We start from the raw sequence: 116,795 nt of genomic DNA, 5'->3' as shown, positions 1-116,795 counted from the left end.
CCTGGAGGATTCTGAACAGTGGAGGGGCATGCTTATGTTTTAGGTAGAAAGAGATTTAATATTTAATACTGAAAATTAGGTGCTTACAAAACCATTGGAAGAACTGGAAGAGCTGGCTCTGGGCAGGACCTCCTGGAAAAACACGACTGAACTGCCTGCCTCTGGCCTGATCAGTGGGATGGGGAATCAGGAGGCCCCACCTGAACGCCTGAGCTGTGATCCAGGGGCAAGAGGCCCCTCTACTACCATCCCTGCCTCTTGACCCTCACAAAGCTGGTGACTGGATGCTAGATGTGCTGCAGAAGACTCCATATCTCCACAGCCCACACAGTAATATTTCCCTCCTCTTTATTCCTCCCTCCAAACTTTACTCTTTCAAAGGGGGACATAATTCACATCCCAAATTGTAGCTTCAAAGAAGTGTGGGGAATGTTGCCCAATGCCAGCCCACAATGTCTATCACAGCCCTGGGCCCATCCTATGTCATACACCATGCTCCCCCAACCCCAGCACCAGCTTCCAAGGCCTTCTGGGGCGCTCCACCCACACCCTGGGCCCCCGCCCTGTGCTCCCCAGGCCCCCCTCCCAGCAGGTACACTGATGAAATTGCCAGGTACTTGTCTGTCTCCCCAACTCACTCAAAGTAAGCCCCTTGAGGACACAGAATGTAGCTACCTAGTTCAAGGCCACATCCCCTATTTCAGTGCCTGGAAGGATCAGTCTGGACTGGAAGACAGCAAGCCCACCCAGCATGGGGGAAAAAACCAGTATGTAGGGGAGTGGGGAGTGGGAGAATCCCAAGCTATTTAACCTCCCTGAGCCTCAGTTTTAACACCTGTAGAATGGGGGCAATAACATTACTGACTGGGTAGGGGTATTGAGGAATCCGAGAGAAAATAAGCATTTAGTATTTGTTCATTGACTTCCCCTTTTCCTCAGGTTTTCTGGAGGCTGGGGGTAGTTGAGCTTCCCTGGGTTCCAGCCCTGAAGAAGGAGGCTGATGAAGTTCATGGTGTCCTGGGGGCAAGCAAGGTGGGCTGCTGGCTCAAGGCAGGGGGTGCCTGTCTCCTGGGCCCTCCTATTCACTGGAGAGTTTTTCCCTCGAAAGTTGGAAGCAGAAAAGGCCCTCCTCCCACTCGAGGCCTGCCAGGCTTCCTGGCAGCAGAGTTTGTGGTCAGCAGGGCCTGGAGGCCGGATCCTGCCAGATGACCAGATGTACCTCTAGCTGGGTAACTCTCCAGGAGAGTGGTCAACACTGTGCACTAGGGCGACCCTCTATCAGGCTTACCCAGGCCAATCCTGTAGATATGGTCCAGGTCAACCCCAGTTGGAATGGGCCAGGTCAGGTTTGTGACCCTAAATCTAGTCATAACTACTACTACTACCTCCTTTTGCCCTTAAGTGCTCTGGTTGTCTGTAATAGCTGGGCACACATATCCTCTGACCCAGGAATTCCTCCCCTAGGCGTGTACCCAACAGAAATTTGCACATCTACTCACCAAGACATAACACTAGAACATTCACAATGGCACTATTTGTAATAGCCCCAAACCAGAAGTTCTCCAAATGTCCTTCAACAGAATGGGCATCTAAACTGTGGTACATTCACACCAGGTTTAACTATGCAGCAATGAGAATGAACATTCTGCCGCCATGAGCAATAACATGGATGAATCTCAGACATGAAGTTGAGCAAAGGAAAGTAACTCAGAAGAGTACTTAACATATGATTTGATCCAAACAGTGCACCTGAAGGGTGAAACTAGGTGATGCTATTAGAAGTTGGGAGAGTGGTGACATAAGGGGGGCTGGAGATGTTCTGTTTCTTGATCTGGGTGCTGGTGACACGAGGGTGCTCACTTTATGAAAATGCATTGAGCTGAACAGAGGATTTGTGCATTTTCTGTATGTATAGTTTTCATCAGTAAAAGGTTTACTTTAAAAACTATCATGGTTTGGACAACAGGTTAAATAATTCCTGTTCCTCCTCTGCCTACCTTTTCCCATCTACCTTCTATGTTGGGCTGGACACACAGAACACTGTCACACCTCATCCCCATGACTTTCAGAAAACCCTGACTAATCTAACCACTAAATGGAACCATTCACACTGGTCTTTCCCTTAACTCCTCTAAGAGCTGCAGTTGACTCAGAAGCAAGAGGTAAACTGATAAGCAAATATGCTGACTGCAGAGGTGAAGCAAGACATGAATCCCCAGAGAATGCTAAGGCACACCCCAACCTACCAAAACATCTGCATTTCCAAGCCACAACTGAGAGATTGTCAGGGTCCTGCTACGCTACTTAGCAAAGCAGGGAAACACCTAACATACATCAGAAAGAATTTCAATAGCCTAAGTGAAAGTGAGCTTAACCTTCAGCTGTCCTGAAAAACAAAGTTGACTCAAATTCCCCATTCCTTGGACATTCCTGTTGGGATCACTGAAGTTCACTGGGTTGTCCTTGTAGAAACTGTATAATCCAACTCTAACAGGAAGAAAATGCTTCCTGTGGAGAAGACTGGTTCTGATATGACCAATTTCCCTAAGATCTCTTCCTTAGGCCTTGACCAACCAGGTTGATGTCCCAGGCCTAGAACAGCTCCCTCTCCCAACCTGCTCCCTATGGGCACCCCCTCTCCCAGCCACCCACCTATCCAAATCCCATCAAAGCTTGCCCAAGCCTCATCTCCTCCAGACTTCCCTGACCACCCCAAGCTCCCATCCTGTCTCCTGTAGCACCTACCAAGTCTCTCTTTAAGCACCTAACTCCCTAGTTCGAGTTTCAAGAGTGCAGGGAACATTACTTTATTCATTGATTGTACTCCAAGAGTTTGAACTAGTTCTTGGTACATAGTAGGCCCTCAATAAACTGAATGAATGAATACTTTCTCCTCCTGGCATCTCTGGGATTGCTACTCAGCTCTGGTGTTCCTGGTTCTAGTTCCTCCAGACGTGAAATTCACCAGGGCAAGGACTACAGCTCATTCATCTTTACCCCGGTCATTCACCATTCTGCTTAATAAATACCAATTGAAAAGAAAGAAAGGAAAGGAAGTCGATTCGGGGCATTTGCAATCCAGAAAAAAATGGAGGTGGGGGTCAGTGGGTAGAGTTATTTGGATTTCAAGGGTGTGGGTAATCCTGGAGGGGAACAAGCTACTATATTTGCCTACAAATTTATTTATACCTGCCTTCTTCCAGAGGGTTTGAGGTGGCTTATAAAAATACACAGACATAATACAAGGTAAAAAACAAGTCGGTGAAGAAATCAGGACGAGGGGAAAAGAAGAGTTGGAAAAATTAGACCAAGTCTTAGAAGCAGGCCAAAAAGGTTTCCCACAGCCCATTCGAGACGGAAGGCCTTCTCACTTCCCCACCTCCTTCTCTCTCAGGGACCACCACAAGGCCGGGGAGAGCGGACCCGAGGTTAGCAGCGTCCAGGGGAGGGGTCTGGAAGGACCCCCCCCTCCTCCCCAGCCCCAGAGCCCGGGCCTAGAAGCCAAGGCGGCCTCGGGGAGGGCTGTCGGCTGGGGAGAATGGCTCTGGGAGGACTTTCCCTGGCCCAGGCCTGGGGATCCAGGTTGCCGGCAGGGGCCGGTGACCTGAGCCGGTTGGGTAAGAGCTGAAGGATCGTTTTTCCACTCAATGCCACAAAGGTTCTCGAGCTATTAACTCAAGGCCCTCCAGCCAAATCTACCTGCGGCCTACTAAGCGCGCGCTCCGCACGCAGGGCACAAAGATGGAGGGAGCAGCGCGCCTTCCACCCCGCCCCACCCCCGCCCCACCCCGCGCTCCAAAGGGGCAGGCCGCCCCTCCCCCAGCCTCGCCCTCGCGTTCCCCTCCACTCTCCTCTCCCTTAAGGCCGCCCTTCTGTGACTTCCTCTCCCCTCCAGGGGCAGCCTGGGGACTTCTCAAGGACTGCGTTTCACCTGGGCACGGGGCGGGGAACCAGTGTGCGGAGGTCGGCCTCCTGGCCCACTCCTAGCCAGGGACGGCCCCAGGCCCACGCCCTCGTCTTTGAACCCACTCGATTGGCCCCCAGCGCCTTCCCGCCCTGGCGTCCCCGCCCCCACCCGGCCGAGCACGTGCTGCCCCCGGCCCCGAGCGCCGGCCCGGCCCCGGGTGGGGGCTGGGCCCACTCCCGGCTCTGCTCCCCACCCCCACCGGAAACATTCCTGAAACATTCCTGAAACTAGGAGGCCCGGCCCCTCTGGTTTCCCCACCCCGCCTCTATTCCGGGCTCAGGGTTTTCCTGGCGTCCCCCTTCCACCGCCAGCTCGTCCCCTGAGGAGGGGGCTGGGCCAGGGCCTCGGCCGACTGGGGAGGAAGGGGAGCAAAGAAAAACATGAGTCACAGCCGTGTGTCACTGGGCCGCATTGCAATTCCCTGCATCACGGGAGGTGTGGAAGGCCGCCTCAGGGACCAGGGGCGGGGAGGTGCGCCCGAGAAGGCCCCGGCCCGGCCTGCAGGGTGCGCCTCTGACAGCGCCCTTTCTTCTCCCACCGCCCTCCCCGCCATCTTCCCACTTTGGCTTCCTTCTCGCCCGTGCAACAAGTCTTTATTGGGCGAAGCGCCGGGCGGGCCAAGCGTGGCGGGTACGGCGTGCGTAGACTCAGCCCCTGCCCTCAAAGTGCTTCCAGGCGACCACCAGCTCACGCTTTAATATTTTTAAAACAAAGTCATAGCGGAAGGGACCAAGGTACCAAGTGGAGCCGCTTGTCGCCAAAACACCATCCGGGTCACCTAAAGGAATGAATCCTCCCACAGGTTTACCTGCAAAGGAGCCAATCGTTTGTCTCGCTTGAAGGCTGCACCTTGATTATGGCCCCCTGGGGCCCATTAGTAAATTTAAACTATGGATTTCACAAGTTTCACGTTTGAATTTCACAAGACCTGTATTTCACCAGTCAGCCACACGCGGGTTGGCACTGAAACGCACATGCTGACACCTGTCCGCCCAGGGAAAGTCTACGAGCGGCGTATCAGGGAGAAGGGGGCGGCTGGTAGGCCTCGGAATTCTCCAACCCGCGCGTTTCTTTCCACCCCTGCCGCCCGCGCGGACCACCGCAGGCACCAACGCCCGCCCACATCCACGCGCTCTGCGGGCGCCAGGCCCACACACCCGGAAGGCCCCTAGAGGTGACTCCCGGGGACCCCAGTTCCACGCAGTAAGGACGCCCTCCTCCCGCGCAAGGGTCCTTGGTACTCTCTCTGTACACCTCCCCAGGTCTCCCGGCCCGGGACAGTACGGAGTGGGCCGGGGCCTCGGGTTGCCAGCTCAGGCCTCCCGCGCGCCCGCCCCCGGACACCCGGCACCATACACCCCTCCCGCAGCCAGCACCCACCCGCGCCGCGGCGGCGGCGGCGGCTGGCGGGCGGCCGCCCTTTTAAATCCCCGGGCTCATTTGCATGGCCCCGCCCCCCTCAGTGACACGGCTGGCGCGGGCGGGCCCGTCCCCCCTGCCCCTGGGTCGCTCTTTTTAAGCTCCCCTGAGCCGGGGCTGCGCTCCTCTAATTGGGACTCCGAGTCCGGGCTATTTCTGGCCCTGGCGCGGCTCCAAGAAGGCGTGAGTTCGCGGCCCCTCCGGTGGCTTCTTTTTTTTTATATCTATCATTTAATTAAATTATTTATTTATTGAGGCCGCGCACGGGCCGTGCCTAGCTTCCTGCCCCTCGCCATCCTTCGGGGGAGGGGGAATATTTTTGTCCCCCCCGCCTGGATGTGACATATAAATACCCCGCGGGGGCCTGGGCGGCGAGCACGCGGCGGCGGCGGTCTCTGAGCGCCTCTGCTCTCTCTCCCGGTTTCAGATCCGCATTTGCTACCAGCGGCGGCGGCGGCGGCGGAGCCAGGCCGGTCCTCAGCGCCCAGCACCGTCGCTCCCGGCAGCCCGGAGCGCGCACCGCAGGCCGGCGGCCGAGCTCGCGGTGAGTCGTCCCCGGGGCCCGCGGCGGCGGCGGCGGAGGGGGGCGCCCGCGCCCCCGCTGCACGCCGCCTCTACTGCAAGCCGCCCGGGGCTGCAGCGCGCGCCTCCGGCTTTATTCCCAGGCCGGGGCTGCGCGAGCCGCCGGCGGGGGAGGGCCGCGAGTCGCGGGGGCGGGCGGCGGGGCCCGGCGGCGCGGGGAGGGCGCCCGCACCCCTTCCCCCGCGCCGCGGGCGTCCTGCGGGGGGCGGGAACCCAGGAAAGGCGCGCGGTGGGGGAGGGGGCGCGCGGCTGCAACGAGCGCGAGTTGTGCACCCGGCGGAGCCCGGTGCACCTCGCGCTGCCGCCGATCCCGCCCGAGCCCGGGCCCGGGGTGGTGGGGGGCGGGGAGAGGAACAGGCTGCGGCGCAGCGGGAGAGTGGGGGACCGGGCGCCCCCCGCAGCCTGGGGAAGTTCTAGAAGTGAGGGGGATGGGCAGGAACCCCGCAATTCGGCCTTACTCCAGCTCGGCCTCTTCTGGCGCCCCCCCCGCAGAAGAGGCCGAATCGCGGGCCTGGGTTTGGGGCTTCACCCGGACCCCACCTCTGGCCCGGCCCGCGCCTCTTCAGCCCCCAGGGCCCGGCCTGCCCTCCGCCCCCACAAACTGGTTTCTCTGCTTTGCTGGGCTCTGTTGGAACTAGTCCCTTTGACTCCCCGTTAAATTTTTTTTTCTGGGGTTTTATTTTGCGGGGAGGGCGCGGAGGGAGGTGGCTTTCTTCCTTTACCCCGCGCGCGCCAGGTTTCCTGCCCCAAGGCGGGCTTGGGTGCCCCCTCTGGCAGGAAGTGGGGCCGGGTGCACCCGCGTGGCGGTGCATGCGGTCGGGGTGCACCGGTTTCCCGCGCCTGCAAGAGCGGCCTTCGCCCCTCCCCCCGTGCGCTCTAGTCCCTAGTCCACCGGCCAGACACAGACACTTGCAGAGTCACCCTGGACCCAGGTTTGGAACTGGGGCCACAGGCACTTAACTAGCCCCTGAGGCGGGTCAGGAAAGTGGCGGGCTAGAAAGATCGCCAGGAACCCACTCCATCCTGCCTGCCCACTTGCTCTGTGACCTTGGGCACTCATCAGGCCTCTCCGGGTTACCTTTTTTAGGGGGGAAACAAGTTAGTCCCATGATGATTTCCTAGGGTCATTCCTGCAGATTGCCTCAGCATTTGTGGAGCGCACATTGCGTGCACAATGTGTGGAGGAGACAAGCTTGAGACCCAAAAAGGCATACTACAAACTGAGGGATTGCGGTTGGGCCCTGAACGTGGCTTCGCCAAGCCAAGCTTCTCTGATGTTCAGAAACAGGTGGAAGAGACAAGCATTTGTTGGTCTCACCAGACAGGGAGGGCCTAAAGGCCTTCATTCAGTTCATGGACGCCTGGATGTGGGGTGGGGGTGAGTGTATTAAAGGGTCCCCAGCAGCAGGAGGTCGGAGGAAGCACCAGATGATGCAAGAGCTTGCAGGGACACCCACCAGGATCCCCCAGGCAGGCCTAGGCTCTCCAGATTACTGACTGGCTTCGCCCAACTGGAACCCCCTCTCTGAGGGGGCCTCCAGCAGACCTCATGTGAGGTCAGCACTCATTTAGCTGATTAATTTTGATGTTTAGTTTTGAAGGGGGACCTGTGGTAATATAAGATCCTAATCACTGCCTGTAATTACAGAGCAGGCCAAGCCACTAATGATGGAGCAGGATAAATCACCAACCACCTTGTTTAAAAGGGTCTTCAAGTCTGAAATATTAGAAAATGGAATAATTACCAGACAAAGTCTTGCTGTCTGGAGCATTTCGATACTTGAAGATCAGGATTTTGGGCCCTCTAAAAGTCACAAGTTTGCAAAAACGATTTTTCCTCTCATGGGATTAAAATTGGAAATTGTCTGAAGCTGAAAAGGGGAAAGTAATTTTCAAATGTTCCCGTTCTCATTTTGATTGGAGTGAAGATTTCCGTTGTTAAAGTATTTTAAAATATTAGCTGGTTTGATCGTTACAGCAGTCTGCAGAGGTAGTTAAGGTAGGTGCATTATCATTACCCTCATTTTACAGGTTGAGGGGCTTTCAAGTGGAGCCATAGGCCTCCCAGGACACGTCTTAATCTGTAACTTAGGAATAATAATTGAGAGGACAGGGATGGGGATGTGAGAGGACCCTCACTGTCCTTTCTTAGCCTCTGGAAGAGACTCCCAAATACAGGTTGCAGGTGCTCCTTGCAGAGGGAGGTTTTAGGTGAACTCTGAATTAGTAAGACTGATTAAGCCCAAACAGGCCTCTAAGAAGAGGGAAGATGCTAGAAAAGGACCAAGGAGCTTTTAGGATCAGCTGTGTTAGGGCTTCAGGGGGCCAGGTAGCATCTGTCAGAAGGGTCCCTCTCAGTTGAAGGAATCCCTGCCCCTCCTGTAAGGAGGCATCAGGGAGAAAGATCTCATCTGACTCCAGGGGGGTGGGTTGGGGGCTATGGGAAAGAGGAGACTCACCTTTCAGGTTTGGGGTTTTCTTCCCCCACCCCACCTCACCATTGCAGTTCTATCCATCTTCCCCCTTCTTCCTAAATTGTCCTCATCTTCTGAAAACTCAAAGCTTCACCCAGGGAGAGAGTAGCAGAGAGACTGGTGGGGAAGGCACCAACCCTGACCATGTGATTGGTGTGGCATGTGAATGTTGGCCCTTAAAGAGTGTTTGGTCCTGAGGCTTGGGCCTTGGCATGTGGGCAGCACGGTGGATGAGGTGGGCCAGGGATTGATGGCCGTGGCTGCCAGATGCCCAGGGCTCATTCTCTGCTTACCTTTCCTCCCTTGTTCCCTGTGAGCTATCCAGGCTTGGCTTTCTCCTAAAAAGAAAGGGCAGTTTGGTGGAGGGAGAGGCCCTAGGGGTGTGAGGACCCCCACCCTGCCCACATCTTTGCCAGGGTGGCCTCAACCACAGCCACATCTGGACTGGCTGAGCTCTTGGTCCCCAGCCCTGTGGGGGTTGCAGGACAACAAAGAGCCCTTCTGAACAGGAGATAAGGAGCTGATTAGGGCCAACGGCCCAGCCCCGCCCTGTGGCTGCCTGCTGGGGCTGAGCAGACTCCCATGAGCTAGGCAGAGTGGGAATCCTGGGTGCCCCGGGGAGCAGGCAGGACTGGTGAGGGGGTAGGAAGTGGCTAAAGCCAGATGTTTTGTTTAAAACAACTTTTCCGGCCCTCCAGCATCCTAGCCGTCACTCCTCCACCTGCTCTGCAGACGAGGGAAGATGAGTGAGTCGAGCTCGAAGTCCAGCCAGCCCTTGGCTTCCAAGCAGGAAAAGGACGCCACTGAGAAGCGAGGGCGGGGCAGGCCGCGCAAGCAGCCTCCGGTGAGTCCCGGGACGGCGCTGGTAGGGAGTCAGGTGGGTGTCCAAACCTTTGCCTCAGTTTACCTCTTTGGGCTAGGGAGGTGCCAGGCATCTTGGAAGGCCAAAACCAGACTGGCAGGGTGCAGAATCATTCCTATCCATACACCTGCGCACTCTGGACATGCCATCTCTAGTCTGATCCTCTTGAGACCCAGGAGAGAAGTTGGGGCTGAGGGAGCTCGGAGCTCGTGCCAGAAAGTCCAAGCCAGAAGTGACCCTGTGGTCACACAGGTCAGTGTTTACACTGTGGTAAACCACCCACCCTTTATTTCCAGTCTATCATGAGCCAGCACATTTATAAGATGTACTAAAGATGGGTTATGGAAATGTGAAGATACATGTACATATAAGCCCAGGGTTTTTAGTCGTTATATTGCACATGATATATATTGCATATGATATTACTCTGTTAATTTACTATGAAGGTGTCTTGATACTTATTGTTGATTGGCCCTGGATTAGGCTTTGGCCCAGCTCTGTAAAAGGGAATTGAAGTCCAAGAAGTTGAAAATGTTGGGGGAGTTGGTGGCAGAGTGACACAGAACCCAGGGTATGCCCTGCTAAGGTCCCGTGAAGTTAAAAGGCCAGCCTGGCACCGTGCCCCCCACCTCCTCTGCGAGCTTGGCCAGTTAGGCTGTGAGGACCACCTGTTATGTGGTGGAGATCTTGGTTTCTTGGTTTCTCTCCCAGAGGGGCAGCTGTCCCCAAGTGAGGGGCAGCTGCACGTGAATGTAGCCCAGTTACTTCCCTTTCAGCTGGGAGAGAAAGGAATTGAGGTCAATCCCCTTGCCCTTTACATGTCAGGCAGGTTGTTAAACACCAAGCCCCGGGCATCCCCCTCTAGAGTGGAGAGGTCTAGAGGTCTCTCCTGACTCTTCGGGAGCCAGGAGGAGTCTGATGGGTGGTGGAACTCAGCTGCCTCTTTCAGAGCCCACGGTATAATGCGTGGGAACCCATCCTCTTAGTCTGGTTCCCTTTGCCTCCCCCTGCCGCCTGTTAGCTGCGGTCAGTGGGGGGTGTCAGAGGAGTGTTGAGTTACTGGACCATGAACAGCCCATGGGTAGCTGCCTTGGGAAACCATAGCTGATGTGCATTTACTGCCCAGCTTCTATGCATTATGTAGCAGCTTTTTATTCCGTCTTGGGCTTACTAAAATTTCAGCGGTGCCAACAACAGGGATCTCTGGGTTCCAAGGTCTGGGCATAACTGCTACCTGGGAGGCAGCTGGGAGGGAGTCCAGTTTGCAAGTAGAGGCTGGACGCTCTCTCTAGGGGAATGGGGAAGCCTTTCCTATCTTCTAAGGGGGTGGACAATGATCACAGCCCAGTGCTGACACCTATACATTCTTCATTGAATTTTTGTGGCACTTTGCCAGCTAAGTCTTTAAACCGTTTACAGATGAGGGAAACTGAGGCTCAAGCGTGAAGTGTCTTGTCCAAGATCTTAGACTATAGAGCTAGTCAGTGGCAGGGCTGGGGTATGGGCAGAGCTGCATAACGGTGTCTTTCTGTCCCCATGACACCCTTCCCAGGAGTCTTCCTGCCTCTTGTCATTTTGCTGTCACAGGGAAGCAAGGGGAGAGGCTTTGCAAAAGATGTTCAAACTGAGAATTTAAGTCCCGAGGGCCACCTGTGGATTCTGGAGTTGGGGGTTGGCCTGTAGACCTAAGTTTGCTGGGGTAGGGCAGAGGGCTCTGTCTTCTGAAAGGAGTGGGTCAGGGTGACACCTGTGTTCCTGACCTGTCCCATCTGTCTTCGCAGAAGGAGCCCAGTGAAGTGCCAACACCTAAGAGACCTCGGGGCCGACCAAAGGGGAGCAAAAACAAGGGTGCTGCCAAGACCCGGGTGAGGCTTGAGAGGGTTAGGGTTAAGAGGAAGGAGGGCCCTCTCCCCACGACAGCAGCTGTGGGAGGTTTGGGAAGGAGCTGGCTTGTCCTATTCTCTGCACTCCCTTTCTCTGGCATGTGGGTGGCCATGGGTCTTTGCTAATTGGCCAGGGGTGAGGACTGAAGGTCTGTCTGTAGCCTTGGTCCTCCCTAGGACAACTGGAAAGCAAGTCAAATGTCCTGCAGCTTTGGGAAGAGGGAAGGGGCAGCTCCACCCTGGGCTGAGAATGTTACCTTCTCTCCCAGAGGCCCCCTGCATCCTGAGGGAGTGTGGATAAGCAGGGAAGGCCAGATTTACGGTGGCATCAGCCTTTCAGAGAACTTGTTTTGTTTTTTATTTTATTTTTTTCTAAGACACGACTCATATCCTCTGAGTCATGGGTGGAGGAGGGAGTGGGGGGCGTGTGTGTATGTTGGGGTGGGGGGGCAGTGTGGCCGGCCAGTCATCACCAGCTGGGGTGAGAGTCCTGGGCTGCCCTGAGCAGAGGTAGGGGGACCTGCCCCTCCCTACTCTCCCTCGCCGTCCAGGGTACCGGTCATTGGGTGAGCCCTGTCAGGGACATTTTTGACTTAGATATTTTATTTTCTCTGACCATCCAGAAAACTACCACAACTCCAGGGAGGAAACCAAGGGGCAGACCCAAAAAACTGGTAGGTGAAGAGGCTGGCAGCTTGGGTCTTGTGGGGAGGCTGTTAAGGGGTGATGCCCCATCTGTGTGCCCACCACAGAAAGATGGCTCTCCCTGACCTGCAGGGCCAGGAATGATGGGACTTCATGTTTTACTCAGGCCCAGAGAGGGGAAGGGATTTGCCCAAGGCCCAGGCACCTGGCCCCCAGCCCAGGGCTTTTAAAGGGCTATGTCCATGAGAAGTGAGGGGTCCCAGGTACAAAGCAAACCAGACCCCTTCCCTGCCCTACCTGGGGGCGGTCCCTTCGTCTGCTTCTGAAACGGACTCAGAACTTCTAGGGAGAACTTGGAAGTCATCTAGTCCCCTCCCCACCACACACCCCCAACCCCCATTATAGAAATGCGGAAAGGAAGCCACAGAGAGAAGGGGTGAGGTTTGGCTTGATTCTTGGGAGAGAAGAAGCAGAGGAGCTCACCGTGGGGGTGGGGTCAGTGTTGGGTGGGAGTTGAGGTGTGATGCCTCATGGAGGTACTTCCTCACAGGAAGGCATCGTGTTTCTGGGCCCCCAAATAGCCGGTAGTGGAAGTGGGCAGGCTGAGGGAGACTGCCTCTAGGGGGAACACTGCAGTGAGGGCCACCCCAGCCTTCCTCTGCCTGGCCCTTTCCGACCCCCAACCTGTTCCTGCGCTCCCTGAGGCCTTCATTCCTCGAGCTGAGCCACCAGAGGGTGAGGGGGGCTAAGGGGTGCTGGCGGGGCCCCAGGAGTGAGTAACAGGAAACAAGTTGTTTTGGAGTTTGTGCCTGGCACGGGGGCCCCCGTGTGGTGTCCCGACATTCCCACCCAGTGAGTGAGCCCCGGCGGCACACACTTCCCCTTCCTCCCCGCCCTGGCCTGGGGTCAGCCCGCGGCCGTGGCCACTCTGCAGCCCTGGTCCACAGCCCAGCAGCTGCCCCTGTAGGCTAAGGCCACCTGGTTCCCCTTCACCCGCCAGGGGGGGCTCATGCACCCTCCAGCCACCCCTTCCCACCCCATTTCCTCTCCCTGGCCACCTCTTCTCCCCTCCGTGAGAGCCAGTCACTTCCTCACTTCCTCGAGCTCAGTGCTGTCCTGAGCTCTGCCAGGTCCCCCCTGCCATGGGCCTGGGGGCCAAGAGGGCCTGGCTCTATGTGAGAGCAGCATGTGTGTGGTTTTTTTTTCCTCCCTTTAAATTCTTCCTTTTTTATGAATGAAACTGGGCCTTGGAGGTTGCTGAGTCACCCACACACTCAGCCCTGACTCATCCCCCTTCTGGAGAGCCAGGGAGTGCAGGGAGGGGTGGGGGCAAGCTTGGCTTCTGGGGGTGGAGGAGGAGGGGGGCAGGCCTGGCATTCCTGCTGATGGCCCTGCCCACCTCACAGGAGAAGGAGGAAGAAGAGGGCATCTCGCAGGAGTCCTCAGAGGAGGAGCAGTGACCGCGCCGCTGTGCCGCCTGCTCCCTCACCGAGGAGCAGTTTCCTTCTGGGACTGGACAGCTCCGCTCCGCTCCCACTGCCCCCACCCTTCCCCAGGCCCACGCATCACCGCCACCCACCTGCACCCTCACCACCACACTACACCGCACACCAGCCGCTGCAGGGCCCCTAGGGCCCGAGTGGGAAGCAGTTTTCCTTTGATTTCAATTCCCAGCGACCCCTCTCATCCACACGCCACACCTGCCCCCTGGACAAAGCTGACTTCTCACGTCACTGCTCCCTGCGCTGCTGATCCCCACTCCCTCAGCGGTGGGGACATTGCTGGCTGGGCTCTTGGTCTAGGGGTCCCTTCTGGTCCCTGACTCTTCCCTCTGGCTTCCCATTAAGGGGCCTGGGAGGGCTCCCCTGGCCTTAAAAGGAGCCCAAGCCCCATCCCCTTTTGACATGGCCCACTCCCACTGTACTAACAGCAGCAGGTGTGGCTCACACCCATTTTTCTTCCCCACCTTGCCTAGTCCCTGCACTAGGTTGGGCAGCCCCCTTGGGGGCACAGGAAGGAAGGCAGGAGGGGTCTAAGCCCCCTACTCGCCCTAAGCAGGTTCTAGTCCACCTTGCCCTCACCCTGGAGTCTACTGCAGTGATGGAGATGCAGAACCACCTTTATCCAGGGGAGGCCCAGGGGCCTGGGTTTCCTGTAACAGCCACTCGAGGTGGGCTGGAGCCACTCCTCATCCCCATCTGCTTCCACTCTTGGCCTCAGTTTCCCCTTCCCTTACATGGGGCACTAATAACAAGGAGCTAGCCTTGCCCACTCCCACCCTTCTGCTCCTCCCCACCCCCCAAGGTTCTGGTTTCATCTTTCCTCTGGTCACAAACTACCTCTGGACAGTTGTGTTGTTTTTTGTTCAATGTTTCATTCTTAGACATCCGTCATTGCTGCTGCTACCAGCGCCAAATGTTCATCCTCATTGCCTCCTGTTCTGCCCACATTCCCCTCCTCCAAGATGCTCTTAGAGGAAGGGGCCTGGGGCAAAGCAGGCTGGGTTACCGACTACCCCAGTCCCAGGGAAGGTGGGGCCCTGCCCCTAGGATGCTGCAGCAGAGTAAGGAGGGGGGCCTGTTTTGACCGGCAGGTGTAGGGGCCACCTTCTCCCCCTGTTCTGTCAGGGAGGAGGTAGCCATTATTTGTCCCAGCCTGGGGCCCCCTTCTGGTTTCCTATTTGCAGTTACTTGAATAAAAAAAATATCCTTTTCTGGACTGAGTCTTTTTCTGTGGTGGGTGCCTGGAATAGGGAAGGGTGGAAACCTAGTGGGTGGGGGTGGCTCTGGAGGTGCTCTGCCCAGCAATTCAGGCTGGGAGAAGATGGAGAAAAAGCACTAGCGTCAGCTTCTGGGAAGGTAACTTAAGCTCCTCTTGAAGAAATCAGCCATACCCCTAGCCACAAAACATTTTATTTACAAAATATATATACTGAATACTATACATCAGGCCCTGTAACCCTGGAAACAGCTCCAAAGCCAGGTCAGGGGGCGTTAGAGACAGTGCCCAAGGAAAGGGCAAAGCTTCCCTTCCAGCCACCCTTCCACCGCAGAAGGAAAAGTTCCTATCAGCGCCCGGGAGTGGCTGGCAGGCTCAGCCCACAAAGGACCAATGGCCTGGCGGGGAGTTAAGTGATAGCAGGGGCTGCTGACTGCTATATGCAGGGCTTAGGAAATGGGTGCTGCTGGGGATGGAGGAGGAGAGACCCAGTAACTAAGAGGGGGAGCTGAGAGGATGCAATTGGGGTGGGGGTGGGGGAAGAGAAGCAACAGGCTATAGGGCTCTGGACCCCATGGTCCTGAAGATCAGGGTTAAGGGGATCAGGTCATGTCTTGACATCCAGCAAGGGTATCCGCTTGTGCTGGTAGCCACTTTGCCAGCCATGGACCACCTGTGAGAGAGGAGACCATGCCACAGGTCTGGGCTCTGGCCTTGGGAGTCACAACCTTGGAGGAGGCACCTCACTAGCCTTGGCCCACATGCGGAGGGCTGAGAGCAGAAACAGGCTCAGGCTTCAGGGGTGAGTATGAACATCTCTGCTGATTGTCCCTGTCCCCAGAGTGCTCACCTTGGGGTCTCCCACGTCGGAGAGTAGCTCCTGCTCAGCCTCGTGGAGCTCCTCAGCAGGGTCGTAGCTATACATGGGGAGCAGGTGATGGCGAAGCCGGTCCACCCTGGGGTGCATGGGAGGGGGCTCAGGCCGGGGCCCATTCCCTTCTTCAAACACCTGATTGCCCTATCTCTACTCCCCCTGTTCAGGGGCACTTCCAGTCTGCCTTTTAGGGTACACTGCAGCTCTAAGAATATGAGTCTGGGCAGGAATACATAACAATGGAGTGTAGGGAATTTCAGGCTTGTATCAGAATGGCCAAGGGGCATCTTACTTGTATGCTGGGAACTCAGATCTTACGGGAAGAAATTTAAGCAGAGTGAGGGAGAGGTAGCACTGGGGTCGGGGACACTCACCGCTTTTTCTTCTGGACATACATTACCTGTAACAGAGACACAGGACTGTGGAGACACGCTGAGCCCAGGATGGCCCACAAGTGAGAGGGACCCACATCCACACCCTCCTCTCCCCTAACAGTAGGACAGCTGAGAGGCTGTGTGCAGGCAGGACCAGGCCCACCCAGCAAAATTGTGGGTGTGTATGTGGGGGCTCCTTACCACAGCCACCACCACCCCGACCAGGGTGATGAGGAAGAAAGGCCCCAACACATAGCCCACCATGGAGTCGCTGTTGGCCTGGGGGGCATTGGGCACTGTGGTGTTACTCATGACATCGGCAGCCGGAGGGCTGGGTAGTCAGCATGGGCAGTACTGCCTCGGGAGGGCGCCTCCACTGGGCTCCCTGGGGAGGAGGAAGGAGGTTGTCAATTTCACCCAGGGTGACATCCAGGCTATGAATCCCTCCCTAAGAGCTGGTAATGTATGAAAACTTAGGTCAGGCACTGGGATGAGGGATCTTCCAGGTCAAGGTGCTGAGTTTAACCCTCCAGCAACTCTCAGCAAATCCTGGGTGTAAAGGGCACCAAAAAGAGGCCCATACCCAGGGCCTGAGTCCTGTCTAGCTTCTATCCCCAAATCAGGGTGAAGTTCAGCTCAGGTGCTGGCGAAATATTTGCAAATATCAATTTCTGGGGAAAGGTTAGACGTAGGTTCCCAGCTCCTGCCCCAACCTCCTGGGGCACTGGGCTGCCTGCAGCTATCCAGTGGAGCAAAATGGGGGAGATTAGGTTAAAATATGAGGGTCCTGCACTGCAGCCCAGGGGTGAGGTAGGAGTATCTGAAGGGGCCCATCTAGTCCAGATCCAATTCAGGCTATAGGCCCTACGCCCTCTTTGTCTCTGGTGTCACTCCAGACATAAAACTTGGGCACCATCTCCCTCATTGGTCTCACGTGCCAGGATGGACACAAGTGGGCAGGGCTGGATTTCATCTGTGAGGTGATGTCACCTCCCTCTTGTCCCCACTTGGGGCTCCGCCCAGGTCCCTCCCCTCCTGGTCTGGGATGACAGGCAGAGGTGGAGATGGTCAGCTCTCATGACAGATCCAAGGAGACTGTCCACGGGTGGCTGCACATAGATGCCCCGAGGTCCTTGACCTCGGTTCGCCTGGGTTTCCATCAGAGGGCAAGGTATGAGCTACCTGTACCGGTGCCCGTAGGGGCTCCAGGCTTGCTCTGTAGCATGCACACCGTCCCATGGTCAAGGGGACATGCCGAGGTAGGGAGGGTAATAGGCGTTCCTAGGATGCAAATCAGCAATGGCGAGCGAGAGGTAGTTCCCACGACGCTGGGAGGTTCAGGCCAGGAGAGGGGGTTTTGGGGGGAGCGCAGAGGGGCCCGGGCATCATGGAATCCCGACACCCCGAGGCGTGGACCTGGGCCAGCGCTCTGCAGCCCATCCAACCCGGCCATGCCTTACCTCCCACTGCTGCAGCCCCGAACAGGAACGCCCTCGGTTGGCTCCCGGGCCCCGGAAGAGCCGGCAGGCGCGTGATCAAAGGACCCGGGGAAATAGGCGGGGCCACAGTATCAGGGTGCAACCAATCTGATGGCGGAAGGCGGATGGCCTAGAGACTTCTGGAGCAGCCAATCCAGAGGCTGGGGCGGGCGGAGAGAAGACGGAGATGACCTAGGCGGCAGGGTCCACGCTGCGACGGCAGGGGGCAGCCGAGGGCTGCGCAGCGAGGGGAGGAGAGCGCTCCGGGAGGGGAGGGGAGGGGCGCGGGCGGCTTCCTGGCGTTCCCCGGGCGGACCCCAGCTGAACGCCCGCGCTTGGGTGCTCACATTCCAGGGAGAGGCCTGCCGTCTGCCTCGCTTGCCTGTCTAGTTGGAGACCGCTCACGTCCTAACGTTTAGCCCAGGACGCACAAAGGTTCCATTAGTGTTTGCTGAGGCCTCCAGACCTCCTAGCAACGCATAGTGGCCCTCGGTGCTGGGCTCAGCGGGTAGAGTAGGCAGGCCTGGGGTAGCGCCTGTCCAGCCCTTGGACTTCGGGTCCACTCATCCAGCCACCCTCTCTGCGCCTCAATTTTAACGTCGGTAAAACAGGCTGCTATAAAGATTAAACACTGACATGGGTAGGGCCTAGCACATAGCATACCCTGAACGTTAAATTTCCTGTTAACCTCTTTCCGGTTTTCGGGGGCACAGACAGAGCAGTGGGTTAAGTCCCTCTGGGTCATAAGTAGGTAAGCTTAGGTCCAAGCTTTCATGGTCTGATAATTAAGATGTCACACACTTAGTGGAGAAATTTGAATAAGATTGCTGGATTTACCAGTATCAATATCCTAGTTGTGAATATTTTACTATAGTTTTACAAACGTTAGCATTGGGAGAAGCTAGGCAAAATGTACCAGAGATCTCTAGTTATTTATTACAACTGCAGGTGAATCTATAGTTACCTCAAATTGTTTGTGTGTAGTTTTGTATTACACCCTCTTACCCCTCACCAAAATCACATGTAATTGGGGAAACAGTAGATTGGCAGGTAATGGAAAACACCCAAGAAAAAAATGATTGTGGCAGGTGAATCAAGTTGAGGCCCACCTGGGTCCTCAAGTGCTACTGGAGATACAGGGGTGGTGTGGGTCGCCCTATTCTTCCCAGAGGCAACCAATGGCACAGACATGGTTGAGACTTGGTCTGGTCAGGCCTCAGTTACCTCAAGTCTTTACAGAGGTGGTTAGATGAGAGCAGGTCTGGTGCAGAGATGAGCCAGTTAGGAACCAGAGAGCAAGTGGAAACTCTGGCCCCTTGTCTTCAGACACCATCATCTGACTGTAGTGGGGAAATCAGAAAAAGGGAAAGGAATGAGAGAAAAGCTTGGGTCTGGAGGCTCCACGTAGACTTCCTGGTGTTCCCAGGCTTTTGAGTCTGGAGAGTAGGAACCACCTCTCCCAGGCTTCTACTAGAGCTAAGGGCAGAGGGAGGAGGCACCTCCTCAGGCAGGGCCTCCCTCACCTTGCAAGGAAGTAGGGATCAGGTAATTGGTTTTAAAGCCCAGGCCCTTCAGCTGCCCACCACACCAAAACTTTGCATCCTCAGGACTTCCAACCACATATCTTGAGGGTCTAGTGGTCCTATGAGCAGGCCTAGTGGTTGCATTGGCAGGGCCAGTGTGTGGAAAGGCACAGGGTCTCAGTGTCAGAGACTCAGCATGTTTTGATTTCCTCTACTCCTCAGACAGAATACCCTTCCAAGACAGGCAGGGCATATGGGATGACCTCAGTTTACAAATGAGTAAGCTGAAGCCCTGAGTGTGATGACTTCCCAAGGCCCTTGGTGTGATTAGCATGGGTAGGGAAGAATGGGATGATGGGTGGGCCCCTCTTCTGGTGTGCTAGCTGCTGCTCTGGGGCTGCATTTGAGGCCTGTTTTGTTCCTTGATAAAATCAACTGTGGTAAATTAAATCTACGTACTATAAACCCTAAAGCAACTAATAATATAACATTGTTATAGCTGATAAGCCAATAAAAGAGATAAAATGGGATAAAAAAAATTCTCAAGTAATTCAAAAGAAGGCAGAAAAAGAGAAAAAAAGAAACAAAGAACAGATGAGACAACTAGAAAACAAACAGGATGATAAACGGAAACCTAACTATATCAATAATCACATTAAATGTAAATAGTCTGAACAACCCAATTGAAAGGCGGAGATTGTCAGAATGGATAAAAAAGTAAGACCCAATTATATGCTGCCAAGAAATGTACTTTGAATATAGACTCTAATAGGGTAAAAGCAAAAAGAATGGGAAAGATACACCATGTTTCAAAACAAGGCTGTGAGCACTATAGTATCAGACACTTGATTTCAGAACAGAGATTATTACCAGGGATTAAAAAAAGATCAGTTCATAATGACAGAGGCTAATTAATTGAGGACATAACAATCCTAAATGTTCATATGTCCTAAATGTTCATATTCAAATATTAATTCAAAGAGGGCTTCAAAATATATTAAATAAAAACTGATAGAACTGAAAGAAAAAAACAGTTTTAGTCAGAGATTTCAATACTGCTCTCTCAATAGTTGATAAAACAAGCAGACAAATAATCAGCTAGGAAATAGTAGTCTAGAACAACACTATCAACCAACTTGACTTTTATAGAATACTGTAGATTGACATTCATAGGATATTCCACCTAACAGTAGTAAAATACATATTCTTAAGTGTACATAGAACATTTATCAAGATAGATCATATTCTGGGCCATAAAACAAGCCTCAATAAATTAAAAAGGATTCAAGTCAAATGAAGTATGTTTTCTGATCACAGTGGAATTATATTAGAAAGCAGAAAGAAAAAAGGTCCTTGGAAAATCGCCAAATATTTAGAAAATGAATAACACACCTCTGGATCAAAGAATAATCAGGAATTAGTTTGAATTGAATGAAAATAAGTATGTAACATATTGGGATTTGTGGAATATTCTATTAGAGAAATTTATAGCACTAAATATCTATTTGCAAAAAAGAAAGATATGTCAATGACCTCAGCTTCCACCTGAAACCAAAGTATACAGAAGAAAATAACAAAAATCAATGCAGAAATCCATGAAATAGAAAGCAGAAAAATCAGTGAAACCAAAAGCTGCTTCTTGAGAACATCAACAAAACTTATAAACCTCTACCCAGAGTGATCAGAGGAAAAAGAGAAAATACAAATCACCAATATTAGGAATGAGAGAAGTAACATGCCAACAGAGTCTACAGATAATAAAAGAATAATAAGGGAGTATTAGGAACAGTAAATTCAACAACTTAGTTGAAATGGAGAATACATGGAAAGACACAAATTACCAAAGTAGGCTTAAGAAGAAATAGATAAAGGTATACCAATCTAGGTTGAATTGATGGTTGATACCATCTTCGCTTTAATAATATACATTAGTGCCTCCTATCCAATTCCATGCCCCCTCTACACAGTTATTGTTACAAATTCATCTTTATATATTGTGTACATGTTAACAGATTTATAATTACTGTTTTATGCATGTCTTTTTAATCATGTAAGAAACAAAAAAGAGGAGTTACATATCCCAAATACAATACTGTCTTTTATATTTAGCAGTGATCTTTTTCTTTATATGGCTTTGAGTTATCATCTAGTGTCTTTTGTTTCAGTCTGAAGGACTCCCTTTAGCATTTCTTGTAGGACAGTTCTAATAGTAGCAAATTCTGATAGTCTTTGTTTATCTGAGAATGTCTGAACTTCTTAATTTTGAAGGACAGTTTTTCTGGATATAGAATTATTGGTTGACAGGTGTTTTGTTTTCTTTTCTTTTCTGTCAGTTCTTTAAATATATCACCTACTGGTTCCAGGCCTCCATGGTTTATGATGATAAATCAGCTGTTAATCTTAGATGTTAACTGTAATCTTCAAGGTAACCACTGTGAAAACAAGTAGGAAATATATGGAAAAGGAAATGAAGATAAAAATAAAAATTGTACACTAGGGAAAAAAATCAAACACAAAAGAAGGCAGTGTTGGAAGGACTGAGGAACAAAAAGATAGGACATACAGAAAAGAACACTCAACTGAGCCAGAAGAGCTGGCTACTTCCAGCATGGCCAGAGATCTGTATTCTTTGCTCAGAGTTCTAAACTAGAATACTGGTGAAAAGTCTCTTCTCACTATGCCTACTTCTCAATCTGTAAAATGAGAGGATTGGACTAGATGATCTCTAAAATCCTTCCAGCCCTACCATGCAATGATTCACCACTGTCGTCTTATTTTTATCCTCTTCACAGCTACCCAAGTGTCACAACTGCCCATATACCCGCAATTAATGTTCACTGAGTTCCTGATGGAATCTTTCACACGGACCTGACAGTGTCTTGGTACATCTTCAGTGCCCAACCTGTTAACTGAGCGATGGTGATATCACAAGGACATCTCTCCTTCTGCCTCCCCAGCAACCATTCAGATCAGGTGTTTGGGGACCAGATGCAAATTCAGCCTTCATCCACCACCTCCCTGCCCTCAGTTTCTGCTTGCTCTGGTCCAGCTTACACTCTAAAGGGACCAGGGAAGAATATTACTGAGTGGATAAGAGGGGAGGTTCTGGAGTCAGACCACTTAGGTTTGACTACAGTTCTTCCATTTGTTACCTATCTGACCTTGAATATATTGGCTTAACTTCTATATTTTCTTTTAAAAGTTTTATGACTTATCTTACACATGGAGAATTTATTTCCATTGTAGGATGTGAGGTAGGAATCTAGTTTTATTTATTTATTTTTTTTCATTTAGCTAGCCAATTGTTCCAACACCACACATTGAAGAACCAAACCTTTCCCCACCCAGGTGCGTACTTTCTCTGGCTCTTACCACATTCCCACATAAGCATAGGTCTGTTTCTTTGGTCCCCTGTTCTATTCAGTTTCCTAATTCATTTCTCTCTAGCTATTCTCTTTTATCACATTGTTTCAGTTATTGTATCTTCATATTAAGTCTTGATACCCATGGAATACAAGCCTTCCCTTGTAGTCCCGTGTTTTTCCTTGTAGTTTTTCAAAACTGTCTTAGACAACCTTGGCATTGTACCCTATGATTTTTAGAATTAATTTGTCCAATTCTTTTAAAAAGGCGTTTGCTTCCCTAGGCCTCCATTTCCTTTACCATACAAAGGTGATGACCAAAGTTCCTATATGTCACAAGGATGGCAAAGACTAAATGTAAAGCAGAGAACACTCCACCTGCCATTAAGGCCTGGAACACAACCAAGGAGCATTCAGTATGTAGTAGTATCATCTTCCCCAAATGCCCAACCTGATGCAGTCACTGCTGTTTTAAAACCTTTGTTGGCTTCTCAGTCATGCAGAGTACAGTTCAAATAGCCACCTGACCCCAGCTGACCCTTCCTGTGGCTCCTCCTGCATCTCTCTCCTCCCACCCCACTATCATTATCATGTTCCAGCCCCAGCAAACTCGCTGTTACCCAAGCACAGTACCCTTGCACATGCTGTCCCTTGGCTGAGAATTCCTTCACCCTCACGAATCCTTTCAGATGGTAGTTCCTCTGTGAAAGAGTCAGTCACTCTCTCCACCTTTTTATTATTTTTTTAACTGCATTTGTCACTTTGTATTGTGATTACTTGTGTCTGTTTTGAGTTGACTTTAGTGAACTCAGCATAGCTCTTGACATTTCCCAAACAGGTGTTCACTCCCAGCCGCCATGTAATGATCACACACCAACTCTGGCATCACATACACTCCTTCACTTATTTAACACTCATAACCCCACAGAGTAGACTTCTCTCCCACTGAATAGGAAGGAACATAGATGGTAACCTGTTCAAGATGACACAACTTGTCAAAAGCTGAGCTGAGATCTGGACTCTGGAATAATTCCAATGCTCACACCTTCTGTTAGAGCAGGCAGTCTGTCCTTCCTCCCTCCCTTTTCTGAATCCCTTACTCATCCCACTCTTCCATGGTCCTCCTGTCCAGGCTCTATCCATCAGCCCCTCCCACCCCACCTCCAGTGGCTTACCTCCCCAGGCTGTCATCTCTTCCACTGCATGCCATCTGTCATCCAAGCAGGTGTCTCTGTGAGGACTGCACGTCCTGAGTTTAGCACATTGCTGGAATTCAGGACATAGAACATGGAGCCTCATGGCTGCATCCGCATATGCTGAGATGTTAGCTGTGTGTCACAAGACCAAGAAGATAAAACAGAACTTTCACACCTCAAATGTGTCTGAAACCAGAAAGCAAACAAATTCATGATTTATAACAACAGTGCTTTCTTGGGCATGATTACCAGGTCTGCAGAGAGGATGGGAGACAGCATGACTGGGGTTTGAGCAGGAATTCTGCCAACTCAGTCTGGCTTGGATTGTCAAGGCTGCCACCTCAGAGTAACATAATAAATTTGGGCTAATTTCCTGTTACTCATGCTCAGTTTTGGGGCCTCTTGAGATTTCCCTCCCGCTCTCTTGCCACAAGTCCTGCAGACTATTGGGAGACTGGGCTTCAGCAAGATAATCCAAAGCTTGCATTTACCCTCTGAGAATGAAGAACAACCAACTTGTAGTTGAGTGTGATGCTCATGGGCCACCTACAGAACAGCCCACCATGATCTGACATGGGCAAATGGGGAGTTTCTGGAACCCCAGAGGCCATTTAGAGATGGCCATTGGTGGTTTCCTGAGTATATTACTCACAACAGCATTTATAATCTTATTGCTCATAACACAACATTAAATCTGGCAAAAGAAAGAATCCTTTAATAGAGGAAGGAAGGGTGATCATCATAGGATAAAGGAGGCCTGCAGAATCAGTTTGAGGAGGAAAGGGTGCCCTCACCAGCTGATAGGAAATTTGTCCTGTGGCAGAATGAAATCATCAGGCAACCAACTTTGTGCTTATTTTTGGCTACCCACACAGACAGCTGGTGCACTAACCAGGTAACTTTATCAACGTATAGACAAGCCAACTGTCATCCAGAAACAGACACTTCAGTCTTGTATGAGTTAGGTTCATATGAGTCTTCTCCTGGTACTGACTCTTGCGTACATGGACCACATCAGGTTTCTTGGCTTTCAAAACTTGGCTACTGGTGATGCTACCAGAGTCCGAGAGAGGCCAGCTGCTCTCAGTGGAGAACATGTTTTTCTGATTGTGATACACCACCTTTTATTCTTCTTTATCCGTCTCTTCATCCCAGGTCCACTCCCTGAGTCTGTATGGCCTATATCACAAGCTTCCAGATAGCTCCTTTCCAACTTCTCCTGCTGCCTCCTCTCCAAACATGGCTGATTTTACATGACTGCCTTGTTCAAGCACACTTCACGTGTATGCAGCCAAACTCCTTGGCCTGGCTTTTGGGGTTTTCCAGAATTTGGCCTCATCATGATTTATTTTTTATCATATTCATTTCAAAATGCTTGTCACCTGCCTTCGGCCTGGGGGACACAGCTCACAATGTTGCTTTCCCACTGACGATGCTCTGTTCTCTGCTTGCAAATCCCACCAGTGCACATCTTCAAAATGGTGCTCCAGCCCTTCCCGACTCCACCACACCCAACTCCTGCTTCCACACAGGAAAGCTACCTCCTATTGTGTTCTCTTGTTGTCCTAAGTGCGGCTCACATCTGTCCCCTCATGCCCCTGGGGGCTCCGAGTGAAACCTCTCTGGCTGAGGGACAGGCCTCCTCCTCAGCACTGTGCACTGGTGTCTGCCAGGGGCTTCCTGGCATCTGGCAGCAGTGCTGGCCAGAAGAAACAACGCTGACTCTCATTGCCTTCCTGGGCCTCTCCACTTCTTTCCTCTTTTGAATTCCCTGAACAGCCAAATCTTCCACGGGGCTATCTTTGACCTCTGGGGCAACTCCTAAAAATCGAGCAGAAAGTGGGGGTTAAAAAAAAAAAAAACTGATGCAAAAGACTTGAGGAAAACTTCTAGAAAGAAGAGACCAGACATTAAGCAGGGATGTGTGTGAAATATTGGCTTTTATTGGTTGGCACAATATTACAACCTACAATTCCAATGCCCTTCCCTCCCACACAGCTCAAGTGGAAAGAAACTGATTAACATATAGAAAGGAATAGCACACTCACAGGTTTAAGCATTAGTTTTTACAAAAAGGAGTGAGATATGGGGTGGTGAAACTTCAGGGGGAGTACCAAAGCGCTACCTAGACTACAGGAGAAGGGTCTGTCTGTCCTCTGTTGCTGGCACCACATAAGGGGATGCTTTAGTAAGGGGAATGGTTACATGTGGCTGCCCTGTATTAAAGAGGGGAAAGTGGGACTCTTTCTTATCTGCTATGCATGTCTTGGACCCATACCTGGGTTTTCTTTCCAGCCCTCCTCCACAACCCAACTGTACCCATGGGAAAGAGAGGTGTGAAGGAAGCCTAAGAACATTCTCCTTGAGAAAAGGACACAGGAAAACAGTGTCCTTTCACCTTCCCTGGACCAATTCCACTCCCCTTAGCTCCTAAGAGCACTCTGAAGGCCTTCCTTACAAGTGCTGGGAGAGAATGGGGAAGAAGCCAGGCCTGGGCAGGTGGCTCCAAGTGGGCAGGAAGGAAAACTTGATTTTCCACGCAGTATCAACCAAGCCTGTTTTAGAAACTAAAACATGGAAAACAAGTCCACGCACCTGTGGGTTGGTAGTTCCTAAGTCCTCGAGCACATCTGGATTGGGGTAAGGGCGACATTGTTCCAAACCCTCATTTCACAACGCAGCACCAGGCCCCAAGAGGTTAAAGGACCACAACCAACCCTCCTTCCACACAAGCGCCATTCCTCGGATCCCCCAGTTTTTTTTTTAGCTCATTTGGGGTTATTTCTAACACCTTCTCCAAGGATATGTGTACTCATCCCACTGGTTGTCCACTTTCTACAAATACAAATACAAAGCACCTTGCCTGACCAGGTGATACCTTATCAGTCTGTAGAATGGTCATCGAGGGACTAGGTGACCTAACCCTGGCAAGGCTAAGTTGTTTGCTTTTCTGGGTGGTCCTGACAGAAGGAGACAGCAGCAGTTCTGCTGGGATCACAGCTGTCTAGTTTAAGTCTGTGTGATCCCCAGGGGTCTGGTCCCTGGTGCATGGGCCCCTGGCTCTCTGTCCCAGTTCTGGACACTTGGCCATTTAAGCCTCATTTAAAATGTATGGGCACGAGGGGGAAGGGACAAAGATTTCTGTCTCTCAGAAAAAGTTAAACTCAATACATCTTAGCTACTTTGCCTCCATCCAAAGGTTTCCCTGGAAATACCTTTTGAACTTGGCCAAAGGGAAACTGCACCTGGGTGATACACTAGCGACAGGGGAGGAAGCACCCTTAGTTCATCTGCCTTAGAACTGGAATGGCCCCAGGGATTTTAACCCTTCTGATGCTGATGGTAGATGAGTGGAGTGGAGGTGATCTTGGTGAGGAAACCCCTCAGATAAGCCTTTTGCTGTTTGGAGATCATACCCTACAGCTTAGCAAACAGAACTAGGGCCTTGTGCTTCCTCAGAGCCCATCCCCTACCCTGAAGAGGCGACAGGGTGGGAGAAAGGACCCTGAAATACACTGGGCTCTTTACACAAGAATAAGTGTAAAGATGCTACTAATGGGCTTCCATCTCCTCTCTCTGATACACTTAGGTGGCCAGAGACACCTGCTTTACTTTTACAATGGCTCCCAACATCCTCAAATGCTCCTAACTTCCTTAGACACATCGCAAACTGGCAGATACACTGACACTTTACTTATTCTAACCATCAACCTTTCCTTTGATTATAAACCAGTTTGAAAGTTTTCAGAACATGAAACAATAAAAACAGATCAGACATGTATGAAACTACATCACATCCTGTATCTCTTTTACAACAGAGTGGACTAACAGTTCTTCTAACTATGAACTGCAACACTATGTAACTGCCGGGCCCTTGACTCACTCATGAACTTGCGCTTTGAGCAGCACATTTATGTCCAACCATGGGTGAGTCAAAGGATGAGGTTCTCAGAGACTAAATAAGCAAAATACCTGAAGCAAATTAGATCTTGGAGGACAGTGTCCCCTTGGATTCTGAGCGAAAAGTGCCCCAGTCACAAGGGAGGAGGTAAAAGGGCAGGTTTTGTGTCTGCGCACCATGGCCTAGATGCCTACTGCTCCCTTCTGAATCCTTCACGTCCTTGAGAGGCATGCAAGCCACCTGCTCGCTGAGTCCTGCCCTCCCCTCAGTGCTTTGGAAGCTCTCCAAGACCTCACTTCCACCTGCCCCCTGTGGAGGCTCTGTGTGGAGCAGCCCCATTGTTCTGGTTCTGGGTGTCAGTCTCAACCTTCCCTGACGCAACTCCTATCTGTTATGCAGCTGGAACCAAGTAACCACAACTAGGTGTCTTCTCTGAGTCACTTACTAGTGACATATTTTCTCCACAACAGAGGACACAGACCAAGGTTTAACCCTGAAATGCTATTTTGTTTTTTTTTTCTCCCCATGGGACAATGACAAGGTGAAAGAGGCGACACGGATCTATTGCTGCTTTAGGTTAACATTTTCAATTTAGCACAAAATTATTCAGAGAGACAGGCTCATATCAGTATTACTTCCCATAGAGATTTATAGGCAATCTCACTAGAAAAAAAGATTTCCTGAAGGTGGGACACTCCACTCCACACTACAGAGAGGGGAGTACAATCTCAAGGCCCAGCTTCAGGACTGAGGCATCTTGCTGTTTTCCTAAGGAGTTCCAAAGACTTCAGATTTTGATCTAAATACATGGCTGGGACCCCAAGCCCAGAAGAGTGATTTTACTTTATTCTTGAAATGCTCCCTGAAAGGTGCACCCCCCAGAAAACAGACTGTAAGCAATTTAATAGGTAATTTGTTCCAGAACCAGAATTTATGTTCCGCAACTCAACGATCTGGGGAATCTTCACATCTGGCCTGGCTGCAGTGGGGGTGAAACGATGGGTGGCACATCAAATGGTGATGAATCTGGGAAAAATGGCAATATTGCTGTCTTTGTATCAGGGGTTTAAATGCCTTTTTTGGTGTTCTAGTGGCCCCCGTTTGGGGTTAAGAACTGGGAATGTAAACCAAAGGAGACCTAGAGTATTTAATTAAACAACTGATAGCTAGAGGAACAGAAGCAGTGACTCGCCACCTTCTAGGTATTAATCTTGCTTTTTTAGCCAAAAGCACCTCCTTCTTCAGCAGAGTCCCTCCACTGTGCTGAATTCTGAGTTAATGTGGCTTCCCTTTGTGCTCCCCTTGCCAGGTGGACAGTCTCACTTTCTAAGACAAGCTCAAGCTCACGCTCACCAAATCATCACTATAAACAAAGCTTTAGGGGAGAGACACCTTTTTCACTTAGAACGCTTCCTGTTGCAGACACATAAAATCAAATCATGTGACTACTAGTCTCAGTTCAGATCAACACCAAATGAGATTCTTTCTTTCTTTTTATTAATTTTTAAGGGTTAGGAGGACAAACTATTTGATTAATCTGAGGGAGAGAGGTATTTTTTTAGATGTCCTGATTAGGCTTCTCACACCCCTAAAAGGTTATCAGCTAGTGCAAAAACACTGTCAAAATGTGAAGCTGCCCTTTCAGAGGCAGGGGCGGAAGGCTTTTAGCCTTCAAAGGAGAGTCTGCCTAAAATCTCCAGGTTCCTAGGACCTGAGGTGACCTCAAGTCACCCAATGCAGTATCTTTTATAGAATGCAGCCGTGCTTAGCAGTTCACAATTTACCTGAAAATCTCAAATGTCTCAGCGCTTTAGGTGAAGTCTAGGGCGACATGGAAAACACAGCTTTTCTGGACAGTGCGATCTGCTGCAAGGCTCACCCCAGAACACAGAGGCTGACTCTGGGATGCTTTCCCACCTACTCCAAGTGAGGTGGGTACCTTGATGGAACAAGGATGAGGTCACGAACAGTGATAGCTGCACAACCTGGAAGTCTCCCACAGACTTGGGGAAACAGGTTCCATCCCAGCAGGGCTCAGAAGGTAAGACTGCCGCCCCAACTGGGCAGAACACACTGCGTGGCCTCAGGTCTGACCTCTCTTGAGTCTTCAAGAATAAGAACTAGAAGAATCATCTACATTATTTAATCACTGGTAAATTATCTCCTCTCCCCAGAGCTGCCTGAGTTGACTGTCTTGCATGTCTCCTACTTTTCTGCAAAGATGTGGATTATCTTCTGAAATGCAGTTGGGACAAAGATGAAGCTATACTATCAATTATAGCTAACTCTTATTTCTCTTAAAAGCAAAAATTCATTCCACTGTGGAGGCTTTTCCAGGTATTTCTTCTAATTCTATATCTACTCTCAAGTAGGACGGCTTTGAGAACATTTCAGAAATAAAAATCACACAGTTGTGGCAAAAATCACATTGTAGTTATTAAGTCTTTTTTATAAACTAAAAACATATGGCTTGGGCTAAGCTGTTTTTTAAAAACAGATCTGCTGGGGAAACCAACAAAGGCATTAACACAGCACTAGATGGAAATGACAAGTATGTTAAGTATAATGTGTGCAACACACACCCAGGTCCAAGAGAAGACCGATTACTCTTCTGGTTGAAGAGGTTTAGGAGGAGCCCCCAACGAGCACCATATGTGGAGAAGAGAAAGGGGAAGGAGAAAGAGGAAGCACAGTTCTGTGGGGAACTATTCCTTCTAGAATTCTAAAAACAAAAGGTGACTTTTTTCTTCTAAGAGACTTTACATGGGCTGACTTCTAACATCAAAACAGAAAATATTTCTCTGCTATGAAGGCAGAGACTATGTGGCAACACGTTTGCAAAACTGCAAACGCTCCGGGAGGGCAGTGACCCATTCTGCTCCCCAGAGGCTGCAGGAAGCAAGGCCTCAAGTGCCTCCCTTTCCACACACTCCCATTGCAGTGTGGAGGGCGGAAATCCTGCTGTGAAGCCACCTTCTAGGCCCTCCTTGGCCTCAGAGGGGGGTGATCCTCCCACACTCTTTGATCTCTCCAGATGGCCTCAGCTCAGACTCAGCAGTGAGGAAACCCTCTCCATGCAGGGCAGATGGGGCAGCAGACACTTGTAAAAATAAAACACAGTCAATTCGTTAACTTTTCCATCTGGTTAGGTTTGCTATGAGAAAAGTCAAGACTCCTGTTTCATGGGCTGAACAGTTCTGAGAGACTACCAAAAAATCTAACACAGCAGATTCCAGGTAGCCCTTCTCTTTCTCTTCCATACACGCATGCACACACACAGTCCTGGTCCAAAAAAATGGCATGGTCTCACTGATGCTTCCCCAGAGGCTGCAATTTATAAGCTAAGAACAAATTTTAATTTAAAAAATCCATTGCTATCCTTCTCTATCCTGAGTATGGTGGATTCTGATGGACACTCTGGTAACAACCAGAATCTAAGACGTGCAAATTTACTGTGAGAAAGAGACTTTATATCTGTCATGAACACAGAAACCTGTTTCTGTCAATCCTGAAAAAGCCGAATACTTGCAGAGTTAATGGCAAATGAAATATTCTGCAAGTAGGGTAAACTTTGTGCTTTCTTTTGTTTCTCCTTGCTTTCTTTGGGGGAAATACAAAGTTACTGCAACCTTGCATCCGAGTAATCTATCACAAAAGGGTTGTGACCACACATCAGTAAAGACAGCCAGGATGTTTATGGCGCCAGGGAGGGAAAAACACCAATTGCTGCTCATCAGAATCCTAGTGTAACAGAACATGGCACCAGTTTCAACAATTCTGGTGTTGGACAAAGTCTCCTTTTGTCAGTTAAGAAAGCATCAGCACAATCTCCCCAGTTAAGTGCATTAATGGGATCTATTCATGTCACCGAAAAATACTTCTTGGCACAGTTCACTTTCCTGATCCAAAGACGCCAACAACTATCCAAACTGGATGTGGTAGGGTAGTGCACTGTTACACTCATCCAGTGAAAGTATCTTCATTAAAAAAACACACAAACTACTAACATTGCAGTTCCTATTTCAGAAGTACTGACTGTTTTCCTGCAAAGCACTTTCAATTCACGTCATAAAGGTAGAATTTATTTGGAAGAATGTGTTTTGGGGATTCCGTTTAGTGCTTGAATTCATTTAATTTTCCCCTTTACTTATTTGGACAGAATCTTGGAATGCTCTAAACCAGGCAATAAGCAGCAGTGTGTTCGTTTTTAAGTAGGACATGTGCAGTGAGTTGGCATTTAGACTCAAATCCCATGGTGCTTTCTATCTACTGGGATCCTTGCTTGGGGATAGAATTCCTTTCCCAGAGGTAGAAAGGTATCCTAAGGAAACTGCCAGCACTGCTTTTTGGCTCCATATTTCAAGACTGGGAGAAAAGATGCAAACTGAGAACAGAGAGCAAAAAATTAAAGTTCATCAACTGATGTCAGCCAAAATGAACACTAAATGACACAGGCCTACCAGATACATACATTTCTTTTAGGGAGGGAAGAGCAAAAGCTTTTCAAAGTTTGAGTATTTATTAGAATTTTTAAATAAAGAGAACTACAATTTTAATTTCACATCTTGGCTACGCTTTGACAAAGGAGATGCCACTAAGAGTATAGCAACAAACTCCTGTCCCAAGCCAGGGACTGATCAGTGCTGCCCCCCTCCCCACCCTCCCCCTCCTGTCTCAAGACCCTTTTCTGCTTACTTCCCAACTAAACAACATAATTGGCAAATGAAGCCAGCATCAAATCTGTATCAAAAACCAACAAGACAGTTTGCAGTGGGCCAATGCATTACGTAGCTGTTCTAGTAAATGATTAAGCATTCTCCCATACCACTTCTCAGTGGAAGATGGACCTTCCACATCCCCGTGGGAGACAAATTTAGTATTTCTGAGCATGCTCCATGGTGCAATTACAAATGCTGTAACATTACAAAGACAAGCAAACACCTGAATTTTCCTCCTGTGTACTTTTCAGGAACTTAACATGGTTACCCAGAACAGGGACAGGACTGTACAGCTGCACTTGCCAAGTACAGTTGGATGCTTCAGAGCACAAGGACAATATCCAGTTCAGCACGGTGTAAGGCATGTACGCACAAAGAGAGAGCCCGTTGTCAGCGATAAATAGCATTACGGAAAAAATTCCAAACCAGCAGGATAGAAACAGTGCTCGATGCTCCAGTTTTTTAGATAATAATCCCAAGAATCCAGTTCAAATCCCTACTGTCAACATGTAGGGAGGAATTCAATTTCTATCATTGTTTCTCCAGATCTGAGCTGAGGCCATTTGCTCCTGGCTTGGTAATAAAAAAGAAAATATGTTTCTTCCTGTTTCTTTCTTGGCATGGAAATACAGCTTCAAGAAGAGAAGGCCATGAGTCCTGGGAGCACTATGAAGGTTGCTAATAAACTCTTCCCGTACCCTACATAACTATAGTCAATGACTGGGGAAAAGAGAGAGGACAGGGAAACTTACCTAGCCAACTAGCATCAAAAACAAAAAAGTAAATTGTGAGGCTCTCCACTTGAGAAACACCCCAAATTAAAAAAAATAACAACAACAACAACAACAACAAAAAACCTTGAAAAATTAAACGGTTAAATTCCTCTTCTAAAAGTCATTTATTTACATATTATATGCCCAGTATATAATGTGTAGATAAATGTGTCCTGCAGTGAAAGTGACCAACCTACTGGACTTAACACACATTACAGGACAAGTTCTTGAAAGATTTCATCTCATATTGGTATCTTTTAATAAAAAAAATTAAAAATCAAAGAAAAATATCTGGCCAGGACTGGGATGAGACAAACAGGAACACTTCAGAATCCAAGGCAGAGGAAAGGCTGTTTGCCTCTTCAGAGACTTTTAGGGGTGTGAAAAGGGAGAGACAGATCATGCACAAAAGTACTTACAAATTACATACCCAACCCCCACCCCCTCAATAAAAAGAGAAAAAAAAAAAAAGCCCCATCACTTAACACCAAACAGCAACAATATCAATAAGCCCTTTCTCTGCTGCCCATCATGCCTTATTTGAAAGAGGAGGCCTGCGCCTGTAAGGAGAGGTGAAAAGAGCAAGGGTGAGAGGGAAGATCTGCATTTCAGTCTAGTTTCCAATTTCCATTTCTCTTACAGGAAGTCTTCAGTCATCTGATGCCTGGCATTGAGCTCTGAGCAGAAACTGAGTATGTGGTGGCCACAACCGGGGTGCCATTGTTGGCTGAGTAGCCTTGCCTCAACGTTTCAAAATATGACGCCTGCACTGGTTTGTGATACTGCAGCACTTTGATGGCATCCTCTATTTTAAACCATTCCCTCTTCCTTCCTGTGGAGGCAGGGAGAAAAAGAAATCAGTACAAAAAGGAAGCAATGGAAGGCTTCTGATCTTATAACTTTTTGAGGAAATGTAGGAAAAAACATGGAAGCAACAGTTATCAATATTTTTCTTTTTAAAACTGAAGTACAATTAACCTACACTATGTTAGTTTCAGGTGCACAACATAGTGATTCCCTATTTCTATACATTAGAAAGTGATCATCATGGTTACCAAAATCAAAAAAAAGATGTATTATATTTCTTCTTGTTTTCTTTTCTTACAGGGGTAATACAAGCAGCTTATATGCTTAAAATACTACACAACTGCCTAATGCAGAAAATAGGTAAGAAATAAGAAAACTGAAGAGCTGATAGTAATTGTATGAAACCTGTCCTCCAAGGAAAACCATTTCTAGTGGTTTCCTCTTGAGCTCCTGGGCCTCTGGGCCTTCCTTGGCTTGTCCATAAGTGCCTGAGGCCCAGCCAGCACCCCCTTCTCCTACAAAAATCAACATGAGCATCAGCTTCCAGAACTGCCAGGATGGCTGACTTGTAATCAGTTATTTATTTCAAAAAATTTGTATAAGAGTGACATAGCCACAAAAAAGAAAATGTATTTTTTAAAAAAGAAGAGGGGGTGGTATAGCTCAGTGGTAGAGCACATGCTTAGCATGCACAAGGTCCTGGGTTCAATCCCCCAGTACCTCCATTAAAGAAAAAAAAAAAAAAAAAGAAGAAGAAAAGAAAAGAAAAAAGAGGAAAAAATAATCCCAACACAATTACTATTAACTTTTCAGTGTATCTTAATTTTTTTTCAAATGCATGTTTTAAAATCTTTTATTTTTTTTTTTCTTACAGAAGTAACAAAAGATCATTGGGCTAAAATTGGGAAAACGGAAGAAAGCATAAAGAATAAGATAATTACCCATAATCTTATAAGCCAGAAATAACCACTCTCAATACCTTACTGCATTTGCTTTTCTTTCGTCTTATTTGCAAAGACACAGTAATTGAACAACTATAATTACGATCATGCTTTAAGGTGCTCCGAATCCTCAGAGGCTCCGATGAAGTGTTGTTCTTATGAACATGGACACTGAAGCTAATATGCTGGCCTCCAATCATATCACTGGCTCTAATGAGCTGTGAAGCTTTGGGCAAGTTACTGAACCTCTCTGTGCCCCACTTTCCTCATCTATAAAACAGAGATAATAAATAGTACCTATCTCACAAGTCTGTTGTGAGGGTTAATGTGTAAAGCATTCGAACAATACCTGGTACAGAGTACATGCTGTAAGAGTTGCTTTATTATTATTATTATTATTATTATTATTATTATTATTATTATTGTTATTGCTTCTTTTCTACCTCACATTAGTTTCTTCAGCACTCTTCTCTACTGTAAAAAGTATGCCATTTAATAGCTGCATTATTACATCATAATATCTAGCACGCATGTAATGTCATTTATTTAACAATTTCCCTATCATTAGACATCACTAGTCTGAAATTTATTTATTATAAATAATGCTACAATTCAAAAAATCTTTTTTTTTTTAAACTCTCAGGGAAAGATCCTTAGAACTGAGATGATAAGAAAGAACATTTGAACTCTACAGAGCTTGTGATATATACTGTCAGAGTGCTTTCCGGAAAGGCTGTACCAATCCCCAGTCCTGCTTGTGTGTGTCAGGATGCTGGCCTCACCACACTCCTGCCAGTACTGTTAATGATTTTTTATCATCGCCAATTCTTAAGGTGAAAACCAGTACCTCATCTTTGTTTTCATTTCAAATTTCTATTTGAATGTAGCTCTAATTAGCGTATATCTAATCTTATACCCTGTTTTCATTCACTAACACGGTTTCATAATCACTTTCCCATGGTATATAGCTTTCAAATGTGTATGTGTAACAGCTGCATAACATTCCATCAGATGAATGGACCTTATCATTTGCTGAGTTGTACATTCAAGACCCAATTTTTCATCTGATGAAGGCTCATCTGAAGGAAGGCTTATAAACTTATTCCTCATATTTTAGATCATTTCATTAGGGTCAATTCTCAGAAGTGGTAGTACAAGGCTTATTTGGATATTAGTATAGTAATTGTACCTTAAAAATCAGTATTACAAGTGTGTGACCCCCATCCGACAGCGTACTTTGAGGACAGGGCCTCATCACACTGATCTCTCTCTTTTTCAGGCCCCAGCATTGGCTGTCAAGGAATCTATTGTTAATACATCCCATCCCCACTGAATTATCTATACTCAAGCTTATTGCATTCTTACTAAATACAAAGCAATTAAAAGCTGAAGGGCTATGAAATATCCAGATCAACAATGTGATGGGTATGGTGGCAAAGCACATACTAGCAATAAAGGGAGAGGGTTTGGCAAGTGAATTTTATTGGTTTGTCAATTTATAATAGAAATTAATATTACACTTTTCTAGAATATACTTTCCTTCAGAGCTAAAAGATTAGACCATGAGCCAACCATTAATCACCTCAATTTTTAGCTCAAAAGATATACACACAATAATGATCTGAGATCAAAGGAAACCATTCCTTAGGAGAAAGCTGGGTGTACCCGAAGGGTTACATGAATATAACTGGAAACTACTCTCACTACTCTGAACCTACTATACGACTCTGGAGAGAGGGGCTCACATCGTCAAACCAACAGTTTTCTCCAACAATATGAATATGTATCACAAGGAACAGCCAAGGTCTTGTTCTCGTCTGGGATTTGCGGCCAGCAGCAGGCCTCGCATTGTGGAGGCCTTCATCAATTATCTGCTCAGAAGGATCCAATTTGGTTTTAGAAACAACATGCTTTATTTTTATGAGCCATGTTTCTAATTGTTGACTATGTGCAACCCAACTTTGGCTTCCTTTTAAACATTTCAAAATACTACCTTTCACAAATTCAAAAATGGACATGCCCGTTTAAACACATCCTTCTGTTATTTCTTTTCTTGTTTTGTTTTGTTTTGTTTGTTTATTTATTTTGGCGGGGAAGGTAATTAAGTTTACTTATTTATTTTTAGAGGAGGTGCCAGGGATTGAACCCAGGATCTCGTGCATGCTAAGCATGCACTCTACTGCTTGAGCTATACCCTTCCCCTGTTATTTCTTTTCTTTATCAGGCTCCTGTTTGTGGTTCTGGGTAATGACCTATGGCATGGCAAGGGCTGGTGTGAGGAGCTCTTTGGAGGCTATCAGGGGCCGACTTACCAATGTTAACTGAGTCTTCCCAGTCTTCCAGCACTTCCGTGACAATGAGCACATAGACATACGTTCTGTGTTTCCTCTCCTGGTTCTGAAGGGCAAAGATAGAAGGGTAAAGGGTTTTTCCTTACAGAGCTGAGGTTACATAAATGAAACACACTCTTATGCTTAAGTCCAGAGAGCTCAGACACAAGGATTCCTTTTACTTTTTATTGTCCTACAATCAGATATGAAATAGTGCCAGCTGGCCTATTCAAAATATGCCACACTTGAATTTGAGGGTGCGCTCTTCACCACTCTCTTTTTTCCTTCTTCCCTGAAGTGCAACTTCTCAGGAATACTGAGAGAGGGATTCAGGACCCCTTGAGAAAAAGGCACCAAAGTAAATTTAACTTGCTAGAACATCAGAACAGAAGAGACTGGATGGGCAGGGGCTCCATCAATGCAAGTAAGCTGATTATGTCACACATCTCCCCCTCTCCTACTAACCCTGCTCATCTTCATTCCCTCATTTCTTCTTTCTCCAAATCTCAACTCCAGCCTATGTTCTTGCTTCTCTCTCTTTTGCTATAGCTACTTATCTTCTATTTTCCAACTGTCTCCTCTATACTTGTCTATGCCTCCTCACATTTTTGGAGAAGAGGAAGAGAGGCAAGGATGGGAAAAGCAATTCTTAAAAATAATTCTAGTTGTTTGAGATCATGGGATTTTAAAAAAGAAAGTACATTATTCTCTGCTGATGCTGCACTGTTTTGAAAACAAAGTGAAACAAAGATGGCATCTTTCCTAGATTAAGACTGCAGTGGACAATGCATACATCTTCCCAAAATTCATATGATGAAATCCTTATCCCCAAGGTAATGGTGTTAGGAGGCGGGGCCTTAGGGAGGTGACTGGGTTATGACGGAAGACCCTCATGAATGGAATCAGTGCCCTTATAAAAGAGCCCCAGAGACATTCCCTGTTCTGCCAGGTGAGAAAACAGAGAGAAACAGCTGTCTATGAACCAGGAAGTGGGTCCTAAGCAGACAATGAATCCGCTGGCGCCTTGATCTTGGAATTTCTAGCTTCTTGAACTTTGAGAAATCAATTTCTACTGTGTATAAGCCACTATGAGAAATCAATTTCTACTGTTTATGCTATTTTGTTACAGCAGCCTGAATGGACTAAGATAAAGGTTTATGTGGTTATTAATATGATACCAATTGCACCGAAGATTTTAACAGGCTTACCTCAAAAATTCCAACTAATCTTCCCAATGTCCCTTTTACTCCAGCCTGAAGAGTGAAAAAGAAAAAATCACACATTAATATTGCTTGCATTGCTGGTCTTATTCTGAATCTTCCTGGGCAATTTGTAAAACAGAAATAAACAAGAGGACACAGCTCAGGCGGACTCCAGGCCCGTGAGGGTCCTACCAGTGTTTCCTCTGCGTCACAGACCAACAACAGCAGAGTATACTCTAGGGAGGGAGGATTCTTCTCATCTCCTCCCTGTCTCTCACCACTGCAAAACTGGCTAAACAGAGCAAGATAATCAAGGCCACAGTTATACTAAAGATATTTTGAGGTATGAATTACAGAGTTCAGTTCTTGGCTCTCTGTACACAGTATGCCCAGATCAGAGCTCAGCACCCTGCACGAGCTCAGTAAAGCATCAGTCAACAAAACATAAATATAAAAAGAAATGCACAGAGCATGTGATTGACAGAGAATGATGGGGAGGGGGCAACTTTTTACAGTGGTTAGGTCTTTGTAGTATATAGTCTGTATCTCCCATTAGCCCTTTGGTAATTTTTTTTTTTTTTTTTTTAGATCTGTGTCTTTCTGGTGCATTACAGGTGAAATTTTCACTCTATTCCAATTTACTAATTTTCTTTTCAACCACATCCAGGCTAGACTTATCTATTTCTAGTCCGTTTTTTATCTGATATTGCTCATTTTTATTTGTTCTTTACATATCCATCTGTTTCCATTATGTACATCTTTGTTTCCATGGTTTTTTGTTCTTTTAAAAATGAAGCTATTCTAACACTGTAAATAAACTACACTTCAATAAAAAAAAAGAATAAAAAAATAGAAATTATTCCTCTGTTTACTTTTTGAACATCCTGAAGATATTTAAGTTATCTGTCAGACCATGCTATAAAATTCATTTCACCTAAAGTAAATTCACATTCCAATTGGTGAAGAGCTTACTTGTGATGCTGCCATTACCATGTTTGCTAGAGCCAGGTCTTAAAGCCATAATTTAGGGTTCCTGTCCCAAGGTAATATAGGGAATACTGCAGATGGGCCCTGGAATCAGAAGATGCCTTGGCTCCATCCTTTACTGTCCACCGCATCTATGTCTTTTCCCAACCTAGGCCCATGTCTTTCTAAAAGTCTCAGCTGTTGGTGTCTTTTCCATTGAGCACTTGGCCTCCCCCTTAATCCAAGGGCTCCAACCATCAGCCACCCAAGGACACACAGGCTGCAATTTTCCCATCCTGTTCTGTAATTCTGCTCTGTTTCTGATCTATGGAGGCATCCACCTTGCTTCTGATTCAAGTTATGTCTTTTTTTAGCTTTTGACTTGTTTATCTATCTCTGCTAGGAGCAGAAGGGGTGAGAGGTAAGGGAAAGATTTCCCTGGAAATACCTGGGGCTGTGGTAACTTTTTCCTGTTACTACTGCCATGTTATTTTCTATAATAAATTAAAAATTAAGGCAAATATACTTTCCAAAGATAGTAGGTACTCAGTAAGTCTGCACAGAATGAACAAAAATTTTAAATAAGTACTCCAAAAGTTCTTTAGAGATATTTAAGAATAGAAACAATAAAAGCCAATTTAAAGGTCTAGATTCTTGCGTGAGCTATATTTTGAAATTTTTTGCTAACTATCCATCAAGGAATTCTTTTTTTTAATGGTAAGATTGTTTGAAAGTATATATTATTTTATATTCTGAAAACTACATATTCCTTTGATTTTCTACCTAGGTCTATATATTCCTATATTAAGTAAAATAATTTATATTCTCCATGCATTATGCTTTCTCTGGATAAACGCAAAACAATATAGCATAACTGAAATGAAAGAGCAAGTGGCATATAAGTCTTCATTTTTACAAAAGAGTAAGAGATTTAAGCTTCTGTGTGCTTTAACTTTTTTTAATCTAAAGTTTCTCAGATTTCTATTTTAACTGTTAGAGCAGACAGATAGCTATACATGAGCAAAGAAAAGGGGGCACCGGCCAAATGGTAGGAAACCATACATCTTGTAAACAACGGCGGGGGTGGTGGTGGTGGGGTGTCCTTGAGCAGGCAAAGAAAAGCAGGAACCTCCAGACTGATAAGAAACCACACATTTTGGGTTGACAACTGTCCTGGAGGCAGACAAAGAAAGGTGGGATAAGGAAGGAATCTCTGACACTTTGCTCATTATGCCCTCATTACAATAAAATTAGCCTTGCAGGTAAGAAATATGCATCATGCACCAACGCCGTGACACTTCCGATCAAGACTAAATAAGGACAAAAATTCCTCCTCCCCTTGGGAAGGTGGAGCTGGCATGAAAATCAGGACATACAATCCCAAACCACCCCCTCCCCAATGAATATTATGTCCATTCATTTTTTTCACCCCATAAAACCAGCTTGCCAAAGAAACTCAGCACAGTTCCTCACCAGTCTGACCACTCTCCCCCTTAACACAATCACTTTACTTTCTTGACCTCCACAGCTCATCTCTGAATGTTAAGGAATTCTTTTACTTTCTCTCACCAACATGCCTGTTTCTTTCCCCATTCTCATTCTTTTCCCCATGTGGCTTTTGGTCTACCTGAATGGAAAATACCCTTTCTTATTTAAATTGCTTTTTTACATTTTTAGAAATAATTGCACTTCACAGCCACCTAAGACTAGCTAGACTGTATTTCATGAATTCATCAATGAAGTTGCCTAAACAAGTGGGTTGAGCTGGCAGGCTATCCTCATCTGGACAGTCAACTCCATACTCTGATCCTAGGCAGCCCAAACATGCTCAGATTAGCTCCTGAGATGTGTCACCTGTGCTTCTGCCACAGGCCTCCACTGACAGAGTCTGGGAGTAGAGCTATCAGGCTTCGAAAGCAGGAGGCCAGGGGTGGGGGTGTTGGGAGAGGTCAGGGGCGGCACAAGGAAAGATTCACAGAGGTTCACAGAAGACATCATTCATACTTCTCTTCTGCTAAGCGGATACAGAGTTCTCCTTAGCAGTCACTGTCCAATATTTTTTTCTCCCTAAACCAAAAGTGCAGAAAAGGAAACAATCTTCACATTTTAAGGGCACAAATCAACTTAATAATATTATGGCAACACAATATAACTTACTTAAAACTTTTAGTTTTAGTAACTTCTGTATTCAACACTAACATACATTATTTACTCTATGTCAGAGGCAGTTAGGAAAAACATAAAAGCATTTTTCTTAATGAAATAGATGCATTTTTATAGTTTAGTGTAAATCAAATAATGCTGCCATCTGTACAGTGAAATTTAGTGGCACTTATTTTCACTTCTATTAATCTAATAAATCACTTCCAATCAGTAATAGCTTTAACTATTCCTTAATTTTCCTTCAAATTTTATTTTAATACTTGGGGGATCTACTTGGGGAATTCTATCTAAGGTGATCCTACCAATGATTGATTATGATAAAAAGTAAAGAAATATTCCTGTATTTATCAGTATTTAAAACTGGGCTTTAGCATTTTTCTTAGAAGGAGGCTCCTCTTTAGTAAGAAAGAATTTCAGTTCTTTAAAGTCATAGTGATAAGAGAAAGATTCCTCACAGGCAAAGATCCTCCAAGACAGAGTTCATTGTAACTATTTTACTTTTCTCCAACCTTTCACAGCCCAACTTTCACCTCCAAGCTCTCTCTCAAATGCTGCCACAAGCAACTGGAGAGAGATATTTTTATCTCTCACATGATTCTTGCACACAGGTCAGGGTAGGTGTCAGGGTCACATTTGACAGACAGACATCTGGCTCAGACGTTTGGGGATAAGATTTGATTCGGGCAGGGTATATGTCAGTTTGGTCCAGTCAGGGTGCTGCTATAGACTTGTTTTTCTCAAAATCCTATGAAAGCAGTTATGATTTCAATCTATACGTCAAAGGTCTCTAATCCAGAGGGGTCTTTATTTAAAAGCCCATCTTAGCTGGTGGTAAGAATTCCAAATAAAATATCTACTGCCCTTCGTTATTCAACCATATGTAAGTTAAGTGCTTTCTTGAACTTCAAAGTATACAACAGCAATTCTAACACTTGAGGTCTAGTTAACAAAAATTATCTAAGAAATTGCCTACTTTTTAAAAAGGAAAAAACACAAATGTCTCTTTTCCTTTTGGGGTGTTTACTGAGATTGGAAGTATTTATCTGGAAAGGGTGGACTGAGCAGGGAGACTCCTGTGTCCCCTCTTTCCCTCTAGCAGTCTCCCAGGGTGCATACCTGAGGCCCAGGCAGAGGCACTGGTGTGATGGGCCTTTGAGACTGCCCCTAAAATGACCTCCCACCACAAAGAACCCTAGCTTTGTTGCTTAGTTTGGACGGGCACAAAGTGGATCATCACCTTCTGAAACTTGTTTTTCACTCTTAAGGTGGACACTGGCAGACAATGATAGCTATCTAGCTCACAAGCATTCTCCCTTCCTCCTTGCTACCAGTAAGACCCAATTCTGGGTCAATGGCTCCTGAGAGGATGTCTCTCTGAGGCTTCCGGAAAGATTTCCCACCATGATTAAGAAGAGCTGTACAAAAAGAAACCCTATACCTCCTTGCTTGTCAGGTGGGGACCTGAAACTTGGAGCTGCTACAGTCATCTTGTGATTGTCAGGGGAAGGCCAAGAGAATCAATGAGAAGCTGAACCAAAGTCCTGACTGCTGAGCTGCTGAAGCAACAGGGAACAGCCAATCTCTGACTTCCTATGTGAGAAAAAGAACCAGTGCTGTTAAAGCCACTTTGTCAGGTGTGCTGCTAGCGGTATCTGAAAGCTTCCTGATAGTTCCCTTGATTTAAAGGGCAGCTTTTTGAGGAAGACTGTACATCCCAAAACAAAAATTCTGAACATTCGAGGGAGCTGTAGTATAAAACTTTTCTCTATTAAAGCAATAAGCCTAGGCCCAAAAGGAACTCAGGGGAGCAACTCTAATGCAAGTGTCTATATGAGGAAACCCATGAACAAAAATATATGGTCTTCTATATACATAACTTTCTGTAGCCACCAAATTTAGCAATTATAGAAGGAAAGAATCACAGTGAAGACAGATGGAAGTAGATGAGAAGCCAGTGTTAAGTCCACGTCTACTTGCTTTCTAATAAAATCATCTAGGGCTCAAAGAAGTGAATGGTTGCATCCTGTAAGTCATGACATGGAGTGTTTTCAAAATTGTTCAGCTCTATTTGCTTACTGTTTTTTATTGTGATTTGTGCTTTAATTCAAGGATTACTTAGATCATTTTTTTCTGTTTCCAAGCATGTCTCTCTCTGTGTAAAGCTGGCTCTATTGTTGGTTTCTAATGATGCTCTGGGATTTTTAATACCTCCTTTATGGCTTCATATAGGGGTACTTTTTATAATTCTTTCATGTGTGCTTGAAAATTTTATATATTCTTTGTTGGATGCAAAGTTATCCTTCAATTTAGCTATGTGATCAAACTTGTTAATTGTGTTAATCCTTTTCTGTCACTTTTTCTATCAATTTCTAAATAAGATGTTTTAAAGTCTTCGATATAGCTGTAGATTTGTCAGCTTTTCCCCAGCTTTTTTTGCTTTATGTAGATGAAGAGTGTGCTAGGTGCACACAAGTTCATGACTGCTATACTGTCTTAGTAGATTGTTCCTTTTATCAGTGTTAAATGTCCCTCTTATCCCTTTCATGTTTTTCACCTAAATTCTATCTTGCCTGATATTACAATTACTATCTCAGTTTTCTTTTGGTTAGTATTTGCCTGATACATCTTTTTCCAGCTCTCCAGTTTTAATCATTCAGTACTGCTGTGTTTGAAGACAACAAACGGCGTTTTATTTCCTTTTTAACCCAAGTATGTGTCTATTAATTACTAAGTGTAACTAAGTGTAATCAAGTTACATTTACTGTGATTTAACCTGGAAACTTAGGTTTATATTGAGCCACATGGGGTCCCTTCAAGATGAGTTAGAATGAGAATCCTTAAATTTACTTCCTGTGTAGTGAGCTCTACACTAGGCAGTTTGCATTTGTAAACTCAGTGAATTAAGAGGAAACTGTTAAGTGGCACCTCAGCCAGATAAATTAAACCTAACCAGGGCCATTGACTGTTGGTAGTTTAAATGCTGAGGAGTCTCCAGAGGCAAGGACTGCATTTAGTATTTGCTGAAGCCATTGTGAATTGTACTGGAGTCAACAGAATATACTTCCTAATGACTAAAAATCCTTTCCTGGAATGTGGAGCTGGATGCAAAAGCAAATACAACTGTTTTGGAAGAGTCATCTGGACTCAATTCATTTAGCAGAAGGCAACTGGCTCCTATCCCAGTAATTCAGTCTCTATTCAGGGTTTCAGCACAAACTAGCTCAAATGCAGTAGTATATTCTCTAACTGGGCAGATTCTAATCTCTACACTAAACCACTGAATTAACTATTCATCAGTGGGTAGCATTCAGTTATGTGTGATAATGTAGACAGATAAATTGAGTAAAAAGGTATCTTTTTATTCCAATTTTTAAAAACAATGGTTGAAAGATAATTAAGGAGTAGTTATTTGCAAAAAAAAGCTAACCTTTAAATTAGGTTCTCCTAGCAAGTTTAAAATGAATAATAAACAATAAATAATAAATAAAATATCAATTCCTTGACTAAAGTGTGATTTTTTTAAAAAAAGTTACTAATGTTTAAGATAAATCATAAATAAAGATGATTGAATTTACAAAACTGTGACCCACTGGTAATCTTTTTGAGGGGAGATATATCTATTGAAAGAAAGATATTTCTGTTTAGTATCTTAGATGATTAGCCTGAAGAAATAAAAACATTTATAGTATTACTTCAGAGTCAAAGGAAAAGGGAGGAGATCTGATTCTAAAAATTAAAAAAAAATTTTAATGTACTGGTATATTGTTTTATCACACTTTGCAGATATTGCATTCTCTTTACAAATTGAAGATTTTGTTGCAACTCTGCATTGAGCAAGTGTACCAGTGCCATTTTTCCCACAGCATTTGCTCTTTGTGTTTCTGTGTCACACTTTGGTAATTTCTTGAAATATTTCAAACTTCCCCATTATTATATTTGTTATGGTGATCTGTGATCTTCGATGATACTTCTACAACTTGCTGAAGGTTCAGCATCTTTTAGCAATAAACTATTTTAACATTAATGTATATTGTTTTTTTAGACACAATGCCATTGCACAATTAACAGACTACAGTATAGTGTAAACTTTTACATGACCTGGAAAACCAAAAAATTTGTGTGACTTGCTCTATTGTGATATCTGCTTTATTTTATGGTCTGGAACTGAACCCACAGTAGCTCTGGGGTATGCCTATAGTGGTAGACTGACTAAGCATATTACATCTTCTTTTTCCTAAGATCTTATTAAATTGAAAGTAGAGCAATAAGATTGGAAAGGAACTATTGAAGGAAGGAGATTTCAAAAAAAATTCCAAGAAGATGCAAAGTGATGAATGAGAGTTGAAAGATGAAGAAAGGCAAGAGAAGCCAGCTCAGCTTCCAGGTTATGGAGAGGTTCCAGGAGAGAATATGGCAGGAACACAGAGAGTGGAAGTGAGACGGGGTCCTGAAAGGCACAGGTCTAAATAGTAAACAACTATGCCCATACACAGAGAATGGTCTGGGCCCAGTCACCTATCACCCAGACAACTCTGAGGGCTCTAAAGAAAGCAGAAAAACAGAAAAACTGGGAGGAACTACTGTAGCGTATACATCTATCAGCACTCCCAGAATAAAGTTCGCCTATTGTGACACTCTTTTAGAAAGCCCCTGGCACAACTGCTCCACTTCCTCCCAGGCCACTCTATACACCCGCCCATTTACACAGAGCTCCCACTCAGTGCTGCTGCTGCCTGACTCTAACATCCAAGGAAAGATCAAAATAGGCAAATGAAAACTGGCTCTGATTAAAAGGAAAATTCAAGGAAACAGAAGAAAACATGGGGAAATTATTCTTTAAAGAAATTCCAGAAGCTATGGCATCCTAAAGAAGAGTGAAATGTAGTAAAAGCAAACAACAATCAAAATGGTGTCTTAGACCTTGAAAGTATGATTGTTGAAATAAAACACTGACTAGAAGGGTTAGAAGTCGATGAAACTTCCCAAAATATAGAAAACAAAGAGATGAAAAATATGACCAGGAAAGAATAAGAATAAAGGCTCAATCTAGAGGGCCTAATGTCTAATCAACAGAAATTACAGACAAACCACTGAGAAGTTTCAAAACCCCAGGGATAAAGGGATAGAAAATAGGTTATCTCCAGAGGAATGAGAACTAAACCAGTATGAGACTTACTAACTACAACAACATTGATAATAATACTCTTAATTTTAAGGGAAAATGATTTTCAATAAAAAATTCTATTTAGCAAAAACTTCAGTGAGAATGAAAGTGTGAGGCAAGAAATAAGATATTACCTACTGTGTATTTTTCCTTAGGGAATTACTTAAGGAATGCCTGAAGTTAAGAGTTCTGAAGAAAAGCACTCTTCAAGGGGTCTTATGTAAATCATTCATGTGTGAAAAAAACATTTTTTAAAACATGTAATGATTCTCTGTACTTTTCTTATAAATAATTATCCACTCTATTATAGTCAACCAATAATGAATGAGAAAAAAAAAGCACAAAAGAAACAGGAATACATTGGGGGTGGGAGGGAAAGGGAAAAATAGCTGAGATTTTTAATGAAAGCAATAAAATTATTGGCCTTAAATATGGCTGTTGTCAATATAACAAATGACAACTTTTTGTATCTTTAAGAACAGTATCTTAATCATAATGATAACCTACACCTGAAGATACAAACTGAAACAAAATGAGAGTTGGGCAGTAAGAAGATACTCATTTCTATATTTTAGATTGGGGTAGAGGTGTGTGTAAGTAGATTGTTTTGTTTGGCTGGAAAAAATAAATACTTGTTCAAATGTGTTATTTAAAGTAAAAGAGATTCTAGTTTCTGGTCCAGCATGTAAGGAACTTAGAAGTTCCCACTCTGTCATAACAATGAATGAAAAGCTGAACAAACTGAAAAAATAACAACTCTTCTTAGATTCATCAGAAAAGTGAAGTCACAGGGCAAACCACTGCCCTCTAAACTGGAAAGACAGTTAGCCAGATCAGAGAATCACAACTTACCAGAGCAGAAACCACCAAGGGAAGGGAGTTGGGGGGTGTGGGATGAGGTGGGAAAAGAAAACTAAACTGTAACTGACAAATGATTGGAAATTCTGAGAGTTAAAAACTTTGGTGGGGCGGGGGGACCACCACACTTTTGTGTATTTTACCTCCAGGAGCTTTACCCAGGTTTTCATAGTGAATACTGGAGAAAAATCCCCTCCTGCTTCCGGAGAGGTGAAAAATACTCATTCAGAAATACTCCAGAACATTCTATCCTTAATAAGCCCTGCCTTCTAATAGCCAACTATTTTATAAGAGCCTAACCTATTGGAGTTTTGTCTGAGTCTAGCCAACCTGGGGGAAGGGAAATACCCAATTCCAGCCCCACAGCCATCCTGTTCCATATTAAGTGGGAGTCAGTGGGAAGGAGCTGGAAATACTGAGAAGCACTTGTGAATTTCACAGGCCAGGGGGATAGGCTCACTAAAAAAGACTGAGACCTAATCATCAGACTACAGAATGCACACCTTACCACCATATTACTAAAGGTCTATTTACCAGAAGTCCTTATTATCCAGTATATCATGTTTAGCTTTCAACAAAAAATTACAGTCTTACAAAGAAGAAAACACACATTTTGAAGACACAGAAAAGCATCAGAGCCAGGCTCAGATATGGCAGGGATGTTGAAATTATCAGATCATGAAAAAACAACCATGATTAATATGCTAAGGATTCTAATGGGAAAAGTAAAAACCAATGGGTAATACAAGCAGAGACACAGAAATTCTAAAAATGAACAAAAAAGTAATGCTATAGATCAAACACACTGTTAATAGGAAAGAAGAATACCACTGACAGGGTCACTAGTAGATCAGACAAAGAAAAGAAACCTCGAACCTGAGGATATGTCAATAGAAACTTTCAAAACCGAAATGCAAACAGAAAAAAATACTAGGGGAAGAAACCTACACAGAACAGAATATCCAAGAACTGTGAGATAACTACAAAAGGCGTAACGCTGTATAATAGGAAAACCAGAAGAAGACAAAGGAATAGAAACAATATTTGAAGCAATAATATCTGAGAATTTCACCAAATTAATGTCAGACACAAAAACAATAGATCTAGGAAGCTCAACCAGGATAAATGCACAAAAAGTTACACCTAGCTAGACATATTCAAATTGCAAAAAAAAATCAAAGTTAAAGAAAAAATTTTGAAAGGAGCTAAAGGAGGGGAAAAAACAGCTTACCTATAGAGGAATCAAGTTAAGAATTATATCCAACATCTCCTCAGAAACCATGCAAACAAGAAGAGAGTGGAGTGAAATATTTAACTTGTTAAAAAGAGAAAACCACTAACCTAGATGTCCTTTAAAGTGAAGGAGAAAAAGACTTTCTTAGACAAACCAAAGTCTGAGAAGGGTAAAAAAGGGTAGAAGACAAAAAGGGAGGGTGAACAAAACAAGGGCAAAAAATAGGTAACAGTATCAAACATGGTAGCTATTAATTCAACTATATCAATAATCACTTTAAACATCAATGATCTAATAAGCATATCAATTAAAAGACAGGTTATCAGAATGGATCAAAAAATAATATGTTGTCTACAAAAAAATCAAATTTAAAACCACATGTAGATTAAAAGAAAAGGGATGGAGAAAGATATAACATACTAATACAAATAAAAAGAAAACATGAGTAGCAATATTAACTTCAGAGAGAGCAAATTTCAGAGCAAGGAAAATTATCAGAGATAAAGAGTATTTACATAATGCGACGTTAACAGCATTACATAATGATAAAGGGTTCAATTCTCCAAGAAGAAGGCATAACAATCCTTAAAGTGTATGCGTAACAATCCTTTAAGTGTATGCGTCTAACAACAGAGCATCAAAATGTGAAGTAAAAACTGACAGAACTGCAAGAAGTATATGAATCCAATGTCATTAGTTGTAGACTGAAACACCCCTCTATCAGAATTGGACAGATCCAGCAGGCAGAGAAGCCATCAGATGGATCAGACATCTACAGATTACATAATCCAGTAACAGAAGAATACACATTCTTCTCAAATTCACACAGTATAGTCACCAAGATAGACAACATTATGGGCCATAAATTACATCTTAACAAATTTAAAAGTATAGAAATCACAAAATATATGTTCTCAGAACACAATGGGCTTAGATGAGCAATCAGTGACATGAAAAATAGCTGGCAATTCCAAAATACTTGAAGAATAAACAACATAATTCTAAGTAACACATAGGTCAAAGAAGAAATCTCAAGGGAAATTTAAAATACTTTGAATTAAATGAACAAACAACTTACCAAAATTTATGGGACACAGTAAGAGCAGGGAAATTTAGAGCACTGAATGCATACATTACATAAGAAAAAAGATCTAAAACCAATCATCTAAGCTTTCACCTTAGTAAATTAGAAAAGGAAGAGTAAATTAAATTCAAAGAAAGGGAAAGAAAATAAGCAATAAAATTAGAGCAGAAATCAATGAATTTCAAAACAGAAGCTCAACAGAGAAAAAACAGGAAAACCAAAAGCTGATTCTTTGGAAGGATCAATACAATCGACAAGTTTCTAACCAGGCTAACCAAGGAAAAAAGAAAGACACAAATTACTAATGTCAGAAATTAAAGATACACCAGAAACTGACACAACATTGTAAACTGACTACATGACAAATTCAATGGACACCAAAAGGATAATAAAGGAATTGTATAAACCAAAGAATACTACATCCACAAATTCAATAATCTAGATGAAACAGACCAATTCCTTCAAAGATACAATCTGCCAAAACTCACACAACAGATAATCTAAATAGGCCTCTGTCTATTAAAGAAATGCAATCAATAATTAATAGCCTTCCACATAGAAAGCACCAGGCCCAGATAGGTACTGGTGAATTCTACCAAACATTAAAGGAAGAGATTATACCAATTCTCTACAATCTCTTCCAGAAGACAGAAGCAGAGGAAATACTTTCAAAGTCATTCTATGAGGCCATCATTACCCTAATACCAAAACCAGACAAAGACATTACAAGAAAACTACATGCAGTATCTCTCATGAACACAGATGCAAAAACCCTCAACTAAATATCAGCAAGTTGAATCCAACAATGTACAGAAAAAAATCATACATCATGACCACGTGGCATTTATCCCATGTATGCAAGACTGGTTCCATACGAAAGACAATTAATACAATCCATCAAACTAATAGGCTAAGGAAGGAAAATCACATGATGAAATCAATAGGATGCAGAAAAACGATGTGAAAAAAAAACCCACCTATTCATGATAAAAACTCTTAGTAAAATAGGAATAGAGGGGAAAGTTCTCAACTTGATAAAGAACATCTTTTAAAAAGTCTACAGTTAACATCATAATGAATGGTGAGAAACTAGCTTTCCCACTAAGATCAGGAAGAAGGCAAGGATGTCCCCTCTCACCATTCCTCTTCAACATTTTATTGGAAGTACTAGCTAATGAAATAAGACAACAAAAGGAAAAGACTGGGAAGGAAGAAATGAAAATTTGTTTACAGATGACATGATTGGAAAAAATTGGAAAAAACTGGCAAAACAAAACAAAATAAAACAAAACCCTTGGGGAACTAAGGAGGGATTACAGCAAGGTTGCAGGATGCAAGGTTAATGTACGAAAGTCAACGGCTTTCCTATGTATCAGCAATAAACAAGAGGAATTTGAAATTAAAAACACAATACCACTTACACTAGCACCTCCCAAAAGCTTATATAAATGGAACCTTAAATTATTTTTTGAATTTGCAATTACTGAAGGGGTATTACATCTTCACTCTAGACTACCTGAGAATCTGAAAAATCAGTGTGAAGGATCAGCTTTAAAAAGGAGAGGGGAAGGCAACAAAAGCTTAAGAAAAGCTGGTCTAGCAATTTTAAGTGATTCTGGTGTTCTTTACCTGATCGATCCCCTCAATTTTCTTCACAATAATCGAGCTTTTGTTTTAAGGGCAGAACTGGCAATCTCAGTTTGAAATGACAAAAAAATTTCAATTTTGCCAAGTATAGCTGTAAAGGTGATCTTGCTCTTTCTGAAACATTTAATATTGCATATATTTAATTCACTCAACAGAGATGAACAGTCTATTTGAAAGCAGTAAGAAACTACAATTGTACTTCTTACTCTCTATCTGCTGTTGAATGACATGCATTTTTAAATTTTAGCCATTCTAGTAAGTGTGTAGGGGTCATCTCATTGGATGGCATTAAAGGTAACAAAAAAATTTAAACGTAAAAAAATTACTCAGATAATGTATAAGAGTTAGTATCCTTCAAACATACACATTCAAAAGAAAAAAATGAAAGCTTGAATGGTGCAAAGGCTTAGGTCCGTTTGGCCGAAAGTGCAGATTTAAACCAGATAACCTCGATGTCCTTTTCAATAATGTGATTCTATCACCCTGTAAAAATAAATTTCACTTAACATCACAGTCTCTACATAGATAGGCACACCTCCTGTCTAAAGATCTCCTCAGCAAGGTCCTCATTCAGTTCTGTACCCAGAACTTGGTAGTCATACAGCCATAAATAGTTGCTTGTCTTTCAGTTCTCATAAATCTCAGTGAAATCATGTCATAGAAAAGCTCTTGGTTGAAAATGATACTCTTCCTTTCTTTAACTGCCTCATTCTCCATTCTAAAAACCCACCTCAAAAGCTTAGCTCTTTTTAGTGTTTTTATGGCTTATGTTGAAACCAAAACCATATCTGTCCTAGGGTTTGACATGGAGCCCTACCAAGTCTCTCAACTGATAAAACACGCTGTTCAGATAACATCCTGAACTGCCCACTTAAGTCACTCCTTAACTCCTTAACTCAAGTCACTCCTTAACTCCAAACGGGAGTATAGAGAAATAAAAATCAAGCCAAATAAAATGAACAACTGCCACCTCATCTAAAGGACAGAACTGTTTAGTATGGGAGAACTCTAAATAAGCAAGAATGGCAGGTAGACAGATTAAAAAAAGGTTATTTCATATGGTACAGATGTAAATGTGTAGACCTGCTGGTTATAGTACGAACACATTACACCTGTTTTTTCAAAGTGTTACTTCCTATCGTCAATAGTATGATATTTCTTCACCAATAAAAGGCAATTGCTATATAAAAACCAGCAGGATGGAGTCTCTCTCCTCCAGATTCAATGTCTAAGACTGTATATACCACGGTGAATAGGCAGAGGGAACAGCAAGTCTGCTGTCAGAGGAGCAAAAAGGGTGCTACCATGATGGGAGGAGCACAGTGAGAACAAGAGAGAGGAGTGAGAGATAGGGTGCCAGAGGGAGCCAGATCGTAGGCTGTTCTAAGGGCGTTAGCTTAGAAGGCTTGTGAGTGACATCATCTGACCTCCTTTTTTTTTTTTAAACAGGATCATTTTGCCTGTTGTGTTGAAAGTAAATTTAAAGGGGTAAGAATGTGGATTGGGGGGAGCAGAGGGATCGAGGTGACGGTGGCTGGACCAAGGTGGTAGAGACAGAGATTGTGAGAAGTATTTTGATTCTGCATATATGTGTTTGAAAACAGAGCCAACAGAATTGGCTGATGAACTCAATATACATCTCTCAATGTGTGTGTGTGTATATATATATATATATATATATAGACAGACAGACAGGTAGATGGGTAGGTATGTATTTATTATAGAAGGGAAGTATGAGTCTGACAAGGCTGAGAACCACTCTGATCTAAGCAACCATTTGCAAATGTATGAAGAGAGGAAGAAGATGGTTAACGGTACATATGAGGGACTGCCATATAATGCCTACATCCTCACTGACACACACAATAAAGGGCACCTACAGGCCAAAGATCTACACAGAAGCAATATGAAACACCCCCCTACCCAGTCTTAGGTTATGTTTTCTAACTATAGAATTATAGTTAGGTTATAGAATCACATTGTTGATTTCTATGTCTTAAAGTGGCCCCCAGACAGGGTAAAGAAGGAGTACATTATGTACACTGCGCCTAACGTAAATCAAACTATAATCTAGGTTCACAAAGAAAAAAGTGATACTCTCTTGCCAGTGCCAATTACTTCCTCTTTAATATTACCTTGTTATTTACCACCAATTCAAACCAACACAGGCCCAATTCCTAAATAATCCAAATTAGCACCAAGGGCAATTCCATTCTGTCCCTACCAGTCCCCCTCCCTAAAGCCAACAGGTTCACATTAAATAGCTTAGAATACATTCTCAGGCTCTACAACATTTCTCCTGATAATATCAATGATGCAACTAATATTCGTATTATTTATAATATGATAAAGCAAATAATGGTTATTAGAAACCAACAGAAATACTACTAAAAATAGTATGTTAAAAGATACATAAACATAAAAGAAATTAAGAAAAAATTTGTAACGCTAAATTTAAAATGGAAATCATGATTTTTCTCTTTAAAAATGGTTCCTATTACTATCCACTAAAAGGGACTAGCAGCATTGACACTCTAGTAGCAGTGAACACACTCAGCACCCCAACCTTGATTCTAAATAACGTTCTCCACTGAAAGAGAACTCTCTGGAGAAATGGCTGACACCATGTCTGGGACAGGAAAATTCAAAGTGAGTGTGGAATATCTAACTGCATTACAGAGCAAGAAGTACTCAAACAATAAAAGGGTCATGCCAAAAATACACAGCAGGCTGCTTTGAAAGGGTGCATAAGGGAGGGCCAAATTTGGGATAATTAAAGCAAACAGAATAAAGACCGTAACTGATTATAATATACTGAAAAAAGGTCAAAATCCATGTATACAGAGGGATTATTTAAAATAAGGGGGAAAACGGGGGTAGGGGTGAGAGAGAGAGAAAGAGAAAAGCAGGGAGGAAGAAGAGAGCTTTCCTTTGAAGAATAATTTCAGCTAAAAATAATTAGAAAATCACTGTTCTTCAGTCTCTGGTGTAGTATCTGATTTGGTAGAGATCAGCAGCAGATGCTAAAACTATTAGTTGAAAGATTGTTGGAAGACAGGATATTCATACAGTGTGGAGCAACTTTTCAATAGACTACTTACCAATTTTGCTGCATAAGGAGAAATGTACTTCTACAATGGAGAGATCTGTCAGTTATTATCTGAACATTTTCTCACTAATGGCAAGACAACCTGACATTATGTGCCTCCTGACATTAAGTTCTAGGAAGCATTACCTATGCAGCAACTTATCAAAAATGCTTATCCTAAATTTAATCAAGCTTCTAGACCCGTGCTATTCAATCTGGTGGTCACCACCCACATGCAACTATTGAACACTTGAAATGTGCCCGGTGTGACTGAGGAAGCGAACTTTAAATTTTATTTAATTTTAATTAATTTAAATAGGAATACATGGCTAGTGGCTACCATACTGAAAAACTGCAGATACAGAACATTTCCATCACTTCAGAAAGTTCCACTGGACAACACTGTTCCAGTCTTAAGCTGCTGGAAATACAGAAGATAAGGAAATAAATTAAAGGACACCAGGAAGAAACAACAAAAAGAAAAAACAACCCAAAAACCCAGAATGTGAGACACGTTAAGACAACGATCCTGGACTCTTTTAATAAGTCAGCATCAACATGAGTAGGGTGTGGAGAGGCTGAGATTACAGTTCTATAATACAGCCTCAAATGACATACCACCAATTGTAATGTATGAGGAAACAGATATAATAGACATTTCATGATAATTTGGAACATTTGAATACAGAGTAAATATCTTATGATATTACTGAATTATAAATTTTCTTAGGTGTGACAATGATAGTGGTTATGTAGGGAACTGGCCTTATTCTAAAAAGATGCATGCTAAATAGAGAACAGAATTTAGAGGTAATGTCTCAAGATAGCTACAACTTATTTTCAAATAGCATAGCCAAAAGAGGGTAAGAATCTAAACACAGATAAAGCAAATATGCCAAAAGTCAACAGATATTATATCCAGAAGAAGGTATACAGTGTTTGTTTTACTATTTAAAATTTTTACTTCTGTGTTTGTAAAATTTCATAGTTAAATAGCTGGGGAAAAATAATCAGCCATGGAATTATGGTAATATACCGTTGTCTTTGTACTTCCTGGCCTTTTATTCTGCTAGGAGCATTTTTTTTTTAGGGGGAGGGAGGTAATTAGGTTTATTTATTTCTTTATTTTTAGAGGAGGTGCTGGGGATTGAACCCAGGACCTCATGCATGCTAAGCATGTGCTCTGCCACTTGAGCTGTACCCTCCCGGTGTTTTATTTTTATAATCAGAAAAATGGTGCGCTGAAGTAGTCACCAGCTTACTTAATTACTTAATCAAGTAATCAAACTGCCTACACTAATAGCATCACTAAACGCTAGAAGGAATACTTAAAAGCCCTCAGAATAAGAGTCCTGTTCAGATTATATTGTTTCCATTCTTAGGATTAAGAATTTTTACAAATCACTCTAATGGAAATTCCTAGTCAGAGCACCTGCATATTTAAACTAACATGGTCACTAACACAAATATACAATAACATTTTGAATATGACTTTTCATAAAGCCAAGAGTATCTGTTAAGTATTTTTACAAAAGCAAAAATGACAGTCACTAAAAATTCTCAATCATTTTAAGGTTGACTCCAGAAGTAATCGTAGAAGTAACCTAGGAGTAGCCATGTACCATTTCCTAACAGCCTAGGGGCAGAGAGGTGCCCTTCTCTGAAAGAAGAGAGAGGCCTCCTTGTTCTGGGGCCAGAGTTGAATTACACTCTTGGTCACGTGAGCACAGAGCAAAAACTGAGCACAGGGATTATCACAGCTGCCTCAGCCAAGCCCTTCACTGGAGGTAGTGTCTATGCCAAGGTCTCCTTTCATCTCTGAACTGTAACTGAGAGGAAAGGCCCTTTCTAAGTTCTCAGCTGCCAGAAACAGGAGATTCAATACGGATTTACTTAAGGGCCTTTGCCAGAGATCTGCAGGATTCAATCTGTCCTCTAACATAAAACGGCCTCACATCAGCTTCCCCACTAAGATATGGTATGTTTTCTCTGTTAATTTTATACACTCAAAATGACTTTTTTCCTAAGGAAAACTCTTAACTTCTTTTGCTATATTTTTGTGTATACACTTTCCTAGGAAGGCAGAATAAATGTATTTCCACACACAAACATGTATGTCCATGGTAAGTGAACAAAGGCTTTTTTGAAATGTTTTATCACAGAGGAGTCACATTTCTCATTAAATTCTTTTAAAAAAGAATAAATTATCAGAATAAGATAATTATATGTAATGTGCTAAGAGACATGATTCTTACATTTTATAATGCTGTGAAAAGAAGCTAAAAATACCTTCTTACCAAGCAAAAATAAAGACATGGTAGTACTTACAAAACACCCCTCTTAGGGGAAGTAGCATCCATCACACTGTTATACTTCATAGTTACCTCCTCAAGATCTTGAGTATAGTTGGCACATAATAAGTATTTATGCCTATTTTCTTTCCAACTTCTTATTTTGAAAAACTTCAAACATATAGAAAAACCTTTTGCCTATTTTTGTACCAATTTTAAAGATAAATCTACAGGTGCATACAACCATACATGTACATTATTACTAATTCATATTCATGTGATTTTAAATTCCTTAAAAATTAAATAATGGAAATTCAGAGAATGCTATCTAAATAAAGCCTGCTTTTCAACAAACAAATGGGGTTGTTTTGAGGTCTCTCTTGATTTACAATAATTTACATTTGGATATATTTCCTCTTATTAACAATTCTATTAAACAGTGCAATATTCCTAAGGTTAAAAACCTTTATTTGCCCTCATTTATCATTTAGAAGACTAAAAACAAACTATCTTCTTACAAAAGGTTGGCGCTTATCAGTTTACAGTTTAAAATAAAGTAATAATCTGCAAAATAGCTCATTCAACCTAATTAAGGACACATCTTTTTGGTTGTTTTTCCATTATGAGCCTTTTAGTACTACTACTATTACTGTTTAATCTACCATGAATACAATATGTTTATTAACATTCTTAAAACAATTTTTAAAAATTAGTTGCCTACCCTGAAAGATCGGGAGATCTCACATAATAATCCAGCTTTCACGCTTCTCTTGAAACATCAGAGGCATACTAGGTCTTAACTGCCACATGAAAAGTGGCTGGGCCTGAGCAGAGGCCATCTCCTGACAAGGGTAGGCTCTCCCCACTTTGTTAGAGTTGCACCCACCGTCAAGTGCCTGTCTACTTCCCTACAAGCTTATGAGCTGGAGACCCCCGATCTATAACATTACTTCCCCCTAGTTTACTTATCATATTGAAATGATTGAAAACATTCTTAATATGATATATATTTTATGGTTAAAATTCTGGATTTTAAAGAAATCATGTTATTTCCCTAATAAATTCTGTGATACCCTATCCCCACCTTCCATTCGCAACTGTTCAGGCTGGGCCAAAAAGTAAAGATGAAAATACAACACAGTCAGAGCTTTTTCACTTTTTACTTTTTTATCCACTCCTCCAGAGTCAAACACTATGAACTAAAAAAAGGTTGACAAAATAGTATTTTAAATTATTCCGAAGTAGTCACAGGCTTTTCAAATATTCTACTTGTATATAACAAGAGACACGAAACACTGCTTCCCTGTCAGAGACAGCTCTGAAGTACCATATGGAGCTTTCTGGTTGCTATGATACATATATAAGAGAGTACAAACTTTTTTTTTTTGCAGGGGCAGGGAATACAAAGTACAGGAATTGGGATAAGAAGATACAGATTTTTAAAGTAAAGTTCACTTTGGCATTTTCCATGTTCTTATCTGAAAATGCAAATGAGATTAAGAACGGTTACAATAAATTCTTGAGAGGCTGATGTAAGATTAAGATAATCAGGAAGCAACTTCAGCGTTCTTGAGGCAACCATGATCCTTGATACTATATTAAGGCATCTAGATGTTCAAAAAACTTTCTTAAATGAAGGTGAATTAAGTCAAACATACTGTGAAATGTTTATCTTATGAAAGATAGTGTATCAAAAACTTGAGAGAGGGCAGCAAGATACAAGGACGTCCTAAAAAAATTTCCAAGATGGTGAGTTTATGTGGCAAAGCAACAGGTGGTTGAGCCAGAGGAGCAGAGAAGGGTGACACCAGGACACAAGTGAGCAAGCTGGAGAATAGTTTCTTTTTTTTTTTAAAGCTAAGTATGTATCAGGTTAATTATCAAGCTGCCTACAAATATTTTATAGTTAATATGCTAGAAATGGTTCCATGGATATGGGCCCTGCCCAGACATGAGGATAAAAAGAACTGGCATTTGGCCACACTCTCAATTATCATTACTGACTACGTTTCTCTAAAGGCAGAAGGTGCCCATCTTTGTCATCCTTGAATAGAATGCAGTTGAAACTATGCACGTAATTTGCTTTTTCTACTTGTTTTCAGATGTTCTGTATCCTTGCGATAACACTCCTGGTTTAGCTTAGGTGAGAATGGGTACAAGAAATGGAAGTGTAACAGCTGAACAGAAGACAGAACAGTTTCAGATCCAGTTTTTCCTTCCCTGTCAGCCAGCAGTTTTACCTTTCCACTGAATTGGCAAGGAAGAATAGCTCTGAAAACCATGTAAAGAAGTGCTTTTCTCTTTTATTGCAGAGAGAGTGTCACAAGGCTGGCTCATACAAGCCTTTGCTGTCCTCGGCTAGAGAGCACTGTTACCAAGGCCCATGGCCAGCCCTGGGAGAAACCCTCGTCCTTCTAACACTTGAGGGGTCACTGTAACAGGACTTTAACTATAAGCAGCTAAAAAATGGAGGACAGATTCCAAAATGAAATACTTCAGTTCTTTAAATGTGATTGCTAATGTTTCAAATGCTTCAGATTTCTGTTTCTGAAATTCAGCCAGCATGCCAAAATTTTTAAGCTGGGTTGAAAGAAGCTTCAGAACAGGTTGAATTTTACTGTACCTAGTATTGACAATGCCATGATAAACTGCTTAATAATCTTCATGCTTACACAGAAAGTTTTTCTAGTACAAAATAAATACATGTTCAATGCAGAAAACTTAACAATCTAAGAGCTACGCAAAAGCTAATCACTGTAAACGTTTGGTGGACATTGTCTCAAGGCATTAGGTGCATGGGTGCTAAGATTAGATGTTCTGCATTCAGATCTCACCTTGAAAACTTGACTACATTTAGCTGGGCAAAATTTGGACAAATTACCTGATCTCACTGAACCTCAATTTTTTTCTTACCTGTAAAATGTAGATGATAACAGCTCCTATCTCATAGAGTCTGGTGAGGAAATGCAAAATGCTAAACAGAACATGGCATACACTAAGCATATAAGAAGTGTTACCTGTTCTTTCTATACAAATAGACACATGTATTTCTTTCCCACTAAATTGTTTATATCATAAACACTGTTTCATAACCTGCTTTAATCACTTAGAAAATGTGTTGAAAATATTCTCCTGTGCTAGTAAAGATCTTTTTACCATATACACAGGACCTTTGGTAAAGCTGCTGTAGGCAGTACTTAAGCACAGGCTGTCAAGAAGGGGCCGAGATGGCGGAGTAGAAGGACGCTAGTAGCTCACCCTCTCCCACAAATACACCAAAACTCACACCCACGGACCCACCAAGCCAACCAGAGCACCTGCTGAACTACAACAGAACATCGCCCTCTTCAAAAGACAAAGACACCACGAATCTGGTAGGAGAAAAGGAAAAAAGAAAGATGAAAAAGCAAAACAGTGCGGGACTGGTCCCGCGGGGACGGAGAGGCAAAAGAGGAATAGCGTTCGTTGGCTGGGTCTCCCCCTCTCCAACGGAAAGGCCAGTGGGACGGAGGGGAACCTCTGAGGCTCAGATCTGTACCGAGGACCCCTTGACAGACAGAAATAAGTTAAACGGGCACAAAAGGGTCCCTGCAACACCCAGCCCGAGATGCGAGCCGGCAGCTGGGGGACGGGACAGGCTGCCTGAGCTGGGCGGAGGAGTGGGGCATCTGCACTGAGGCAGCCCTGGGGGACCGCAGGATGCTGCACGCTGTGGCTAGGAGGGGATTCAGAGCAGAACAACCTGGGCCCCCCATAAATTACGGGGAAAAAAAAAAGCAACACTGCTGGTGTGCCCTGGGAGGAGAGGCACCCTAGCCTTTGTCTCCTCAGACCCACCGCGCCATTACTGGCTCTTCTCGGGAGAATAGAGGCGGGGCGCAGCCACAGCCACCATCTCCTCCTGTGTGCAGTGCCAGGGCGAGGGCAGGGCCAAGACCTGAATCCGCACCAGGGGGCTCTGCAACCTCCTAGGCAGAGCTGAGTCTTGTTTATAGCCCGAGGTAGACAGGATCTTTTTGCCCTGGTACCTCAGAGAACTTGCGCCGCCAAGACAAACAAGGACCTGGGGTTTTGGCATGGGGCAGGGGCGGGTCCGTTCTGTGGTCTTCCCTGAGCCCACCTGTGGAGCGCCGACTGGAGGCAGAGTGGGCAGCTGCACAGAGCAGTGGAGCAACTGGCGCAGGGAGAGGGAGGCTGGCGTTCCTGGCAGAACGCAGCACCTGACCACGGTGGAGGGGGCGTGATCCACCCGCTACCTCACCCAAGCGCAGCATCTGACTGCAGCATCAGGATGGGTAGTGACCCGCCCGCCCACCGTGATGGAGCACACCACCTGACCCAGCGTTGGGAGGGGGTGCGATCTGCTTGTCTACAGGCACTGGGAGCAGCACAGACGAGGGCGCCAACGGAGGGCCTCTGGAAACAGCAAGCTGAGTTTGCAAAACAGAGCGAAGACAGAAAGACTTCTCGATAAAATCATTAAGAGCGCACAGTCTCCAGGAGAACACTTTCCTTTTTTTTAAAATCCTTTTTTGTCTGTTCTATTTTTTAACACATTTTTAATCTTTATTTTTTAAACAATTGTGTATGTCTACAGTTTTAATCTCTTTAAAATTTTTCTTTTAAAATCTTTTTATTATTCTTTTATTTCATTTTTATTTCTCTTGGTTTTGATCTCCTGTTATTGATTATACACAGGTTTCAAATATTGATTTTTGATTTTTCTCTCCTTTTTTCAAGGTTTTAAAAAGACATCTCAACTCGATTGCTATTCTGCTTCAGCTTGCTTTTCTATTATTGATTATACACTGTTTTCAAACCTTTTTTTTCTCCCTTCTTTTAAAATTCTGTTTTATCTTTTAAAAAATCTGTTCTATTTTCTATTACCTTTTAAATTTTTACTTTTTAAGCAATTGTATATGTCTCCAGTTTTAATCCCTTTAAAATTTTTCTTTTAAAATATTTTATTATTACTTTTAAAAATCCACCTCATTATATTTTTATTTTTCTTGGTTTTGATCTCCTGTTATTGATTATATACAGGTTTCAAATATTGTTTTTTGATCTTTTCTCCCTTTTTTTAAGGTTTTTAAAAGACATCTCAACTCGATTGCTATTCTGCTTCAGCTTGCTTTTCTATTATTGATTATACACTGTTTTCAAACCTTTTTTTCTCCCTTCTTTTAAAATTCTCTCGTTTTATCTTTTAAAAAATCTGTTCTATTTTCTATTACCTTTTAAATTTTTACTTTTTAAACAATTGTATATGTCTCCAGTTTTAATCCCTTTAAAATTTTTCTTTTAAAATATTTTATTATTACTTTTAAAAATCCACCTCATTATATTTTTATTTTTCTTGGTTTTGATCTCCTGTTATTGATTATATACAGGTTTCAAATATTGTTTTTTGATCTTTTCTCCCTTTTTTTAAGGTTTTTAAAAGACATCTCAACTCGATTGCTATTCTGCTTCAACTTGCTCTTCTACTATTGATTATACACTGTTTTCAAAGCTTTTTTTTTTCTCCTTTTAAAACTCTCTTTTTCTTAAAGTTTTATTCCTGCATAGGCTTTAGATAAATAAACTCCTTAAGGACCACAATAGATAACTGATACTCCATAAACCACAGTGCCAGAGAGATATGAGCAATATGAAGAAGCAGAGGAACCACTCCCAGTTAAAAGATCAAGAGAGATCCCCTGAAAGAATGATCAATGAAAGAGACATTGATGGCCTACCAGATCAACATTTCAAAAAAGGAGTGATCAAAGCACTGAAGGATCTAAAAATGATAAGTGTTAAGAGATATAAAATATGTCAAAAATGAAATTGAAGCTATAAAGAGCCAAGTAGAATTGGTAAACTCATTTGCTGAGATGAGAGCTGATCTAAAGGCTGTACAAAGCAGGCTAGATAACGAAGAGGAACAAATAAGTGACCTACAAGACAGGACAACAGAAAGCACCCAATCAGAACAGCTGAGAGAAAAACAAATAAAAAACAATGAAAACAATATAAAGGACCTATGGGATAATATAAAGCACGCCAATCTATGCATAATAGGGGCTCCAGAAAAGGAAGAAAGAACAAAGGGGATTGAAAAGGTATTTGAAGAAATCATGACTGAAACCAAACCTACAGAAGGAATCAGATATCCAAGTACAGGAAGCTCAGAGGGTCCCACACAGGAAGAACCCAAACAGACCCACACTAAGACATATCATAATCAAGATGGCCAGAGTCAAGGATAAAGAAATGATCCTAAAGGAAGCAAGAGAAAAACTGAGTTACAAGGGAACCTCCATAAGGCTCTCAGCTGATTTCTCTACACAAACACTACAGGCCAGAAGGGAGTGGCAAGATATATTCAAAGTCCTGAATGAAAAAAAGATGCAGCCTACGATACTTTATCCAGCAAGGACATCCTTTAGAATAGAAGGAAAGAGAAAAAATTTCACAGATAAGCAAAAATCAGAAGAGTTCAGCAACACTAAAGCCATGCCAAAAGAAATACTGACAGGTCTACTCTAAATAGAAAAGAAGCAGTATGCTACAAAAATGAGAAACTCATAACTGGAAAGGTGATAACTACCATGAATGACAAATAGAATAAACACAAAATTGTAAAAGAAGACATCTAAATCATTAAGAGTTGGAGAGGGAAGCAAGAAAATACAGAGTTGGTTTTTTTTTTAAATTTTTTGTTCTTGGTAGGATGGGTTTGAGCTTATATTACTATCTGTTTAATACAAACAGTCTTAGTAATAGGTTAATAGAGTTACAAAAAAGGGTAACCACAAGCCAAAAACTTACAAGTGAGTCACAAAAACTAAATAAAATCCAAGATAATACAAAGGAAAATTACCAAGCCACAAAAGGAAGAAGAAAGGAACAAAGAGGAAATACCAATTCAACTGCAAAGATAAGTTCAAAATAGCAATAAATACACATCTATCATTAATTACTGTAAATGTTAATGGACTAAATGCTCCAATCAAAAGACGTAGAGTGGCAGACTGGATAACAAAGCAAGAACCTTCAATACGCTGCATACAAGAGACCCACCTTAGTGAGAAGGACACACAGATTGAAAGTGAAAGGATGGAAAAGGATATTCCATGCAAATGGAAAAGCCAAAAAAGCAGGTGTAGCAGTACTGATTTCAGACAAAACAGACTTTAAAATAAAGGCCATAAAAAAAGATAAAGAAGGATATTTTATAATGATTAAAGGAGTAATACAAGATGAGGATATTACAGTCATTAATATATATGTACCCAATATAGGAGCACCTAAGGACATAAAACAATTACTAACAGAGATAAAGGGGGAAACTGATGGGAATACAATTATTGTTGGATATTTTAACACCACATTAACATCACTAGACCGATCTTCCAGACAGAAAATAAGGCAACAGAGAAATTAAATGATACAACAGAAAAACTAAGAGTTGGTGGATATTTTCAGAGCATTACACCCCTAAAAAATAGGATATACATTCTTTTCAAGTGCACATGGAACATTTTCTAGGACTGATCATGTACTTGGGCACAAAAGAAGCCTCAACAATTTTAAGATAGAAATTATCTCAAGCATCATTACTGATCACAATACCATGAAACTAGAAATCAACTACAGAGAAACAAGGAGAAAAAAGCACAGGTTGTCATGATTTTACAGCACATGACCTTGTCATTCTGAGCTCAGCTAGATGAGTAAGAAATCAGCAGCTAATGAAAGTTAAGGCAGACATCTCCAAAATGGCTAGAAGCTGATGTGGCCTGGCATCTCTGCCAAAGGCAAAAGCAATCAAGTCCTTTCTCGGGAAGGCTGAATATGAGACAGACGGAGTGAGTCAAGAGACAGGTGAGTGATGCAAGAGGGAGGAAAAACACAAAACAAAAAGTGGTACACAGAAGTCAGGAGGCTGAGAAGAGATTAGGAGGCAGCTCCTCCACAGTGGAAGAGAAGGGCTGGGCCGCTGGTGTGGTGACCAGGCTCTTGAGCTACACTACCTTCCCACTGTCCATCCTCCCACTGCTAGCAAGGTCTGACTGCACTGTGACCTAAGTTCCCAATTCTGCACAGCCTGGCTGGGAAGCTGCTGTGGTAATGTCACATTCTTCTCCCTCAATTAACTGAGGGACTAGTAGATGTATGTCTACTCCTGATAACCCAAAAGGGCCTACCTCAACTGCATTTGAGGCTGCTCTAGTGTTCACACCAAAAGTCAGCACTTATTTCATTAAGCACTTGTCATGTGTTAAGCATGGGGGTTTCAACAGTGAGCAAGGAAGAATGATACCTGACTGTACAGTCTAAAGTCTAGCACAGAAAACAACTAGAAAAGCAATAAAGCATGATAAATATGATGCTAGAAGTACAGCCTTCAACAGAAACACACAGGAAGACTAAGTCTGCAGAGAGGAATCACAAAGACTTCATGCAGAAAAAAGCCTTCAGGCTGAAGCACAAAGTTAGCCAGGTGTGCCAAACACTGCGGATTGCTCACTCAATACCCACTCCACCCACACGAATGCCATGACGGCCAGCCAGCCTTGCGAAGTTATAGTCTTGACTGAGCTACAGTGAGCTGGATCAGTGTTCCCTATAAGGTCACCCATGAGTCCTGGCCTAGTTTAACAGGAAGGGTAAAGGAAACCAGACATATTTTTTGACAATTTGGTCTATTAGATGGTAACCTTGATTTTTAAAGTATAATCAAATAACTTACTTCTGACTTGTGATTTCAAGCTGAAAATCTTAAATTTGTATATGCCATGGGAATATTTAAAGACTCAAAGATTCACTTTACTTGTAAGTTTAACACATGACATTCATAGGACTTTTTGCTGAAGAGCCTCATAAGATTTTCATTTTTTTAAAGTCAGACAACTGAAGTTCTTTAAAAAGCAATCAAACTAAATTTATAAACACTATTTGAAACATCTGAAAGTCTTCAATGAATTGGTCTAGGTATTATCCAAAGGCCACTTAAAAGTGACTAGTAAGATCTCTTTTGCTTATAAATATAGCAATCAGATCTATAAGCATTAAGAAAGAACTAAGTTTTTAAATGTGTGCTTTTTTTAGAAGAGTTATAGCATTTTCAAAACTAAAATCCCTGAATAGTGGTTTCTGCTTACAAAACCTACCCTTCAAGGGCAATAAAAAACATCTACCTACCTTCTCTGATTCCAAGTCTTATTCTCTGTTGATAGACACGGAATTGGAAAACCCACTCCCTACATTTTATTTTGATATAAGCCACTGAAATGATTGTCTTTGTAATGACATGTTTCTCTAGTTTTTATTGCTTGTACAAACATCTGGTTTATTTGGTACCTTATTCTTTATCCTCTCAATAATGCTGGAATAAAGTACAGGGTATGGTAGGACTCTCCTTTGATTGGAGGGGAAAAAAATTTGCTCAAAGTCAAGCAGGATTCTTCAAAGTCAAGGCTGAGAATGGTAGGCAATGTTTAATTTTAAACTCAGGATTCTCTTTAAGATAGGAGGTAGGGAAGATACTGAACACATGAAAAGTATAGTTTAATTATCTGTTGCTGCACTGTTCACCTTTTCGTGTCCAACCCCTTTATTCCTACTCCACTCTGTTCTCCCTTTTACCTACCGGAGGATGGTACATAATTTCCAGGAAACAAAAGGGTAACCCTGTATCTGTTCTAAATCCCTCACTGCAATTCCTACTGCAGTCATCTAGTCCCCTACATCTTAGCTGCACTTGTATAACCCAGCGGCAATTCAACCATAACATTCAAAAACAAAACAACAACAGTAACAACAATTTGACATCTCTCTCCGGCTTTCCTGGTGTGCTCCACAAAGGTAAAGCTGTCAGACTCCCCTCCTACAACTTTTAAAACCAAGTAGCAAGTTTTGCCCAAGGTCTCTGAATTTTTTCCTTTCTCTCTATTCTAGAACCATCAGTCTACTTCAGGTCTTCCAACAACCTGTCTGAATCCACAGAGCTGTGGTAACTCTGTCAAACATCACTTTTGCCTTAGGTCCTTCAGAAGCCAATGGATTTAAGTCAAAATTTTGCAGCTTAGGTCCACCAACTGGCCCTACCACATTTATCTGAATTGTGAAATCTTCTGGGTCAAAAAGAACTCTGATAATTTCCAGTTGGGTACTTCTTCAGGACTTTTATGCTCCGTCCACAGTTCCATCTGTCCTAGAAGCATGTATTAATTACCTTCTGTTCACTCAGCTGTGTACTAGGCACAGGAAGGGAGGATTTAGAATGGGAAACATAATCTTTGTCCTCTGAGGTTACAACCTAGTTATAGATACCAGATACATGATAAAACGAGAGCAACATGAGCCAACATAAGTCTGCAGGAGTTTACAGCAAGGAAAGAATTCCTGGGGTATTCCAAAGTTAAATTAGTCCAAGAAGACATCAGCAAGGGCTCAAACCAAAAGAAATGTAGAATTAAGATTTTTTTCCTTCTAAGCTCTATTTTACATGTCCTTAGAATCGGTCTTAAATCTCCTCGGGAACAAGAAAGTGGGTCTAAAAAGCACTATCTATCTGACCAGGACAAGTAAGTGGGGTGGTAAAACTGACACCACTGAGTTAGGACTCCTAAATGAGATAACGTAAGCAGAGCAGAGAACACTGTTGCTGCAAGAGGCTATGGAGAAACATTAGTTCCTTCCTCCTGGTTTTGAATTGCAGATTGTTTCTCAGTTCCCCCAACAAAACTGTAAGCTCTTAAAATAAGGGAACCAAGACTTTATTTCTTTTGACTGTTAATTCTGGAGTATCTAGTAAGATATACTGGGCATGGCCAAAGAATTCAATACATGTATGTTGAATATCATGTCACTAAATAAAAGATACTCTTGTCTCTCAAGATGCACCATTAACAGCTTATGGCTACCAGAATTGTTTCTTTAGCCACTGTTCTATTGCCAGGACCCAGGAAGCATAGGAGAACAAGGGCCACTTCTTCCTCATTCAAAGGTTAATGAGAATAAGCCACTTATGCCAAAACTGCCTATTCCTCTTATGTCATACGGCTCATGAACCATTGGAGTCTCGATTTTCTGCCACAGGTAACAGAGGCAGTGTTGGAAGAGATCCCTGGGAAATCACAAAGGACTGTCTGGTATAATCAGATACAGTCACTACAATAAGCCTTCCCCTTCCACAGAGTGCCTGATAAACATTACCATGTGATAATCTGATCACCCCTTCCTTGCCTTCTTTCTGTGACCATGAGTCTGTTCATTCAGTGAGTGGTGATAATTTTAGAGCTATACAGACATGACAAGTTCACGATTACAAGGTACAGCTGCACCCTTTCTTCTCAAGGCATACCTCCTCACAGACTTCACGGACTGCTGCCACACTTGGCTCCTCCTCCGGCTCCATGCCTCCTCCAGGGACAATCCATCGGTCTGGATGGCGACTACTGCTCACAAGTAGCACCTGGAAGTCAGAGGTGGCATGGACAGTTAAAAACTCAAAAAAGACACATTCATACAAATTCAGAGTTTAAACATCACAATAAAAAAAGTACCTAAGACTCATTCTTTGTTTTTACCTCTCCAAATCACTTCCTGTAGGGTAGCTTTTGTTTGTTTGAAAAGCAGACAATCTGTCTAGTGAAAGCAGAAGGGCATCTGAACCAGTATACCCTCCCCCTCAGACTTAGCCACTTGTCCTATCTATCCTCTCCTTTGTTCCTTTCTCTAAAGCCCTTTGAACACAGAGCTGACAATGACACTTTAAAAAAAGGACTGTCACTGATGAGCCTGTGAGTGCTGTCAAGAGCTGGCCTTGGCCTAGTTGGCACCACAGTCCCAACTTCCTCTTCAAGGTTCTCATTCCTGTGTGTCCCAATTCCCACTCCCATCAGATGGCCACAGGCCAATACTACACATCATCCTAAGCTCTAAGTGTGCTCTGTGAACCTAACCGTCTCTCTAACATGAGGAGTGGAAACATTTCTTTGCATCATACTTTCAGCTGAGATAAAACTGGAATTCTTCTACTAGGAAATTTTATTAAGAAATGAAAAGAAAGCAACCAAACACATACACAAAACCGTTTCAGAATACAGGTTACTAATTCAAACATAACCAACATTCTAGTCATGGTTGAAATAAAATCTAGAACTTCCCTAGTTCTTTTTCCTTACCACTCTCTAGGACAGATGCTAAATAGCTGGACTCCTCATTTGGAGGTAGAGCTGGGTTGGCATTATTTCCAAAACTAAAGGAATCCTCAACTGCTCCCTAAACAACCACTTTCTGATGATGTCTTCTGAACCTCCATCCCTACTCCAAACCATATTCCCCACCCACCCCTTCATCCTCCAGCACTTAACCTCTACTCTGCAGTCATCCTTGTTGCCATAAAATATCACTCCCTCCTCTCTAGCTCTCACAGACTCCACCACTGACTTCTAGTTACCTACCTTCCAGTCATCTCCTCTCTCCCCCTTAAGGGCTCTGCAACTATTCGGCCTCGGAAATTCTACCTTTTTCTTCATCTTTTATCCCTTTTCTTCCTGTTGTGATAGAGTCTCCTGATGTTCCTCTACAAAATCTGTGGTCTGCAGACTCAGAGGGGACTACGGAGTTATAAGAAGGAAATCCATGAGTCCATATACAGTCACTAAGACAGAGCCCATGGACTGTGAAAATAATGTCTTACACTTACAAGCACTATTTTTAAATGTATATAAACTCTGCTTTGATTAATACAACGCAGAATAACTTAAAATAAGATAAAGTCCACAGTAGTATTTGATTGATGTATATGTTTAATCAAGTGATATTAAAAATACAACGTAGAGGTTCTGTGAAATTAAGCTTTTAAATAAGACTCCTCATTAGACTCCTACTTCACACCATATACAAAAATTAACTTCAAATGGACCAGCAACCTAAATATAAGAGCTATAACTATAAACAGGGATAAATCTTAATGACCTTGGATTTGGTAAGATAGGGCAAATTCTTAGACATGACAACAAAAGCTTGAGAAGCAAAACAAAAAAAAAAAACCCTGATAAATTCAAATTCATCAAAATTTAAAACTTTTGTGCATCAAAGGACATTATCAAGAATGTGAAAACACGACCTACAGAAAGGGAGGAAATATTTATTTGTAAATCATCTGATAAGGGTCCAGTATCCAAAAATATATAAAGAACTCTTACAACTCAGTGACAAAACAACAAATAGCATTTCTCCTAAGAAGATATACAAATAGCCAATAAGCACACGAAAAGGTACTCAACATCATTAATCACTAGGAAAGTACAAAGTAAAAGCACCATGAGATATCACTACACCCACTAGAATGGCTATAATTTTATAAAGAACAAGTACTAACAAGAATGTAGAGAAACTGGAGCCCTCATACATTGCTGGTAGGAATGTAAAATATTTTAGGCACTGTGGAAAACAGTCTGGTGGTTCCTGAAAAAAGTTAAACATAAAATTACCATTTGGTGTAGAAATTCCACTCAGGTATATACCATACCCCCAAAGAACTGAAAATAGGTACTCAAACATTTAGACACAAATGTTCATAGTAGCATTTATTCACAAGAACCAAAACAGAAACAACTCAAATGTCTTTCAATGGATGAATGGCTAAACAAAATGTGGCATATACATACAAGGATTAGTATTTAGCCATAAAAAGTAATGAAGTTCTGATACATGTGACACAGTGGATGAACTTTAAGAACATTATGGAAAGGGAAAGCCAGACTCAAAAAGTCAACATACTGTAAAATTCCATTTATATAAAATATATAGAAGAGGTAAATCCATAGAGACAGAAAGCAGATTGGTGGTTGCCAGGGACTGGAGGAAGGGACAAATAGGGAATAACTGCTTAATGGGTACAAGGTTTTATTTTGGAATGAGGAAAGTGTTTTGAAACTAGATAGAAGTGGTGGTTGCTAAATGCTGCTGACTTGTACACTTTAAAATGGTTGTTATACAATACAGAGAAGATTAGCATGGCCCCTGTGCAAGGATGACATGAAGATTTGTGAAGTGTTCCATATTTCAAAAAACGAATAAAATAAAATAAAATGGTTGCTATAAGAAATAAAAATTAAAAAAGAAAGAAAATGAGTAAATGCTATGCTCTGGTAGCACTGGGTACATAAATAGTTGTCATTTTATTCCAAACGTGATCTGTAAATTGGAAATAATTCTTAATTAAAATATTTTAAAACCAACCAAATAAATAAATAAAATGGTTGTTATGTTATGTGAACTTTAGCTCAATAAAATCAGTTTTAATATCACAGTAATTTTTTAATCTTTTGAAAAATTCCTGGTGTACAGCATAGTGATTCAATTATACATATATATTTCCTTTTCATAGTCTTTTTCATTATAGTTTATTACAAGGTAGTGAATATAGTTCCCTGTGATATACAGTAGGACCTTGTTGTTTATCTATTTTATATATAGTAGTTAGTTATCTGCAAATCTGGAATTCCTACCACCCCTCCTTTCCCCTCTGGTAACCATAACTTTGTTTTCTATGACTGTGAGTCTGTTTCAGTTTTGTAAATAAGTTCATTTGTGTCCTTTTTTTAGATTCCACATATAAGTGATATCATATATGGTATTTTTCTTTCTCTTTCTGGCTTATTTCACTTAGTATGATCCATTCATGAAAGCATCAATTGTTACTTTCTTACAAATCTCCTGATGGGGTGTCCATCGCTTTATAAAATTACAGTAATTTTTTAAAAGCTAATGTAGTCAGTGCCATTACTTTCTTCTTCAGAGTCTACATGTCAGAGGACTGGCCTTCCAGAAGATTATCCTTAATTTTATTATATTAAATTATAACGCTAAAGTAATATACTATTTTCATTAAGGAAAAAGGAGATCACTGCCACATCCATTCTCCTTAATAATTATGGCTAATATTACATTTTTAAAAATTCCTTATCAAAAGAGAAATAAACCCAAGTATAATCATGTTTGTTAATTCAAGCCAAAAATTGTAAACAAAAAAAGTCCTCCAAAGAGTCTAGACAATAACATTTAAGTAATATTCTACCTAACTGACAAGAGAGATTCAAGGAGAAAAAATTGACAAATGGGTTAATCCTTTACTGATTGTTAAATACATAACAACATGTAATCCTTCTTCCTAGAGTTCTCCCACTTCCTGGCAAAGTGTTAACTAGACATTATAAACCTAAGCATTTGCTTCAAATGTCAACTAGGGCCATCCAATTAGGTTATAGTCCAAATGAAAGACCTTTACAGAGACATTTCAAAGCTAAAGCAAAGAAAAGGAAACCTGTAACATATTATAACAGTATAATTTAATTTCTAAATTTCAATCAATGTGAAATATTAACTAGTAAATCTAGCCAGTGTTATTGTTTTGTACATTCAAAGCATGACTGTATGAAGTAAGGCCACATATCATCCTGAGGCTGGAGAAAGCAAGCCACATTACTTTACAGTCATAGTTCAAAGCAAATGCTATTACCAATAAATAGGTTCTTCTCTTCAGTAAGTTTCCTTGACAACCCATTGAAAATGCACTGCAAAAACCAAAACAAAATATTCCTTACTTTAACCAGAGGCTTTACTCCTTCCTACCTTATAAAATAGTAGGTGGTGTACTGATCAGTAAATTCTTATTCTGAAACTTGATTTTTAAATACCAATTATCTAAAAAGAAATTAAATGGCAAAGCTCCTAAAAGATTCTGAAAATGACACACCAAGAAAAAAAAAGAATTTGTCATTTATTCAACAAATATTCATTAGGCATTATCATAAGCCAGGAATGGGAGATGCAGAGATTAAAACCTTTGCAATCTTGAGGCAGATCAAAGTGGGGGACTGGCCAACCAGCTATCAGACCTTTTGTGAAGCTCTTGTCATTAAGACAGGTGATACCCATACAGAGATGGATAAATGAACCCACAAAACACATCTATCCATATACGAACTCTTCAATTCACGATACACGTGGACCTCCTGGGACAATATGGTATCCACATGGACACAGGGAAAAATCATTATATTGCTTAGGGACATGTGTACAGTGACAGAATTTAGAAAAGTATGGGAATGATACACCTAGTGGGAAGGAGATTTACGCAAAGGGCTTCAGGTGAAACAGTAATGTTTAATTTCTTAGGTTTTTAAAAATTGCTTTAATATTGCTTAATACGAATTTTCAAAAGGATATATATAAAAGAAAGCCAGTCCTCGCCCTAAAGATCTAAACTGAGTAACTAGTGGAAAGAGAACAATTTAAAGAGTACTAATACAGGGCAACAAGTGCTTTGGTTGAGGTATGCACAGGATACCACAATGACACTGAAAAGAGACACCTAACCCAGGGTAGGGGGAGGTAGTAGAGGGGTGGTAACGGAAGGTTTCTTAAGGGAAGTGACTTGAGTTGAATCCAAGTTCGAAAAGGATATTTATTCAACCAAAATAATCATCAGAAGCCTACTGTATGCTCATGTGCTGGGACACAAAGCAAGGCAAATACAGCCTCAGCTGCAGAGCCTCAGCTTCAGAAAAATTTAAAGTCCAGTGGATGAGACCAACAAGAAGTAGGTGACTGATTATATTTCAGTGACTGTGCTAGGGACCAAAATGTTCACCAGATATTTCATGTTCTTTTCTACAGTATCCAACCTCCCCTTGTTGTTACATGGGAACACCTGACTAGTTCTGGGTAATGAAATATGAGCAGAAGGGACACAGGTCACTTTTGGGCTGAGACAGGGAGAGGCCCATCTAGTCTCTCTCCTCTGTCACAGTGACCAACTCACAGTGAGTTCCAGCTGGTATAACTATAAGCCTGAGCCCCCTGAATAGAAGACAGAAGACCTCTGAAAACCCATAACTGATAGGCATCATCACAAGTAATAAAACTCTGTTGTGTTAAAACAATGAGATTTCAGGCTAAATTTGTTATGGCAGCATAACCTAGTCTATCCTGACCAACAGTGTGAAAGGTCAGTGAAAGATTTCAGGACCTGTTGATTGCCTCACACTCTATCCTTAAGCACAGAGCTTGACCCGTACAACTGGCCAATAAATGTTTGATGAGCAAGTGAAAGAATGGACCAGTGGCTGAGAGAACAAACAACAGCTTCAAAAAAAAAAAAAAAAGTGCAGAGAGCATACAGATGGGGTTACTTACGAAGGTTGAACAAAAAGGCCAGGGTCCAATTATAAAGAGTTTGGACTGAAACCTGAGGACAGTGGGTAAGTAACTGAAGTTGTTAGAGTTGAGAAATGACATAACCTAATTTGGATTTTAGAAAGGTCACTCTGACTTGGGCTGGAAATGGGCAAACCTGGTAACAGATATGTGTCTGCAGTTAATTCAGGCTGAGAAAGAACGAGGAAAAAAGTGCATGTTGGAAGGAAGTGACAGATTTCAGATATATAGAAGGAAGAGTCCACAGGCCCAGGTGACTGACAGGATGTGGGCCAGGTCAGTGGTGGAACTGCCTTCCAAGGAGAATGTGGAAGGGTGAGTGGAGGAGGGAACCACAGGGAAGTTGTTGTCTGAACATAAGAATCTGAGAGTTCAATGAGATGTCTAATAATATTTCTAGTAGATAATCATATAAATGTGGGACTGGAGCTAAAAAGAGAGAAAGAGACAGAGATCTGAGAAACAATGTTCTCGTTCCCTTCCAGCCAGGATAAGACTAATAAAGGAGAGAATATGTGCATTTGCAAAGCTCTGGCTGGAGGAGCCAATCCCACTCCCACTACGTACCTTCCACTCCCCTTGGTGTCTGGCAAGTTTCCATTCCCACTGCCAATAGTATAGCAGGGGTAGCTATACTCTAGGTATCCCAGGTTAAAGTTCTGGAAATATTTTCTTTAAAAAATCAATTATCTATGGTGATGATCTACATCATGGAAAATCCTGGTTAGCAAGCTATATATCTTAGACATATTACTAATTTCCAGAAAATTCCCTATAGTAATGCACCTCACATAATCTCAATTCCAACAATGCAATGCCCCTGGCATTTGACAACTTGTCAACAATGCCATTACTGCCAGATAGCTCTGCTGGTAGCCCAGATGGCATAAAGGCTGCACCCTGTCAAATCTGTGACATGCCCTGAAAACTGCTTCTACAGTCAAGCATGTTCTAACCATTTATGCATCCCTTCTTAGAAAATAAGACCAACATAATAGTGAATAATTATCTGCAGTTGTTTGGATTCCAAATAAAATTACTATTTTTTTACAGAATGTTTTAAAGAATAGCTGCCACAAGTTCTTGCACACAAGGACCTATAAAATATTTAATAGATAAGTAAAGCTGAGTATGAGTTAAAATAACTTGCTCAAATTAAAGCAATAAATCATCATAGGGCCAAGAGCTAATAGTTTCAATTCCAGAGTTTTAGAGCCATTTTATCTTTTAGCTATTCTTCCCCCACCCAAGAGCTCAAAATACTGATAAAAAGGAGGACATAAGCAGTCAGTTTACAAAATCCCTTCATTTTATCTAGCTAATCAGGTTGTTTATTTAACAAAAGAGGAAATTCCCTGCCTAGTACAAAGACTGTGCTATGAACAGATATTCTGTAGTTTTTACTCTGCAATATAAAAAGGTAGTCATAGATATAAACTATTATACACAAATATTATTCTTAAGTTTGAGTCCAAGGGTATGGAGTATACTGCTAGAGTTCTAAGGGATTGAGTATCCTACCCCGTCTTCCCAAATTAATGTCCAAATGTTAAGATAACCACACACAGCACTTTATACTGCCTGGTATTCAATAACTTTTTTAATTTCTAAAAAGACGACTAAAGAAACCAGTAAAGTTGGCTGTATTTGGGGTTACATAAAAATAAAAATAAAGTCTTAAAGTTGCTAGATCACACTGTCTGAACATAACTTATTGGAATGATTGAGTTGTTCCTGTAAATCTTAACCCCCTCCCACAACTCTTGTAAATACTGCTGGGAAAAAAAGAAAAAAAAAAGACTAACACGGGGGGGAAGTAAATAAGAACAACAGCAGGTAGTATTCCCTCACTGCTCACTTTATGCTAGATGCTGCTATTTGACATACTCTATTTTTAATATACTACCTCCAGTTTTCAAACAATCATACAAGCCAGGCATTATATAATTATCGCCATTACAGGGATGAGGAAACCAAAACAGATGATTTGGTGATGTGGTGAAGGGCAAAGAAAGGGTCAGCAATGAGCCAGGATTCAAACCATAGTCTATATGCCTGACTGACCATTAGGGGACCGAGAGCCTGGTACATTCGTCATGTAGCTAGCCCCATATGAAAAATCCTCTGAAAACTTAGCCACTACTGGATAAAGCTATGGCATGATTTTCTCCAGGCTAGGTACAAGGAAAACGAAAAGATGGAGAAGACACTTTAAACTAGTCTTTGATTCAAATTAAGAATCTGAAGCACTTTTCACTATTCCCTTCTATGAACAGACAATTTGCTTATTTTACATCTTTCCTGGCCAGAGCTGTCTTCTATAGAGCAAGGGACTGTGAACTCCTCTAAATCATGCAACTTTTTCTTACACTTTCTTTTCTGAAAATGTTTATTAATAAATACAAAAAAATGACTAATAATTCTCAATGTGAAGTTTCATTATTTTTCACATTTGTTTAGAAACTAGCATATTTCAAGTAATTCTTTACTTAAGCATTTACTCAAAAAGCACTGCTGTCTAGTCATTATTTGCTTAGAAATGAACTGAGGCATGGAGGGGAGGTGCGCAGAGATACATAAAAATATATAAAGCCTACACTTGAATAGCCCACTCTCTAATGCAAGATCTGGCAAGCTGTGGCCCATGGGTCAAATCTAGCCTACCACCTATTTTTCTATGGCTAATGACTTAAGAATGGTCTTCACATTTTCAAAAGGTTGAAAAGAATCAAATTGGACACAACATTGTAAAATGATTATAAATCAATAAAAAATGTTAAAAAAAAAGAAAAGAATCAAATTCAAATTGTAGTGTCCATAAATAAACTTTATTAGAACACAGCCATGCTCATTCATTTTCCTAGTCAATGGATGCTTTCAAGCTACAATGGCAAAGTTGAGTAGTCTTCACAGAGATCATGTGGCCCATAAAGGCAAAAATATTTACTAACTGGTCCTTCATGGAAAAAGTTTGCCAGCCCTTAATCTAATGAAGGGCCCAAGGAGGCATATCATCATGTTCATAAGGACAACTAAGGAGGAAAGAAGATTCTGAGAGGACCTCAGAATACTGCTCAAGAGGGAACATTTGATCTGGGCCTAGAGGAGAAATTTACTGAGACTAGAAAAGAGAGGTGTTCCAGGCAAGGGCACTGCAATTACAAAGCCACAGATGCAGGCAACAGTACATTATCCCAGGGTATGCCGAGAAATTCAACTAGTTTGATACCGTGAAGGGTAAGTGACAAGAAGGAGGAAGTGTGCAACAGAGAAGGCTGATAAATTAACTGAGACCAGTATAAAAAGTCCGTATAAAAAGCTCATCAAAGAGTTACAACAACTGAAGGCAACTGGGAATTCTCCTTGGTTTTGGGGGAGGAAAATGGCAATCTCACTTGTGTTTCAGAAGCTTGAATATGGAAGCTGAATGAGTGATGGGGGGGGAGGTGGGGCAGAGAGTTCAGTCAGAGAATAAGGGAGCAGCATATAATCAGCATCCCTGGAGATGGGAAGCAGCAAATGGGTTCAAGTCATATTTAGGAGACAGCAATGACAGGATCCAGTAACTAGTCAGAAATGAGGGTGCGGTGAAAGGGATGTAGAAGCTATGGTTTCTAACTGAGGTCAATAGTTGGACAGAGATATCCATTTCTCAAAAGAGAAACACAGGAGAGGAGCAGGTGGGAAAGGGAAAAATAGTCTGAGATACTATAGGAGAACTTAAGCTTCCTACACTCTCTGTATATTGTGAGAACTTCAAAACCACAATTTAGAAGTCCATTTGAAAGCATTCACCCAAGAAACAATAGTCTCTGTACAGTACAATCAACGGCTCCAAGGAGGAGGAGGCATTTCACTTTAAAACCTTGTGTACAGCTTGAATATTTTAGAACAAGCATTGAAGACTTTTATAATTGACCCAAAAGAATGCCAAGCATTATTCCCTAGGAAATTTCTGAAAGCCAAATGGGGTGAATGAAATATTTAGAATGCTCATGTTTCTTGAGGTCATTAAAACAAATGAGGCCACAGGAACAGCATTCCTGACATCCATAAACTGCATTATTTTCCCACACACAGTCTTACAGCTATAGGAATACGCTGTAAAAAGGCAGGTATTGTGTCCCCAATATATTAATCATATTTCAATCTAATTTAATAGCTTTATGTTTTATTTACTATTGTATTATTTAATTGTTTTATTTTGGTGAGGGGAGGTAACTAGGTTTATTTACTTTTGGAGGCACTGGGGATTGAACTGAGGACCTCCTGCATGCTAAGCATGTGCTCTACCACTTGAGCTATACCCTCCCCCTTCAATCTAATTTAAGATGTTAAAATTTAAATCAAGTTGTATGCTGTCTACTTTATAGAGGACGGTCAGGAGACAGGTTACAAGTCTGCCTCTTACAGCCAATCTGCCACACAACTGCAAAAAATTAAAAAAAATATATATGTATACAATTCAGCTTTCTGTTTTTAAATGAGGTGGTCCAAATAATCTCTAAAACCCTTCCACCATTAACAATCCATTGTTCTAAAATTACACAAGTTTATGTGTCAAGAATTGTAGTTCCTAATTCTATTTTTTTAGAATCTATTTTTTCAATAGTACACACTGCACATGTTGAAAAGGTACAAAAGAATATGCAATGAGAAACCTTGTCTCCTACCTCCATTTCCAGAGGCACTTCTTATGAAGATGTCTTGAATATTTTTTTCTTTCATCTTTGTTAACACAAATAGTAACCCACCATACACATTGTTGTATCTCACGTTTTCACTTAAATCATGGAGATCATTTCATCACTACATACCAAAGAACTTCCTTTTTTTTTTTTTTAATGATCATGTGGTATTTTCTAAAACTTCTTTTAGAAAATTCCAAACATACACAAAGTAGAGAGAAAATATAATGAATCTCCAAGTATTCATTACTCAGCTTAAATAATTATTAATGTTTCACCGTGTTTTACCTATTCCCTACTCCCAGGATATTTTACAGCAAATCCCAGATATCAATATATTTTACCACTAAATACTTTCAATTATATACCACTAACAGATAAGGGCTTAAAAAAAATGTCATTATTATACCTAAAAAAATTAACAATTTCCTATAACCATCTATTAAATAGGCCATATTCAAATTGCTCCGATTGTTTTGAAAATGTTATTTTATAATTGGTTTATTTAAATGAAGAACCAAACTAGGTCCATACATTGCATTTGGTTGATATGACAAGTCTTAGTCTAAAACAGTTCCCTGACCTGGCTCTTTGTTTTCAAGTCATTTATTTGTTGAAGAAAACAGATCATTTATCCTGTAGTATTTCTCAATTCTTGCATTTGCTAATGCTGTCCCTTGTGGTAACGGTCAACTTGCTCCTCTAGCAGACCCCATATTTCCTGTACCCAGGTCATTAGATCTTGAAGCTTGATCAGTCTGGGATTTGGTGTTTTGGCAAGAAAACTTCACTGATGGTGCTACATGCCTCCTATCACACTGCACTGTGAGTTACATAAGATCTGACAACATTTTTGGTGATGAGAAGATAAAATTGTGGTTTTAAATATTGTCACATGATATCCATTACAGAACTCACCATCAGCCTTTCATTTAATGGTTTTAGTATCTATTAATGACAGCCATCTATATCCATGATCTCATTAGGGAACGTAAGTGGTCATTTACTGATTCTATTGTCCCTTCTATAATTATTAATTAGCTGGAATTCTATAAAGAAGCAATCTCCTTCCTTGACTGTTTGAGTAGAGGTAAATATAGGAAAGGCAAAGTAAATGCTTGATTTTTTTCCTCCTTATTTACTAATTTCAGAATAATGAGATAGTGCCTAAGCAACCCCCAAACACCTTGTTATTGCTGCATCATTGACTAGATTTTTATATTTCAGTGTTTCAATCAAATGCAGTCATTTATCTTTTGATGCTCCCATCTTTAACCAGCCAGAACAGCTTCAGGGTGGCTCCTGTCCCCTTTTTCTCCAGCACTTCATTATAAAAACTGACAAGCATACAGATAAGTTGAAAGAACTGTATAGTAACCACCCATATGCCTACCACATAGATACTACCAGTAATGTTTCACAAATCTTGTTTAACTCATGTCTTTCAGACATAAATCTTTAATCTTGGATAGTTTTCTTGCTGTTTGTTATTGTACAATATCTCAAGCTCATCTTAAGTACTTCTGGCTCCAGATGTAAATTCAACTGTTTCTCTAAGGAGCCCCTGTTCCTTTCAGTGGGAAATGACATTTAAAGACTTCAATTTAGGTACTGGATGCTATTATGTTCTCATTGCTTCTAAGCCTTTTCAATGACAGACAAGAAATATGTACTATTAGAAAGAAAATAAAAGAATAATACTTGAAAAGAAAAATAAATCATATGTCACACTGGTATTTCCATTTCAGATTTAAAGGTACTAAGCTTTTTAACTTCTTGGATTTAATGCTTAAATTCTTTAATGTTGAATCTAACAATAACATAATTATCTATTTGAGTTGTCCTATAATTTAAAAGTTTCAAACTAACAATACTATTAACCATAAAACAAAGTACAGTTTAAGATTTCTTTGTAGTTCTTAGCGTATGGATAGATCCCACTAGAGATGTTCAATCAAAATACTGTTTTAAAGTCACATGAAAGATTTATTTTCTGTATGATTATGCCACAAGCTTGGTATACGGTTAAATTCATTTGTTTCTGTTGTTTTCCATTTTTAGGAAATGCGCTTTGTTGTAACCGAAGTGTAATTCATGCACACTGGAATGTATAGACCATCAAGGCACAGTCTCATGAGTCTGACTTATGCATGCACTTGAACCCACACCCCTATAAAGATACACATCTCTATCTCCCCAGAAAATTCCCTACACTTCTTTCCTGTCAATGTCCCTGACCCAGAGGCAAACACTATTGTGATTTATACCACCACAGACAAATTAGTTTTGTCTGTTCCGAATCTTCATGTAAATGAAATCATACAGTAACTACTGGAGATTTTTATTATACAGATGTACCATAATTTATTTAACCAGACCTCTTGATGGACATTTTGGGCATTTCCAGTTTCTGCTATTAAAACAATGCTATGATAAATAGCCCTATACATGAACAATTTCCCACATGTGAATATATTGGTAGAATTCATATATTCACTCATTCACTCACTCACTTGTTCAACCAATATTCACTGAATATCCACTCCATGCGAATCACTGTTCTAGGCACTCTGGCTAGACAAAAAGCAAAGACCCTGCTCTTACGGAACATACAATCTAATGGGAGAAGACAAAAAAAAATAATAATGTCAGACGGTATGTAGTAACAAGATAAACAAGGTCAAATAGGGAAGAAGAAATTAACAGAGTACTCTTTTAGATAGGGAGGTGAGGGAAGGTCTTGAGCACAAATCTGATTGAAGTGAGGAAACAAGCCTTTGGCTCTCCAGGGAAAGGGCATCTCAGGCAAAGGTCCTGCCCTGAGGCAATGAAGTACTTGGGGTCAAAGTAAGAAAGCCAGAGTGGCTAGAGAAGAATTAGCAAATGAGCTGGCGGAAGGGGGAGGTCTCAGAGGGCTTCACAGAACAAATTAAGAAGGTAAGGTGTTGGGATCTTATCCCAAGTAAAGAAGAACACCCCTTCTGAGGGGTTCTAAGCACATATTTTAACAGAATCACTGATGTGCAGTGTAGAAAACAGACTGCAAGATGGAACAAGGATGGGATAAGGAGACTAGTTAGGAGGATTTACATAATAGTCCAAGGAAAGAAGTGATGATCGTTTAGACTAAATAGGTAGCAGTGGGTAGTGAGAGAAGTGATAAGGTTCTGACTCTTCTTTCAATGGGAGAGTCAATAGAATTCCTGATGTGGGGGCTGTGAGCAAAAGAAGGAAGTCAAAGATAACTCCAGTTCTTTGGCCTGAAGAAATGGACAAAATGGGAAGACAACGGGAGGAGCAGATTGGAGGGTAATACCAAAAGTTCAGTTTTGCATGTGTTAAGTCTGAGGTGCCTATCCAACTCACAAACAGAGTTGCTGAGAAGGCAGCTGGAGATGAGTCTGCGGTTCAGCAAAGAGGTCAGAGGTGGAAATCGACATGTGGCAGTACGTGGAATTTGGGGCTGGATGAGATCACTTAGAGAAGTCTGGAGTGCTCATGGCCTGAGTCTGGGGCTCTTTAATGTTTTAAAGGATCGAACAAAGGAGTCAGAGAAGAAACAGTAAGGGAAAAAGAAAACCAAGTGTGGGGCATGCAAGAAGCCAAGCAAAATGTTTGAAAGGGGAGGGAATGATCAATTGGATTAAATGCTACTAAGAGGTCATTTAAGATGAGGACTGAGAATTGACCACTGGATTTGGCAACACAGAGGTCATTTGTATCATGGTAAAGGTAATTTCTTCATAAAACCTAAGACAAGAACTGCTGTATCAAAGATAAACACATTTGTAATTTTAATAAATACTGGCAGTTTGCCTTCCATAGAGGTTGTACCAGCTTATATGTCTGCCAGTACCATGAGACTGACTGTTCCCACACATTTCTGCCAACACACGGTATTATTCAATTTTTTTTAAAACTGGCCAATTTGACAAGTGAAATATAGCATATCCTTTTGGTTCATATATTTAGGAGTTACTTGTGTTTCCTTTTCACATCCTTTGCTCATTTTTCTATTGAGTGGTCTTTTTCTTACTAATTTGGAGAAGCTCTTTATATATTAAATAAATTAGCCTGTTGAGTGTTGATTTGACTTTATAGTGATTTTGCCATGTACATGTACATGATCAACTGTATGATCTTTTCTATTTTGCCAATCTGATGAGTGTCCCCCCTCCAGCTTTAATGAGGAAATATTTCATATTTATTTATTTAACTTATTGACAAACAAAACTATAAATTTAAGGTGTACAACATGATGGTCTGATATACAGTCATCCTTTGATATCCAAGCGGGACTGGTTCCAGGACCAGTTGGTTCCAACTTTAGTAGTTCTTGTCTTTCAAGAAATTTGCCCATTTCATTTAAAATATTGATTTGATTACCTTAAAATTATTCATAATATTCCCTTATTACCCTTTTAATATTCACAGAATCTATACTGATTCTTTCTGTGGAATACTGTACTTTCATTCCTGATATGGCTGATTTCATGACTGAGTCAGGAAACATAAAAGTTAAGTCTGAAACATCTTGCTATACCTTATGTTAAGGAAGCTATTACAAAACCTCTAGGGTTATATCAGAAGGACTCAGGAGTCAACTTGAAGAGGCTCCTACTGGTCAAAAATAGATCAATAAGAATAACTGCAATGGATTAAAACATCAGGTATGAAACACCAAATAAATGGTATTTCCCCTCAATTTACCATTATTCCCCAAACTAATTAGTTGGTTCACTGGATTCCTTCAGTTTTGTTTTGTTTTAAATTATCAATATGTATCTATGGGTTGAAACATACTTGATGTACATTAACTTAATTTGATGAATAATGGTAAACTGAGGGGAAGTATCAGCCATTTATCTTATCTTTCCTTTATGAACTTTCAGGGTATAATTATGACATTGTATTTTCTTTTTAAAGAGTGTTCTCTTTTAGAAATACTTGCTGAATATTTATAAATGAGATTATAATGTCTAAGATTTAATCTAAGCTAATACAGGAGGGGGAGGAATGTATAGGGATATACATGAAAACAAAATCAGTCATGAGTCGGTAACAGCTGAAGCTGAGAAGCTGAGTGAGGAGTATATGGGGGCTCATTATACTATCCAGTCTACTTTTGTACAGATTTCAAATTTTCCATAATAAAAAGGCTTTTAAAAAAATGTCTTGGCTACTATTAGCCCTTTGTGCTTCCATATATATTTTGGAATGACTATTTTAAAAATGCTGAGATTTTGATTAGTAATACAAAAACTAAAAGATTAATTTGGGGAGAACTGTAATGTCTTCTATTCCATTAACAAGGTGTAGCTTTCCACTTACAAAAGTCCTTCAAATCTTTCCTTTTATGATTTGAATTAGATAGCACACTTAGAAGTTCCTAACCCATCCAACACTGCAATGAAACTATCTCATGCTTTCTTGTAGCAATTTATGGTTCTCTTTTAATTGTTCATGTTTCCTATCTACAATGGAAATTATCCTGATATAAACAGCAGTAAATAATCCAACTTAATTTTTTCTAGATAATCCACCAGTTGTTCATATATGCATTCTGTTCTATTGATTCATTTGTCTACTCATGATGCAATATACTAGCATTCTATTTTAACTATCATAGCTTTGCAATGGTCTAACTGGACTAGACATCACCACTCCCACCCTTCATTCTTCTTTTTCAGAATTTTATTGGCTATTCCTCTGTCTGCTTATCTATTTGAACTTTAGAAATTACTTGAGTGGTTTAAAGAAAATTACTCATAATTTCTACAAATATTGAGTTAAATTTATAGATTAACTTAACAAGAATTGACAAGATATTGTCAATTGTTCAAGATATAGAACCTTCCTACTTAATACGGTATGTTTTTCCATTTGTTCAAGCCCTCTCAGTAATATTTGAAAACTTTCCTTTGCACAGATCTTACCCATTTCTTAAGCTTATTCTTTACGTTATTGTTACAATGGGCTCCTACCTCTATTCTATTGCTTATAATTTAAAAGAAGTCATGCTAAATTTCTACAGGCTACTCTTAATATCAGTTCCACACATAAGCATAATCACATGATTGAGGGAAAATTATTTTTAAAACTAAAAAAGAAATTTTTATTTTACACCAATGTATTGTAAACCATGATGGTTTACTTTATGGCTATAGTTTGCCACGCTATACTATACCGCCCAGATATGACACAAACAGATGTACAGGAAAGGTAAGTCTTATGGTGGGGCCAGAAGTGCAATAAGTGAGGGCAGGCAGGTCACAACCAACTGTTCTTTTCCAATTCTGACCATGTCTGTGTGAATTCCAGCTTACCATTCTTACCAAAATGAGAATTGAAAAAGGGCCAGATGTACATGGTATACTATGAACAAAACGAATACTGAACTACACAGGAGAAAATTACGATGGGAAGATAATTTTCATAGGAAAAATACTTTAACGTAATTTCAAGTACTATATTTCACAAATTTTTGTGTTCCTAACTGAATTAAATTTAACTGTCAAACTATTATTTTACTACAAATTACACTTCATTTACTCTATGTAGGAAGCTGGGAAGTGTATCACCAGAAATCACAGAAGAAAACTAGGTAGCAACTGCATTAAGATTGAGAATTCACAGCTAACAGTTCTTCACTTGAAGACACGCCAATGCTGTATGACTCAATAAAAAGAAGTAAATGTGGAGAGACAGGGTTCATTATAGACAAGATGTTTTAATTATTCTAACTCCATAGAAAATCAGTATAAGTGAATGCTATACAATCAAACATCTATTATAAAAGTCATAAGAAAGTGATGACACAGGTTGTCTACAGGAAAAGAAACTAAGTAACTAGAGGGTCAAGTATGAAAGGGAGAATTTTTACGGCATCTCACGTGGGCCTTTTGAATTTTGAACCATGTAAATGTACTGCCGATTCAAAAGTAAGTTTAATTTAAGGGCCCATTAAACATTACAAAATGACCAAATGAAGAACAATTCTGAATTTTCTACAAACCACATTTAAAGACATTGTCATGGGAGAGGGTATAGCTCAAGTGGTAGAGTGCGTGCTTAGCATGCATAAGGTCTTGGGTTCAATCCCCAGTACCTCCTCTAAAAATAAATTTAATTACCTCCCTCCCACAAAAATAAATGAATAAATAAAGACATTGTCATTATACCACTTAGATTCCCCACATAGGAGGAACCTGCTCTGTAAATGCACCTTAAAATGTAATGCCAGGAAAAGTCTATTTCTATGTTAACTTACACGTGTGCTTTTACCAGTCAGTAAAAAGCCATTACTCCTATCCCCTTTTCCTCTTTCTTTTTTGCTAACCCATAAGAGAGCTAGATTTAGTGGAATATTGCCCATTCTTGGAACATACCTTCTGTACATCTTTCCTAAATTTTAGCTGATCTGTTTCATTTATTTTTAATGCCAGGTCTCATAAATGTTTTTCTTACAGTAAAGAAACTCAAAATTATATTAGCCTTAACATTCCTTTTTTTCAACTATCAAGAGGCTAAAACAAAAATTACCCTCCTATAGGAAAGCATCATTCCTGACCAATTAACTTGTAGTGCCTCTAAAACTTTAACAATTAGATCCTAAATTTGTCTCTCAATTGTACGTCAAAACATTTGGAGAATGAAATGGCCTCACAACACCCACCTAACGAAGTATGTAGAAAACAAAGCCTATTTATTCATGAATTTATAATGAATTATAAGTTGCTATTTAAAACAAACCACTGTAAAAGGAAAACTTTATAAAGAGAATACTTTTAAAAACTTGAGATGAAATACACATAACATAAAATTAACCATTTTAAAGTGAACAATTAGGTAAAAGAACAATTAGTACTTAGTATTCACAATGTTGTGAAACCACTGCCTCCAGCTCTAAAACACCCTTATCACCACAAAATAAAACCTCATACCCATTAAGCAGTTACTCCTCACCCCAGAAGTCAGACCTCTAGCCCCTGGTAACCAACAATCTGCTTTCTGTAACTATGAATTTACCTATTTTGCATATTTCATATAAATGGAATCATACAATATGTGACAAAAAGGTTGGTTTCATTCATTTTAGCACGTTTCTGAGTTCATCCACATTGTAGCATGTAATAGTACTTTCATTCATTTTTATGGCTAATAATAATCCATTGTATGCATACACTGCAATTGTTTTATCTATTCATTAATTGATGGACATTTGGTTGTAAGTGGAACTACAAGGTCAAACAAAATTCTATGTTTAACTTTCAGGAACCACCAAACTGTTTCCACAGCAACTGAACCATTTCACATTCCCACCAGTAACACACAGGTATCCTATTTCTACACATCCTCACTAATACTTGTTATTTTCCATTTTTTAAAATAATGGCTGTAAAGTGGTAAAAACTATTTTAAGAATGTCCTAATAATTACCTAACTTCTGAAAGAAGACAGAATGCCTGATCAGTAGCAATAGGAAAAAAATAAATTCTTAGTTTATTTAAGCAACTTCATTTCCATTATTTAAGTTATTTATAGTTGCATTATCAAAGTCATAAAAAGACACAGAGAAACCTTAGATGTATAGTACTAAATGAAAGAATTCAATCGGAAAAGGCTACATATTTTAATAATTCCAACTATATGACATTCTGGAAAAGGCAAAACTATGGAGACAGTAAAAGATCACTGGTTGCCAGGGGTTATGGGGAGAGAGGGATGAATAGGCAGCGCACAAAGGATTTTGAGGGCAGTGAAACTACTCTGTATGATACTCTAATGATGGATACATGTCCTTATACATTTATCAAAATCCAAAGAATGCATAACACCAAGAGTGAACCCTAATCTAAACTATGGAGTGTGGGTAATAATGATGTGTCAATGTAGGATCAGTGACACATGTACCACTCTGGTGGGGGATAGTGACAGTGGGGAAGGCTGTAAGTATGCAGAGGCAGAGGGTACACAGATAGTCTATACTTCTCACTCAATTTTGCTGTGACCCTAAAACTGCTCTAAAAAATGAATTCTATTAAAAAACATTAAAATGTGTTTTAAGATACTGCATATATTTTAAAATGCTATTGCTGGATTGCTTTAAAGGACCAATGAAGGCTCAACTAAATGCATAAAATTATTAGTAACAGTTGTAACTAATATTTCTAGAGCAATTTAGAATGTCCCAAGTGCTATGCATGTAAATACAATCTAACTTAATTCTCACAATAACATCTAGGAATTAGATGATGTTAGTAGACGTATTTCTATTTCACACTTGAAGAAACTAGTTTAAAAAGGGTACTCAGACCTGAACTACAGACCCGACTCTAAAACAACGTTCCTTCCACCAAACCCCTGACTCCATCTGACTGCTGTAGCAGTATGCACCATTAGCTAACACTGAGTCTTGGGAGTCTGCATCTGAATAAAGAGCACATTACAATTGTTGCAGCTTCAGTTCTATAGCAAGAGGTTTAAATCTGTAAAACATACTCAGTTAACAATTAATCATAACACTCAAACCAGCAAGAGTATCACTTTTCTCCCCATTCTACTGGGTAACCAAAAGCCAACAGATGTTTATGACTGGTTTATGAACAGTGAGGCTGCATTACACACTAGCAGTCATGCCAAGGTTCACTGGGTTCTAAGCCAGCAGAGCCTTGGAGTCCTCTAGATCCACACACTCACTCTCAGAAGGATAAGGGGTTACTTGAGTCCCTTTGCAGGTTAACAAGTACTGGCATCTAGTCACTCCACTAAAGGAAGGCAGCTATGCAAACTATATGAGCAAAAGAGGCAAATAACCAAAGAGAAATAAAAACACAAAGGGCAAACAGACTTAACTCGTCAACCACCTACAACACTGATAAATAACTGAATTTTTATCCTAGCCCATTTAAAAAGAGGGAGGGAAGTAGGCTTGTCCTTTAAGGGTAAGCAGCAAACTCAGCAGTCATGGGAGATTAGGGAGCCTTGGCAGTGGGAAAAAGAAGGCCCAAAATAGATGTATTAATAAACACAGCTAGGTGAGAGTTCTGATCAGCACATATTTTTAGTAATAGCACATTTATAATTTTCACATGTCCAGTTCAAAATCAGTGTAGCTATCAGTCTCTCAAAATGTCAGAAAAATGATTCCTACCCTCAATCATCCTCACAAAGGAAATAATCACGCAGCCAAAGCTCAGAACTGATTCTACTGTTGCCCTGTAAACTCGCAAACCGGCCTTGACAGAGTTGTCACTCCCACCATTTACCTTCACTCACCCTGCACTCCTGTCTCCAGTCAAAACGAACTTCCTTTATGCTCCATGTTTGATTTGTGGGTGGGTGTGATTGTGTGGCAGCCTCAGGAAAGCAGCAAGGAAAGGAAGAAGAGAAATGTGGTAGAGACTCCTGGTTGTCTCCCAATATCTGTTTCCAGCTTCATCCCTGGGAAGCTAAACAAGGAAGCCATTTTTTGCTAACTAACCAGACCGAGTCAAGTTCTAAAGACTAAACTTGACCACACCTAGTTTCAGGTCACAAATTTCTCTGCTGGTATATTGCTGTCAAATTATTGTATTACAAAGCTGTTTTTATCTACCTCTATTGGACACTAAGTATCAAGAAACATATTTTAGATGATTGTAAAAAGTCAGAAAACAAGAATGGCATAAGAAATTGTAATAGTTCTAAGTTGTCCTAATTATCAATCATTGCAAATATAACTGAATTTAAATGAACTAAGGTTTTGTTCTCATCTAGAAGCTCAGCCTTTTTGTTCTCTAGCACTGAAAAAACTCCTGTTATCATTTTCAATATTTCCAATAGCAGTTCAACCTGCTGTTTCCCTTCTATAGAAGCTTTTTTAAAAATAAGTACTTATATCTTAAAATATTTGTATTTTTACTAATAACAATTTCTAAATTGCTGACAGTATCTAAATCTAAACAACAGGTAATCAATATGAAAATCCTACCCATTCTTTGAGATCTTACCCATCAACACAAATGATTACTGTATCACAACCTATAACAGACCATTAGCTGAATACAGGATAGAGAAGGAACACTAGTATAGAACTATAAGTTTACAAGGAACATAAATTCACATCTACAAATTTCTTTCAAAATTATTTCTACCAGATCTGCAAGTTGCATTCAACTTGTCAAAATCACTGTATACAACATGAATATGTCCCCATACTTCAAAAGCTAACAGCAAATGAAAAAATATAGTATCTTTTGACTTTTTTGTGTGGGAATTAAAGGTTACTCATACCTTCAATGTTACTTAAAGATACTTGCAAAAAGCATTCTGAAGTCTCTTTTAGAAATAAAATTTAGAAGTAAATTTAGAAATAAAGTTTAAAAAATAAAATTATTTTAAAAATAAGTTATTCTGAAATAATGAAATAAGGTATTCTAAATAACGCATAAGATATTCTAAGTAATGAAATAAGGTAGTTCCTTTTGAATTTAAAGGTAGAAATTCCAAATATATCACACAAGCAACTTTGGTCATTTTGTAAATCATAATGCACAGTTACATTTCAATGTGCATTTTAATATGCATCAGGTATAAAACAATTTATTTGCTGACAAATTATACTTCTCTTACATGATTATTTTAAACTAAACTAAACAATGTGAATTACATGGTAAATGACAGAAAGGTAGAAACAGATTGTATTTTGACATTCATACATTCATTCAAAAACTATTTCTTGGGAATATATATGCATCAGTCTCTTAACTAGGCACTGGGCTACAGTGGTGAATGAGACAGAGGAGACAGCTGCTCTCATGGACTCAATGTTAAGGGAGGGAGACATGTAAAGGGTATGGTAATATGAGAGTGGTAAGTGCTAGAAGAAAATGAAAGAGTATGATGTGACAATGTGCAGCCTGGGGAGCTACATTAAAGACAGTCAGGGAAGACTCCTCTGAGAAAAACCATTATGTTTATCTAAAGTGATTAATCTTTTACTTAAAATCATTTATTTTTCACATGCCACCCCAGAATGGTGACAAAATTTCTTTTTAATGTATACAGAAGATTACAGCTAGCCATGAGCTGAGCAGGTGCCAGAGGGTCTTCTCAGGAACTGGAAGCACTATTAAGCAGCTAGCTGGTAGACTCCAAGGACAGGAGACTAATCCTAACTTCTTCCTAGAGTGACTAACACACGCCTGTGCTAAGATACATAATACTTATAATCTTGTAGACAAATCCAAGATTTCCTAGAGGCAGTTTATTATAAGTCTATTACCTGAAAGATTAAAAGGAAAAGAAACGATTGAGTAAGTCTCTGAAACAATTATTTAGAAAGTGCTACATTTTCTTCTGGTTTATTTTAAATAATTGGTGACTCCTCAGAGAACATGGCAAATATTACTCAAAAGTCAAAAGAGATCATTCATGAAATATTTCTGACAACCTGCACCTGTCCATTAGGATAAAATTTCCTTTGCTGCCTTCTTGGCACCATTCTACATTATATCTCCAGGATGTTCTTTGAACCCAACATGACCATATCCTTTGCTCCAGAGAAGGGCTAGGAAAGCCCAGTCCAAATTCAGCTTAATTCTCTGGCCTCAGTGTGAGAAACCATGCTGTCATGTAGTCCAGAGAAAGGCACAGAAGTGGAAGTTTGAGGAACTGATACAATGGTGAAACTGGTTGCCTTCTTTCTTCCTGTTGCTTGGTCTTCACACTGTGGCACCACCAACCATCCTTCAAGTTCAGGATCCTTCAGCCATCCAAGGTTCAAGTCACAAACTTAGGAATCACCAGAGCCACCTTCTCCCTCTCCTTCATCCCTCATATCTGACCTGTTACCAAGTCTGGATCTTTCCTCTCTACATCTCTGAAATCTATCCACTTCTCTCAGCTCCACTATCACTAACCACCTGACTCAACGTATTTACTTGACAGGATAGTAACCGCCTTACTGGTCTCCCAATATACGTGATCTCCTCCCTCCAATCTATTCTCTCTTCTGCAGCCCAAATTATCTTTCAAAACAAAAATCTAGTCAAATTTCCCACCCAACTCTGCTTTTATCAAAATCCTTCAAAGACCTCACATTACTTTTAAAAATCATAACTATAATCAGATGGGCGAAAATACAGATGAAAAAGGCTGACCAAGTACTGATTAAAGCTGTACGGTAAGTACACTGAGCATCTCTCTTCTGTGTACATTTGAAATTTTCCACAATAAAAAAAGTTAAAAAATAATTAACAACCAAACCAAGACCATGGCTGACAAGGGTTCCATGGTCTGGCCCCACCGACCTCACTTCATGCTTGTGTTCTTTACCTCTGTAGCACTGGCCTAACTTCGTTCTTCAACCACTCCACACTCCCTCTTACTATAGTGTCTGCACATGCTGTTCCTCAGTCTGGAATGCCCTTCCCAATGCCTAATTAACTCCAACTCATCCTTCAGAGATCAGGGTAGCCTTCCCCAAGACATCCCTGCCCACCATGTCCTTATCAAGGTCTTTTGTCAAACGTTGATGACTAATGTTCTTTTCCTAGATAATGTAATCTCGATTTGTGATCAAACATTTTTGAGTGTGATTAACTGTAAACTTCATAAAAGCAGAGTCCATATTTTTGTTTATCAGTGAATACTGAGCAACTAGTACAGGACCTGGTAGAGAGCCAGCACTTTAAAAGTGGTTGTTGAATGACTATTATCTAAGACTATCAAGGGGACTCCTTTCAAATTTTTATAACAAAAAGCACTCTAAATTAAATATATATATGTGTGTATGTATATATATGTATGTATATACATATATATATATTATTCTGGTCTCAGTTTCCCACAAGTTGCTACAGAGAAATCATTCTTATCTGTTCCCTTTGGAGAGTCTTTCCTTTGAGATATTGGACTACTCAATATTCCTGTGATGGACGTATCAGGCTTACCAACCAAAAATAACCACACAAATCCACACCCTGGTCTCATCTCACTCTTCTTTATAGTTACTTCTCCTCCTCCCTCCCCCAAATCAACATCAAAGGACTAGAAAACACTTGGCGATAAATTCCCTGTCAGACCCCAGGAATTTCCTTTCAGTTTCTGCTCCAGATGGCTGGCAAGCGGAATTCTATTAGGGATGCTTCAGCAGAGGCCTCAGGACTTAGCTCCATTCTGCTTCCCTTGTGGTCACCACTAACATTTCTTTTGCAATATACTCCTGGCATCATCACAGGGCCATTTACTTTGTATCATGTGGGAAATTAATATTAAAAGGGCTTATCTTTTTATTTTATCAAAACTTCTGGGAGACAGGCAGAAAGCAGAAGCTAGAAATTAAATCTGATTTAAATGACTGTGTTTATCATGTTAACAGTGTAACAATTCATGTAACTAGAGAGTGACAACTTTATCATTAATTTTCTTAGAACTACAGTGCTATTACGACCCTAAGAAATAAATGACCAGCAAGGAAACTGAATTTATCAAGACCTCTTCTAAACAAAAAACTTGTAAGAAGCATCTGGCAGAGGCTTTCCCAATTCAGACAGCATTAATCCAAATTTATAATTGAGCCAAGTAAAAATTTAACTTTTGTTCTATGACCTGCTGAGTAAATCAAGAGTCAAGTCAGAAAAAAAAAAGTGAGCACCCTCAAGCACTTGTTCTTATGAAAATAATCCATATTAACTACAAATCACTCTTGTCAAGTAAAGCTAGACAGTGAGGATGCCTGCCCTCCCATCCCCAAAATACCCTAATACTATGTAATTACCTATCTGTGAATCAACAACGTGCCATATGTAGTTCAGATTGTTAACTGGCATTATTACTGGCAAATAAATCTGAATTAAGAAGATTCTACTTTAAAAAAAAAAAGTCCGACTATACTTTTAGATCATATTTTCAAACACAAAACTGGCCTCTTTTAACATGAGAGCAGGAGAGTAATAAGCAAATCTTAAAACTCCTCTTTAAACATTTGGGGCAGCCGTTCTTCATAAATTTTAAGTAATTACTATAACTGTCGGAAGATGACTACTCAAAAGCTGCAGAAGGGCACTAAAAGATCTTCATGCATTTCTAAAGCCTTCTTTGCCAAGTTCAGTAAAAAGGTTTAACAGAAATTATCTTCTAATCTAGTAAGAAGAGTTCTTAAGATTGCTTTATCATTTGCTAATTATAAAACCAGGGCTAAAGACCATACGAAAACTAGATCATTCTCTACCTGGAAGAAAGGCTGCATTTCCACTTCAGACAGATGGAGCCCATCTTTAAGGAAAGACTTGATAGCCTATTACAGCATTTATTTGCTGACTGTCAGTGGTGTCAGATGTTTGCCCATCTATTTAACTAATTCCCTCTGCAATCATTAGTCCCATTCTGGTGTTTACTGGAGGTTGAGCAAGCTGCTTACACATACCAGACTGCTTATTAAGTAATCCCTCTTCTGTTTTTCTCTTTAAGAAATGTGCTCTTGAGGAGAGAGTATAACTCAGTGGTAGAGTGCACACCTAGCAAGCACGAGGTCCTGGATTCAATCCTCAGTACCTCTATTAAAAAGAAGTAAATAAAATCTAATTATCTCCCCCAGAAGTATACAGTGCTGTAATGCCAATTATATCTCAATAAAACTGGAAGAAAAACATGATTAAAAAAAGAAGAAATGTGCTCTTTATCTGGTTACTAGAAGACTTTAAGGTGGTACCGTGTACTGCTAATTAATCATATGTATGGCTCCTATATGGCTCTGACCAAATGTTTAAATAACCCATTCAGTCCACACCAGCCTCAAGTATCAGAGCCCTTGAAAAGGCTGTTCATGTCTATCATTCCATACAACTAACTTTCCTTTGGTAGAAAACTTGATGTCAAATCCACTGTACAATCTGCCTGCCAATTTCTTAAAGTGTGTACAGAATCTTTTTTTTATCAGTTTTCAACTTTATCTGTCAGTATATAGTCTACAGGTGGAATTAGGTGACAGCTTCTGGTTCTTCTGTACTCCCAGGGAAAAGCTCTGCCTCTACACATGATTTTTCTGGTAAAGTCTGATCTTTAACCTCAGCCATCTTCAGGATTATTGTGAGTCCACAACACAGTGCCAATATAACCGATGTATATTCTTCTTTATCCACTCTCTCATGAATCCACCACAAAGAGAATTTGTGCTCGGCCAGTGGGAGGGCAAATTGGTTTAACCACCATGGAGAAACTAGAAAGACCTCACATCAACCAGGCAATCAAGGTTAATATCACCAGTAATAAGACACACTGACATCAATGTACCCTCTGACATGATGCAATGACGGGGCACATCACTTCTGTGATGTCACTGCCAAAAATACATGACCTCAATCTAATCATGAGAAACCATCACTAGACCCAACTTAAATATTCTAGCAAATAACTCACACTGCATATTCTGTGTGAGACTCAATTTTCTTCACATACTCCAAAACAAAATACTGAATTTTCTAATGCAGAAGCAGATATGAAAACCCAGCTATCTTTAGTTAATCCAGATATTAAAGAAATTTGTAGAAATGTAAAATGCCACCACTCTTTTCACTAAATCTCACACTTGCTTCTTATTAATGAGCACTGGGAGAAGAGGGTGATAAATGGAGGGTGGTAATTCTTTAAGATGGTTGATTGTTATATTCCAAAAAATGTGTACTTCATGAGACAGGGAGAAAGATAAACCATTAATTATTGTGGCTGCCAATACTATCTTTTTTCTCTTTCAATACTATCTTCTTTTGTGATTTAACAATGTCATTTACAACAACAGGAACATTCAAATACATTTTCATCTACTCAATGGGCACATAGCCATTAAAATGTACATACAGAGTGCAGATTATGAAAAAATGCTTGTTATACAGGAAAAAAAGATTACAAAATTGTATTCAAATAAATCATAAGTGTTGTAAAAACTGAAAACCATAATGATTAAAGAAAATAATTTTCTCCATATGTTTTAGAGGAAATTATTTGGAGACTGAATGGTATTTATCCTCACAATTGTGGGCCTACTATGGCACTACGAAGAATAAACTATGAGACACAGAACTCCGATCATTTATAATCTAGTGGGCTCAAAAGAGGAAGTGTTTTTTCCAAATTTGCTACAGTGAGTGTGAAACATCTTTATAATGGAAGAAAGATTAATAAGACTGCATTCAAAAATACTTGTTTTTGGTATTCAAGATTTGCCAAAAATGTCCATGTTTCTAATAAATTCAGCTTCTTCCCACAACACACATGTGCTGGCCCCGGGATGTGTGATCAGCTGCAGCTAACGGTGACAGCAAGCAATAGATGCCACTGAAGTCAGTAAAGATTATGCTCCTATAATTGTATCACAGCTTCTCATTCCACCTGCTTTTTGTTTTGTTTTGAATGCTGGTTCAGGGAGTCAGTTTTAGGAATATATTTTTATTCAAATGTCTTCACTCCACTCATTTAACTCCTTTTGTGCATTTTTCAGAAGAAAATTGAATTCTTTCTGCCTTTGTGTACATTATTTAACCAGAAATATCACAGTAGATGGATCTGCACACCCTTCTGGTTCAGTCCTTTTATCTTCCTGAAGTGGCTGAATAGATCATATCTCAGGTTACTTCTAGGTTTACAAATTTAAAGATTTGTAAACTGTGAAGGTCTTAACTTCTTCCATAAAGCCCCTTCAAAGTAAACCCACACAGCTCCATTTACTGCATTAAATCCTTTCTTTCCCAATTCCTATATTTTTGGATCACATTTCACACTGAAGTCTCTTTGCGCAGCTGTGTTAGGCTGTTAGGAGCAGGATCTGATGTTTTTTAATGCCTGCACAATTTGTATTAATGTAGTGACAGCAAACTTCTACTCACCCTTCAATACCCAGATTTACTTCTTTCTCACTGTTTTCAACTTCCTAATTCAGCATTAGTCATTCCTGCGTTCCTAAAACATTCTAGACAGTGTTCTTTTACAACACTTAGAACTATCTGTTCACCATTGCGATTCCTTCTGTGGTTCCGGCCTTAGTAACAATGATTAAGAATTCCTGAGTGCTCAAGATGCACTTGCGAGGCACTTTTTCTATCTTTCCTCACTCAAGTTTCATAGCATCTACAGGAATTAGGTACTATTTATTCCCATTTCACAGATGAAAAAACTGACTCTTAGCTTCCCACGCCTCTGATCTTATATGATGCTCCTGAATCAGTCCCCAACTTTGGAACATCTCCACTGTTCCCCTTTCCCACTCCAGCTCCTATGTGAAAAGGAATAAGGAAATATACAAAACTTAAACACCATAAATTCTATTCTCTCTTTTGAGCTCACTAGATTCTAAGTTACCAGAGTTCTACAATTGTCTCTTCTACTCAAAGTTTATTCTCCACAGTGCTCTATACATAGGAGGCCTGCAACTGTCTGAGGATACATATCATTCAACTGCCTACCTTACAAACAATCATTTCAATCCCAAATACACCAAGGCAACTCTGACAGATGACTTCTTGCCTCTCAGACTCCTATCACCAGACCATTTCCAGTAAATAGACGTCACTTCTCTTTCTCAGAAGGATGGGGCCATCTGGAAGGAGTTTTCTCAAATCACATCAGTGTAATTCAGGCTCTAGATTTTTTTCTTTTACCTACCCTCCAATCTCATAAGAAAGTGCACTTCTTTCCCAAAACCTGTCCTGACCAACCCAAATCTATGAGTCCATGTTACCATTCTACTGGAACTGCTGCTATAGTCATCGCTCATTGCACTGCTCCCTCTTATCTTCATTCTACTCAACTGCTCCAGCTCTGACACCATCACCCACCACTCCCCGTTTTGAACTGTTCTCCCTCGGCTATGTGATATCCTGTCTCTGGCAGCTATGGTGCCCCAAGCTCAGGCCCTGCCCTCAGCTTTTTTTCTGTGCATTTTCTCTCTTGCTGACTCTCCATTCTCCCCATCTAAGTCCCTGACACTTAACTCTGTCTACAGCTCTTACTTCTCACTCCACCTCTAGTCCCACATCATCAGTTCACTTCATTACTTCAAATTTGACATGACAAAAACCAAAGTCCCATCTTCTCTCCAAAACCAACTTCTCTTCTAAATTTCCATTTTTCCTATCACCCAGGATCAAAATTTAAATCATCTTTAACCAAAACCCCCTTCATCTTTAACATAATGGTCTTTCACTAAATCTGTCCATTCCTCTGACTGCAACACTTCTTAATGTACTCCTTCACTCCATTCCCCTGAGACCATATATCTCAGTTCTAGAATAGAGCAGCATTCTCCCAAAGTTTCCTTCTGGTGAAAAGCCCATGAGTTTATCCTGCATTCCAATCTTAAACAAGCCTTTTCACAACAACCTTTTAAAGGACAATTGTTTCCCTACTGTGGGACCAAACCGAATTCCTCATCCTCTGAAATCAAGGTTCTATACCTCAATCCCCCACTCGCCCATCTCTTGCCCTGCCACACCACGAGCCCCAACCCAGGCTCATGTACTCAGTCTCTGATATGCAACAAGCTCATCCCTACCCCCAATTACACAGGGGCCCCATCTCCTAATATACCCTTTCCCCTCTTTCCTAACCAATTCCAATCCATTTCTTAAAGCCTAAGACTGACTACTTCAGTATTTTGCCTCCAACGTGACATACCTCCAAAGCACAGCCTCCCTACAGTTTTTTTCTATTTGCTTCATGTGCTTTAAGTCCTGCTTCTTTAATTTTTCTATATAACCCCACACAAGTCACAGAGTAGCCACCTGCTCAACTGTACTGAAATGGCTAAAGGAAATTTAAAAGCATTCTTTCTGGAGGCTAGGGAACATGTCCACAGTTTAAAAAATCATCACTGCACCTAGAATACTGCTTTGTGTAAAGTAAGGACTCAATAAATTCTTGTTAACCAAGATAGAACCTAGAGACTACAATGTGTATTTTAAGAAGCATCCCACAGTTTTCCTATACTTGTACTTCTAAAATTCACTTTTTATCTAGTCTTTGACACCTACAAGGTTTAAAATATTAAAAACTTCACACATTCTCAAATATCTTTTAGGACAATTCTAAAAAGAGTAACTATAAGCATCAAGGGTGGGAGGGTATGATGATGCTGGTAAGCATTTCATAAAAATATCAGTTCAGGCCAGGGTTAGTTACATTTGCTCTAATTTGACTGGATTATTTTTTAGCCATTTAAAATAAATTTTATAAACTTTAACATAAAGACATTTTTACTACTAAAGTGGGGCGTTGGAAGAGGGGAGGTTAAAGTTTGCTCCATAGAGAAAATGAAAAAGCTCTCCCAGAAAAATAAAATTCTGACTCAACACATGTATCTTTCTTCTGGTGTACTACATTACTGAGGAGGTTACCTTAAAAATGACCCATGGGATGTATTACATAGGGTTCTTGGGTTGCTAGAACACAAACCAAGTCTGGCCATCTGTAACCAAAAGGAATGTACTGGAAGAAATGCCAAAGTCTCAGAAAATTGGAGTGGCAGGGACTAGAGGGCCAGGCTTGGAAGAAAGGCCCTTATCATGGGTTGGCAGCAAAAGGCACAGGCTGGGTCTACAACATGGACATCTGGTCAGCACACAGCTGCTGCCCTCCACTCGCCTTCCATCCAGCCTCCTGGGAACCTAGCCTCCAAGCACTGAGCAGCCAACTAGTGGAGTCTGAGTCCTGCACCCACACAGGCACATCAGAGAAGGGAGCTAGCACACTGGCCCACTCAGTTTCTGGGGTGGTGAGTAGGCTCCTCCTACTCTCCAAAAGGGGATTTCTCCAAAAAGGAGAGAACACTCTGAGGAAGGAGGAGTTGGCCAGAGACCCTAGAAATAATAAACATTTATCCCTCTCTCCACAGACACACCCACTTACAAAGTTATTTGCAGATGGACTCTAGAAACATTATTCTATGTTCTGATTTTCTGTTAGAAAAATCAATCATTCAGTACACTCCAAATCCCCGCACCATAGCCCCTAAATGCTTCTCCGGAGGCTCCATTGTGTATGCTATTGCCTCAACTGCCCTTGGCCTCTTCTGCCAGTCTGACCCCAGCATACTCTCCCCTAAGTCCTGATCAAGTTCTCTGCCAAGTTCTTCCAAACCACACACTTTCTCAAACCCAAGAAGAATCCATCTAGCTTCTTCTTTCTCCCACAGTACTATATTTCTACTTAACAACAACAAAAAAAAAGTTCTCTTAGAAAAGCAAAGCAATCCACAGGAATTATTTTAAATAAATAAAATATAAGCTTTTACATCAGTTTTCTTTTATGTATTTTAAATAATTTCCTGGACATGCAGTAAAGTACTAATTTTTAATGGTACATAATATTAATACCATCAAATAAAAAGTAAGTTAAATTTTGAAGGATTTTCCTGGTTTCAATGGCAGCTCCAAGGTTCAAAATTGGTTGAGCTCCTCTTTTTCAAGTCCTTGGGGATGAGGAGGAAAAGTGTCTTTATTCCCCTCCCAGACACTGGTTGGACTGATCCCTCTTAATTTCCCTTTCTCCCAGCAGACTGAGGGCAGACTGGGGATAGAGGCAGAGTATAAGAGTTTTGTTTATCCAGAGAAAGGCTTCTCTTTCCCTTTTCTTCTGCCTAATCTATAATAGTTGCTCCATAGACATTGTTCTGAGGGAAGGAGAAGGAAAGATGGTGGACCACTTACAGTGCTACGTTCCCAAGAACAGGGGCCCCCATCACTAAGCACTCTGCCCTGTGGTACCTTTCCTAACACTGAAACTGCCATGCAAGATGAAACCAGAGAATCACTGAACTGCTCTATTTTAAGACCTTCTACTTCAAATATCACACTGTATTGCAATTGCTGGCTTAATTCTCTATCTCCACTGCCAGACTGTAAGCAGCATGAAGGCAGGGGCTGTGTCTGTCTTGTTCACTGAACACAGCACAGTGCTTACGACTCAAGAAGCATTATCTGAATTAACAAACAAACAAATGCAAACAACTGACGCTCAGAAATTCTCAAAACCTCCTTCTTACCACAATTTTCTCTAACTCCAAGTTGCAATGATGTAGATATTGCCTTTTTCTTGGCTTTATATTTACATAATTGACACTGAGTATTAATCTGTGCCAGCCCCTGGACTAAGTGTTCTATATAATAAATAATTTCACTTAATTTCCCCCAATACAATGAAATAGAAAGGTACTACTATTACAAGTGAAAAAATAAGGTGTAGAGATGTGAAATAATTTGCTCAAGATCATACAGACTAGTGAGCGTAAGAGCCAGGGATCCCTCTCATTCAGGTCTGACTGACTCTAGGAGGGGGAGAGGGTATATTGCTCAAGTGGTAGAGCGCATGCTTATGCACAGGGTCCTAGGTTCAATTCCCAGTACCTCCTCCAAAAAATAAATAAATAAGTAAAACCTAATTACCACCCACCCCCAAGAAAAAAAAAATTTTTTTAAATTACAATTGAACTGACTGACTCCAGAATCCAAAATCTTAACCACCACAGACATGGAAACTCCAATGCTTCACTATGAGGCCTGGGCAGGGTATAAGTGTGTGAAGACCATCAGACTATTCTGACAGAGACACATCATGTTTTCAAAGTAAAGAAGTAGGAGTATTTTCATCTTCACAAAGAATAGGCATTCTCTCATTTTTCTTCAAACATGTAGCCCTTCTTATACTCCATTTTTCCACTTTTGAGAGAAATTTCCAGGGGTACAGGAAATACTTTACCTTCCTCTTAACTCTACCTTAAAAAGGCAGTATCACCTTTTTGTGTTGGCTCAGCAACCACAATAAATGGCAGTTGACACTGGGCCCTGGTATCAATCACAGAGACCACAGAGAGAGGGGTAGGGACTATTGGCCAACTGGAAAGGGGTGAACAGTCCAAAAGGCAGCCACCACTCAGCTCTGGCCACAATCATCACAGAGGAATGCTCGGTCAGTGCTGCCAGATCTTCTGATTTTTTTAAGAAAAACCTAAGACCAGGTTTCTTATTTGAAAATTAAATTATTTTAATAGATATTAAATGTTGGCTACTAATTTAAAAAAATTCTTTAATCATCCTGCAGCCCAAAACCAGACATAAGCCAACAGTCTGTTGTCCTCACAACACTCTAGGATAAACAGGCTTTCAAAGACTATATATCCAGATCCCTGACTTTCCATGGTCTACCTGGCTCAATGTCTTCCACCTGGAATATTCTTTGTCAGCTACCCAAATCTAACCAAGATATCTAGGTGTGGCACCACACATTCCATAGAACTGTCCCTAACATTCCACCTCATCTTCACAGACTCCTCCAAATTCCTTAAATGTCCCTCTCTGTCACTTTTCTAATTATTTTACATTTTACACTCTAAACTACATCTTGCCAACAGTTTTAAGCTCAAGAGCTCAGATTCTGTATTCTACATACCTTAAAACCCTCAGTTTGAAGTATTTTTTATAGATACCACAACTACTTTTGTAATTAAAACAAAATCCTTTTTGAAAGAAAAAGTCACTCATAGCTCCTGGCTGAAGGATGATACCAAGCTAGCCCCTTATTAAATATTTGTCTAACCCATGAAAATAACATAGAAATATAATGATAACATACAGAGACTTTCTAACTCATTTTACTAATAAACTCCACAAGTTTTGTCTTATTATTATTAAAGGCAGTCTACCCAACTGCAAAACCTCACAGGAAGAAATCAGCATTGCAGTGGTAAGTGTAAAAGCTCTGAGTCAGGGCTCAGCACAGTCAGTAAATGACTGAATACAAGTCTGGCATTCAGTTTATAAATCAGTCATTTCTGCAGAGAAGAAGAGAATGAAAACATTAAACAATCAAAAGTTTCCATTACACTAGCTCATGTTACTATGAAAAGTGTTTCATGAAAACATAATTTTTCTTAAGGAATATTTTATTAGGATTCTTAAATATTCAAAGAAAAATCACATCCTTCCTCATTTTTACAGAAAGTAGAAGCACTGTATGTCTGAGTTCATACCCATTTCTGTTCATCATTGCTAAGCTGCTCTCATAAAGCACATCAGAAAAGTGTTCAATAACAGACTCAAAGAAAAGATTTCCAGGCAGTTCTTTTGAAGGACTTTACTCTTTCATGAACAAAGAGATCAACTAACTATATAAAGAAAATCTACCTAAGGAGTCATTTCTTTTTTATGTTTATAATACTTTTCTTCTCTTTATAACGTTTCTACTTGCTTTAAATTTTTATTTTTTGTAGTAATTTTTTTTTTACATGGAGTAGAAATTCACTATCTTTATCTCCTTTTGGAAGCGTTCACAAAACATATTATCACAATATAATTCTTTATGACACTTAAGCAACTAATTTCCCATTTTAAAAGGAGTTTAAAAAAAATCCTAAACTAAGAATTTTTTTAAACTGTATTTGGACAAAGCACATCAAAAGGCATGATCTTACTTTGCCTCAGATACATAACCAGATTTCCACAAACTACACTAAGAAAGCAGCAGCAGAATGTAATTTAAATGATAAAATGTAAAAAAAAAAAGGGGGGGAAAAACCACTCATGTTTGCTTTGCAAATACTTTTGGTGCTCACAGTTGAATACGGGTCTATCATTCTTTAAAAAATTATGAATTTTTTTTTCTATTTCAAATTAAATAAGGAGGTTGCACTGTGATAACCTTTTTCAGTCGTCTTCCCATACCCAGCTCTAGGCTGGCATTTCGGGACGGGCTGTTAGGAAGACACAAAAAAGAAATTTAAGGCATGGTCTGTGAGAAAGAAAACAACTCAGTTTTCTTCTTCTTGAGCAGGGAAAAACCCAGTTCTTCCCTATTGTGTGTTTTCCCCCTGTGAGTCTCCTTCAGTATTCACACAGAACACTTCACTTCTAATACTTCTGATCTCCAGATGTGTCTGGGGTTTTCCCACATGAAGCAAGTCTCTGCAACACCAGCTGGGTGTTCTACAATTTAACTCAATTCTGACACTATCTACCGGGAGAAAGTGTCTACCTGGAGATCCCACAAATTAAGGGCTCAGTCCTACAGGACTGCCCCTCCCCACTTCAGATGCCAGCCCCTCTCTCCATGCAGATGCCAGTCCTAATCTCAGGATACAACCTGTGCTTCTGACCAACCACCTACGGACTGAAGGTTCCAATGATCCCTTCCTTGGGTTCCATTAATTTGCAAGAGTGGGTCACAGAACTCAGGGAAACACTCACAATTACCTGTTTATTAAAGGACATGATAAAGGATAAAGATGAACAGCCAGAAGAAGATACATAGGGCAAGGTCAGGGAGGGTCCTGAGTGTAGGAGCTTCTGTCCTCATGGAGTTGGGGTGCACCACCCTCCCAGTGTGGATGTGTCTGCCCATCTGGAAGGTCTCTGAACCCCATGGGGGCTTCATTACATAGGCATGATCTATTCTTAACTCCATCTTCAGCTCTTCTCCCTCAAGAGAATGGGGCACAGGGCTGAAAATTCCAAACTTCTAATCATGCCCTGGTCTCTCCAGTGATCAGTCTTCATCCAGGAGCTATCCAGGAGCCACCCAGAACTGCCTCATTAGAACAAAAGACACTCCTATCACCTATGAAATTATAAGGATTTCAGTAGCCTTGTGTCAGGAACAGATGTCAAAGACCAATATTAGAACAAGAGATGTTCCTAGTGTTCTTACCACTGAGGAAATTACAAGGGCTTTAGGAGCTCTATGCCAGGAACTGGGGACAGAGATCAATGCATATTTTCTATTATCTCACAGTCTGTCTCAGGAGGAGCTGAAAAGCCACAATTCCACTCAGAATTCTACCTGCTTCCCACTCCACAGCTGGGGACAAAGGCATATGGCTAAAGCGAACAGCTTCCTACCAGGTTTAGGCTCATATATTACCTTTAGAAGGAATGTACTCTGGCTTACAAGGTCAGCTCTGGGTAGTCTAAACAATGAGAGTTTAGAAATCAGCAAAACCAGTCAGATCCAGATGACTGCTGAACTGCTTTTCAGGGGCTTGAAGGCCAGTTAGGCAAGCAGCTTCCACAGGGTAGCACTCTCCTGAAACACATACAGCCCACTGCCAACACATCCCCAGACTCGCAAGAACTATTCAATCCTAGACACACACTCTGTCTCTCTCTCCCCCTTAGCATCCCCAGCAGTTCCCCACTCTAGAAGGATCCCTGACACTTAAGGTAACCAAGCCTCAATAAAAGGAAGTATTGAGGTAGAAGTAGGTAAGTATTGAAAAGCCATAGGTACTCAAGTAGTACGGGTTCAAATACACTTCTGGGAAAAATTGGCAAACTTTTGTTCTACTAAACAAAAAATGGCCTCCAACCTTTAATTAGCAATGCACGGTGGTACTTTTATAAGCTAACTACCTAGTCTCTTCAACAAGTGCTGTTAGGAAAGCTGGACAGCCACATGCAAATCAATGAAGTTGGAACACTCCCTCGCACCCTATACAAAAATAAAACTCAAAATAGCTTAAAGACTTAAACAGTTTAAGACAAGACACTATAAACCTCCTAGAAGAAAACATAGGCAAAACATTCTCTGACATAGATCTTAGTAATGTTCTCCTAGGACAGTCTACCCAGGCAACAGAAATAAAAGCAAAAATAAACAAATGGGACCTTTTTAAGCTTTTGCACAGCAAAGAAAACTATAAACAAAACAAAAAGACAACTTATGGAATGGGAAAAAATACTTGCAAATGATGCGACTGACAAGGGCTTAATTTCCAGAATATAAAAACAGCTCATACAACTTAATAATAAACAAACAAACAAAAAAAACCAATCCAATCCAAAAATGGCAGAAGACCTAAACAAGTTAATTCTCCAATGAAGACATATAAATGGCCAACAGGCACATGAAAAAATGCTCAATATTGCTAATTATCGGAGAAATGCAAATCAAAACTACAGTAAGGTATCACCTCACACCAGTCAGAATGATCATCATTAAAAAGTCCACAAACAATAAACGTTGGAGAGGGTGTGAAAAGAGAACCCTCCTACACTGTTGGTGGGAATGCAGTTTGGTGCAGCCATTATGTAAAACATAATGGAGATACTTCAAAACACTAAAAATAGATGTACCACATGATCCAGCAATCATACTCCTGGGCATATATCCAGAGGGAACTCTAATTCAAAAAGACACATGCACTCCAACATTCACAGCAGCACTATTTACAATAGCCAAGACACGGAAACAACCTAAATATCCATCGACAGCTGACTGCATAAAGCAGTTGTAGTATATTTATACAATGGAATATTATTTGGCCATTAAAAATGCCATTTGCAGCAACTTGGATGGACCTAGAGATCGGCATTCTAAGTGAAATAAGCCAGAAAGAAAAATGCTGTATGATATCACTTACATGAGGAATCTTGGAAAAAAAAAAAAAGACACAGATGAACTTATTTACAAAATGGAAACAGACTCAGACATAGAAAACAAACTTACAGTTACCAAAGGAGAAAGATGGTGGGGGAGGGATAAAAAGGGAGTTTGGGATTTGCAGATACTAACTACTATATATAAAGAAGATACATAGCAAATTTATACTGCATAGAGAACTATATTCAATATCTTGTAGTAACCAATAATGAAAAAGAATATGAAAATGAATATATATATATGTATGACTGAAGTACTATGTTGTACACCAGAAACTGACACAACACTGTAAACTGACTATACTTCAATAAAAAAAAATAATAAGTTAACTACTTGACTAGTGTGCTATAGCCACTACACACACACACACACACACACACACACACACATACACAGACACCCTTTAAGAAGAATCTAGGGTGAGAAACAGGATGGCTACAGAAGACAGGTGGGAAGGAGACTGACATTTTATTCCATATTCTTCGTAACTTTTTAATTTTGTACTGTGTGCATATATATATTTCCCATTCAAAGTAGTCCTTCTGAGTAAACTACCCTAAGAAAAGTAGAAAGAAACTTTAGGGTCTTTACTTTGGGTCCTTTCAGACTTAATCTTTTAAAAAGATTATAGTACTTTCCTTTATCTCCACCAATACATTACTTAAATACAGCTTTTTCTCATAAACTCTTACCATTCATCCTATTCACTTTACACCTCACACTCAAAGGAAAGAAGCTGGCTTCATGGGATGTTACTGCTTTGTTTGCTGGCTAGCTTTACAGAACAGAGTAAGGAAGATCCAGGAAAATGGGAAAGGTAATAATGCCCCACAGGATCTGGTTTCCTCCCACCTCCCCAACATCTCCCACCACACTCCCCAACTCTGCCCTCTGGTACTGACCTGCTTCCCAAGCTCATTCTTCACTTGGGGCCTCTGTAATTGCTCTTTCCTCTACCTTGCCATTCAATATCAATCAGAATTTGCCGACCTCCTCTCCCATTTCAGTTACACCATGCATTTATTTCCCACCCAGCACCCACTACTGCCTAAGAAAAAAAAAATTATCAAGTTCACTAATATTTTTGCTCATTTACTGTCTCCTAGCATTTGTATCAGATGCTTCACAAGAGCAATGGCTTCCATTCTGCCTTGTTCATCACGGTGTCCCCAGAACAATGCTCAACCTGGAAGCAGGCACTTAATAAAAGTTTGTAGAACAAATGAGTAAGTAAGTGAATGAACATAAGAAGGAATACTTTTTCTTATTCAAAGGGTTAGGAAGCAAGGCTTTGAGAAGGCTGGGAAAAAGACTGTGAACACTCTCGAGCATCCATGTTACTTCAAGGCAGAAATTCTCAAACTGGATTCAAGAAGTTTTCTTGGGTGTTGAGAGAGGATTTCACTCAGCTGTGTATGTTTTATTACTAAATTGTAAGTTTGAACTTTATTTCCAAATTCAATTCTTAAATCTTCTTTTATCCACGTTTTTGTTTTTGTTTTTTTTGCCTATGATGACTCCTTCGTTCTGTTTCATATGTTAATCACCATCAATTAAATGCTTTTAGGACTCAGCCCACATAAACTTTACATGTTTCTTTTACTTTACCCTACATAAAGAACAAAGTAGTGATGACGGGAAAATTTTATGACCCTTCTTATCAATCTGCATTCCCAAATTAACTACTTCAGTATTAACTAAACTTTAGAATCCAGATTTAACATACACTGTTGACTATGAACCACTATTGACAAGTCATTAAAACAGTATCTACTACTCAACTGTTGTTTGTTGGTATATTTACTTACTAATAAAGGTTCCAGGCTATCAGCAACATAAAAATCCTTTTCCCTCAGGTACTGTACCACTAGGATTAGGCATCACATTATCAACCAACTACCCAACACAAATCCTAGAAGATGGCACAGACTCTCAGTTCAACACTGGAAAGAAATCCTAAAAGTCCCATCATGGGATGATCCAATAAGATTCAGAAAAGACTTACAGCCAAATACACATATACTCCTGTTGGGCTGATACTCAAGATCATCAGACACCCTGTCACTAAAATTGGAAATAAAGAAAGAGCTGGGAGACGTCTCTGAAACATATTTATCAACATATTATTGGTAGACACTAGCATTCAGGTTGTTTTTATTACTTTCAGTTCCTCCACTATACTGTACGCTTCTTGAAAGTAGTGACTGTGTTCATTCAGTCATTTGCACAGTCAATAAATAATATTAAGCATTTACTAAATTCTAAGCATTGAGGACACAGGAGTGAAAAAAACTGATAAAGGAGAGAAAAATCCCTATTCTCGTGGACTAGCTTGCATTCAGTTGAGAGAAAACAAAAAATAAACAAATGGATACATAATACGTCTTGACGGTAGTATGTGCTGTCAAGGAAAAGAGCACAAAAGACAAACAGTGGACAGTAACAGACAATGGACTGGGGTTATTTTATATAAGGGTGATCATTAAAGACCTGTCTGATAAGGTGAAAATTAAACAAAGACCTGAAGTGAGGGAGTGAGCCATGCAGATAATATGGAGGAGAAACAGCACAGAGCCAGTGTGCTGGAAGAGAGGGATGAGTAACAGGGAGAGTGGTAAGAGATGAGGTCAGAGCTATGGCAGGGGACCAAATTGTCCAGAGCCTTAGAGATCATAGTTAAGACTTTGGATTTACTGAAACTGAACACCACTGGAGCAGAGGAGTGACACGATCTGGCTTCCGTGTTAGAGAGAATCACTATCAGCTGTAGCAGTGAAGACTGGAGGAGTAACGGCAGAAGCAGGGAGACCAGTTAGGAAGATACAGCAATAATCCAGGTGAAAGGCAAGAATGGGTTAGGATAAAATAGCACAGCGAAGGTTGAATAAGGTTATTCAAGATTTGCTGTCATATTAGATGTAGGTATAAGAAGGGGAGAAGTCAAGGATGATTCCAAGGTTTCTAACATGAGCAACTGGTAATATGGAGATATCATTTACTAAAAGAGGGATAACTTTAAGAGAAGCAGGTTTCTGCTGCTGTTTGTTCTTTGGGATGGAATTAAGAATTCAGTTTGGGCATTTTTAAGTTTGAGATGCCTATCAGATATCCAAATGGAAATACTGAGCAGACCACAGGATAGTCTAGTTTTGATTTCAAGAGAGAAGTCAGGGCTAAAAACAGATATTCAAAAGTAATCAGTAAAAATACTGTACATATTTAGAGATGGAACTATTAAGATCACCTACTGTATGAGTGTGTGTTTGGGATGGAGGGGGGCAATTTTCAAAGATTGTGCCCTCGTGCTGCTATGAAAAGAAGTCAGGAAAATGAGGAATACCGCAATAGTACCACAAAGGGAGAGAAGAACTAGAGAGATGCCCTAGAAGCAAGGTGATGAAAGTATTTCAAGAAGAAAGGAATGATCGGGTAACATAAGGATTGAGAACTGCCCACTGGATGTGGCTAACTTGTTGGATCTTGGAACATGGCTTCAGCAAAAGTCGTAGAGACGAGTGCCTGAACCGAGCGAGTTCAAGAGAGAATAGGAAGAGGGAAAGTGGAGACAGTGAGTAAAGAAAAGCTATGCTATGAAAGGGAAGAGAGAAAATGGGATGGTAGCTGGAAGGAATATGGAGTCAAGGGAGCTTTTTTTTTTTAAGACGGGAAATATTATAGCCTGTTTGACCTGGGAATAAACAGTAGAGAAGAAAAGGCAATGAAGCAAGAAAGTCAGGACAATAATGGGCTGAGGTAGCTGCGTAGGCAGGAGGGGATGGGCACAAGTGCACAGCGGGCAGAGCGTTTGGCTTTATAAGGGAGCACAGTCTCATTTATCCATGTAGTCCCAGGATCTTGCACAGAGACTAGTTCATAGCAGGGCTCTCAAAAAAAACGTGTGCTGAGGGGAGGGTATAGCTCAAGTAGAGTGCATGCTTAGCATGCAGGAGGTCCTGGGTTCAATCCCCAGTACCTCCATTAAAAATAAATAAATAAAACCCAATTATCACCCCCTCCCCAAGAAAACATGTGCTGAAGGAATGAATAAACAAATGTATTGTTGAACAAGGGCCCTTCCTTTTTGTACTATGCTCTGAAGAAAAATATAGATTGCTTAACACAGTAGATACACAATGACATATTTACTGAGAAATGAGAATCATCCAAAAGCAAAAGATTAGGGCAAGGAATGGGAAAAAAGTAGGGAGAATGCAGTATGATTTCAGACCAGAATTCACATCCCAGGAAGTAAGTAGAAAAGGAGATAATGGGAGAAAACACCTAAGTGACTAACTATATAGGGGAAGCATATACACACACACACACACACACACACACACACACAGGATCAACGCACACATGGTGCTCTTAGAGCAATGTAATACTGTACAATGACCAAGATAGGCTACAAAAAGACTCCCCAGCCACACAGCCAGCCTGGGATCTACTGGAAGCCCTTCTTCATGGTTACTGCCTCTGGGGTTGCCACCTGGGCCTTACTCCCCTCTCTAGAGCCTGGGGGAAGGTGTGGCCTGCAGTGACGTCCTTCTACCTGCTCCTTTGGGGCATTTTTACTGACACTCAGGCCACCAGAGTCTCCACTCACTAAGAGTCTTCAATGTCCATCATCTTCCCATCCCTCCTAGAGAGCTCAAGGATCTGAGAAAATGAGAAGCAAACGAGAAGCCTCCTGATGGAAAAACTCAACAAAGACCTTTAACGGCAGTTCTGTCTTTTCTTTTTTAAAATAGTTTTAATGTACAGGGAAATTTTACTGAGACACTCCTATCGTACTCACTTTTCTCCGAGTAAACACAGACCCTTCAGGAGCAGCGTAACTTTCCCCGGCACTGTGATGATATCTGCTATATAGTCTGTCTCAGTGGCCTTTCTAAGAGAGTATTTCAACTGTCTAAATAGATATTTCAACTGTCTAAAAACGCCTGTGTTACACTCCCCAACCCCAGTCCAGGGAGGGTACGCAGAGTACAAGCAAGCCCACCCCCAGTGTGACTCGCATTCTGTAATCACAGAGGCTCCAAGAAAGGAAAGAAATGAGGGAAACAGGAAAAGGAAGTGCTTTAGGAAGGCCCAAGGTGAATTACACAACAAAGATGAACGTCATATTACCCAATTTAGTACAACAAAATTTTACTCAAGAAATATGTTCAAGAGGGGAAGGTACAGCTCAAGTGGTAGAGTGCATGCTAAGTGTACAGCAGGTCCTGGGTTTAATCCCCAGCACTTCTAAAAATAAAATAAATAACTAAACCTAATTACCTCCCCGCAAGAAGAAAACAAAGAAATGTTTCAGTCTTCTATACTGTTTATGATAAAATGCTGATTGGAAGATATGGTAGAATAAAAACATAAATGTATATTTATTTGCTAATCTTTGTTAGTAGATCCATGATGTCTTGAATGTGGGTCTATTGCTGAACTGCAAGTTGTCTTTCATATACCACACCTACCATGCATGACTTGTATTTTCTAGTTCTAATTCCTATGAAGAAAAACAAAAATCTGAAAACATTCATGAAGTAATCTATGTGCAGAGTCCTTCTAGACTTTTAAGATTCCCTCTCCATCTTTTGTAGTTTGCTTATCCATATAATTGAACAATTTCTTTTAGTAACTTGAAATTATCGAGTTATTCCAAAGCATCTGAAATACTTCTCACAAAATCATTCTTTTTAAAATCAAACGTCAACAGCTGACGTCATATTCAGTTATACTGTATAATTACAATAGTAAGTACAATGAACATAAACAGATACACAGATAAATACAACTGACTCTTTGTAAACACTTGATTGGTTGAGAGGCCACATGGGTGGGGGCCTGTCAGACCCAGCAACATACAGAGTAACAGCAAGCATGCAGTGCATCATGTTTGTTAGAGCAGAGGCTGGGCAAGAGACTGCCCACTGTACATCAAGCTGTTACATCAAGTCATGTTAGCTACCATGAGCACCCCAAGCTTAAAGATTTTAATTTATCAAAACGTCAGTAACAATTAGTAAAACATCTAAGTGGGGGGACTTTCCTGCTACTGATTCTTGTTTATCAACAGGAAAAGCAGCCAGAGGTTTGAAGGAAAGAGAACTCATTTTCATCATGTTGGGTCTGTCCCACTAGCCGATAAGCTCCCTGCACGTCTGTCTCCTTTGTAATTGTATCACAGAACCTGACACTCAGTGAGTGCTCAATAGACTTGCCCAGTAAACTTGCTGAATATGTTCACACATCCTAACCTGGATCAGTATTTCAGCTGCTATCACTGCTGGCCTATAAATAAAATTTTCTGGGGCTTAAAAAAAAGGAATGTTAGAAGGTTTGAGTCATGGTCCATTATCTGCTAATATTTTCCATCTGTTTTTCTTTACATTGTATGTATGTTTCCTGACATTGGTTAATTATACTTACAAATCAGGGTCCAAGTTATACTTACATTATTATTGTATTAATGCTAATAATATTCTGTAAACTATTCTATTTTGATTAAAGCCATTAGTGCCCATTAAAAAATAAAGTTGGGCTGAATGTCCTATTGAGTTTGAATTTCACATTCCCACAATGTGCGGCAGCTAATACTTTCAGTTTTTGGCACTACTATTGAGAACATAAAAGTTCTCCTGGAACTAACAAATTACTTCCCTTCCAACACAATTATATAATCTGAGAGTTGAATGGCACCCTAGAGATTATTCTGTGGTCCCCAAATCCCTCCCAATTAAGGATTCTAATCAAAAACTACTCAAGTTTTTGGGGCAGGGAGAGATGTTTAGCTTTAAACCCCACATTACAGAATGCCTCACCTAGAGTAGGCTCTTAATACATAGCTTAAATCTGAAATGCACCCATTTCATTAATTTTCTTATTCTTCCTAGGGCTTTAGCTGTAGCAGCTACTGAATCTGTAATTAAAGATCTGCATGAATCTTCTGCTCATTAACCCATGTTTAAAAAGAAATTCAAGAGAGGAAACTCCACGATCAGTCAAATGTTTTAACATTAACACTGCTTATGTCAGTACATAATAAAACTTGAACAGAAAATGGAAAATCAAGTCTTCATTAGTTTGCTTAAGATCTATAAAGGGTTTCCAACTTATTCAAGATAGTCATATGTCCTCAATTTCTTATATGATTTTTTTAAACAAAGTCTTGTATCATTCATACAAGTAAATTATCCACCCTTCTTATAATTGGGGTGCTCACAGATTTAACCATAGTACTGCAGTAAGGTATGTTATTATGCTAATTCATTTTCCCTCTAGTTAACAGCCTGTGATCCCATCTGATTTCCCATAAATGACATGATAATGAAGAGAGCAAAGCTTCTGGAGCAGTAAACACCACCAATAATTTTACTTTAGTCAAGTATGTATTCCAAAAAAAGTACATAATTTACAGCATGGCCTTGCTTAGCACTGCTTTAACAATGCGTCAGTTTTGAAGGCTTTTACAATATTTGCAAGGGCACAAAGTATACATTTCCAAATCCTGTTTCCTACTGTTTTGCTGAAAGGGAACACACAATATCCCTCAACAGCACAATTACAGTGGGCTTTATTAACTTTTTTTTTCCCAGGCAATAATTTAAATTCCCACTTCCTCCTAAATATCTTTGGACAGCAACTCCTGGCAACCCATCTGTCTCTTTCATCACAGCTTCTTTTCATAACTAAAGGGTCAAGTTCTTTTCTCTCCATTTCAACACGACGCACTGTACTTGCAGCCCTGCCACGATAGCCCACTACTGACTGCCGGAATATAGCATATTGAATTTCGCTGTCCTTCATTGTTTCCAGTTTAACTGCCATTTTACCACCATGCACACGAGAGAAATGCGTTCCCACAGGCATCTTATGAATTTCCAAAGCAGCTATTCTTTGAGGATTTACAAAACATTTGCCTTCTCTGAATTCCCTTTATCACCAGAGAAACGGCTTTGGGGAGCTGAGATTTTTTTAAAGTACCTTATGCAAAAAACCCCACAAAAACGGATTTTAAGCATTTCTATTTTGCTAACAATTTTAATCCTAAAGGCCTTCCTATAGGGCAGTGTAGGAATCTTAAATACTGCTTTTGGCCTTCCCAATTAAAATGAAAATTTTTCAGCCCACAAAAATGATCTCATCAAGTATTCTTTCTTCTTAGCCTACACCCTAAGGGCTACCCAGCGCGTTGTAAAATAAACAACTGGCTTTGGATTTTGTACAACGCCCTAAATCTTCCTAAAAGCCCCCACCTTGGGCTCACAGACGCACATAATCCCTCGGCAAACCTCAAACCTGCCAAGGAAGTGGACTCTTTCTCTGCCACAAAGGGACGGCCCACGCCTCGTGCACGGCGGCCTCTGCACACATGTGCTGGGCTGACAAGTGCGGAGCGGCCCTTCCTGGATCCAAAGCGGTAAGCTTAGACCGAAAGCCACACTCTTCCCCACCCACTGCCTTCTGCCCACGGCCACTCTCCCCAATGATAGGCGACCCGCTCCGAAGTGCCCCGGCCGCGGACTGGCGTCCCAGTCGGCCTGGCTCGTGCCGTACGGCCACGCTCAGACCCACTTCCCCTCCACCCATCGTCCTTTTTCCTTCCCCCTATTCTTCGCCTCAGAAATTCCGTCGGAACTTTTTCGGGCCGAGCGGAGAGGCCCAGCCTGGGACCCGGGCACACCCTCCCCTGACGGCCGCGCCCCCCGCGTCTCGGCCCGAAGCGGCCACCGAACCCGGGGACCCGCAGCCCGCAGGGCCCAGCGCCTCACCTCCTCCTCGCTCTCGCTGCGGAAACACAGGCACGCGGCCCGCTTCTTGTAGCCGTCGCCGTCATAGGTGCGGGTCTGGTTCGACTTGAGCTTCATCATCCTCCGGGCCCGGGTAGGGGTGCCGTGCGGGTCGCGGGAGTCGAAGGTGGGGAGCCCGCTCCGGACGGCCGCGCGCGCGCGCGCCCCCGGCTCGACCAAGGGAAGCAGGGAGGGGGAGCCGCTTCTCCGCTACACGGCTCAGCCGCTGGCCCGCCGCGGCCGCCTCATTCCCCCCGGCCCAGGCTCCGCGCCGCCGCCGCCGTCACGGCCGCCGTCGCCGCCGCCGCCACGGCCGCCGCCCCCTCTGCCGCCGCCACCCCCGACGACGACCGCACCGCCATGTTGGGCGCGCTGCGTCAGCGGCGTAAGGCCCTGCCAGCCTGCGGAACGGCCGCGCGCTCGCAACGCAGGCCACGTTCGGGAATCGCGCCCTCCCAATCCGCGCGGCGTAAACGAGCGTCTGGAAGGGGAAAGCCGCGCGACTAAAGGCGGCTGAAACGCCAGTAGCGTAGGGGTGGGGACCTTGGGGCGCGCGGGAGGAAGCCCAGGGAGAAAGGGGTGCGGTTGCAGGGTTGACCCGCTCGGCAGAGGAAGGGTAAGCGAGGATTTGCCTAAAGTCGCGCCACGAGTGCGCAGCCGAAGACAAACCAAGGTCAGGCCGCCCGGGCCTTGACCCTGCGCGTTCATCTGAGAGCCGAGAAAGGGGGAAGATCTGGAGGTAAAAATGGGATCCAATTAAACGCAAATTAATCAGGGTACAGCCTGAGATGCCTGGGATTAAGCACTGCACGGAAACGGGTCGGGGGTGTTGCACATTGTATTCACATACAGAAGCTCTGGAAGTCTTTCGGGCTGGGGCATGCAGTCCATTAGAACAGGTTTTTATTCTACATTCCTTTATTGGTGCAAAGTAGCACATGCTTCCTCTTTAGGTAAACAGGATGGCCAGAAAGGGGTGTGGTGTGTGTGTGATGTGATGCAAATCTTAAGACATTATCATGTTTGGCAGTGAAGGAGGAGGATATACTGCGGATGTCAAACAGACTCTCCAGGGAAAGATACACAGCCAGATGCTCTACAGCAGGGAAAAATGGGACCTGTGAATGTTCTCAGACCAAACCTAGTACCATGACAACTCCCTGAATGTGCTGAAAATCCTATACATGATTTGTCTGTGAATTACTTATTACCCGTTTTAAATTTGCTTGTATTTAGCATCGTCAAAAAAACAAACCAACCAACCTAGGCTGGAATCTCATTTTATATCATTTATTTACCCCTGTAAAATAGAAATAATAAACGCATTTTGGCACCTGGCACATAGTAGTCACTCAATACATTGTAAGTACACGCATGTACTTTACTTTTTTGCACTTTGCAGGCATTGTGTTTTTTACAAATTGAAGGTCTGTGGCAACCTTGCATTGAGCAACATTCTTCCAACACCATTTTCCCACGTATTTGCTTAGTTCATGTCTCTGTCACATTTTGGTAATTATCACAACATTTCAAACTTTTTAATTATTACCTTTTGTTATGGTTACCTATGATCAGTGATCTTTGATGTTACTAACTACAACTTACTGAAGGCTCAGATGATGGTTGGCATTCTTTAGCAATAAAGTGTTTTTAAATTAAGGTATATACGTTGTTTTTTTAGACGTAATGCTATTACACACTTAATAGACTACAGTTTAGTGTAAACATATGCACTAGGAAACCAAAAAATTCCTGTGACTTGCTTTATTGAGATATTTGCTTTATTTACTGCATGGTCTAGAACTGAACCAGCAATATCTCCAAGGTATGCCTGTAATGTTATTGCATTCTACTAAACCTTTGTCACATAAATGTGCAGTTTCAGTTAGTTTTGGTCAATCTTCATGCAACTGAATTCCCGAAATACTGATCATTTTGGTTGTCTTTCTAGCTTTCTCCTCTTCTATTATATCTCTAATTTAAAAGAAAGGAAGATAACACTGAAAGTTCTGATTGTAGAAATACTGTAACATTAGCATTGTCAAAAATTTGCAAAATACATAGTGTTTTTTTTTTTAGTAAAAAAAACTAAATTATGTATCTCTTTGAGCACATTCTGTAGAGATTTGTATCCTGCTTTTTTTCTGGTCTTGTCCATGTCATTAAGGTTTTTCT

At 41.4% G+C, this 116,795-nt stretch overlaps 3 protein-coding genes, 2 long non-coding RNA genes and 1 other non-coding gene across 8 annotated transcripts; 3 read left to right on the top strand and 3 right to left on the bottom strand.

The window, feature by feature from the left end:
* Positions 1-5,427: 5,427 nt before the first annotated feature.
* HMGA1 (high mobility group AT-hook 1) lies at positions 5,428-14,550 on the top strand. Of its 2 annotated transcripts, none has more exons than XM_072945228.1 (6): positions 5,428-5,569; positions 5,814-5,930; positions 9,141-9,319; positions 11,086-11,169; positions 11,811-11,861; positions 13,239-14,550. In XM_072945228.1, the coding sequence occupies exons 3-6, from the start codon at positions 9,185-9,187 to the stop codon at positions 13,290-13,292; spliced, it is 324 nt and encodes a 107-aa protein (XP_072801329.1). In that variant the 5' UTR covers positions 5,428-5,569; positions 5,814-5,930; positions 9,141-9,184; the 3' UTR covers positions 13,293-14,550. The 2 variants fall into 2 exon arrangements, with proteins under 2 accessions (XP_072801329.1, XP_072801330.1); XM_072945229.1 differs by having other exon boundaries at positions 5,429-5,569; positions 9,141-9,286.
* Positions 14,551-14,728: 178 nt separating this feature from the next.
* On the bottom strand, positions 14,729-17,597 carry SMIM29 (small integral membrane protein 29). Its single transcript, XM_031688411.2, has 5 exons — positions 17,259-17,597; positions 16,000-16,183; positions 15,799-15,824; positions 15,401-15,506; positions 14,729-15,223 (listed from the first exon to the last, which is right to left on the bottom strand). The coding sequence occupies exons 2-5, from the start codon at positions 16,108-16,110 to the stop codon at positions 15,158-15,160; spliced, it is 309 nt and encodes a 102-aa protein (XP_031544271.1). The 5' UTR covers positions 16,111-16,183; positions 17,259-17,597; the 3' UTR covers positions 14,729-15,157.
* Positions 17,598-20,681: 3,084 nt separating this feature from the next.
* LOC140687721 (uncharacterized) lies at positions 20,682-21,532 on the bottom strand. 2 transcript variants are annotated; one of them, XR_012062206.1, is made up of 2 exons: positions 21,363-21,532; positions 20,682-21,231 (listed from the first exon to the last, which is right to left on the bottom strand). It is a non-coding gene; the product is annotated as an uncharacterized lncRNA (long non-coding RNA). The 2 variants fall into 2 exon arrangements; XR_012062207.1 differs by having other exon boundaries at positions 21,380-21,532.
* Positions 21,533-25,278: 3,746 nt separating this feature from the next.
* NUDT3 (nudix hydrolase 3) lies at positions 25,279-114,997 on the bottom strand. The gene is made up of 5 exons (XM_072945220.1): positions 114,603-114,997; positions 67,878-67,988; positions 38,036-38,080; positions 36,810-36,894; positions 25,279-33,581 (listed from the first exon to the last, which is right to left on the bottom strand). Exons 1-5 carry the CDS (start codon positions 114,699-114,701, stop codon positions 33,403-33,405), a joined length of 519 nt encoding a protein of 172 aa, XP_072801321.1. The 5' UTR covers positions 114,702-114,997; the 3' UTR covers positions 25,279-33,402.
* On the top strand, positions 70,489-70,591 carry LOC116284763 (U6 spliceosomal RNA). The gene has a single exon (XR_004194427.2). It is a non-coding gene; the product is annotated as a U6 spliceosomal RNA (small nuclear RNA).
* A 196-nt stretch (positions 114,998-115,193) lies between the features above and the next one.
* Positions 115,194-115,960, top strand: LOC140687720 (uncharacterized). The gene is made up of 2 exons (XR_012062205.1): positions 115,194-115,359; positions 115,651-115,960. It is a non-coding gene; the product is annotated as an uncharacterized lncRNA (long non-coding RNA).
* Positions 115,961-116,795: the final 835 nt, after the last annotated feature.

This window comes from Vicugna pacos, chromosome 20 (genome assembly GCF_048564905.1).
Source record: "Vicugna pacos chromosome 20, VicPac4, whole genome shotgun sequence".
NCBI classification, from domain to species: Eukaryota; Metazoa; Chordata; class Mammalia; order Artiodactyla; family Camelidae; genus Vicugna; species Vicugna pacos.
Note: the sequence above shows the minus strand (reverse complement) of the source record. Positions and strands in the feature narration are given on the sequence as shown.

Excerpts from the sequence above, each read along its gene's own strand:
- HMGA1 (XM_072945228.1), top strand. The coding sequence starts at position 9,185 with ATGAGTGAGTCGAGCTCGAAGTCCAGCCAGCCCTTGGCTTCCAAGCAG. Across the intron at positions 9,320-11,085 it reads CGGCGCTGGTAGGGAGTCAG|AAGGAGCCCAGTGAAGTGCC; the intron begins GTGGGTGTCCAA and ends CTGTCTTCGCAG. Across the intron at positions 11,862-13,238 it reads GGGGCAGACCCAAAAAACTG|GAGAAGGAGGAAGAAGAGGG; the intron begins GTAGGTGAAGAG and ends CCCACCTCACAG.
- SMIM29 (XM_031688411.2), bottom strand. The coding sequence starts at position 16,110 with ATGAGTAACACCACAGTGCCCAATGCCCCCCAGGCCAACAGCGACTCC. Across the intron at positions 15,507-15,798 it reads TATGTCCAGAAGAAAAAGCG|GGTGGACCGGCTTCGCCATC; the intron begins GTGAGTGTCCCC and ends CATGCACCCCAG. Across the intron at positions 15,224-15,400 it reads CCGACGTGGGAGACCCCAAG|GTGGTCCATGGCTGGCAAAG; the intron begins GTGAGCACTCTG and ends CCTCTCTCACAG.
- NUDT3 (XM_072945220.1), bottom strand. The coding sequence starts at position 114,701 with ATGATGAAGCTCAAGTCGAACCAGACCCGCACCTATGACGGCGACGGC. Across the intron at positions 67,989-114,602 it reads GCAGCGAGAGCGAGGAGGAG|GTGCTACTTGTGAGCAGTAG; the intron begins GTGAGGCGCTGG and ends TCTGACTTCCAG. Across the intron at positions 38,081-67,877 it reads TCCGTGAAGTCTGTGAGGAG|GCTGGAGTAAAAGGGACATT; the intron begins GTATGCCTTGAG and ends TTCACTCTTCAG.